The sequence below is a fragment of the Heliconius melpomene genome, chromosome 6 (assembly GCF_056956725.1).
Source record: "Heliconius melpomene rosina isolate 202511_hmr_F chromosome 6, ASM5695672v1, whole genome shotgun sequence".
In the NCBI taxonomy this organism is placed as follows: Eukaryota; Metazoa; Arthropoda; class Insecta; order Lepidoptera; family Nymphalidae; genus Heliconius; species Heliconius melpomene.
Genome location: NC_140394.1, coordinates 3,350,418 through 3,484,123, shown reverse-complemented (window position 1 = coordinate 3,484,123; position 133,706 = coordinate 3,350,418). Strand labels below are relative to the sequence as shown.

Sequence of the window (133,706 nt, the reverse complement as noted above, 5' to 3'; positions counted from 1 at the left end):
GTATTTTCTAAATAAAAATTTATAACCGATATACGTTTTTTTATATTTTTTTTATGTATATACTAATATTTTAGGAAAGCATATTTTTCCTAACAATAAACTATATTGTTCTAGTATAATAATTTGTATTGATTCGAATTTGAGTGGGGAGTGGAGAATGCAATATCTTGCTTCAAAGTTTCCTCTGTCTACTATGATACATGTGGGATACATCGTAAAGCTAAAACCCATCAATTAATTTTACGCTTGTTGCAATGAATATAATTATGATAAAGTAATTTTGCTTTAATAAATAAAAAACTTAAATATGTTTTTTTCCAATTAACTAAAATATAGGCCGAACATTTACTAATTTTACACTAGGTTCTAGGTACCATATACCCGTAACAGGGTTTCCCCACGGAAAAAAAAGGTTCTGGTACTATACTATAGAATGACAAAACATTTATTCAGCGTCTTATTGATTCAGCTGTAGTTATTACAATGTTTTTGATATTATACAGTAAATAAGTCAAATCAAATTGTGCTTACCTTTGGTGAAACACGATATATTATATTAAATTTTAAAAAATGGATAATTGTTTTTTAGTATTGTTTGTTATAATAGCAACCGATATGTTATGCACATATATCATCAGCTGTGAAAATTGCTACATTTTAACTATCACGGTTCATGAAATACAGCCTGATGACAGACGGATAGACGAAGAAACTTAGTAAAGTATAATTTTTAGGGTAAGGTTTTTAACCCTTTGGGTACGGAATCATAAAAATTTTATTTTGATCAGCTTCTCGCATATAGCAATTGAGGAGATAGAATTTAGTATTAATAGACCGGGGAATGAAAATAATTTATTCCCTATAGTAATCTAGTGTATAAATAAATTGAATCCGAAACAATCACATTTACAATCAGATACCTTCGCAATGCGCCACAGTGGCCTCATAATATGTAATTTATGTAGGTATGCAAGTTTCTTTTGCAGCAATATATTTAAATTTATGCTTAATAATATTGATATAAAATAACTACCGTATTAAATCTAATATCTATAAAGCAAGCCAAAAAATATAAAAAACATGGAGATGCCGGGGATCGAACCCGGGGCCTTTCACATGCAAAGCGAACGCTCTACCACTGAGCTACATCCCCATACAAGTACATTTAGAATATATCGATATAATTACACTTGTATATAACATTATTACCTTCTAACCTTAGTTATAAGAAAAAATATTTAATACCATACCATATGCGTATCTAAATTATTGTAGAAAAAATATAATTATACGTAATAGTGCAGTTAAACGCAGAACAAGTGTTCACAAAGAATGTAAGTTAATATCTACATGACTATATAGACCAGTCCTCCTCTCTATACTGTATAGTTCCTTCAGCTTCACGCTCTATCCCGCACATAGTAGGGAAGGCAGAGGGAACCTAATGTTAAGATATTTCGTTCCCCAATATCCACCGAATTCTGGAAGCATTGCGTGTTGACTGGCTGAACTCAATACCGAGCTTTTGCTAAACTTTGTTGTAAGTTTCAGAGAATTTAATAAAATTCAATGATGCGAATCTCCAAGCTTTGCCTAAAGTAGGTCTTAGGACGGAGAACGCCCTAACAATGAACGCCGTTTTAGGGAAAACTTCCGCATCCGGTTTCTATTTTCCGTGTTTGCGTTTAAGTCGATCTCTTCAGATATATGTCGAGATTTTTGGTTATTTAATTTTATCCGTGCCAGCTATATAGTTATACTTTTCTTCAGCTTCACGCTGTATCCCGTATACTGCACGGTAAGCAGAAGGAACCGTAAGAAATTCCGTTGTCCACTTTCGAATCCTAGTTGAGTTGCGGAATTCAACGCTGCGCGTTGCCTTAACACTAAAACGAAGAAATAGAAATATATATTTAAATAAATGTATTATTCTCTCGACTGGGGATCGAACCTATAACCAGTCGCGTTTAATCAAACTTTGCCCCCCTACGCCACGACTGGCCTCGTATAATTATGTTGTTAGCTGAATTCAAACACCTTTCATATTGAGGACCAAATGGAAATGCATAGTTTTTTTTTTAAATAACCTTTAAGCTTTGCGCAGCTTAATTACGCGGAATTAGCAAAATCAATTAATCATTGTAGGGTTCACTGCCAATTATGTGCGGTCGCATTAATATAACTATTATGTAACTTACCTGTATGTCTATAAAATACGATAAATAACGAATGTGAAATAATTTTAAAAAGTTAAATATTTACGAACTTACTCGTATATATATAAATATTTTGGACAGTAGCTTTAGAAGTTTCAAAAATTCATTTATAATATATTTTTTTTTAATTTACACAAGCTTTTACGACATCCTGTCCATTTCTCAGGTATATTTTAGTTATATTTTATCATTATAAAATAACCGACAAGTTTTAACTTAAAGAAACACACACACACGGAATAGAGCACGAACTTGCTACTTGATAAATAGATGTCATTACAAATTTAAAAAAAAATCCTTCAATGGAAGGAATAATAGAATATTTCTATGACATTAATTAATTTTATACAATTAAAAATTAAAAAAAAAACCATAAATTCCAAAAATGTCATAAATTTAATTTGAATAAAAGCGGGCAAATAGAGTTTAAAATCATTGAATATGAAATATTTTCTATGGAAATATCGTTTTTTTGGAAACAGTTTACTCACGCAATATAACATAAGTAAATAACAGTAAATTACTAAAATATTGGCTTTACATACAAAATGATTGTATTTCTTTGTGTTTTATATACGTCATATGTAATATCAATAGCAATTATAACGAAGACTGCTATGAATCATTGTCTTCGTTGGAATTGGGACTGGCCACATAAATACTCATCGATTATATTTTAACTGTATAGTAATTTAACGAGTTTAAACAAAACCAAGGCTTAAAAATGACGTACGTACAGGTATTGTATGTATGTATGACACATTGTAAAAAATTTGTACTTTCATATTTTTTATTATAATTATAATTCCTCAACTCAATTCACGCCGGGTTTTGTCTTGGTACCAGTGCGAACATATGAAAATTTTAATAAATAATAATTAATTTCCCCCGAGTGGGGATCGAACCCAAAATCGTTGTGTTACAGTCTCACACTTTTGCCGCTGCGCCATAGATTAATGAATAAATTTTTTAATATGGATTAACAGTAATTTCTCATTTCCCTCCCTGTTACAAGCGGGGTGAAGCGGTAAATTAAAATAATTTTTTCATGTATTTTAAACATTATTTAGTAAAATTAATAACTATGATTAATTTTTAATTCTTATATGAATAGTAAATGCATTACTTCACGTAGGTATGTAGGTATCTACGGGTAAATAAATAACTATGTAATACTTATTACCTATATTTAAATAAATATACTCATATTATTTTATTTTCATTTTGTTTATAAAAACATTAAACACTTTTGCATCTATTTATGCAATTATAGCGTGTTTACAATTTTCTATGAATTATAATATAATGCATACAATCAAGATTGGCATAATATTTATATAGATAATCTATCACCTGCAATCATATCATAGGTATTATGACATCTAATTATAAGATAATAATAATATAGTACGCTTATAATTGAACAAAACTGCGCATTTATTGTCCGTACACGTTCCAGTTTATGTTAAAAATTATACATTTACAAAAATATATTTAATTATTTATCTATAATTTAAATTTAAAAAGAAATTTAAGATGTAAAAAAAATCTGTTTAAAATTTATCCTTTCATACAACACCTTTGTTTGACCTTAAATTTCGAAACAACACTATTACCTATATATGTATAGAATTTAAATAAATATATATATATCTTGGAGAAAATTTGAAGCCATTTTTTTTGATAATACCCACATAAATAAAATTAATATTGATAATATTTCACACAAAGAAATAAAATGAGGACTCAACTTTCTGTTTATATCAAACTAGGTAAATGGAATATATAATTAAAACATCAAAACAAACTATTCGATGCCACGAATTTCAACCATAATATTGATAATGTGAGTAGAATAAACAATGTCAAAAAGTAATAGGTAACTAGTAGTGTACACAAAGTGTTGAAATGGAAGTTCAATATTTTCTATACGATTTATATAACACGGTTAAATTAAGCAAATAACAAAGCTAAATTTGATTAGGCCAGTATGCCATGCTATGGGTTCAATTCGCAGTGGAGGAAATTAAATATGTAATATCTTCATTTCTGTCGCTCTGGTGTCGAGACAAAGCGCGGCGTTGAGTTCCGCCAGTCAATAAGTAATGCCTTCAGAATTCAACGGAATATGGAGAGCAGAGTGACTTTACATTGGCTGCCTATACTTACTGCTACCGCATAGATACAGCCAGACGCTAAAAAAAATTGTAAATAAATAAGAAATTAATTGAAGAATTATTGCTCTAAAAATCAAATATATTAGGACGCTAAATAAAGAAATGGATAAGATTATTTTTAAATTAACCTTTAAAATGTTTATATAATTAGGGATTGTGAAAAGAAATCTTACTTTTAGTGTAGGTAGGTTCTAATACTAGTTCCGGCGCTTAACACGCAATATGTTGAAAATTGGGCGAAAAGTAGGTCACTAGATTCCCTTTACCTACCCCCCTATATGCGGAAAACAAAATGGATCTATAAAATAAAGTAAAATAAAATTTATTTTGCATTTGGCGAACAAGTTCTGATATAAATTTGCAATACGAATTGAATATCAACCTACGCAAATTGAGAAATTCAATAAATCTTACACGATACTACTACGTGCTAGTTTAGACCACATGTTTCGACGTAGTACCCTAGTAGATATGTAGGTAACGTAGGTATTACCTACATTTAATCTAAGAATAACAGAAGATCTGACCTAGAATTAAAAACATAAAAAATAAATGTTTTGGTTTTTTTCAGCATCTAGCTATATCCCGCATGTAGCAGGGTAGGCACTCCGCTCCCCATTTTCTGTCGAATTCGAGAGGTTCATTTCCTCGAGTGGGAATCCAACTCTCAACTTATCAGGTTTACAGCTACACGCTTGAAGCAAAAAACATAATAATATTTAATAAGAAATCTGAAAATATAATAGGCATTATTAAAACTTATTATTATTTTTTAAATTAGCACGATTATCACTAAGTTTTGAGTTAATCGACATTTGCTTCAATCAAAAGTTAGCGGGTGTGCGGATGACTTCCTTCCTCTCATCCAGAAATCCAAATTCCAAAATTTTCGAACATAAGCGACAGTCGTTGCGACAGATAGAAATATATTTTAAACAACTAGTCTAAATACAAGGTTAGAGACAGATAAGCATGTAAGAGTATTAAAATTATAAAGAAAGACAAAAAATGACGAAAAATAATAATTGCTCTCAAAAATTTTAAAGATCAATGAGGACTTAGGCCATCGTGGCGCAGTGGTACAAGCGTGCGACTGTAAATACGACGTTTATGGGTTCGATTCCCACTACCACCAGAAAACGGAGTGTCGTAATACTAGATTCCCAGGTTCCCGCTTCCTACAATGCTACGTATTGGATACAGTGTGAAACTAAAAAAAATTAATTGAAAAAATGCAATAATTAGCATCCATAGTTTCCTGCATTTATAGCAATATTTGATTTCTATAACGATACGATTACAATAACCTCGGAAGTGCAAAGTAATTTTACATAATATTGGAAACTTTTCAAGGCGTAGAAGGTGAACGAAAAAAATCATATAATCAACAAGTGTTTTCAATAAAATTCTTAAAAATGTGAACCTATAGGTATCTATGGTCACTTTTGTAGCAGATACTTTTGCATTTTACTTTTTTAAAGGGTAAACATTTTGTTTAGCTGAAATAGTATTTAAAGTAAAAGTCATAATTTAAAAAAAAAACATTTTTTAGCGTCACACTGTACAGGGCACAAAATGTGGCGTTGAGTTTTACAAAAGAGTAGTGTCCTAACACTAGGCTCCCTCTGCTCCCCCTTGAGGACGAAAAATGTATCTTAATATATGTTCAAGTGTTCTTCGTGTTTCACATAAAGGAAAAAAAAAATTTATAAAAAGGTTCAAATTATTATACTTTTTTAATTTGGTAAAATTTTCCAACATTTATTGTCGCCAAAAGTTATGGAAAAAAAAATATCAGTTGCTTACTAATACTTACAAAATAAATGTAGGTAGATCCGAATAACGGTGTTAATAAATCACAAATGATCCATATTGGTATAAAAATTGATACATGATCTTGTCTAAAACCGTATATTTAACTATCTAAGGGAAGTTAGCCAAAAGTTAGACAATAGTGAAAACTGCATTAAAGTCGGTTAATCCGAATTAATGCACGTCACTGTGTTTAACTATAAAATATATGAAGGTTAAACTTTTTTTTTTGGTTTTATCACATTGATGCTAGGCCCCAATAATAGGCTTTCTTAAATATCTCCCGCGTAGAGACAGCGATCAGTTACAATTTTATTATATCTATATGCCTATGGATACAGCCTAAACTTACCTTTCAGTTCAGTTCAATATTGTATTTACCTGAATATTTCACCAAGTTTTTCAAGTGACCCTTTCTTATATCAAAGGACGCCAAAGACATGACAACCATATTTTTATATATATAGTTGTTTACTAACCGTCTGTCAAAAGGAATATTCCGTTCCGTTAAGTCTACGTATAATGAAACACCTTGGGAAAACCCGTCGCGAGGGTTTGATTTGTTTTCGTTCATAAATCTGACCACATCGAAGGTTGATCAAAGGTTTTTAGTGTAAATGTGACAGTTAAATAGGTTATAATTGCTTATTAAATCTAATTTATTCTCTACAGATATATAATTATTCTATATTGTTTTTAGCTTTGAAGCAGGTTATGTGCGGGATAGGCAGAGGGAACCTTGGAACCTAGTTGTAAAAAAGCTGCGTTTTCCGTTAAGACACTTCTGTTTCCCACTTTCCGCCGAATTTACGAGTATTGCATGCTGTTTAGCGGAATTAAACGTAGCGCTTTGCCTCAATTCCAGAGCGAGGGGATGAAAATATTAAATTTCATTACCCCGAATAGGGATTGAATCCACAACCGTCTACAGTCACACGTTTGTGCCCCTGAGCCTCAATACTAAAAATTATTATGTAGATATTATTATTATAATACTAAGAAAAACATGTCTATTACTATTATACGTGGTTTTACGATTTCGTTGAATTCTATAGGGAAATGTCGTAATACTTAAAAAACAGAACATTTTATTCATAATAGGTTCTTATTTACCTATATTATTTACAATGTGCTATTTATTTCCTCTACTTCGTCTTCCTAAACAGAGATAGAGATTAGATAAATAGATAGAGATAATTGGCTTACATATGAGTTATTTCATTATTATATTTATACTAGCGGCCCGCTCGCGGTTTCACCCGCGTGAACTATATTATTATTAATTTCTGTCTCCATGACTACGTCCTAGTGACGTCTATGCAAAATTTGAGACTCCTATTTTTGCATTTGTAGTAACGAAGGTTCATACAAACTTTCGACCCCAAAAACAACCCCTTAGAAGTCGAATATTGCAAATTCCCGTCTTAGCGAGCACCTACGTCCTATAAATAACTCCTATGCAAAATTTGAGATTTCTAGCACATGTAATTTCTGAGATTTCGTGATGAGTGAGTGACCTTTCGATTTTATATATATAGATTATTTATAATAAGATATTTAGTTATTGATATTTTAAATTATAATTCATTTATTTTTAGTTATAGGCATTTTGTTTAAACTGCAAGCGCCTACGTCCTACACGCGTCAATATTTTTTAGCAAATATTCAACGACAAATATTACCTACTGGGAACTAAAAAAACATAAAAGAAAACTGACAGAACCGTGATATTGTTGAACTTACGCCAAATCTTAAAAGAAAATAAGAAGAAAAGAACAACAGTTGTTTCGTAGTTGTTTCGTTGTCCTCTGACTGAACTCTAATTTTATCGCATTGAACTGTATACTTTGATAATAACTTCTGTGGCATGTGGAATCCATTGTTAAAACACTCCGTTCTTCACTATCTGTCGAATTTTTCGAGTGGCGGAACTGAACTCCTCGCCTTTGCCTTAATACCCAAGGAATGAAAATATTAACAAATAATAATTCATCCACTGAGGTAGGATCGAACTCAAAACCGTTTCAGTCACACCTTTGTATCCCTGCGCCATGACAGGCTCAGAAACTAAAAATATTAACTTCAATATATACGTACACGTACTACCTACTATTTATCTATACTAATATAATAAAGCGGAAGAGTTTGTTTGTTTGTTTGTTTGTTTGAACGCTAAGATCTTTGGATCTACTGGTTCGATTTACTTTGTTTTTGTTTTGTATGAAAGCTGCATTCTTCAGAAGTGCTATAGGCTGTATAACATTACATTACACATATATACTAATAAATTAAAATACTTTCTAATTTGACGAGCAATTTATACTGCCATGTTAATAACAACCGTCGTCGCTACGCAACCGTTACCGTGACATTTTGATATTCATCCTTATGAAAAAAATAAATATAATAATCACTTTTCATTCCATCTAGATTGAAATTATATTTCTATAGAAATTATAAAGAAAAAAAATTGTAGGTACCTAATTAAGAAACGAATAAAATACATGTATGTAATTGACTGAAGACTCTTATATTCTTTATTAATTTTCTCATTACATTGTTTCTTAGGTTGTTGGACGCTGTAAATGCATGGAGTAGACAAAAAAGAACAACAATTATTAGTTTTATTTTATTTTTTATTTTACAGTCTACGATGCTGCTATATAAAACTGAATAAATGGTGATAATAATATGAAGATTATAATTTTAAGATTAAGATAACGCTTATTTATAGCATCAATGACAATTATCATTTATTAAGTTGACCATTCACAGAGTAAAAATAGAAAGTTAAATGGTAAAGGTGAACTGGTAAAGGTTACCATGTTTTAAATTTAGTTTTTTTTCTTGTGTTTTGAGAGTAATCGAGAGAATTCGATTCACCATGTTTTTTTTATTGTTCTAAAATAGCAATGAACTTGAAATTACATCCTGCATGACATAAAACCTAACCTTAAGTTAGTAAATTACATAATTAACCTATCTACAATAATTATTTATTATATGTCACTTTAAGTAACCAAATATTAATAATTCGTAATTAAAGTGTGGAACGGAGTGTCTTAACACTAGGTTCCCTCTGCCTAACCTGCTGTGTGCGGGTTACAGCGTGAAGCTGATATTAGATTGATTTTATATTAATAAAAAAAACTTAACGGTATCAAGGATTTGGATTTCGTATTTACTACATTCATAACAATGCCGCCAACTTACTTACTTACTTTCCTTCACGTTGTATCCCTAGAATAGGGTAGTCGGAGGGAATGTAGCGCTTATTGGTAATCTTATAATATTAACATCACATAAAAATATTTATAAAAACACAGTATTTTATCTTTTACATATCAAAGAAACAAGTAATAAGGAATAAGAATTGTAATTAGTTAGATAATAAATCTAATTTTAAACGACTGCTATAAATAAGTCCAGTCCTAGCTAGCGGTAGATGCTTTGTGAAGGTCTTCATTAAACATTTTTTATCTGGTCAACTATTTATTATTTTTATATTTACTGCTTAAATAAATTTTATGGGATTTATAATTTTTTAATTGTGTTCTTATTTAAAAAAACCTGCCAGGCAAAAATGATGAAGTATTTATTAATTTAAACTATCTACAAGAAATATACAGGTATCTGAACTGTACCAGGTATTACCATATATTTAGAGGGGTACTTCATAAATTTTATTATGATTATATATATAAGGTACATTATGGTACTTATATATATAGGTATTTATATATTATACTAGCGGACGCGCGCAGCTTCGCTTGCATATTTAGGGGTGAATTCTAATAAACCACGAAACAATGTTGTTCAATAAAATATTTTTAAGAGTCTAAATTTCAAAGTTTATAATAATCGGTGGCGTTTTAAAGATTTTTCCATATAAACTTTCAACCCCTTTTTTGGACCCTTAGGGGGAGAATTCTAAAAAACGATGAAATACGTGTTCAATTAAATACTTTTAAAAATCTATATTTCAAATTTTATAAAAATCGGTGCCGATTTAAAAAAATTTCCATACAAACTTTTAACCCCTATTTCACCCCTTCAGGGTTAAAATTTTTCAAAATCCCTTCTTAGTGGATGTCCAGAAAGCTAAGAAAGTAGCTTATGAAAGTAACCATCTGTCTAAATTCCACGCTTCTGCCATCAGCGGTTACGGCTGTGCGTGCGTCTTACCTCAGTCAGTGAGGACAAGTCCTTTTATATATATAGATACTAGTGGGCGCACGCAGCTTCGCCTGCTTATTTGGACCCTTAGGGGTGAATTCTAATAAACCATGAAACATGTGTTCAATGATATATTTTTAAGTCTCAATTTTAAATTTTATTAAAATCGGTGGTGATTTAAAGATTTTTCCATACAAACTTTCAACCCCTTATTTCCATCCTTAGGAGGAGAATTCTAGAAAACGATGAAACACGTGTTCAATTAAATACTTTTAAAAATCTAAATTTCAAATTTTATAAAAATCTGTGTCGATTTAATTTTTTTTCCATACAAACTTTCAACCCTTATTTCACCCCTTTAGTGTTAAAATTTTTCAAAATCCCTTCTTAGTGGATGTCCAGATTACGAAAGTAAACATCTGTCCAAATTTCACGTTTCTACTATCAGCGGTTACGGCTGTGCGTGCGTCTTACCTCAGTCAGTGAGGACAAGTCCTTTTATATAGGGTACTTCACAAATATTTTGTGTCATACTAAATACTTACAAAAAACTATAAAATTTACAATAGATACCTATTAAGTTATCGTACTTAAGACCAATATATTCGTCGTATTTCATAATACTTTATGTTTAGAAACAAATGTATAATATCAAACAAATTCAAAACAAATCATTAACATAGTAGAGTCGTAAATAATAAATTACAGTACAAAAAAGAACTATAACCTGTAAACAAGTTGCGAATTTGGACAAACAGGAAAACAGGAAGTACTCTATAATAGCGATTACTTTTAGTGCAATTTAAATATAAATCTATTAAACGGTACGTCCGTGAACTCACTTCCTAGATTTGCCGAATATTTAATCAGCCTGCCCATTTACTGGTCCATCTTATAATGAACAACAGAAACATTAATTAATAAACAAACTATAATAAAATCTCATTAAACCTTCTGGTGAATATTTATTTTTAAAATATTTGTATTATCTTTTTAAAACAATATTTTAATTATTTCAACTTCACTGCTTAATATGACACATACACATCAAGGCATTGCGTGATGCGAGTAGCGAAATTGAACACCGCGTGTCGTCTTACCAGTACGAGGAAATGAATATAATTTCGAAGCAATCTTATTTGTTTTAACTTCACGTTATATCCAACATATAGCATGGTAGGCAGAGGGAACCTGGGAACCTAGTGTAAAGACTCTTCCGTTCCTTACAATTCTGGAGGCATTGCGTTTTGTGTGGCGGGTCTCGACGCCAAAGTGAAGAAATGAAAATTTTTAATATATCGTTTCCACGAAAGGAAAATGAGCCCACGAGTCGTGCTTGCTTATTTAAAATTGTCGGAAAATAACTAAATCGGTTTTCTTCTATCCTCCATTGTTTATATAGCAAAATAATAGATAATAATATAATAAAAGCTATTAACCAATACGTAATATTTTTTATTACTATTGGCATAAATGCAAACGTTGTCGTTATTTTTTTCATGAATACTGATTTTGTTACTATAAAATCGTCACTGCAATAATAATTGTGATAATTATGTTCAAAGCAAAGCGCGGCGTTCTGTTCCGCTAATCGCTACGCAATGTCTCGATTTCGCTGAAAGGGGGAAGCGGAGTGAGCTAAAGCAATAGGCTCCCTCTGCATGCGGTTTACAGCGTGAAATAAAATTAATAATAATAATAAAGCGAAAAATATGATCTTCCATCGTTATTTTATGAAATATCTTGTTTTGGCATTATTTAAAATATCATCAGCTTCACGCTGTAGCAGCCGTTCACAGCAGGGTGGGTAGGCAGAAGGGACCTAGTGTTAAGACACTATGTTCCCCACTCTCCGCCGAATTCTGGAGGCATTGTGTGTTGAATGGCGAAACTTAACGCCGCGCTTTTGCCTCGATACCAGAGCGCAGAAATGGAAATATAAATTTAAGTACATATTTCCTCTCCTCGAGTACAGAATATAAAAATATTGATGTTTAATTTTAAGCGCCATCTAACGATGAACGTTAAAAGTATTTTACTATTAAGATTTAGTTATCGTAGTTTTAAAGTCAGTGTATAGATGGCATTGTTTTAATTATATAAATTCTATTTTATTATTGTAGGCTTTAGTATAATTAAAATACATTTACAGATTTTGAACCTTTATTTCTTTAAAAATAAAGTATTTTAAAGTAGTGTTTGGTTTTCAATTAACTTACTGTATGTAAAATAAATAAAACCGTATTTTTACATAATCATGTTAAGATCGTTTAAAACATGGTGTTTATAAATTAAAATGAATAGGAAAAAATAAACTAAAATATGATGAAATGTTTTATTGTAAACTAATAATTCTTAAAATGCTTCAACCTATATAGATAGGCACAACCCTTATTGTTACCAAGAGCCATATAACCGCTGTTAGGTGAAAAGCTAACAGTTTCAACTTGATGTAAATTTTGCTGCGGAAAATTGTTAAATACATGATATGATGGAATATGAACAAGTTTTACTGCATTAGGATAAAATCCGGATGATATGGATAAAATTTCTGTGCTGGAATTAAAACTAAGATTAGTTATTTTAGTTGTCAAATTTGATACGGTCTTCAGAGGTAAAGGTACACTTGTAGTCAAATTGAGGGTTTCATATATATTGACAATGCCTTCACCGCTTCCAGTCGCTAAAAGTTGTCCACAACTGCTCATAGATATACAAGACGCTGTTACACATCCGTTGTCATAAAACTTCTTAACAGATCTATACATAGATAGGTCCCATACGGTAACCTCTCCTTGTATACCATAACTATATAATTTCTCAGAGTCATGGCTAAATGTGACTGATGCAACATTTGTACTGTGCTTTAGTGATTTTAACAACTCTTTTGATTTGGAACAGATTATAAAAACTTCGTCAAACCCATCACTAGTAGCTATCAGCTTCCCATCAAATGATACTTTAAAGATAATTGGCCTTTTAACAATTTTAGGTAATTGTATTAATTTTGGTTGAGCCTTAACAAGATCATAAACACAATAGCTGTGATTAAATTTAGAAGCAATGTATGCTTCTGTTCCATTTGGCATAAAATGTGCAGTATTGATGCGCCATCTCTTTAATTTAAAATTATGAAGTTTCTCATTGACATCACCACCAACTGAAAATAATGATACAATGCCTGACTGGCCGCCAACCAGTACTACACTCATTTTAGGATGAAACACAACTGAATTGATGATAGGACCTTCATTTCCAGTCTGAGAATTTACTTTTGGAAATGATTTTATTTCAAGTACACTCTTTTTGAGGGTTGAAGACTTTGGTTTATCTAAATGGCCTACTGTTCGCAGAATTTTATCATCTTCTTCCTTCGTCTTGAATACTTTAGCCCAACCAGGAGTTCCTATTAATGTTTCATATTTTTGTTTCAATTTCTGTGTGTAACACTCTTTACTCTTAACAGCAGGTATAATTTCTGAACTAAGTTGGTTGTCATCTTCATCAAACCAAGCAGGTTTTAATTCTAATTTGTTTTCTTTTTTTATAGATGTTGATAGATTTTCAGCAAACTTTTTGGATTTGTTAAACAACAAAGATGATAATCTGAAATAAAATAAAAGTTTAAAATAATATTATTAAGCCATAGTATCAGGATTTACTTACACATAAATCAGGTTTATTATTGTCAAATGTGTAAGTATAAAATTGTAACGCTATAATGTCAAAAGGCGTGATCTTATCTACACACGTTTTTGGAACGCCATAATTAAAGAACCACACTATACACAACTTATAATTTATATAAGTATAATAAACTTGAATACTATAACCTGAATAGTGTAACAAATATTACCTCTCCTCATTTTCATCTATCTGTGAAATGTTGCGTTTCATTGTGAAATTTTAAATTTGTTTATGGACTAATATATCACACTTTTCGAGTTACTTAATCCAGTTTTAATTCAATTCTTGCTATAAAGGCTATAAGGTAACCTTATTTGTATTTTACTAACAATAACATCGTCACATCGTGTGAAACGTGAAATTCACATTGACATTTGTCATTCTGACATATTATTAAGCAATGTTCCCATTCACAAATATTATAAAGATAAGAACATACTAATGTAGGCTTTAAAATAATCGAGCAATGCAATCAGCAACTACAACTCAAACTAATTGCTATTAAATCATACAACACTCGAACTACTAGTTTATATAAGACTTATAATATAGAACATTTACAAATATTTTTTTACATGAAACTTAATGTCATTAACAAATTATTATTTCATAAAGTAAACTTGGCAAATAAAAAAAGAAATATTTTAATTTTTTTTAGCTTGACGCTATCTCCCGCACACAGCAGGGTAGGCAGAGGGAACTGAGTAGTACACATCGTTCCGGCGTTGAGTTCCACCACTTAATACGCAATGCCTCCAGAATTGAGTGTAAAATGGGAAGTGAAAATTTTAACATTAGGCTCCCTCTAGCTACCCTGTAACATGCGGGATACAGCATGAAGCGGAAAAAAAAGAAAAAAATATATCCCTTTTATTATAAAAATGTTATGAGAATTGTAAAATGTAATAATAAAAATGTTATTTTTTAGATTTATCGATTAATTATAATTAATAAATATGAAATAATATAATAATACTGTATAGAAGAGTACAATCAAGTAGCCAAGATAATACACCAGCAACTTGCTCTTCAATATGGGCTTGTAGAATTGGAGGTGCCTTACTACAGGTACAATCCCATGTCAGTTCTTGAAAATAGCTGTGCTTTGCTCTACTGGGATCGGTCTATTATTACTGACAGGTATATTGTTGCCAATAGACCTGATATAGTACTAGTAGACCGAGTGACGCGCCGCGCAGTGATTGTTGACGTTACTATCCCACATGATGAAAATCTCGTGAAGGCCGAAAAAGAAAAACAATCTAAATATTTGGACCTAGCCCATGAGATTACCGCCATGTGGGATGTCAATGCGACTATCATTGTGCCGATAGTGGTTTCGGTTAACGGTTTAATAGCGAAAAGCTTCGACCAACACCTTAAGAGGCTATCGCTTAGCTGTTGGATCAAGAACCGGATACAGAAGGCAGTATTACTTGAGACGGCACGTACTGTGCGGAGGTTCCTCTCTCTGGAGCCCTAGCCACCGATGGTTTGGACCCTTGTCCCGCCCTCGGAAGAGTGGTTTTTTTTTATATTTTTAAATGAATCTTTTTTTTTATAATAATTTATATTTAAAAATGTAAAATTGATTCGCTAATTTAATAAAAGTATATGCTGTATAGAAACTATTAAATACAACGTTTAATTTTCAATCAATTGATTGTTCAATTATTTTTAATATCTTAAAAACGAGATAAATAAATATTTATACATTATTTTAAAATAATATTTGAATAAGAACAAATATTTTTGAAACAAGCAACGATAATATCAACCAAGATGTATTTTAAAATGTAAACTTAGCTTTGAAATGTCGGTAAAGCAGTCCATTACACAATTTAGTTCGTATTGTTGCCGTCAGACAACGCAAAACACTTTTTTGTTTTTTATCTCTTTTACTCTTTCGGGTAGTTTCACTATAGCCAGTACTTAAACTTGAAACAGTAAATTTAACCAATCACATACACGACAGCAACAATATTTAGAGAATTTTATTGGTCGTTTTATTTGTACGAGGTAGCCATAAGTTTATTATAACCCAACTGATCGTAAAGCTTGTACAGGAACACTCAAAAGAAATAGTTTTAACTACCTTTATCTGTTAGCCGTATATCATAGTCGGGGTGATTTCATTCGTTGTTCTTCATAGTGTTTCACTTTGATGGCATCGCATTGCGAATGCGAGATATTTTTTTGTGTTTGCAGTGTTCATGAAAAACAATAATTTGTGCTACAATAGTAAAAACAAAAGACAAAAGGAATATTATAAAGTTAGTGAATCTTCTCTCACGCTAAAGATGAAGAAGATATTTTTTATTCTGTGACCTTTTTACTTTTTGAAGTGTCAATATGGATTCTAATTCGAGAAATTAAAATTCGGTAGTGTTAAGTGATTTCTGAACATTTTATGACCTATTATAGTATACAATGGGGCCGAAAAAGGCTCCGCCATAAAACTATTAGGAGCTATTCATCGTGCCCGCCATAAAGTAATAAAGAGTAAATTGATGACATCGATACACAAAAAGCGAACCGAGGATGGTGCAGCGGTCCTGGACGAGAGCACCGAGCGATGACCGAGCGGCAAGCAATGCGAGGTGGAGTCGCGTGTCATCGTGGAGTCGCGCTACATCAGGGCCTGGGTCAGCGGGCTTGCACGGCGTGTGATGTTCGTGCGAGATGTCCAAGCCCGCGAGTGTGGCCGCGCCGCGAGCGGGCGTGGCCGGCGCGCCGCGCGTGCTGCTCTACGTGGCCGAGGCCCGCCAGCTAGAGGCGGCCGCGGGCCCCGACCCGCCGCACGACCGACCGCTTGACCTCTACGACAACGTGCAGCAGCTGCCACTCTACCGGCACGACCACGAGCGGACCGCCCCCGTCACCCCTGTCTACTACAAGCACTTCCAGGACTCCGAGGAGAACGCCAGAGAGGAATACTTCCCGCAGAGTTACGTCAAGGAAAACTTGAGGAGTGAGGACGGCAAGAACGACAGGCAGGTGACCAAGGGGGACTCTGATAACGCTGAGTGGACCAACATAGATTCATATGTCAGGGTGCCGTTGCAGTCTGAGTTGGGGTATCCAGCGAGATGTCCGTCAGATAATATGCCGTTACCAGTACACAATCAGAATCAATTTGATAGTACGGTGCAAAGTGATGAGGCCAATGATTCTGTGTCAGTGGGAAAATTTGTGAACTACCAGTTGTTAGAACAAAGTGTGTCGCACCAGTCAATTGTGAATCAAGGTTTGAATATACTTAATCAACAGATTGGTGTGAGATCAATAGTTAGTGAGGGTGAAGCACCTCAACTAGTCAGGACAGCTGACGGTGTGGTGCTGGCGGTTCTGCCGTCAACTGTTTTGCCGCAGGAAACTTCTGACTTAAGAGTGCAAAGTGAATTTCCACAAACTATCACTGTGCCACTTGGTTGGAGGAGAATAGTGAGCGGGTCTTCAGTACTCTATGTCAGGTATGTATTTTTTTAGCCTCTCCTGTGTCCCACATGTAGAAGGGCAAGCAGAGAGAACCTAGTGTTAAACCACTCCCTTCACCATGCACTGCTTAAATTTTAGATATTCTATGTTGATTGTTGAAATTCAACTAGTTTGTCTTGGTGGGAATCGAATCCTAGACCACCATGTGTACAGCCTGATGCTATAGTGCTGTCTCTAGCTGGCCTCCATGTCTCCATATATTTTTTTTACATAATTTATGTTTCAATAACTTATTTTTTATTAAATTACTGAGAACTTTAATTTAAAATTTTGTTTTTGTTTCATCATATAAAATATTACAGTAAAGTTTAAAAGATTCAGTATAAAATACTCAATAATTATAATAATCACCTAACATCTCTTATAAGAATTTAATTGGCATTAGGCAAAATATGGTGGTCTAAAAAGAAATTTCAATTTCAGTACATTGACTGTATTCTACATTATTTTCATTTATTAAGATTTGTAGATATACAAAATAAAAAAGTCACATTAGTTTCATAAATATATTTTAATAAATAATTACATTAAAAGTATATATGTATGAATTTTGTCATACATACAGAATATAAATCTTTCTTGAATTGATTAAGTCATCCATTTTCAATATTTTAAGACTTTTTGACTCCTCCCTAGTTCTTGTCACAGCTGGTCACATATATGAGAATCCTCTACCTAGTCTAACATTACATATTTTACAATTATTACATCTAGAAAATATAAAATTAAAACAGCAGTTTGGAAATTATACTTACTTAAACAAACTTTGTGTTTTAATACTTGCAATATATTTTATAAATTTTCTGTCACACAGTTTATGATCTCTCGCCTTCCTTTGCCACACAACTGCTTCTTAGCTGGCTCCTAATAAAAAACAAAATATTCATAGCACAGGCATAGTTAAATATTTTATTATATTTGTAAACTTATATTTAATTTGTTCAAAGTCTTCTCAAAGTTCAAAATAAACTATTATGAAATTCTTGGTTAATGAAAATAATGATATTCATCAATTTATATAGGTATATATTTTAAATTCTTTATCTAACAATATTAAATATATATTTATATTTCATTTTTTAAATAAAAAAGTCTATTAATCTTGAGTTACCAAGCTCCACACTTTTTCCTTTTTGCTATACAATAGCAGTGTAGCCAGAGATGACAAAATTCTAAGATGCCAAAATCCATCCACCATAGCACCTAATTTTTGAGACATTATGTGTTGAGTGACTGCATTTAATGCCACACTTTATAAACTAAAGTGGGTAATGAGTACAATTGATTACCCCGAGGGGGGCAAAACCTGCAACCATCCTGCTTAAAGTCAAACTGCCCTGCACCACAATCTATAGAAAATATCTTTGTCATTGTACTACAACCGTTGACTTTTATCGACTATATGTGTATAATATAAAACTAAATAATATCAGTTCATAACAATATTTTTATATTAAATTTTCCTTGTATGTTTCTCTTGCATTTTATAGTAAAGTCTGAATGGCTGTAGGCAAATAACTAATTATTTTTTTCATTGCATTTTGGATGGTAACCTGATATGCAATTATGTTTAAGTAAACATAGGAATGTACATTTGCATCTGTAACTGTTTATTTGAATTTATTATTATAAAAAATATGATTACTGTTATTAATAATATTAAAGACATTTTATACTCTTTTGAGTCCGTCATGGCGCAGGGGCATAAGCGTACCACTGTAATCGTGATAGTTGTGGGTTCGATTCTTACTCGGGGAAATGAAATATATTTATTTCAAATTTTTTTGCCTACTCCCTAAAATGTAGGTGATGGTAAATTAAGAAAATCAAATATCAAAAATCAAGACCGTCGCAACACTTTCGAGCTATTTAGAATTTTATTACACGTTTCATGAATAAACAGAGTTTAAAACGGTTATAACGAGTATCTTTGATTCAACCTTGGTATTAATAAACATATCGCATTAGCAAGGACTTTTCTAAGACGTATGACTAGTGTCTGTGTAATTGTATTATGGCTATTTTATTAGCTAATTTTAAATTCAAATGTGAAACACCTCAATATGTACATTAGATAAAAATGTTAATGGCAACGAACATAAATTAATAGAATCTATTTCTCTAAAGACTCCAATAAAATTAATTGATGATATTGAAGATTATAAATCGATAATGAAGCACCAGGACGGTATACAGAGGAGCGAGGCTGGGATCGTGCGTTTACGTTAAATCAATCCGGCACAAGTGGACAAACCAGTCGGGCAGCTGTGCGGACGCGGGCGCTGGTGTAAGTGACGAGAGTCATTCTCTATGCTCTACCATACGTAATATTCGTAATATAAAATTATTTTTATGACAGTATAATTTTAATGGTCGTGTTTATGGCCAAATAGATGATGTTAAAAATTCCTCTTGGGCTTGTTTTGATAGTGTTGTCTGTTGTGTAGAAAATTTCTTTTTGAGCTTCCGTTTTTGCGATATTTTTGTCTAAATAATTTTTATCTATATAAGTGAACGTAGAGTAATTCAAATTTAAATACACATACATGTATTAATTAAGTGCATGGCATATTGAACATTTCTTATCGGAGGATATTTTTTAATCGTTTACGCTTATAAATTGTAAGCAATAATCAACAAGTTCAGTTTTTTGCTCAAGATGTACAGACTCTTGCTATGTTGGCGACTTTATTTGCCGAATAGAATCATTTAAAACTTTGCTTCATCATACACGAGGAGAAACTGCATTCACACAAACACTCTACCGACAATTTCCCAGCAACAGGAACTCTCTAATTTGAACAGATTATCCTCCCACTATTTTCGCGTGGGTTTATTTTGTGCGGTTGTTTGGAAAATCAAATCGGGCCTGATTGCTGCCATCTTCATTGTTTAAATGATAATATGTGTGGACCGCTTGTAGTAATAGCCATTGTTAGATATATTATCGTTTTATTTAAATTAGAGGCGATGTCGCGCATGGGGCGCTCTTAGATTCCATTGTAGGTCGCTGTGCTCATTACACTGGTCTTATCTGTCATTGGCAGCATTATGCTGGTGTCGAACAATACTGTTACTCATGCGTCTTGGGCGGGATTTAATGGCTGTATGTAAATATAAACGGGAACGAGAGCGCTGTGTTAACTTGTCATAGTAATAAATAATGGGTTATCTTAGAAAAGCTTAAGATTTAGGAAGAAATACTCTTCAAAAGAACTGTATTATGTTACCAAATAGTATTAAATACTAAAATTTAACTTTTTGTCGGTTGGTTGGTTGGTCCATCTTATAGATCACATGGTCAGTCCAACAGCTGTTTGGCTGTCGGACATTCTTTAAAATTATCTTTTCTCTTATTGACTTCTATTGCACAATTGATTTATGGTCTGTGAATAATAAACAAAGATCGCTCCTTTTGAATGTAGAATTTATTAAGCTCCATGGAATTTTTGGCGTCTTTTGTGACGACACAATCGGGATGGTCGGCATTCAATAACCACACGGGATATCGATTGTTTCGACGTATTCGATGGGCGTCACTCGACGTTCTGATCCGATTTACAATTCGTTCCGACTTTCTTTACAAACGCCACAATGGGTTGCATTCGTAATTTCATCGCGTTTGTCGCTACTCGCCACCCGCCGTGTGAACTTTTTCATAGTTCTTTGTTTTTGCACGAACTAGGCAATTGTTGATTTTTTTTTATCTACGTCTTTTTTTAATCTACGGCTTCTATATTAGTATGTATGTAATTCTTGCAAGAGTAAAATTACATGAATTCATATGGAAACTACAGAAAATAATTTTGCTCGTTAACATTTCAACGTCGACGAAGTTGAAATTGAAAAATCATAAATTATGGTAACAGAATTTTTTGAAAGTAATCTCCATTTTTTGTCTATTGTATTCCTTCAAGAAATATGAGCCTTACCTGAGGTCGTTAGAAGTCAGTAAAACTTTACAATGTTCCTAATTTGCGATTTACGGTCCCAGCTTCTGATGAATGGCTATTGTGTAATACAATATCATGAAAATAAAACAAAGCCCATAAACTTTAGCATACTTTGTGTGAATTCTTTTTGTTCATTTTCGGACGTAATCATTTAATACTTGAGGTTGTCGAGTTTCAATGATTTAAATAATGATTCCTTTAAAAGGAAATTCATATTATTTAAGGTTGTATTGTCCAAATCCTAAATAAAAATTGCTTCTTTTTTAAATTTCATTAATTAATGCATTTCTTCTAAATACGAGTATATATTTGACCAATATCAACTATGCACATTGCGGGAACACTTTAGATTGAATTCGTTATACTTCGTTTTAACGTTCCATTGAATTAATTAATTTAGGAGGAACTAAAGTTATGCTAGTCACCGTTTTCAGCTATCTGATCTCGTGTCGTATAAGATAAATTGATGGCCATCTACATCTACATCCACTGATTAAGCCAAGGTTGGAATATTAATTATTATTGTTTATAATATATTAGTTTATATAAATTGTATTTAATTATCTCTTAAGTCACGGAAGGATTTGAAATTCGGTCAACAGCTTGGTTTATCTGGTATTATCTAATGTTTTGCGCATACAAATGATCGTTTAATTGCTCTATTCATTATACTGACGTTAAGTACGTCTGTTGTATATGAATTTGATATGCTGGATTATTGTATAGCTTTGTTAGCTCTATTCTGTGTGGATGTTTGAGATTTGATGTATTTTATCTAAATAAATAATTTTAAACTAACATTGTTGCTTTAACAGTATTTTTTTAAACTTCTACGAATATGTTAATCAAAATACAATTTTCCATATTTTTTTTAAGTTCAGATGCTTTGACTTTCTTACCATTATTTTTGATAAAACATAAAAAAAAGTCTCTATTAGAAAAAAGCGTTGACAAAAACAAGATATACTTAGGTACATTTTTTAAAGTTTATTTCAATAAATTTAAGTAAAATTGCGTTAACAAATAAATAATGCATTAACCTAGAAATATTTATTTCCTATTCAATTCTATTCAAACGAAATCATAATAATAGGTAGTTTTATAAAATATAAAAAAAATGCTCAAGGTTAACAACGCAATTGTGAACGGACATTAATATACAGAGTACTTTCAAGGTCTTGTGCATTAGTTATACTTTTAATTTTTAAAAATGTTACTGAATTTAAACTATTTATTAGCTTATTTCTCTCGCATAATTAGAAATTTGGCGTTTTGTTTCATTTTTTAAATGTTAATTGAAGAATTGTTGCATTTTTTTTAGCGTATCACTGTATCCCGCACACAGCAGGAAAAGGAACCTTGTGTTAAGACACTGCATTCCACGCTTTCTGCCGAATTCCCGAGGCATCTTCTGTTATAATAAATATGAAAAAAAAATGATTTTATTGTTTTAAAAATATTATTCTCTCTTCTTTTCGATTTTATTGTCTTTAGATTATCGTGTACCTACTACAGATTACTCTATGAGCCGTTAAATACCAAACGATTTGTTACAGCTGAAATTCATAAAACGACAATAAATCGGCGCACATCCAGTCGTAAAACATTTATAGTGTAATTACTATTACGATAATTTATAATCTTGTTTTAGGAACTCGGTTCGTCTAAAATAACAGTTTGAAGATCATACTTGCATGTGTAGATATTTTTTCAGCTTTACGCCGCATCCCGCATGGAGCAAGGAAGGCAGAGGAAGCCTAGTGTTAAGACACTCTGCTCTATTTGGCATGCATTGCTTGTTGCGCAACTAAACGCCACGCTTTGCCTCGACACCAGAGCGAAGGAATGAAAATATTAAATATTTCAATTCCTCGAGGGCGAATCGAACCCATAACCATTCGCGTTTACACTGGTGATTACCACGACTGATTTATATAGGTAGGTACACGTATCAGACACGGAAATAATACTAGTTACGTAAGCGAGTTGAAGATTTTTTATTGCCCCCATTTAATGAGGCACTACCCACGCCTCGTGGACTCTGTGACTCGGCTTAACAAATAAACGATACAAGCACTATTACGACGTTCGGCTATACCTCGATCAGTTAATTGGAAATATGGCGAGTTTTTAAACACAACGGTAGTTTTTAATGCATGTTTAAACCTCGCATAATTGATTGTGTGTTATTATTAGAGTATGGCTCACTATTGAAGTTGTTCTACAAGGTTTTCCCGTGGTTTTCACGCATTTACCCGTATAGCAGGATAGGCCGTTCCCCGCTTTCCAAACAATTTTGGAGTTCATTGTGTTCGGTGGTTGAACTTAACGCCACGCTTTGTTTTGCCAGAACGTTTTAATCATATCTATTAATTAATTTCTTCCAGTTGAAATAGAACCCACAACCGTCATCTTCGTTGTCAGACCTCGCACCATTGTGCCTCATATATTACTTACATTAATAATTTTAAAATTTAAATACCTAATGTATAAAAGATATAAAGATAAGTATCTCACTTAGTTTATGTCGTATCTATATTACAATTGAGTTAAATTTTATATATATCCAACGAAAATCGTTTAAGCGTGAAATCTAAATGTTTACGTTATAGATAAAAATAGTTTCAATAGACACATTACGGCTCCTCGAAGACGCTGATGTAGACATATTTTTTATGAAATCGGTTTTTTCTCGTATACGAAAACTTTTACTGCTCAATAAAATTTCGTTTTCATGAATTTATCTTTTACTTAAACAAATTAATATTATCATAGATATAATAGAAAAAAGATATGAAGGAATTAAAGATTATCGTAATCGTTCATTTTCTAATCTATTTTCCATTTTACAAAGTAAAATTGGATGAACTGTTGTTTAATTTTAAAGAAAATATCCATATATTTGATAACCTTTTTTCACATCTTGTTATAATATAATAGCTTCGACTGGTTGTACCTTGTTTTATAAGATTGTTTTAATATTGACTATAAAGTTGAATCATTTATGTTATATTATAATAAATATAGGTACATAATATGAAAAAGTTGTTTTGGTTGTCGAACAAGTTCCGTGACATTTGTTAGATATAAGTTTTATTATTAGTATTGTTACTTAACGTTTTGTTTTTTTTTCTGTTTTTTTTTATATTTGGGTATAGTTTTTTGTACACGAGCGTAGAGTTCCGCCAAGCAACACTAAACCCTGGTTTCCACCGCGAGTGGAGTGGACCCATTAAGGGGTCTACGTTGAACTAACAAGAGTAAACGGCAAGAGTTAACATGAACTTGCTCAGTTCTAGAACTTTAAAGTAATTACAAAATACAGAAGAGGAAAGAAACGAAAATATTTTTTTTTCTAGTGGGAATCGAACCCACAACCGGTAGCGTTTACACTCACACGCGCATACCCCTGCGCCAAGACTGGCCTCAATTTTTTTATAATCTTAATAAAATTCAAGTCTTAGTCACAACACTCGTAACTCATCATCGCAGTCTTAAATCCTCCTCGTAATTTGCCCGTACAATTTGTGCGCGTGAAAATGAAATTTTATAGTTGTGTAAGAGATATGAAATATAGCATGGTTATTAATCTTTCTATTGGACGCGTCCAGCTTTGTGCTGCACAAAGGCTTACTTACTTATTCAAAGGAATTTATTAATAATCTATTTCTTTATGAACTGTGTGTTTGTAGTTAGGTTACTATAAAAAACTTGTTTCGCGTCATAAAGTCGCACAAACAAACACACATCAATAGCTTCAGTTGGAAGCGCACGGGATTACTATTATTTACTATTGTGCAACTAATTGACAATCGTTTAGGTTTGTGGTAGGGGTTTTAGCTGGTATTACTGCAGATTGAACCGATAGTGTCGTTGATAGTATCGAAACGGCTCTAATACTAAACAAAAGCCATTAAGTAGAGATTTGTACTTGGAGCTCTCTGCGTGTGCAGTCGTCATTTATCTTGTATCTTATAACAAAGGTTTGATAAATAAACAGACGATGGTCGTGTCAGGCCACAGTGTGTGTGCCGGATGCGTGCTCACGTGGTCTACAGACGTACAGAACAAAACGAAACGTGTACTCCCGATACGTTCCCACAGACGTTGCTAAGAGGGATGAGTCAAGGCTATTAAGTGGTTTTTTTTTCCGTTTCACGCTGTATTCCGCGTGTAGTGGGATAGGTAGAGGGCGTCTAATGGTTAAGACACTCCGCTCTCCACCTTTCGTCGAATTATGGAGACCTTGCGTGGCAAGTGGCATAGTGGATACCAGAGCAAAGAGATGAAAATATTAAATATTTCCGCGGGTGGGAATTGAACCTACAACCTATCGGTTTTACATTTACACGGCTTGTGCCCCTGCACCACGACTGGCCTCTAGCGAATCTAACAAACATCTTTTACATTGTGCTGAATTAAAAATAAGCAAACTCAAGGGTTGTATCGTATTGTATCCAAGACTCGGAGTCGGGCAGGTGCGGATGAGCAAACCCGCCTTGCAACATTTTGTGTGTTCTAGATGTGGGTTTCGCATAATGAATTTTAATTTCTGCGCTAAGTTGTTTACACATGTCGCTGCTTTGGCCTTGAATTAAATTACTCGACTTGAACGCGTATCGTGAATAATAAAGAACTTGTCGCTTTTGATAGTTCAACATAATATATTCGTATAATATTATTTATTGTGTCTATTGTGTAGGTGATTTGGAATTTAACGAAGTAAATATTTTTGTTTCTATGCTCTGGTAGTGAGATAAGAGCGGCGTTGAGCTCCGCCACTTTATACGCAACATCTGGAGCGTTTAGCGGAGAGTTGGGAACGTAGGGAAGTGTCTTAACATTATGTTTCACTAGCTACTCTGCTCGGGACAAACCATGCAGTTAAAAAACTAATTAAATGTTACTTTCATTATAGTCATGATTAAATATTGAATTGCTTGGATATAGCTACTCAACTGTTGAAATATAAAATGATTTTTTAATTTTATCGGTGATTTGCAGTATAACATTTTATAGCATTTCACAACAACTCAAGCGTGTTAGCTAAGATAAATAAAAAAACTTATTTCTATATTTTGTACGGCTCTATCGTAGAAGTATAATTAGCAAATCGGTGAATGCAGGTAGCCAGCTCGTGTGCCTCTTGCAGGCCGTTCACCCTTCTCCACGATAACTGACGTGTTTATTAGGTACGTACGTATTAACCGTGTTGGTGCGCGGTTATTACAAGCAATTTGATATTTCACGTAATTGAGTGTACGTACTGTGTATAAAATCATTTTTCGAATCTAACATTTGTAGGCAATAATGATAGAATGTGAGATGATGAAATTATATCATAGAGTTGTATTTATGGTATAATGATACCTCTTTTAACCGACTTCTGTAAGAAAAGGAGGTTATCAATTCGACTGTGTTTTATTTTATGTTTGTTACCTCAGAACTTTTGACTGGGTGAACCGATTTTGATGATCGACTTCAAAATTATAAAATGTTTGTAAAATTATTTTTTACTTTTTAGTTCGTTGCTGAAGTCGGTTTTTTCTTGTTAAAAATTAATTTGTTTTTGTAGTTATAAGGATTTGCTTTGATAATGTTGTAGATACTTAAAGTTATAGGTAGATACTTTACTGACGTATAATGCTAATTTGTCTACTGGAGGTATAATGGCTTTTCTTAGTTTACTATACGTATATTTCAAAGTGCTCGTTTAACATGCTGATAGACAAATGGATTTTAACTATATACATACTTGTTTTATTTTTCCTTGTTTGTACAGCTTAAACAATTTGCACAATCAATGATAGGTTAATATTATTATAGTTTATTTTTATTCAACGCCGCCTCCCCACAAAACCGGTAGGGCGTAGTGACGTTAAGTAACACGATAATCGGTAAATAGAGCAAATGATATAGGATTATATTCCCCTCCCTATTGGATACGTTATTTGTGGTGCCACATCAATTGTTTATTGACAACGTCGACTTTTATGTAGAGACGTGTAAGGGACACCTTCAGTGTTGATGTACATGTACAGTCGTGTGAAACACGGTTTCTATTGTCCCCCCTCTTCTAAGTTGGCATGTTGTGATGACACGAAAAGTGCCAATATTTGTTCGAAGTATGGTTGTGGAATATTCGAAAATGTTTTGTATTTACTTAATAAGAAAATAGGTTGGTTTTTCTATATAATTAGTTATAATATAGTTAAATTACCTAACATAAGATTTTTTTAATAACAAAAAATTATAATATTTTATTACTTCATAATAACTCTATGCCTTGGCTTAATTGATCAATTAATTCTTTGACATTGTGTTACTTTAACGTGTTTCTATGAATATTATTATCATTACAAGCTGATATACTATTGTAGAATGTGAATATATTATAATTCTATTGCTATACGCCAATGTGCCATAGTAAGTGGTTGGTAGGTTGATAGGTACAGTATGGTTGACGAGTCGTGGTCGCTTTGAAGCTGTAGATTTGATTTAATATGATTGTTTTCTCTGGAAATTTGTGCTTCGCGTTGATACATTTCAACACTCAACACAGACATGACTTAATTAAAATATGAAGTGAATTGTCTTCTGCCTATCTTCTCCGCAATAATGTCATTATATTATTGGTTTTTTTTTAGCTTTACGTTGTGTCCCTACCACATATTTCCCTACCTCTATTCTCATTAAAACACTTCCGTTCTTTACTTTCCAAAATTAATTAGCCTCGTTACCAAAACGGGGAAAATGAAAATATTAAATGTTTTATTTCTCCGAACGGGGATCGAACCCAAACCTGCGCCACGACTGGCCTGGACATAAATATCTAAGATAAAAGAAAGTCTCTGAACAGTTTAAAGCAGTGGTGTAACGTAATGAGGCTAAACCTGTGTACAATACACACGTTGCTTGCTTAACGTAAGCTAATTTGAAAAAGTGTTAACTCGCACGTTTACATGTTTAATTTGTCCCACTAAATATGGATAAGTAATCTTTGGACTTACCTAACATTCATTATACAGTAGTATGCATAGTTAGTTATGTTGTTTTAGAAATAAAAACGGAAAATTTTCTTAATATCCTATATCTTATAAAACAAAGTCGCTTTTCGTGTCTGTCTGAACTTTCTAACTCTTCTTCTTCTAAACCACTCAACGGATTTTGATGCGGTTTTCACCATTAGGTCGAGTATTTCTCAGGGAAGGTTTATATATAGTTTATTATTTGTATATTCTTATGTAAATTAACATAAATACGATAAATGTGTCTAAAGTCCTACCCGTTGAGACACTTTCGCGCATGCGCTGCTTTAATGGTAAGTACTACATGAAAATAATGTACTGGAGTATTGTTCCTCTTAATAAGATCTACAAAAAAGTCCGCAAAAGCATATTTTTATCTTTTAAGGATAACGTGTAGTGATCATATTTCTGTCTAAAAATAGTAATTTCAATATATTTTTTATTGTGAGGGATATTTTTCTATAATGGTATTAATCCTTATCCTTTAAAATACTTTATTCATTTTCTACGTTAAACGAAGATAAAATTTGCTTTTTACGCTATTTCGAAATTGCGAATAGTTTTAGAGAAAAACGCATTTAATTGTTGACACATCACGTCGTTCACACATCAGCTGTGCCGACTCAAGTTTTACTTATCCCTTACTCTCACCATATAAATAAGTATATTAGTTACGTTGGCCATTTAACGTAGATCAGAAAACTGTCTTTTACTGTTTTTTCATTTTAATAAGTACTTTAGAAGTTGTTACAATATCAAAACATCCTTGCTGCGAAACGCGCCCCGCGACGTTTTGCTTATACAATCGCGTCATGAGCAGTCATCGGTGGTTCAGTGGTAGAATGCTCGCCTGCCACGCGGGCGGCCCGGGTTCGATTCCTGGCCAATGCATTCTATTTAATTTTCCTCACAGGCAGCCACGTAGTGCTTGCTTTTCATCAGGGACAGAATACCCTCTTCAGCATTAACCACAAGCTCGAAAAAAAGAACCCGCCCGCTATAGAGGCATAGCAACGAAGATTTAGATGCGTTTGCACGTATTGGATAATTGGAGTTGAATGTATTATTTCAGCGCGATATATTTGGTTTCATATTTTTTGTAGTAGTTATTAGTAGGTAGGCTTTTGTTTATAATTTCTTCCGTTTAAAAATAGTCATTTAAGTATATAAAAATAGTCATTTAAATATATTTTACTAAGTACTTGAAAAGATTAGTAGCATAGATTTAAAATTACGGTACCTACTAAAAAATCCTTGCCGAGTAAAACAATTGGAAAATCCTTATTGAAACTACGAAAATGCGGGTTGTATTAGGGTTTAATTAATTTTCACATTATCTTAAGTGCTTTGCAAACATACATTATATGAATAATCCAGTAGTAAAAGCGGGCGAAGCCGCAAGGGGGTCGCTAGTTAATCTATATATATAAAAGGACTTGTCCTCACTGACTGAGGTAAGACGCACGCACAGCCCTAACCGCCGATAGTAGAAACGTGAAAATTGGACAGATGTTTACTTTCGTAATCTGGACATCCACTAAGAAGGGATTTTGAAAAATTTTAACCCAAAAGGGGCGAAATAGGGGTTGAAAGTTTGTATGAAAAAAAATTTAAATCGGCACCGATTTTTATAAAATTTGAAATTTAGATTTTTAAAAGTATTTAAATGAACACGTGTTTCATCGTTTTCTAGAATTCTCCCCCTAAGGGTACAAATAAGGGGTTGAAAGTTTGTATAGAATTTTTTTTAAATCGGCACCAATTTTTATAAAATTTGGAATTCAGACTCTTAAAAGTATTTAATTGAACACATGTTTCATGTTTTCTTCAATTCTTCCCCTAAGGGTGCAAATAAGGGATTGAAAGTTTGTATAGAAAAATCTTTAAAACGCCACCGATTATTATAAAAATTTAAATATAGACTCTTAAAAATATTAATTTGAACATGTGTTTCATGGTTTTCTAGAATTCACCCCCTCAGGGTGCAAATAAGGGGATGAAAGTTTGTATGGAAAAATCTTTAAATCGCCACCGATTTTTATAAAATTTGAAATTTAGACTCTTAAAAATATTTCATTGAACATATGTTTCATGGTTTTCTAGAATTCACCCCCTAAGGGTGCAAATAAGGGATTGAAAGTTTGTATGGAAAAATCTTTAAATCGCCACCGATTTTTATAAAATTTGAAATTTAGACTTAAAAATATTTCATTGAACACATGTTTCATGGGTTATTAGAATTCACCCTTAAATACGCAAGCGAAGCTGCGCGCGTCCGCTAGTAGTCTATATTTGCTATATTCTTTTAAATTCGTTTTGTGACAGAGAGTATAGAATATTAACACTTAACTCTCTACATTTTATGTTCATTGCATATAACTATTGTTTTTTCATATATTGTACCTTGCGGGTGACGGAAGTCAACGTTCAGACTTCAGTATGAATAGATACCATAGTAAAGCAAACATGTTTGAAATCTCTCTTGAGTGATGTTTGAACTATGAACTATAAATTGAGGCCAGTCGTGGTGCAGGTTGTGTGGGTGTGACTGTAAAAATTACTGTTTGTGAGTTCGATCCCCACTCGAGGAAATGAAATATTTATTTAAATTTCATGGTGTCGATGCAAAGCGCGGCGTTGAGTTCTGCCTCTCAACAGTGCGTCCAGAATTCGGAGAAAAATGGGGAACGGAGTGTCTCAACAATAAGTTCCCTCTGTCTACCCTGCTAGCTGCGGGATACAACATGAAGCTGATTGATTTCAACCATAAATTCATTCAGGCGTACCAACTGCGCCTTTACAAAATCAGAATGAAAAAAGCAAAAAAAAAAAAACATAGACCCGCTTGTCAATAGGAGACTCGTTGTGTTTTAAAACAATAAAATATTAACAGCGACGACGGGACCAGACAAAGTGTCACGCGGAGCGTTAAGGTGTACCTACGCGAACTTTTAATAATTCCACTGTGTCGATCGACGAGCCAGATTGGTGTTATTGGTTTTGTTGTTTTGTATTGCATGTTTATTTTATTTAAGGTATAGGTAGGTAGAGGTAGAGATAGGTAGGTAGGTTTTTGTATGCGAATCTTCTTTTATTCATTTTTTACTTAACTTCCAACGTGTGTACATATTAAATGTTGATTTATGAGCTAAGTGTTTGATAGCGCTGTTTTCTTTGCTTTTCGTATTGTAATGTGAAATTTTATATATTTGAAAGTGAAGAAAGTTTATGGGTAGAGACGATTCCCATTGAAACTCCAAAATCTTGATAATTAATCTAAATTGTAGACTTTTCACTACTTGTAGTGATGCGACACATTGCTCAATGTTTCTCCCAGAGCGCGATTGAGGTTATCTCCATACTCATTATGCTTGACTCAACTCTTGTTATCTATATGATGATCCTGGCTTGCGGAGCTGTTACCTTCGCTATTGTTTCATTTTAACAACATGTCGCTTATGTTATGTGAGATTTTTGTATGGTAAGATGTGTATTCTAGGTCCTAATAGTTTTACATCCTCCATAAATTAAGATTGCAAGAACTTTACTTATTATTATGAAGTATTATTATTATCCAGTCAGTCTTCGCTCAGGGGCACCAATGTGTGACTGTAAACACAACTGGTTGTGAGTTCGGTCCGCACTTAAGCAAATGAAATATTTATTTAAATGTATATTTTTATTTCTTTGCTTTGGTGTCTAGATAAAGCTTGGTGTTGACTTTCTCCGCTCAATACGTAAAGCTTCTAGAGTTCGGCGAAAAATGGGTCTTAACACTAAATTCTCTCTGCCTGCCTGTTAATGTGTAAAAATTTGTTGTATAATTGTGAAAGTTAATGTAAGTGTTGCGTGTTTGCCGCGAAAGCGATAATACGACACACATATATCAATAATGTACATAATTATTATTTTGCGATTGCGTATTGAGTCACGAAAGGGTTTCCCGTAGTGACTCATTGTACCTACAGCAAACAATAAAATGTACATCAGACTGGGTACTAACGACACTCACGCGACTTGGCGTTCGCTTTCGTAGCTTCTATGTTACTTGGGCCACTTGATGGCTGATAGTGATCTGTATTTCCTATCAATATAAATAATATATTTATAGTAAATCATCATTGGTTAGTATCATCGTCATCGTACCTCCATTATAGTTGTTTGATCATTATTATATGATTGTGCCTACTCTCTAATTAGTGTTGATAAATTGTTTTTAGGATATAAATACGACTGGTCCCATATTTGACAGAAACTTGTATAATTTAAAAATATATGTAAATCCAGTTGCGGTAGAAAGTTGAGGCCAGTCGTGGCGCCCGAGTGTAGAGCCGACAGGCAATGCCTCCAGAATTCGGCGGAAAATGGTGAACGGAATGTCTTAACACTAGGTTCCTTTTATCTACCCTGCTGTGTGTGAGAAACAGTGTGAAATTGAACAAAAATGTAACATATATAGGTAGCCCATTAGTTCGTACTTTCATATAAAAACATTACGTGTTTAGTCGCGAAAATACCCCGTAGGTACTTTGCCTTATCGGATCAGGAAAGCCCTTTTATACATTTATTCCCTGGTATTACATGTAAGTTGTACTTATACTTGAGCTAAGTACCTATTAATATACCTACTTACAATTAAGTGTGATAACAGCCCAACTCTAAGAGGTCGCGGTGCCTTTTATGATGATTTTTTTTAACGTAAGGAAAGATTTACGAGTTCATTATATATAGGAAGCAAAAAATGGACCTCCCAAAAGCTACTTTAAATGTTGAAACATTTCACGGCCTAAAAAGGTATCGGCTCTTTGAGATAAGTAACCGATCATTGTTCCGATCGGGTCATTTTAACTCAAAAGAAATTATAATTATTATCCTTATATGGTATTACATTTTTAGTTGGCAGGCATTCGTTTGTTGTTTATGAATATATTTTAAGTGTTGAACACGATCGTTCGACTTTGAACTGGATAAGTTCCATGTTGTAAACACAAACAGATTAAATAATTTTAAGACTAGTCGTGGCGTAGGTTTTGGGTTCGAATCTCACTCGAGTAAATTAAATATTTAATATTTTTATTTCTTCTCTGTGGTAACAAGAAGAAGAAGTTGTGAAAAATGTGTTGTTGGGTGATCGCCACTCGACACGTAAAGCCTACAGAACGGAAATTGAGTAACGGAAGTATCTTAATGGGAGCGGAGTGTTTTAGCACTAGGTTCCTTTTGCCTGCTCTATGTGGGATGCAGCGTGAAGCTGAAAAAAGTATATGTATTCATAAACATTGTTTATAGGTATTCATATCTTGTTGCTTATTACAGAATGTTTGTTCTAGATGGTTGTCGAAAGTAAGTCCCCCAGATTAAAAGTCCGAATTATTGATGAAGTCAAGTAAGTAATTGTATTAGTTCATAAACTAATACAATTACCGTCTAAAGTAAATACATAATACAACTTTAAACTAACTTGATATTACTTAGAATAAAGCTAAACACAATTAATAATATTCAATTAACTTTAATTATTTGCTGTCACTGTAGTAACGAACAAAGTTCCAAACATATAATTAAACGAACACAATTCAATAAAGAAAACTAAAGAGGGGCCAACTTTTCGTTTGACATTTTACACGATCTGCCCAAACACCAAGTCGTCGACCCTTTTTGTAGTGAAGAATCCTCAACTTTATATTTCAAGTGTACTGAGCTGGCCCAATCGGGGGGTCCATTTGAGAGCGGTGACGTCACATCGATGGTACGCTCAAGCGCGAGCTACAAATTGAGCTTTTATTTATTCATGCGAGGGGAGTTTTGATATGGGTCGGGGTCGTTCGATAAAGGACGTTAGCCCATCAAAGGCCTCACCCGTGTCTAAAGATCCGCCGCGAATATCAATCAGCAAGTATGTCACGGTCCCTTTTACATAATGATAATGTTGTGAGAGTTTAGCAATAATTGCTGTGATGCTGTTGACAGTTTTCCAATAATTTAATCGTCGTCGTGCTGGGTTGTTTTGTACGCCTATTTAGAATATTATATTGTGTTATTTTGTTATTTTTGGATTAATAATGTCTTAAACATTCGCATCTAATGTGGTTTTAAATTGTATTTTTTTAAATATAACATTGTATTAACAGGATTGAAGTTCCTATATATTATCCTAACAGATGTTTACTTGATGAACTGGATATTCATTTAAAGTTTAAAACTTATATCTATAATAGAAATTTTAATGCTCCTTCAAATGTCAAACAAGAACGTAATTTGTAGCTTTTCACACGTCTATAAGTAATTTGTGGAAACAATACAAATCTCTTGTTAAACCTAATTTTGTATGGATTTAACTGAATCTTGATTCGTCAATGTACCCACTGCAGTTGATGTTGGCTTAGCGCCAAAGTATTTCAGCCATTATACTATGCCTCGCCCGTAGAGCACAAAGGAAATGAGATCAATCACCGGGCCAGCTCCACATTTCATAGATCTATTATATGACAACCACGTCGTATTCTATTTGCTTCATACTAACGGTATACAATATCATTCGTTTTATTCGTATTTTGGACAATTGTGTTTCTAAGAAGGATTAAATTAAGAGGTTCTATTATAGAGAGAGTTAAAGATTTAAAAATTTAGATATAAATGAAAATATATAGTTTGTGAGTTGTGTTGTTGTTAATAAAACAATGCACGAAATAAACACCAGAAAGTTATACAATGTTTTTGATCGATGTAATGGTAATTGTATTCCTCTGTATATAATCGTTTCTACTTTAAATTTGTAATTAATTGTTCATTATCTCACTATTAAATCTCTTTATTACAGTTTATGTATATTTATGTATGTAGTCGCCTTGTTCTTATATACTTGTATCGTAATACCAGTAAGTACTATTTTCTATTATTATTATTTTTAAAATTAATGTATGAAACATACAGTTTTATATATGAAAAATATTATATCAACATAAAACTAATTGAACCATTTCAATATTAATATATTTCACACGTTCTTTTCGGATTACGCAAAACAAAGTTTCAAGTCTCTTAGACAAGTGTTGCAACGCTATACACAATTTATGAGGTTACATGTGGCCTCCCCAACAGGTGGTCAGTTGTTTGCTATTATTAGAAATAATAACTGTTTACAACTTAATCTTATGTTAATACTGCTAGATGTGTGTTGAACTAGTAATTTTCCAAGGAAACTAAGTAATGTATTCAATATTAGTATGCAAAGAGCAAGATCAATCTATTAATAAACTAAACGTTTTATTAGTACTTGCTCGTATTCAGATATTAATTCTTTGAATATCAAACCAAAATGTAAGTATAAATGGTTTGTTGTGTCTTGTTTGTTCTAATTTGCTATAATACAATGTGACAGTACATACATAATAACGGGTTTGTCTTCTGTTGGTTTAGAATTATACTACCTAATTGTAGTTTATCTTGTTAACAATTATGCTTTAGTTAAATGTAATAACTATTAAATTATTTTGTATCTGTTGTTATGGGAATGTTACGATATTATAAATTACATGTATTATTTAAATAAACTATTACAATATGATTTATGGATATCCTTGTTCATATCTCAATATCTGTGTAATGTAAATATTTATTTAGTACACAAACGGTTTCGTCTAAAATATTAAAAGCACTTATAAAGTCTTCATTTATAAAATAAAAAACTTATTAAATTCGTAAATAATCTAGAATCATTATGAATAATAACATCAAAGTAATTTACATAAACATCAAGATAACAATATAAAATAGTATAATATTCTATTTGTATACAACATAATGAGTAATTATTTATATATAAGGTTAAGGGAAAAAAATAATAATGAGAATAGATAAATAAGGCTGACAAGGATGTCTGGCCTCAAAGTATTAACCTATAATGAGTCTTAAAAAAAAGAATGTAAGTATTTATTAGCGATATTCCTTAAGATATCTCAATGCAAGTGGAATAAAAAAAAACTCAGTATATTTTTAGACTGTTATTAATGGATAACTCGTACGTCTGCGTATAATGTACAGGCTATTTTATAAAACGACTATTATTTATTATTTCTACTTTGTTAAAGTAGATGCTTAAAATTTATACAATTACAGCAACAAAATGTTTCATATTAAAACGCTTAAAATAGTCTAGGTTATAATATCGTTCTATCCATCAAGGACACCGGTCGACAGATGTTCGTAATTGCTTAAGCATTTCTTGTTTCTGTCGACTCTTGTTTTACTTGGAACCATCAGTTTGAATCATCGATTACAATAGTTCATTTATTCGTGTTTAATATCTGAGAAATTATGCGAACAGGAAAATGTGCAAATATTCTGGAAAATCATAAACATTAGCTATACTACGTTTTTTTAGTATAGACTATGATTTATGATTTCATACTTTAATTTATTTATTTATATCTTTCTCTATATTTCTCCGTCATTTGCCTCACTCTATATGACGCATACAAAAGGTTAGCAGAGAGAACCTAGTATTAAGACATTTCGTTCCCCACTTTGAAATTAATAAATAGTAATTAATTCCCCGAGTTAGAATCGATCCCACAACCGTCGCGTTCACAGTCGCACGTTTGTGCCCCTGCGCCATGACGGCCTCCGTTAATAAACCTAATAATTGATGTCAAAATTTATATGGTGCCTTCAAAAGTTTCCCCACAGCTGGTAAATTAAAATGCATGGCTACCTACTGGCAAATTGATTATGGTAATGTCGTATTAATGGAACTGACGCTTACTTAGTAGCCAGTGTAACACGTTTCACATTAATCATATGTTATTTTCTGTTTAAAACTTATAAATTGGCCCTATGGCGGAAACAAAGCGATATAGCCGCGTGCAAGGTGTAAAAGGGTTCGCGTGTTAAATAATTATTATCGGCAGCTGTCTATGTAGGTAGGTAGGTAGGTACCTACAAGTTCCCCCCAAAAATGCAAAAAAGTAAATTTCACCAGGTACGCCGACCGACCGCGAACACGCATACAGTGGTCGAATCCGCAATAAAAAGTAAACAGAATAAAAAAAAATGGCAAACATATCTTTTTTTTTGTGGTCGCGGCTCAGCTTTATAGTGTCGCAGACCGTGAACAATCACTGGAGTTATCATATCCAGTGTTTGTGATAGAGGGCATAGAGATATGATAGAGGAGAGGAAGAAATGAGTGTCTCTATGCTTTTAGTAAAGATAGAGTTATATATTTGTATATCTGCAAAATTTTTATAATTCAATAAATAATTTTATTAGTTTAACTTAATAGGAGACCAATTTATATTTAAGTTGAAAAGTACATTTCAAAAGAAATTGCCAAGATAGGTACCTCGTTAAGCTTTTATGTAGAATATCAATATAAAAAGTTTTCTCTTTACACTCGAGTCGCTCTAAAGGAAAACAAATTGCTTACATAATGAAGTCAAAAATGCAAGAGATAAAGGCAAATAGGGTTCGAAAACCAATTAACTGTTATTGAGTGACCGGGCAGCAGTCAGTTGATCACAGGACCTCAACACGGTTGACTAGGAGCTTTGCGCCGTTCCCTTTCAGCAAATACGCTTTCAATCGCTTGTACGAGTCACTGCTTCTCACCCCTCCGCTTACACTATATTAATTAGAAACCACCTCCAATATTCCATATTAAATGTGATCTGCTGTGAGCGTAATGAAGGCAACTCTTAAATTTATCTCAATAATCGTGAAATAACAAGGGCCAGTCGTGGCGCAGCGGTTGAAGTGTGTATTTGTTGTCGACTGGTCGTGGGTTCGATCCCCACTCGAGGTAATGAAATGTTTATTTATATTTTAATTTCTTCGCTCTGGTTGTGATTTCGGCGGAAAGTGGGGAACGGAGTGTCTGCACACTAGATTCCCTCTGCCTACCCTGCTGTGTGCGGGATACAACGTGATGAAAGTGACAACGTGACACATTTATATTTAGAATCATGAACAAGTCGAGTTCATTATAATGAGATGGTAATGATACGTCACCATGATTTGTAAAAAAACTCACTCTACTCACTTTTAAAAGTAAATGTTATAAAATCGCATCAGACAAAATGTCAGGTTCCATTATGATAAAATAAGTCGTCCTTTTTAAATCAGCAACGAGAAGCTCGTTCGGCTTAATGTCAGTTATTATCTTCCTTTTTGTAAATGGTATCCTTTAATATATAATAACTTTATAATTTACACTTTATTATCCTTGTAACCGCAATGACAAGTTTTTGTTACATAAATATATATTAATGATAAACGAACCCATTATGTATTTATGGTTACGTAACTGGGTGTCATCTTTTATTGCCTTTTTCTTTTTTTTTGTATCTCATATATAATCTTTTGCTTGTGAATCAAGAAAACAAATTAATATGAATAGCTTGTAAAAGTTAAATTTAATGTTACGGCCAGATATTTTTAGAGTGCAAATATCCAGAAAAATACTTTTCAACCCGAAACTATCCCGTACATTTTGAACGAAGAAATACCTCTTAAATATTTATCGTGACTTGAGTAAAAAATAATGTAGTGTCGGAATATGTGAGCACACGTAATCTTGATTCTCTTTTTCGATCGACTCACTTAAAACATGTTTTGAGATGAAGACTGGCGTGATGTAGGAGTTTTTTGCTATGTATGGTACTTAAATAGGATATCTATATTTATCTAATAGTAAAAAATCCTTGCAAAGTGTGCTCTTGTAACTTTTAAATAATGCAATGTGGGTTTTAATGTAGTTTCCACTAGTGGACGGAGGGATTCGAGAGGAAGGTGTTAGTTATGCAGTGATTGTTTATTATGCACTGATGAGTGGTGGTGGTGAGACCAATAGCTGTTGTGAAAATTATTAATTCCCTGTGTAGAAAATTTTGATATAACCACAATATATTTTTCAAAATACAACCACCGTGAGCATAGTTATTCCAACATAAAATAGATAGAACTTAAAAAAAATAGACTTTAGAACGGTAGTGTAGAGGTCTCTGCCACTGAGACACTAAGTTTTAATGTAATGTCTCTAGTAAGTACTGGTATTTCCATTCAATATAGTGATCCATGTTCACATATTCGACGATGGGTTTTAGTAAAAACCTGTGCATGGGTAAGCCAACCCTTAGGAAATTGCTTTGCATATAATCGTCGCACTAATCTTGCAATTCCATCAGCTCTCCCATACATAAATATTGAGCATTAGTAAATGCTGCCATTTTGCAATGCCAATAACAATTACAAAAACCTCAAAGCAATTAAAACCACAAGCAATGTTAATCACAAACAAGTCTAATAGAAACAATAGAATATCATTGCGTATGTCAAAACAAAAACTTCTTGTTTTGAATTGAATTTCTAAAATAATCAAACATCTTTAAGGAAATTGCTATAATATAAACTTAAGGTATAATATAAAATTGTGCAGTCAGGTTTATTGTTTTTTTTTTTATAATTACTTCTAGTGCATGAATGTGTGAAATGAAAGGTGCCTTTGTTCAAATATAGTCATGAATCGATAAAACGGGTGATTATGGGTATAGGCAAAGAAAACGTATTAGCATCTTTTTAAATAAAATATTCATTTATTTAATTTATGCCCTGATGATATTTAGATACAATTGCAGTCGATTGCATTTTGAAGTTTTTATTCAATTTTGCAATATTCAAGTCATTTGTAGATATCGATAGGTTTTTCAATACAACAGCATATCTTAATTATTATACTTATTTATAAAAACATTATTACGAATATAGGAAAACATATATAGCAAAAAATATTTATATTGTTATTGAATAAGAATGACTAATATGTACCACAAATATAGGTACGTACTATGCATGTAATCATGAATGAATTGTAATGTTTACAAAGCAGTTGTATTAAATAACATTGTTATGTAAAATAGTTTAAAAAAAAAAATTAAAATGGACGCGTTTTCTTCTAGCCCCAGTGGAACGGCGTTGAGTAACCTCGCCCAGCTCCGGGAGTACTTGCAAACGACGGGCACTTGTAAGTGCGGCCTGCCGTGCCCGCTGAGACCAGAGACTGCCTTTAGTTTCGACCCCAAGGTGAGTTTTATTTACTTCACCCGCTTTAAGTTTGTCGGCAACATTTTAAATGTTTTTCAAGATTAATAATAAAACGATGCATTTCTCGCGTTGGTTATTTTTACTTCTTAAATGTTATTGCCAAGAAAAGAATCTATAAGTAATGATGACTATAACTTAAGACAGTTTGTTGAACATCCAATTGACGAGATAGAAAAAGTGGACCCTAAGAGAGACATGCGAATATGTTGCCTTATAAACTACATATTTAGCTCGTTCGGTCGGGCTACTTTTTCCGTTATGGGAATCATTTGGCAGAGCCGGTTACAGATAATATCGCTTTTTGTAGATGCAACGATGATGTCTCCGAGACCAATATTATCGTTTGTAATCATTTAAACAAAAAAAAAAGCTATCATTATGTTAATACTGTCATTGATACTAAATTTATTTTCGTGTTTTTTAAATCAACGATTTTATGATTAATGCATGATGATGTAAAATCGTGATATGTTGCTCAATGGAAACCGGTTCTTAACATTCTTCAGTTTATCACTAAGTGATAAACTTTAATTTTTAAAAGCTATTTATAAAACTAACAATCATATAAATTTGTACGAATTAATTTAAATGAACTGAAATCGAATAGATAACAACTTATTAAAGTTAATTGTGCCAGAATAAAAGCAATATCTTTCTTTTTATAGCGAAATGGCAGACTATATTTTTCTTCTCGTTACTTCTAGGCTTAAGACGTCAGTCGGTAAAAACATTCGTTTCGTCCGAATTAACAACGCCTTTTGAAAAGCAATTACCATTTCATTTAGTGTACTCGTACATTTTGAATATTGTATTTTTTTCATTTTTGGCTGTCAATCAATTTTTCGTTGTTTATTTTTATATGCTTGGACAAAAGCTGGTAATTAATGGCCGTATGCGTTTTTTTTTTTTTGAGATATTTCAGTGAGATAGTATCGAAACATGTTGTGGATATAAGTAATGTGAACAATGCAAGTACCTACAATGTGAAAGTAAACACGTTTTGGTTCGTTTACGACAAACATTCGGTATTGTTTTTGTGTTGAAACTCAGAGATGATCAAGTCGTTCTTCTGAATAGGTTGAAAATTACATCTATTGTGTTTTTGAGCTACAAAATGCTTAAAAGCTACGAATAAAAGAATTGTATTGTATTGAAGCTACGAAATGTTGTATCTGTAAATAGTGTCTATTGTATGCGTGACGTGAATCACGTAGCTTCTGTTTACTTCGCGTTTTTGCGTTATATGTACCTGGTCTATATAGATCAATAGCTATCATCTCTCCTTTAAGAGCATTGTAGTGTCCGAATATTGCACTGTGTGAATTTTACACAATTTCAATATTCTTCTTCTTAGTACAAGCATTCAGCTTAGAAAATTCAGATCATATTTTGCCAGTATTTTAGCACGTTGACTGCGGCATCATTGCCTTATTCAAGTCGTCGTATGAACAGGTGAATGGACATTTGGGGCATGAGATTTGGATATTTTAAATATTATAAATACTTAGCTGTTGGTTACTATAATGTGCCAATAAAAATACTGCTCGCTGACTAAGGATCCTAAAGTAATTGTGCCAAAAAAAATTTACAATTGATTTTATATATTTCTTTCACACAGTCCACTGCAACATATGTATGCCTTTTTTAACATTGTTATAGTGTAGTTACTACATTGTTATAAAATAAATGTAGCATAAACCTACCATACAGTACTCGAACATTATGAAAAAAGTACCTACCAATACATTTACATTTGTTCATCTCTGGTCTTCTATTATTTTTATTTTGCATATCGTCGTTTTTATTATTTACGAATTTCTTTTATTTAGATACAAAAAAGTCTGTTAATATCTTTTTATTACAAGTAATTTTAATGTAAATATATATTATAGGAATTGGTTTACACATTATATAATAATTAACATGCATATTTCACTAAACATACAGTATGTCTATGACGACTTTATATTAGACCAGTATTGTACACATGTCTACGATAGATCTCGGCGACAGAACATCGTCATCATCATTCCGTATAGTTATTCAGAGCACACCCATTGCCTAACAAGTGAGTCGTTATATCTTGCCCCACTTTGTTTACTGTGGGTCTCACTTTGCAAAACGTACGCGTTCTGTTTGCTTTGATAATCTTACAAAAAACATGTTTGGCACCCTCTTTTTAGATTTTGACTTTTTACATCATTTTATATAATCTTTAACGGTCTTTTTAATGATAAAATAATTTTGTGTTTTGCACATATTATTACCACCAATGGTTTTATTTTATTATTTTCCTATTACTTTGTCTTTGTGAAGTAATATTATGTTTTACAAGTATTGGTGTGAAAATGCAAACATGAAATATTCTCATAAATTTCAATTTATACTAAAACCTTTGACAGACAGAAGTTTATTCGTGAATTTATCTTTATTGACAGCTAGCAAGTTTCAAACGGTGTAACAGCTATGTTGCATGCAATACAAATTTGCATCCAACTAAAATTCCGTCTCGTTCGTCCGTGCGATTCAATAAAGGTGATGCTTGCATAGTCCCTTGCTACGGACAAGTTAATTCTGTCAAAGCTGCGACCTCCTCGCCTTGCCTTTGTGTGCACTTGAAATGTACAAATTGCGCCGCGGCCGTCGGGGGGAGGTCGCTGCCCCCGACACCCCCTCGCCCGCTCTCATCGATTCCTCTTTGTTCCGAGCATTCCGTCTTGAAATGCACTCGGCGAGATCTCGATTTCAGATTCAGCAACATCGAATCGATTCACCGGTATCTCTTTTACATCTTGTCGTTGATGGATAGAATTCCGTAGCGCAACTTGGTACTTGAGTGTAGTTGAGATTCAGATCACGAGGCTTCAAATGAATCTGCAAACATTCTTTTGATTTTTTTTTGTTCAGAATTGGTTCTTATTTTTCTCTTTTGAACTTTATTACAAGTGTTTTCATTTAAAATTTTAAAAGCTTATTGCATTACTTTAATATGAATTTTTACTTATTTGTTTATAACATGAGAGATTATATTAACAAGACATCCGTTGTACCAAATTCCAATATTATAATTACTAAAATATGAATAGATAAATATTTTAAGAATGTTTGGTATAAAGTATTTTACATTAGCATAATGATATTGATAATGGTCGTGGATTTTTCTTTCATTTGATTTAATTATAATAATATTAATATGATTCAACTAGTTATTAATGTCTGTGACATTAACTTATCATAAAACTGGCTTATAACAATTCATATAAATTCATATATTTATTTTAGTGTGTTGTACTACAAAATTACGTATTGCCGAAATGATTGGTCGTGGTATAGGCACAGTCGTGAGGCTGTCGTAGATCAGACGCTGTCGGCGATATCATCGCAGCCACACGTTTGAATACTTGGACGTTTATGGACCATTACTTCGTTGTTTACGAGAAAGGAATCTATGCCTTATGTGCCTCTCTACAATCGCCTCAATAAAAATAATACCTATATTTTTCTTTCTAGCATTGTACGGGTCGTGATCTCTCTTAAATTTTACAATGATAGGTATCTGCGAACGGTCTGTATTGTTGCCGTTCCAATTCTTTGTTGCCTTAAAGGTCTGATGTTTCCGCGTGGCAACATGAATTTCAAGTGACATTTAACAGATCGATCGAGGTCAACAGTTTTGATTGTTCCTCGTGATAAAGCTCCAACAATATTTCGTCTAGGCTTAAATACAAATGGAGCATAATACTTTCTAAATATAGTACCAATGTACTGTATCGATTTATCGTTAGACATTATGCTTCACGAACTTTGAATGACTAAAATACAGCAACCACTTAAATTTATGATTGTATAATAAATAAGAGAAATTTCTCTTAACGAAATCTGTATATAACTAGCTCAAAACAAGTATTTAAAGATGCCGAATGGATTTCTAAACTACTGATGGCGACTTTCTCATAGTGTGAGGTGAAAGTGGCAACGGGCAAGTAGAATACGGTGGACCACGATGCCGTGTTTTAACCGTGTATTATAACGCTTATAACTTCGCATTAAGAACTATATTGGTATGGCGGACGTTTTGTTGAACGTTACCATCAGATATGAGCCTAGTTTAAAATAATAACGGGAAGGATGTTGTATGCTATTATATTTCAAATGAGTATATTATATTTTTTTTAAAAGTTAAAGTATTTTGTAATGACAATATGAAACGTATTTGTGTGTATGTAACAATATGATTTACTCCATTAAAATGATAATAATTCTATAAAATCTATAAAATCGTTTGAATACGTTGACTGACATATTTTTTTATGTGATTTCCTATCTCATATTGTGACTTTTAGTTACAAAAAAATGTTAGTTTTTTTGTTTTTGTTTGTTATCTAGTCTTTCCTCGTTCGTTCCATGACCCGGGTTCATTACTTTATCCTGCCCTGAAGTGGGATTTTTAGTTTATTATTTTCACGCATTTACCGTGCTGTATTGTATAGGTATACTAGTTAGGAAGGGAGAACATAGAGATAAGTTATTCCTTTCGCCATATTATAAAGCTAATTAATTATAAAGGTATTACGTGCTTGATAGCGGAAATCATGCTAACAGGTACAAAAGAAAATTGTTTTAAAAATAAACATTTTCCAGAGCGTGAAAATGAATCCTTAACCATCGCTCCTAATTTTTTTTATAAAATTTGTGGTTTTTTATGTCTTATCTTATAGTATTTTTAGAGACAGAAACTATTTTTTATTTAGCCTACTGTCACACCTATTCTAAATGTGGTTATTAAAGTATTTTTTAAATTTGCTGTATTTTAAATTTATCCTGTATAAATTTGGAATTTGGAAACTGGAATTGTCAGCGCCACTTTAAATGAAACCACAGTTTTAACTACTATAAGACGTTTACAATTACAACAACGGCGCTCCTAGTCTAAAAGTAAATCCACGTTTTCTCACAATGCAATAGAAATTCAATGTCCACAGCTAAAATACAATAATATTAAAGCTGTATCTACATACAATTTACCAGGCGTCTGTTACACAAGTCAACACGCCGCACGCCACAATAAAATGTGCCCAGAGACAGTTGGTGCGACACGCTTCGCCAATTCGATGTGCCGATAGGGCTCCGATCCGGCTTACACTATATCGTATGGTGTAGGTGCCAGGTACACCTTTGTTTATTGACCATTGTAAGATCTCCTACTACCGACGACGCCCGAATGGAATGGCCACCATATACAATGTGCCCATATCGCATGCGAACAGCTCCTTTAGATAGGTGAATTCAATGGGTTTTCGAGGAGTTGAGGTGAATTGTGAATTATGTATATATCTACTTGTGATGCAACTGGTGTGTCTGTTATTTTTGTGCTAGGTTTGTGTGTAGTGCTATTTTTTTTGTTGTTTTTTCGTATTTTTTTTCTACAATAATAAAAAGCAGGGTAGACATAGGCAACCTAGAGTTAAAACACTCCGTTCCACATTTTCCGCCAAATTTTCTAGGCATTGCGTGTTGAGTGGCGGATTTCAACTCTCAACTTATTTAGATATTGATAATTATACCACTTAACATATCTTGACAATATTAAATTTAAACTGTGTAAGTAATATAAATATTCTCATGTTTCGTAAAATGTAATTGGAACGATCGTTTTGTACGTTTTCGGGCATTAAACATTTAGCGGCCGCATATGTTTACGGACTCGACCTGAATACTGATTACCCGGGGGGAAGAGTCCAACCAATGGGACCACTTATCTTCCACAACAAGATAATTGTTACGGTTTGAGCTAATATATAAATCGAGTATTAGCACCTTTGGCTGTTGAATACTTCCAGTATGTAATTATTTTAAGACATTGTTTTTTAAGGTAAAAAGAAACATATTATTGAAATAAATCGCTACAATTGAGGAAAAAGTGGTACTTTTTTGGAGTACTGTTGTTTTGCATTCATTGAAAACTTAAAATGATAATTTTATAAAATAATTTTTAGTTTATCTGTTTTATTAAAATTTTTAATCAGAACACGTACAATAATATTTTAAAACATCTGTATTGAAGCAAGCTTAACCTTATTATACACAAATTGGTTCTTTCCTTGCGGCGCGTCCGTACAATTACAATGTCAATAAGATGATATTTGAGGCCAGTCGTGGCGGATACAAGCGGGTACAAGCGTGCGACTGGAAAAGCGACAGGTTGTGAGTTCGATTTCAACTCTAGGAAAAAAATATTTAATATTATAATGTCTTTGTTTTAGTGTCGAGGAAAAGCGCGACATTGCCTCTGGATTTTAGCGGAAAATGGATAATGGAGTGTGTTAACACTAGGTTCCCTTTGCTTACCTTGCTGAGTGCGGGAGACCACCGAGCCAAGTCCATCACATTACAGTAAATGACTGACTATTTTAACAAAGTTTGGGAGTTGTCTAGGTCGGTCCTCGCCTCTTAATGAGTGCGGGCCGCATGTACATACCGGTTTGGCACCAATAAACGTCACCATTAATTAGTGGAAAGCGCTCGACGACGAGCCGGACAAATTGCACAACATTCGTCACACGTTACGCCGATATGAGGGTTTTTAGTGATCTTTAAATTGGTTTTGATTGGATTTTGTAGTTTTGAATTATGTATTTACATAACTGACATTTCGAATAAAACTATACTATGTTTTTGTTAAATGTACTACATGTTTGATTGTAAACATATAAAATATATTTTGTCAACTTTACTCTTTATCCCATATGTAACAGTAATAGTAATTAAATATCGAGATATTCTGTCCTTTACCTATGTAACATCTCGCTGTATATTTCTGTACATATATTTTATAAATTATCCTAAAAATTTAAATTGCAATTTTAAGCAAATAAATTATAGACAAATCAATTCCTCGTTAATCGTTGTACACTTTCTGCACATTCAAAAACATTGTACGTCGGTGTTTGTCGAAGAAAAGTAAAAAAAAATTCAACTTCCTTCCAGTGGGAATCAAACTCACGTCCAGCCGGAAATATTCCACCTGCGTCTTTATTAAGAAATGTTCTTTTTTTTTCTTCACATTCTCTACACACCTCTTTCACTTCCTCCACTGTCATTTACCTCTTTATACAAGGTCTACGGGGTTCGTATTACTTTTATGAGACCTTTCTCGAGTATTATCCGGTACCGTGTTTTCAAGGTCAACGGAGGTTGCCCCTTTGCCACTCTTGTTACTCATTTTTGCTTTATAAATCTCTTTCAATTATTCCCTCGCCATGGCCAAACCACCACGTTCTTCATTCTCTCTGTGACATCCTAGTATTTGCCCTTCTATTAATTGTGTCAGCTATTAGCAAATAATCTAAAAATAATAAATTATTCTTCTTCTTTTGCCTTCTAATTCTCCGAAACTCTATCACCTTAGGCTATAATTAGCAAATTAGTAAATACGAGAGAATTATTATTATTAATTACTATAGAATTGAGCTAAATTAATTTGTTTAATACATTGTGTACTTTGAATATTGTTATTATGTAATTGTCATTACGTATTGAGAATTGTATAAATACAATGTTATTCTATTTTGATATCGAGCTCACAATGGCTGGATGGAGGGTGGTCGTAAATAATAATTACTCCGCTGTCATCCATTAAAATTACTTGTTTTGATGTTCAAATTTAATGGTCTTTGTTACATATACGAGTATATTATGACTAAACTTCTACGTTTAATATATCCATGATATCAGGAATATCTCTGTTGATTTAATATCTTTAGATATTTTTACAAATATTTAAGTATTCTGTAGCTTAGTAGAATTGAATGTTTTGTATTTGTTAGTCAAAAGGAGTGTGTTCGTTTAGCATACTATTGCTCATCGAAAAGCGATTCTTTACTTCTCATATTTTGATTTATAACACTATATATAACATATATAACATAACTAATACCCACCATTGTTTTAGTTCCAATAGAATGTCGAACTCATATATCAATATCGACATAGCTCACATTATAATGATGTACCTAATGTACACTTAACGTCAAATATTTCACAATTGAATGCAAATATATGAAGAAACGGTGACGCAAATTGGACGTTTAAACCAATTTATAGACCAAACACTGTTCGATATGCAAAACAATGAATAATTCAGGGACGAAATGTACCTATTAATTAGTGGATGGTCATTAGGGTGTCACGCTCAAAGCGGGGCGTGTCGTCCTACGTCCATCAAGCTGATTGTTTCTATATAATGAGCGTTACGTAACGAACACATTGTCGTACTGTCCTGTCTGTCAGTCAGTCAGTCAGCTTGCCTTACTCATTTTATGTGGTTGATTTTAGTTGATCGGTGAATAAGTAATTAATAATTAGTTAGTTCATTTATTGATGATTAAGTTTAACAGCCTGAAAGGTTTAACAGGTTCTCATTCGGATTTTATAATAACACTCTTGACATAACCAAACTTAAAGAAACTATATAACATATATATAATAGTCTAAATTTTAGTGATTTAATATTGCAGATCCGTCTACCAGTCGAGAAAGGCCTCTTCCAATCTTTTCAATCATGCTCGTTCCTGAACAACTCTGTGCCACATATTTTCTGCTAATCGTCTGATATCATCATCTCATCTTTTTTGAGGTCTTGGGTCAGATAGTCACTCTTTTACTCCACTTGTCTTAACCTTGCAGTATGTGCCCTGCCGATCGACATTTAAGTCTTCTAATTTTCGCTGTAATATCAATAGCCTTTATCTTGTTTTTAATTACATTCTATCGAATTGTAATATAGTTTGTAAAAACAAATCGTTAAAAATGTATAAATATATTTGAACTCTGTAACCATATTTACATAAAAAATCCAATTTTGATAAATTAAATACAAACAAATATAAGAATTTTAGATAGGTATATTCTTCAACGGACGTCGTTGCTTCCAAGTATTACAAGGCCGAAGCGAGTCACTATGAATTATGAAACCGCACATATATTATTATCTTGTATTTTTTTTCGCGCTAACAATATAAGTAATATTATGTTTGCTCTTGACACTTGCATGGTTCATAGGATTCTGCCAAGTCATGCGTTAACCCTTAATTGAAATGTTTTCAATGTACCAATACTTATAATTATTATAGTTTTAAATAAGTTTATTAATTTGTTGCCTGAATTCAGTGGAAAATGGGGAACGGAAGTGTCTTAATGGGAACAGACTATCTTAACACTACGTTCCCAGGTTCCTTCTGCCTACCTTGCTATGTGCGAGATACAGTGTGATGATAAATAAATTATTTTTTATGTGTGTGTGTGTGTCATGAAAAAGACAACTAAATAAGAGTGATATATATAAAGTAATATCCTATATAAGTCGCACTTCTCTGAACCAAGACTTTTTTTGTGCCTTAGTATTTATTATTATTATTTTTTTTGTCATATTAAAAGTGTGCTGTTTTTCCAAATAATTATCATCTAATATAATCTTTGGCATCACCTTATAAATAGCAAGTACAATTATTAACTTCTTTCCCTTTGTATTTATACGATTTATATCCAGTAAAAAAAATATAACATAAGAGGTACTCGGGTCGCGGGACTCCTGTAACTGATATAGGTAACTAACTGCCTCTTTTGTTCGTAGCGGTTGTATAACTGGAAAATTATTTTTATTCTGTCTCTTCGTATATATTAAATCGTTTTATTTTTCTCGAATTATGATTTTTTATTTTATTAATTTTTATTTGATCTTATTAAATTAAGTATTCATTGTTTGTTGTTGTTAAACTGATCAAACCGCATTACACCCAACGACTTGAGTATATTATAATATATTCGATTACAATGCTAACTTTTAAATATTAGTACTTTTAAATAGATTTTTAACGGTTTGAGATTATTAAAAGGTTTAAAGATATTTATATTTTTTACAAGAATTATCTGTTAGTTAATTTGGTTACCCGTTTCTTATGTTTAGTTAAGATAAGTTATCGTTACAATTACTCATTGCATGTTTTAGCACTCTTGTGGAGATTAATTTACTGTATAATATAAAAGTATAAATTCTTATACTTAAAATAGAATAAGAAAGTACCTATAAGTAGAGGTCGTTGTGCAGGGTTGCAAAGTTGTGACTGTAACGCGATGGTTATGGCTTCGATACCCCCAGTTCTGCCACTCAACACGCAATGCCTCGTAAATTCGGCGGAAAGTAGGGAACGGAGTGACCAAGACCATTCGTTCCCATTGTTGAGTGGCAAAACTTAACGCCGCGTTTTGTCTTCGTTACCAGATCGAGAAAACATTAAATATTTCATTTACTCGAATAGGAATCGAACCTACAGAATGTCGCGTTTACAGTCGCACGCTTCTGACTTTGCGCCACGGCTGGCCTCGTAACACATAATTTATTTTACAATATTCTTTATTGTTATAACGGCTTATTATCCGGCAAATTTAATTTTACATTGTTGTCAGGATTTCACTTTATAAGGCGACAAAATAAAAATGCACCTCGTTAAATGTAAGATGTTGAGGTCCAATAAACCTTCGCATCGGCTTCCTGTCAGTTGATTTTAAAAGAACAAACATATCATGTAAACTCTGCGCACCACAAAATAAGAATCGTTTCGGTTTGCATTTGTTATTTAATAATAAAGCGACTGAATCACACTGCAGTATTTTTTAATTCTTACTTGTACTTTCCCAACTTTGCAAATAATAAAAGGAGGTGTTTCCTCCTCTTTTGAATTATTACGTTGGGGGTCAACGAACTAGTGTCATTTCATAAGGTTTCGTGGCAACTATGAACCCTTATAAGTACTGCATATTTTCATGAGCGCGGGTCACCGTTTCTAAGAAGCCCTCAACCCCTTTTGTGAGTTAAGCGTATTTGCAACATAAACCTATCGGGTCTATTATTTACTGTATAATAATAGTATGCGTATATCTAAGAAATGACTGAGCAGTGCCCTTTTGCTCTGTAATTATTTCTTTTATATTAATTATAGTATATTTAAAACGTAGTAATTTACACCTAGCTATTGTACTCTGCTATAATTGTCTAGGTCTGTTATAAAAAAATATAAATTTATTACATTTAGATATATTTTCCTACTAGTATTCATTCAAACTGCGTATATTGTTTGTTTTAATAAAGAAACTGTTCAACCGCGTAATTCAAAGCAACGACTCAATTTGTAAAGCAGAAAGAAAAGAAAAAAACAAGTAAACATAACATTCGCAGGGTACTCACAGTGCCACAATAACATTGTGGGGATAAGTAAGTAATTTGAAGGAGTGGAGGTGTGAGGACGCGGGGAAACCACAATGCCGTTAAAGTGAGCTTCGTAATGCTAAAGTGTAACCGGCGTTTACGGCAGTCTTGTCTGTAAACGGTGCAAATTGTAGTTTTACACCTTTTACTAGGTTTAGAATGTGGTGGGTATTGATTAGAAGTGACGTGTTGGGGTTTTTGGGGGGTTTGGTACAATTTTTTTCTACAGGCATTATTGATTGATTGATATTTTTCGTAGATATTTTTGTCATTTTGTAATAATTGTTATTATCTGATAAATGATTAACTTTTTTAAGGTAAACCTGTATTTTATTACTCAATAATTTTATTTATAAACTATCATTTACTTAACTGCGCCTTCGCCTCGTGATCAAATTGAAAAGGAAGTGACTGTGAGTTGTGTATGCGCATGACATCATTTAGGTACCCAAAACAGTACTGTGGGTTACATTGATATAATATTAATAGGCTACCGTCATAATTGGACTTTGAGATTTTTTAAATTTCAACCGATAGTTTCTGAGATTAGCGCGTTCAAACAAATGTTCCACCAATATAAATTTACACAGCACACAATCAGCACAGGTATTAGACATACCATTTCCACAATATATTTAGACAGTAGAGAATGGCGTGGCAATTTGTGTGTGCAGCCATGCACAGGGGGGCGCCCATCCGTAATGGATGACGAACGCAATCACACTTCCAACGGCACATCTGCGTGTCCTGCGTTTTGCGTATATACCTATTGGATGCGTTTGATCTGTCGAAATGGATGTCTTTTTATATATTTTAAATTTATTTTGTAAGTTATTTAAACAGAGTCTACTTAGACTCGGGTTAATTAATATTTTTTAATTAGGTATATTAGTTTTCCTGCTATGGTAAAACATATCACCGCGTTATTATCATCATCAGATGTTAAATAGGAATTCCGACAGAACACACAAAACGAAGTGTCTTGTCACTACAGAAAAAAAAGTTGTTATGTTAATAGAAGAAAAATATTCTTTATAACGACTATTGATACGAATATTCTAAACAATAATTATATGAAAATGAAACATCGACGAATTTCATTATAAATTTTAATCAAGAAAATTGAATTATTAACATTAATTTAATCCTATATTCTTGAATTTATAAGCCTATTACCCCAATACCAATTTGTATATAATTAATCTAGAAACACTGGGCGTTTACTATTGAAGCAATTTTAGTAATAGGCGGATTAGTAATCGGCTGGTATCGTGAGACTCATTTTCCTTAATTTACTTTTAAAAATAAGGCCAGTCGTGGCGCATGGGCACAAGCGTGCGATTGTAAACGCGACAGGTTGTGAGTTCGATTCCCACTCAAGTTAATGAAATATATATTTTCATTTTCTTCACTCTGGTAACTGGCAGTTTGAATTCTGCCATTGAAGACATAATCCATCCATAATTCCGCGGGAAGCGGGGCACGGAAATGTCTTAAAGGTTTAACACAAGGTTTTCAGGTTGTTTACTCTGATAGTGTGTGATTCAGCGTAAAATTAAAAAAAGAGAATATGATTTCTTTGGGTGTAACTCATTTAAATTGAATACTAATTTATAACTACCGGTTTACTTTGAACGCAAGTTTTAAAAAAGATATAGTATAGTTTATATAAAACCATAAATATTTAAATGTTAATTAATATACCTAATGAGGATTTTTTAGAAATTTATAACACTTGTATGCTAATTAATAAAACCATGTTTTAAACTGTTTGATATTTGAAGTGTGAATCACAAATATTTGAAATTATTATGTAAAATTGCATATTAATGCTAATTAAGCAATTGTGGTATTGGGTTTTGCCACTTTACACGCTGTGTTCGAGTTCGAAAATTGGGGAAAAATAAAATTATCATAGATGAGTGATAATCAAGATTTTTATTAATTTATAGAGTATATTTATAAAGTGCGATATAAAATATTTCATATTTGTATTTCTTTTTTTCGCTCTGGTTTCGCGGCAAAGCGTGACGTTAATTTTTGTCGAATGGCGTGCACACAGCACGCAATGGTATGCCTCCAGAATTCGGTGGAAAGTGGCAAGTGGAAGTGTCTTATCACTAGGCTTTCTCTGCCTACCGTGCTACATGCGGGTTACATTATTTTTTAATTTATTTATATTTTGTTTTTACCCAGGTGGTGAGCAAGCCGTACCAGGTGGCGGCCGGCTTGGAGTTCACCAAGCTCTGTAATCATAAACGGAAACTATTGGCGTCCCTGCAATCGCGCGTCCAGTCGCCGGTCACGCCGCCGCCGCAGACAATCGATCAAAAGAAAGGTATGTTGCTTCGAATATGTATTAAGATACTGACTCATAGATTGAATATGATTAAAATACTGATATGTTAATAAAAAATACGAATTAATGTATGCTAATGACTGCCTGTATAGATAGGGTATTTGATATAATCGCTTTAAAAGCGAAAGTTTTAAAATTTTATCATTATGGTTATATGGTATAAAATGGGCTACCATTATCCAGATTAAAATGACATTTAGCTATATAAAACTGCCATTACCAGCAATTGCCATAAAATCATAATATAATACAAAATTGATGCTACAAAATAGTTTTTCCGCGAAACTTTTCCATTTTCCACATTAGGTTCGCATCATAATCGCTTAACGGCCCTGTCCTCGTGTTCCGCCCCCCTTAGCAATTAACGTTGAATTAAAAGCCTTCACGTTACACTCGACTACTCGAGCTGACTCCAGCTCCACTGGTGAAAGCGGTACCAGTTGAGCGGATACGGCCTTATGCTCATTGTATGTTAAAATGTTTACACTTTGTTATGTTTGAGAGATTTTATTATGTGCTATTGGATTTTTTTTTTATAATTTTATGTTGTTTAGTGGTTTATTTTTCCTTTGGGTTTTTACTAATGGGTGTTAGTTTGGGTTCAAAAGTTCAAGATAAGATGTAGGAAGGTACATCCTATCTTGAATTTGGTAGGTAGGTAGGTAACGACTACTTCGTTATGTCATGTTATTATCTGGTTGTATGGCTATTTTTTTTAGCTTAATGATCTATCCTGTATATAGGAGGTGTAGGAGAACCTGGTCTTAAAACTATTAAGACACTTCCGTTTCCCACTTTTCGCCCAACATTTTCGAATCATTGTGTTTTGAGTGGCGGAATACAACGCCGCAATAATATATTTATCTTTTATTTTTACGTCAGTTTTAATATACTTTTTATTTTACTTAATTTACTAAAGGACAAAATTAAAATTTCCTATAGTAAAAATGTTTTATGTGAAGTTTATTATTTTGAAACCCAGTTTCTACTACTTTACGAAATTAAAAAGTCCACCGCTCTATTTCGTCATCACATTTCCGTAGCGTACAATTTTAAATTATATAGCGTTCAATTTTTTAAAGTAGCCCAAACCTATTACATTATGGCGCAAGTAGATACCATCTAACAACGGAGAGGTCTTCAATCTTATTAAGCGGAGTGTACGTTACGTAACAGTGTGGAACTTATGTTTTTTTTTATTTTTCCACTCTGTTACCGCAGTGTTGGCTTTAGTTTGCGAACATTATTATCCGCTTAGCGTCCCGGTGCCAATCTCCGGCGTTCCCTCTCTCTCTCTCTCTCATCCAATTACACTAGTGTGAACCCAATAGGATTAACTGTGGACCCGTGCCGCCGGTCTTTGATAGCGCATTGTGTTTCCCTCAATGCTACACATTATTGTATTGGTTTGTATTGTTGACTTATTAGAACTAAATACTTATATAACGTTTTTTGTTACTTTTGTATTGGTATTTATTATATAATATGCCTAAAATTATAGGAACCTCTTGGTGAGTATAGGCCTCCTCCATTTTTCTCCATGTTTTTCTATCCTGTGCTAGTCTTATCCAGTTTTTCCCTGCAATGGACACTATGTCGTCTGCCCATCGTTTTTGTGGCCTGCCCACTTCTTTTTCCTTGTGGGCCGATCCATTTAGTGGTTTTGAGAGTCCATCGCTGGTCAGTGGATCTCGCGACATGGAGAATAGAATTTTATGTTTATAGGAAAATAAAAGGCTTTATTATATTATATTATTATATTATATAATATGCCTAAAACGGAAACATAGATAATTTTGTATTGGTTGTTTTGTCGATATATATTGGAAATAAATAGATACTAATATAACATTTCTTATCAGCCTTGTATTGGTATTTATCATATGGTCTTCTTAAAAAGACAATAAATATAGTATAGATTTGATTTGATATTTTCTAATATATAAATTATAACTGTAAACAGTATAACAGCTCTTAATGATTTATTTGAACGTATGATTCATGATTTTGGTCATGCTAGCATAAATATGCTGGCCGATCCTATTCAAATACTTACAATCACATTGCCAAAGAACAGTTATGCGCTCTCTATAACTTCTATACATTGAGAAACAATGCCTTTCTCGCTATCTCGTTTCGTGGTTAAAAATATAAATGTATGTATATGTGTATGTATGTGGAAATTATATATAGTAAACTTTTAACTAGCACAGTAATATATTTTATATTGTTTTTTTTTGTTTTTGGTTAACCTCGTTCAGCATCGTAACAAAAACAAACGTATTTCGTTCAATCTGTTTTTATTTCCATTTTGTGAATATAACAACTTTGTTTCATTTATAGTACGGAATATAATATCGGATTGGTTTTTTATTATTTGCATTCCCATCGTTATTTCTGTTAACTATATATGAATGTAAAAAGCAATGTTTCCTACAAAATATCTATTTAAATTGAAGAGAAAAGTAATTTGGAAAATTCCTGAATTTTACGGAACAAGGAAAATATTTAAACGTGGGAAGCGCTCGAAGCTAGTTAAATAGTCTATTTTAAGAGTAAAACTAGTGAAAAGTGGTAGACGGGAAGAGTTGTTCCTTGTAACAAAGAGGGTACATCTCTTTGTGTTTAAGTGGCGGAGGGGGTGCAGTGGCAATAGGTGGGCAACTACTTCGTCAGCCGTCCGTCCGGGAGTAACCTGCAACCCTCTCCCCCCTCCCTCTCCCCCCATGTTTTTACTCACTTATGTTAATTTCTCTACATTGTCACCTTTCCAAGCGACATGAGAAACATCTACAAAAGAACTTGACCTTTCACCCTTTTCAATTAACTTTACACAAAATGTTAATAAGAAAAACATCAAACACAGCTCTACTAAGTCTTATTGTCTTTTCTCGTAACTCGTTCAAACTTCGCTCGATAAGATTAAGTTATATAAACTTCAACGTTCGCTCTAATTGATTATGCTTCGTTTGAACATCTCGTTAAGCTTATTATATTAATTAACTTTGAATTGGAGCCAATATAGCGTAGTTTATAGTTTTTTTATGGATAGTAAAATATTTAGTAGAATGTAAATCGATATACAATATAAAAAATATATTCAATTAAGATAACTTCGCCATAAATAGTCCAGACGAAAACACATTACAGTATCTCAGTTCGACACCAACACTAATAAAAACTGTCTCAACGACTGCATGTCAACGACTCGGCGAAGCGACCTGTGCATTACCTTCGTTTTAATGAAACTTTGTGCTATTTGAAAAGCCGTAATAGCCGACTCTAGGAACTATTTAAAACTTGGAAATCTTAAGACGCGTCTTGTGAACGGCACCGAGAAATGTGTTTAGTTGGTGTTAAATTCTGGGATGATATTATTCTAGCTTTAATGTTTCGGCGTTTAGATTTGCAAAATTTGCTGGTACTTTACAGTCTTATTACTTTGCCATTCAACTGATTGTCGGACAAAGGAATTATTATATGCTTTACTCAAAATGTATAATTTTCATTTTTGCTGAGGTATAACGTGTAATTACAAGTATAAAACAGTTATTAACGAAATGGTTATTCGTAGTAATTGAAATGTAGACAATGTTACATTTAAGATTGACGCACATAATGTTAATTTCATATGATATATGTATAATAATTATAAAACACGTAAATTACATTTTTAAACATTTTACATAATTTATTACTTAATGTAAAAATATTTAACATAATAAAATAAATGTAGTCTCTAAATATAAACCGCTAACCTCAAAACGTTAATTCCACATTTCTGCGTAATTAGAAACTCCCACTAATACCAGCAATAAACTCGTTAAAAGAGAAAGCCTTCACTTACCCCGCGACATAGTATCGAATATAAAGTTAAACTTATAAATTTACTTTGTATATATATTCACGTCAAGGTTGTAAGTTTTATTGCTTGCTTATACTCGAGAGTATTCCTTAAGTGCTTTACTTAGACGATTTCTTTGAATTTTCTCATTTCTTTTTCGCTTTATAATATTATGTCGTTGGGCTCAAAAACATCAAAGCTATTTCACTATATATTAATCTCTTTCAAATTATTATGCCACAATGTATGTAAATCAGATATACTTTATTGGTTGAGATAAATTCATATTAGTACATACATATATGAACCTAATTTTTGTAAGAATTTTTCTCTGTTCTGAAGAAAAAAATGCCTTTCCATTGAGATATACGACGTAAGGCGCTCGAGTATCGAAATAAAAAAAACATGCCTCGTAAAAACTTAGCTTACGGCCCATAAAAACATGTTAAAAAGCGTTACGCAAAGTATTGTTAAATCGCTCCTAAGCTAGAGTAAAAGCCGATACCGCTAAAGGCGATTACCGTTGAGAGTGGACAAATCTGGAAACCGACACTGGGGCCCGCAGGATTGCGTAATTACCGTAAAGGAAGTGGGCCCCGTTTAGGCAAACAAAAACGTCGGCGACTCGATCGGCGGGACAAAGGCGGTTGTAATTTGAAACAATCGGCGTTGCAGGGTAACGTGGGCGCGCACCCCGCCGACTATTGATCTGACTCGCGCCACCCACCCCCGTGGCGCCTTTCAACCCCCCCACACCTACCCACCACCCACCACCCCCCTGTACCCCTACCCCTCCGCATACAACTCGTATTTTAATTGCAAATCTGCCAGATAATGCGCAAATAGATAACGCCATTATACTCTGCGCGTTTATTATTTAGCGCTATCGAATTACGCCGGTTAACTTTTCCTTATTTAGGGGGTTGTTTGGTTTGATTAAAATATAATTTTGAAGTCGTTTTGGTGTTTTGTAAGACTTATTTGTAATTAGGACAGTAGATACTGTTTTGAGGAGTTCCCTAAAGTCGTGAAGATTAAATACCACAAATTTGCGTGGCTTTTATTTTAATTTATATTTTTTTTACATGCAGATATTTCAATTAGGTATATAAATCAAGTCGTGATATTTATATCTTATTTCAATTTCCGAGGCAAAAAGGAAAATTTAGTTATCTAAATAAAAGGTAGTCTAATAAGGTTCTCTTTCTAAGATTTTATTAAATAAACAATAGCTTTTATAGATTCAAAGGCTTTGTCGATTAACAAGTTGATTGAAAGGGGGGTGTATTGTTGCGTCATAATAGCGAATTTTCACTGCGGCTGCGGTATTGTACGCCTTTGGGTCTTCATAAAGCTCTTAATTAGTCAATACCTTTTAGTACAATGTTAGTTTTTATTAACATTAACTATAATTATTTTATAATTGTATTTTATTATTGCGTTTCATTGTATAAACAGTATATCATGCACTTCAACTAGATTTTTTTATCGAATAAAACGAGGTTAATACTGTTAGAGTTTTACAGCGACACCGGGTGGGAAAATTGAACCAATTACTATTATTAAAACTATCTTACTTTTAAACAACTATAATATTATGTACTTGTATTTTTATATTGAAATTACGTTATTATATTATCTGTTCATCTTTTATTCTATTTATATCGACGTCGATAGCTATTGAAAATTGTATTATTATTGAAATATTAATATGATGTTGAAATATTATAAAAAAATCCCTACAAAGAGACGTTTGTTTTTCACATTAACATTATAATAAAAATAATGACTTGTGTTTTTCAGTCTGACAATGATCAAGAAAAAAAATATCTGTTTATTGTTTTATCACTGAAAATAACTTCGTAAATTTATACCTATAAATACTTAGCAACGTACTGCCACTTCTTTGTGCGCCGTTTGCCCCCAAACAATGCAAGAGATATTATCTCTGAATGAATATTAACTTTGCTTACTGTAGTGTGTCATTTAATTAGAGGGACAACGCTTCAGACTGTCTTGTATTTGAGGACGTCTGGAGAGCGGTAAAGTCAGACGAACACTCGCTCGTCGACCTTACGGCTAAACGAATGAAAAGATCGACACTAAAAAACTTATTCAACTTTTTTTTGTGTATAGATTACAATTTTGAGGCCAAACAACTTTATAAATAGAAAGTAATAAACGACGCACGACGCGTCGATTGCGTATGTAATAAATTTGATGAATTATTTTAAGAGACTATTGTGACGTGTTGTAATGTTATATCTGTAAATAGTTATTTTTATAACAGCTATTATTAATTTTAATATATCCATTACTAATTTGTATGAAACATAAATGTTAATACTTTTTTTTTCAGTAACTGGCACAGAAGCTGCCAAGAAGAAAATGAAGAAACGTCCCGGTTTCATGCCAACCATGAGCGTTTCGCAAATGATGGTTCAAAGGGAGAGACCCCTCAACGAGCTCAAGGTATGTGTTACGTATTCATAGCGACGATAAGAGCTGAACCCTTGCCAAGTGCAGACACTTTTATTATCTATATCGACGTCGATGACTATTATTCATAATTTGATGCTTATTTTATAATATTAGTATGATGTTGAAATGTTTCTTTGTCTTGGCTAACAGTATAATTAAATTCTTGTTACAAAAAGACATTTATGTTTCACATTATAATAAAATATCACTTGTGTTTTTTCAGTCTGACAATGACCAAAAAAGGACAGCGTCACCTGGCTCTATGACTCAGCGGACAGGCAATATGCAGTCATGTGTGCCATATCCTCAACAAAACATGCTGAATGTTCAAGATGACACTAAACAAGAAACACTCGTCCAAAGAAGCTCTCATTATTTAACAGTTAGTAGTGGCTGGATCACACAACATCCTGAAAATATTGAATCAGGGCAAAAGCATAGTCAACAGATATCGGGTCATTTAAATTCCGGCTTACCAGTACTCGGGACCAATGGGCAAGTTATTGGGGTTAACACTGGATACAGTAGACTTCCATCCAACTCAAAGAACTCACTTCATTCAGCTCAACAAAATATTGTTGAATCAGAGCACAAGGAAGAGGAGAAAGACCCACAAATGAAAACGATGCATAAGGAAGAAGAATCGCAAATATTCTGTGGTTTAAATCAACCACTGACGCCAGAAGTAATGCAAAAGATTAACGAACAGCAACAAATATTTATTCAAAGAAATCAGAAGCAGATTGAAGTTATGAAAGGATACAAATCACAGATGGCGGAGAATTTAAACCAGAATAAATCAAATCAAAACCAATATGTTCCTCAGGGTCAATTAGTTATACAAAATGGAACAGTTGTTAAAACTAACTCTGCTAAAACTCCACCGTGGCAAGTAAAAAGAAACGATAATAATCCGTCTCTGACTTGTCCCAGTCCGAAATTGCAAAAAATTGATAACATAGAATGTGATGATAATAGTATGAATACTATTGACGAAATTTCGTCAGGGACCTCCTTTTCCAATAATGAGCAAATGTTAAATCAAAGCATGTGCTCTCGAGTGCCTCCTTTACCCCAACATTACAATATGATGGGTCAACAATGGCCAGGAGTTGATTTGAATAAAAAAAGAAAATGCAATAAAACCCCGAAGAAAAAATCTCCGCCTAATGATAATAAGGCAGTGTTGTTTGGAAATAACGGTGTAAGACAATTACAAGATGCAAAGGGTAAACCAGATGAAGTAGTAAGAAATACAGTACCGTCTTTTATGGATGATCCTAATGGATACTTGGCACAACAGACAGTTTTGCTTAATAATACTATTTCTAGGCAAGTTGGTATTAACGCTCCATATGAGGTTAATCAATTTGAAAATACGAACAATTCGTTTAATGCTCATATGCAAAGCGATAAAAACAAACATATTACTAAGCATGGAGAACAAATTAATCTTTTTAGAAATAATGTTGTACCAAATTCATCACCTTCTCCAAATAATACGCCAGACAGTAGTCTGATTCCAGAAAAATGCAATGAAAATACTCTTCCCCCGTGTTGTAAAGGATGTAACGTGCCCTATAAGGGCCACTGCTCTGAAACATCAGAAAACCAAATGCGCCACAAATTTATGAAACATACAAATGTATACGGAATTGAATTAGATAGCGGAGTGGCAACAACGTCTAGTCCAAAACATGTTTTTGAAGATAGCCCAGTAACATCTTCTACTTATATGGAAAGAATGATGAACGATAACTGTGGGCCAATACAAGCTGGGATTGTTAGTACCAGCAATGTGTCGCCGAACGAGACGCTACAGCCTCCAGAACCTTCTCCAACTTTATCAAACAGTTCTCGGAGCACTGATACACCTCACAGCAGTAATTCTTTACAAAATTGCTCATTTCCGGTGCCAAGTCCGGCGTATTCTAATCCAGGGTCAAGAGACAACTTCAATAGCAATCCTCCTACTCCTGGCAGTAATCACACATATCCATACAATTCCCCTGGGCCACCTACCAATCAGTCGATTTCCGGAAACCAAATGATGCATTTCATATCAAATCATAACGTTAATAAAAATCTCATGGAAGTGGATAACATATCAATGGTGGGGGTGAAACCAAGATTACGAAATCAAGACTATAGAATGGAAGCTAAGAAAAGAGTAGAAAATTCAATGCCTGGATATTGTCCCCCTCCACATTTGGGTGGTGGTCCGGCTCATTCTCTAATTCAAACTTGTTATATACAAACGTTTGTGACGACAATGGCTAGTGGTTTTTCAGTCACTCGAGACACAGTTACATCTGTGCTAGCAGGCAAGGCTAATACAGCAACTACGTCAATTAACGCGTCCCAAGCAAATTTCATAAGGCCACCACCACCTCCCAGTGTTAATTTGGCAACAACATACGCTATACCAAACAATCAGCCCGATCCTTTTATAAATTCTGTTAATTTACCAACAAGCTATCCGTTACACATTGCGGGTACAACCGCGCAGAATATGATAACGAAATCACCTCTAGAAATGGTCCAAAATGTAATCAGTAGCTTGCCTAAACCAGAAACAAGTAGTGCGCCAGTATCTACTTCTGTAGCTCAAAGAAGGTCTTGTTCAAGTACATCTGGACAAATTTTGATCTCGTCTACGGGTCAAATAATTGTATCAAACAACCAAATGCCGCCGCCTCCTCCGAAAAATACAACTACAATTTCGCCCATTGCTTCTAATACTGTTACTAATACGTCTGTGTCTCAAGTCTTACCAGCTGTGGCGGGAGTCCAACCTATGGTTAACCAACAAACTGTAGTTGTAAATACTCTACAAACTCCCTTCGTCATTCAACCACCGATGATGGCAGTCGATGGCCAAGTGGTTCAACAAAACACTGTCATACCTCAAATAGTAGCAAGCGGTATGGTTTCCGGTCAGTCAAACGAGAATCAAAGGCAGATTGAAGTTAAAAACGGGCAAAGTTTCGTTCAAGGTGTTGCTATGCTATCCCCTGAAAGCCTGAAGAAAAGAAGTAAGAAGAAGAAAAATCAAACACCAAACATCACTAATGTGTTGCAAATTGCTGCACCACAACAAAATCCTAATAATTTGATGGTACATCACACGTCTCCACAACACAATTCTAGTCCACAATTCTCACCTCGTGGCTTTCAATTGTCACCGACTAACAATATATCGCCCACACCAATGCTACAAGCGTTAACTATAGTACCCGGAAAGTCTGGTACACCGGCCCACATAGTAATGAATGGACAAGGAAACGCAAATAACTTCGGATCTCAGCAAATCATCACAAATACGCCACCATCACAACAAATAAACTTGTTACAACCGGTCAATCTTATAAACAATGCAAGTAATGTTATGTCTAACTTTCCGGCATTTCAACAATTCATTTTACCTAATTTAGGTGGTATGGTTATGACGGCAGATGGCACTGCCTTGATTCAAGATAATTCCACAGGAATGCCAATGCAACTACAGTTACAGACAGTAAATGGGCAGAATGTTTTGACTCCAGTACAAAATCCGGGTCTGTTCACAGCAGGTACTAACAGCGGAGTTGTGATCAGAGCTCAAAATCAACAAGGAAAAATAATACAATCACAACACAGTCCTGGTGCACAGTTCCTGTCACCAAATAGCCAAGTTATGGTCAATAGTCCAAACTTCAATGGTCAATTAAGTCCACTGCTCGCCAATCTCAGTCCAACTAACGTAACTTTCAACAGCCCCCAAGTGAGATCGGGAAACGTCCAAACTCAAGAGTTCATACAAACCAATCAAATGGGCCAAACTTTAATGGTTCCTATGTCTCCCAAACATGTTCCCATATCCGCAACAAGTAACAGAACGAACTCAACGTTCGTACAGAACACGACAATAGTCCAACAACAAACTACTTTAGTATCGAACTCTCACAACACTCAAGTATCGTTACAAAGCGGAAATTCCCGTCTGAGTATTGATCCAAATGTGTTGTTAAATCAAAAAGTACCAAAAAGGTTGACTGCAGGTGAAAACAGTCAAGAGGACAAAACGTTTGATGATAAAGATGAAGGTTATGGCCGTTTGATCCAAGAGCTAGGGGATGGTGTTAGACATTCAGTTTCTACGCAAACATTAGGGCAGCGTGGGAATAAGTCTCCTAACACCATAGGAGGGTCTCCCCCGGATACGACAACTCACAGTCCGTTGGGAGCTTTGGACTCGAGTCCGCGGATATACGCGACGCATTCTAACTACGCAGACACAACTACTAAGTCACCTGAACCGGCGGATTTACATTCTTCGGTAAGTTCCTTATTTTTATTTTGTTTGTTTTTAAGGGTAACAATGAGCTATTTTATTATAAAACATGATGAGGAAATTATACTTCCAATAATCAATCAATAATCAATATATAACAATTTCCAGGCGATGGTGCAATGCGTGTCCAGCAGCGAGCCCGACATGGCGGAGTCGGAGCGCCCGTGGCCCACTAGAGATATTAGCTCAGATTCTGATTCCCAAAGTGAGTTTTTTTTATTTTTTTTTAGATTGATGCTATATAGCGCACATAGCCCAGGGTAGGGCAGGGTAGGCAGAGACATTGTGGGATATGGTGGCGATAACGCCACGCTTTGTTACGTTACTAGAGCAAATACATTAAAAAAATCCTCCTAGTGGGTATCGAACCCACAACCGTTGCGATTACAGTTACACGCATTGCCATTTTTATAAATAGCTAGAGAAGTTCAAAACTCACGAAAGTTTCATCATCGTTTAGCCACATATTTCTTGATAGCGTCAGTTTAGTTCTTATGTTCTCTTATGTTAAAAATGTATAAATGTACAGTATTTTCGATAAGTCGTGGCCGTCCTGAAGTTAAGTTTTCCAAACTTTTGTGCCTACAGGAGGAAAATAATCAGAAGTAAGAAAAAAATAATCTAGGCCATGACTCGTCGACCGGACTGCAAATAGATCTCTTTCGCTAAATAATAAATCAGTAGCAACCGCTTACGTCAGTATGCAAATAGAATATGCAAATATTTTATTAGGAGCAGTCGTTATCTATATCGATCCAACCCGCATTATGATAAACTTTTTGTACTTTTAAAATATGCAAATTGCTTTGAAAATAAACTTCTTTGTTAAGTGATATCTAGAAGAAGTTAATTCAAATTTATTCTACGATGTGTCCTTTTTGGTCTTATTTAGTTCGTTAAATGACTAACTTGATTTGAAATAATGATTATCGTCGTTTTTTATGCATCATTTATCTAATGCAAATAAATGTGTTTAAGTATGTAGGTACATGTTTTATGTTTACAATAAATATCATATATGTGATATGTGACGTTTTGATGACTAAATCATAGATTACAAATTTTCTCACAAGCGAGGGGAAGCAAAGATTGGTTAAGACCACACGCAAGCTAAATATGTAAACAACAAATACACTTGAACAGCAGGATAGAGGGTGTTTTAGTGTCAAGATCCTTTCTATTCTCACCACCTGCACTCAAGACATTGTTTGTTAAAAAGTGGTGTTCAACGCTGTGACAGGCGTGGAAATGAAAATAATTGAAATGAACACAACCAGTGGCTACATATAGTCAGACACTGATCCATTATTTGGCTTTCGTCCTTAAAGCAATATATTTCTCGTATCGAAGCTACATCGAACTTTCAAAACTTTTATTCTCTCTTTTTCCAGACATGATGTCAAACATACAACTAATGCGCTTAAACAGAGCGCATAATTCAGTCGAATCCAGCGAGATTCAGTACAATCAAAGTATGACATCCAACCAACAAATACTACCAATGACGTCTAACATATACGAAAGGCAAACGTACAAACGGAAAAATGATTTTGGGGACGGTTCTACATATAGAAACGACAAAATTATGAGGACTAACTACAATATGGTCCACGGATTGCCCAAAGACTATGAAAATTTGGGTTTAGCCCAGGAGAAGCAAGTTCGTCGTTTTTCGACGGGCAAAGATGGCGTGCAGAAATATGATAGGCTAAACTCTGATGGTGAGTCGACTAATAATGCTTTTTTGTGCTTAAACGCGAATATATGGGAACGCTAATCGTTGGCTTAATTTATTTATTTACACATTGCCATAAAGTTTACCCTATATTTTATTTCTAATATTTTGTCTAAATAATTTTTTCTTATAATAACTTTTAAAGGTTAATTCTTAAAATTATGGTAATTATTTGTGAACAGACAGACGGACTTACATTTTTAATTAAATAAGAAAAGGATTGAGCATCTATTAATATTCCCTATTACTAATATGTACAGAACCATTTCACGCTTGAGTCACTGCTAACCAAAATTCAAAATTTTCTTTATGTTGTGTCTTGTATTGGTTATTTGGATTCGTTAGTAAAGTTGATCGGCAAAGAGATATATACGTACAGTGCGGTCGACGAGTCGTGGCCGCCCTGAAGTTAGCTATAGATGGCTGCGCAGCTTTGATTTAAGGAGATTTGCTTTGATTTTCTTACTTTTAATCATTTTCTTCCCGACCAAACAATGCGCTCAAGTTCAAAAAGCCTAACTTCAGGGCGCCCACAACTCACCAACCGTACTGTAACATATGTGTATTATATATTTCAGCTTCTACATAAAAAAAATATGCGATATATAATTGGTTTGTTTCTTTTGGTTGGGTTAATACAAGATACAGCTCTTATACAGGTGTACTGGAAAACATATTTAACGAACGATAATCTCCCATAAAACTTTCCTGTCGCTTTCCATTGCACCATTACGTCGTAACTAAATTGGCTCACACACTGATTGGGAACCATTTACTAACGCATCATTGTAAAGCCATCATTTCTATATGTTCATTGTAAGTAAAGCACATTCTCATGTTACTGTAACATTTGCTGGTCGTGGATGTAATATATTATTGTTTTAAATTTTACATATTCTATCCAAAGTTTTGTAATTCAATGCATAACGCACACATGTACTTACTAATTTATACTTAATGTTGCCCATATTACAAAATGGCCAAAATACAAAAATATTTTAATATATTTTTGATAATGGTAATATTACTTCTACAACCAGTCCTTATACTATCTAAGTTTGCAAACAGATGATTTGTGAAAACAATGTTTTTGTGAATTACTGTTCCTAATCACTTACAGCAATCAGCTTATATTAAAACTGTTGCTCTCTAGCTTATGCTAAAATATTCAAATAAAAAAATGTAACAAATACATAGAATATAAGGATATAGTTAAGATTTTTTGTTATTAATCTACAGATATGTCCTTTTTGCTTGTACTCCGATAAAAATTTTCACAATAGTATTACTTAAAAAATTATATAGTTATTTAAAGTATACATATTATGTTATATAAGAAATCTTAACGTATCTTTAAATGGACGATTATGAATGACATTCATTATTGTAACCGTTTTATTCACAATTTAAATTACAGTATAATTATTAAATCATTCTTATTTGAAAATAAGTCATTCATAAATGTTCACCCAAAAAAAACGGTGGTTGGAAAGGTGTTGGATATTAGAAACATCGAGACGCTAACGATCGTTCGATTCGTTGGTAGATTCGAAGAGCGAAGACGAATCACCGGATAAATCGGACAACAAATCCATACGGAGATTTACCATCGGAGATCTAGTTTGGGGTCCGGTCAAGGGATATTCTTCGTGGCCGGGCAAGTTAGAGAGTAGAGTGTCTGAGGGCAAGTGGTGTGTCCGATGGTTCGGGGATAGGTTACCGAGCGAAGTGGAACATTCTAGACTGTTGACACTCTGCGAGGGACTCGAGGCTCACCACGCGGCCAGAATGAGGCATAGGAAGTGAGTTGTTAGGATAAGAATGGTTTTTAATGTACATTAGGAACTCGATTATCCGGACCTCATTTATACGAAGTCGTGATTACTAAACGCGACCAGTTATATTAAATATCCACGTAAATATGTGGGTACTTGTAATTATGTACATTTTAATAATTTTACGTAAACAACGTTTAGGAAGTAAACGTTTGTTTTCGTTGATATGTATCTCTTGTTTTGCATAAACACAATATTATGTACTACATGTACTACATACATGCATAACCCGTTTTTCTCCATATATTCGATTAACCGGATTTTCTATTATCCGAATGCCTAACTACAATTACTCTGGTAAATCAAGTTTCTATTGTATATATTTTTAAGGGAAATTAAACTTTTTATCTTATTTACTTATTAACTTTGGTTAAAACTATATTTTTTAGCGAATCTATTTTATTTTAATATTGTTCTTTGCTTAGTATTGAAATTGAAGAGTCTTGTTATAGTTTCATATGTACAATAATACAATTAATACTCTTTAATAATTGGAAACAGGTTCTAAAGGGAATTATTAAAACAAAGATTTTTAGAAAGTACTTAAGTAATCAAAACATTAAATCTTTATGTGGTTTTTTTCTATTTAAAGCCATTGTTACCGAAATTTCTCAAATCAATTAAACATACTAAAAAGTTGCTTTCCCTTAAATTTGAAATAAAAATGAAACATATGAATAACGATTTAAAGATGGCTCTTGCTATGATGTGTTGGAAGTAAAAGTTGTTCAGAAAATTTGAAATATCATTGTTAGTGATTTGGACTTACGTATCACATCGTAAAATCTATATAAATATTTGTCTGTTCTATTGGGAGGTACCTATAAAAATGTTTTTATTATTACATAAGTACAATATAATTGGGTAATTTTTTATCAACAGTGATGTATATGTATATCCATTTCACGAAATAAACTACCATTGAATATATATATTTTTTAATATATTTATGGAAAATTATTATATATATGTAGTATTGTGGGTCGTTAAATGAATTTTTGTTTAAATTTATGTTAACTAGGTTCTCATGTAATCAATTTATGATAAAAAAAATGTAATAACCCAACCCAAAGTTATTTCAGTTTATAGGAGTAAGTAGGAGTGCATTATTGTGTTTTTTTGTATAAATAGTAAACATTCGTTTATTTAATTTGTAAATTCAATTAATAGTACGCAGTCGTGGAATTTTTCTTGTATATATACATTATACAGATACAACATTTTATTTACAAAATCTTCTAATTACAAATATTTAGTTGATTAAATTAGGATAATAAATTTCGATAATTTTAACAACAAATATTCTGTACAGGAGCAGAAAATTAAATACGCTTCTAGAGAATGCAATACAAGAAGCAATGGCGGAATTAGACAAGAAAACCGACAGAGACAACTCAGACGATGATGGGGTAACAGACATAACCGAAACTCCAAAACGCAAAACTAAAATGAAGAAACATAAGAAGAATGCGGCCAAAGTCGACGGAACTCGCTTGAGAAGTTCCCGATGATTTTAAATATACATTTTTTAACACTTTAAAAGTGCTATACCACAAGTAATAGAGGAAATAACTTTTCTAGAAAACGTATAAAAGTTTGAACGTAGCGGATCTTGAACCTGCTAGTTTTGGACGGCGCCTTTGGGCAACTTCCAAGAGGCGCGGACACATATTCCCCTTACGTTAAGATTTTTATGTTTCCTAAAAAAAGATTACATATAAATTATTTCAGTTATGTTATAAAGACTTTTTACTTTTAAGTGGTTTTTTGTGCAAAAAATGTGTTATTTATATTTATAATAATATGCCCAAACGGGCTAATATAAAAAAAATATATAATTAATTCTACTCGTATTAATAAATATTAATATGAGTATAATCAATTCTTGATTAATCAAGTAACAATTAAAATTCTTTATACCATAATTGTAATAAAAAATACTATATAAATTAACATGTCCATAAACATTTTTAATATCAATGCAATAGTATATACCTTTTTATCTTTGAATGTCTATACAATAAGTACTTTTAAAACCCTTAACTATTTACTGTAAATAGAAACAACATCGTATAGTAAAGGGAATTTAAAATATTACAATGTTTCATAAAAAACCTTTATTATATGGTGTATTAACAATACATTTTTTTATTACAACTAAGAACATGTTAATCAAATAATAAAATAATATCGATTATAAGTGATAAGTTGTGAATATCGATTTTCTAAATAGTGTTTAGTTTAGATTATTCTCCAATATATAATATATTTTAGTAGATGTAATTCAGATTAATATTATATTTATTATAACAATAGAATTAGTGTAAGCTTAGATTGTTTTTGTTTTTCGCAAACGATATTGTCGACTTGTCATTTTTAATCGATTTACAGCCTAATAAATATTGGTAGCTAATTATTAATTATTTTGTCCTAATGAATGAACAGATCATATATGATATATCGATATCGATTGTCGATTCATAATAGGACATATTGTTTTAATGGTGCCACAGTCCGGACAAATATTTTGTAAATATTTCAAAATATTGACGTTTTTTTTATTAATAATAAATTAATAGATTTTTTAGCAGCTAGCATGTAGATGTGATTGAATCACTAATATACATTTTATTAGAGTAAGATAAATCTTATATAAGCTAATCAGTCATCATTAAAAGTATAGGTATGAAGAGATTTTATATAACGTCGGCTTAGAGTGTAAACCTGCTAACAGCCTATTTAACGAATTCTCGTCTCAGAAAATTTTTACAATTTTGCAAACTGATTGAATCAAAATTGTACAGCACGGGCTTGGCAAGTTTACACTCTATGCCGACGATAAATGAAATTATAATATTAATTTTGTTCTTAAATATCCTTCTATCGTACATAGTGCGTACTGTAATGTAAAGATATTGGCGTATTAGTTATTAAATTGCGTTCTACAGCGCCCACTTGTTTGGTTGGCGTTGGTTTAGCGTCCGCCATTTTGAATTATATCACAATTTTTTTTTCATCGACATTTTGTACAATTATGATGTAAATGGATAGTGCTATATATATCGTGTACATTTTTACGTTTTGTTAGAAAGTAACATGATTTCTAGTCAAAATATTGAGCATATTAAATTGTAGGTAACGCGAATTGACAATAAACAGGCCTGGTGACCTACTTTTCATAAATAAATGCAGTATTTTATTTACTTTCGGACAGTATGTGTATGTGTTTGCGGTTGTGTTTGAGCTACTTTTGTTGACCACTGGATAGTTTTAAGGTTGGCACGACTGTCGACAACATGGCGGCTTTTGAAATTCACTTTGGAATATATTCAAAAAGATATATTTTAATTTGAATTTGGAATTCATGAGCGATATTGTGCAAGCAAAAACTATCATTATTGAATCAGATCGTTTTAAATTACTGGCGGCTTTAAAAATAAAAATTTGGAACATATTAAAAAAATATACTTTGAATTTCAGTTTGGAACACAAAAAAATATTAATGATATTGCTTGTTTTTGCTACAGAGCACGTGTTTACGTTTTAACTTATTATTAATGATAACAGTAAATGCCAGTAGGATACAGTTGAGAATTATATAATCTCATTTTTAATATATTTCTTAGTAGTTTACATTATTTTTTTGTTAAAAACGTTATAATTTTAACACATTTTATACATAATAAATATAAATATTTATACCGATAACTTAGGCCTATACGCGTTGTTAGTATAGTTTCCATGACATTACGACATATTCAACATTGGGCCATAAAATGTCATCGAATTTGAACAAAATATTTACATATATATATTTATATTGTGATAAAGTTAATTATGAAATTTTAAGTACATTCGAGATTTAAAATTTTATACCGCAAGCTGATATTAACATCGCGCTATACCTCGGGATACATCAGTTATTGAAATTAAGATATTTCACACTAAGTGAAAAAAAGGGAAATGTCTATCTATTTTCCTTTTTTTTGGTACAAGGGAGTATAATTTAAAACATTTCTAAAATGCTTTTTAATCACAATTATATTATGTAGGTAATAAAAGAATAATAAATGTTTTTTTATTTCGAAAAAATCGTAGTTAGATTATTAGATGATGAATAAATTTTGATAGGAAATTTGTTAACGGTCATTGTTAGATAATATTGTCTGTCTGTAATTTATGTGATCTTTGAAATTAATGTATCAAGGATTGATGGTTTAGTGATGGGCGACTATGAAACAGATACTACGAAAGAAATTTATTATATCAAAATTTTTAATATACTATATTTAATAGTACGATTTATAAATATTGATTTAAATCAATATTTATTACTCTTGAATAATAATTATATATTGCCAAGTAGTTTAGTCCAAATATTTATTTTATAAGAATTTATTATAATTGCTTAATTTAAAGTAATAATAAAAAAACACAAGATACATTGAATTATCATCACTATTATAAACATCACAATTTAAAATTTATATTTATTGATATTAAAATAAAAAAAATGATATAAAAATCGATTTTATATATAGGTATATGTAACTCTTAGTCGGCCATCACTAACCCGACTCTGTTTTATATTTACGTATGTTAGGGATGTGTTTACAGATCACGTAAAAAATCCCTTATAAGACGGTATTATGTAAATATTCTTACTGTAGTTATGTATAATATTCTATTTCAATGAAATTAATGTTTTATAGACTTAATAACTGTACAACATAAGATTATTTATTTGTTTTGCTGTGTACATATTTTTTTTCAATAAAATGTACCTGTTTTTAATTTATGATTTGATTTTTCATTCCACAGTTTTTAAGGATTTCTTTTTTTGTATTCCAGTAAAGTTAGTTATTTGTAACGTCCACAAAATAATTAAAATGATTTTAAACTAAAGATTGTTTTTGCTGACAGTGTCAATTGTGACTGAAATGGATAGAGGGATACTTAAAAATAAGAATAATAGAAAGCATATAAAATGTACATACCGATTTACTTAAGACTCACCAATTGCTTTGTTTTAACTTTTACAGTTTAATATCTTAAAATTAGTTCATTAAAAAAAGTTAGAGATTTGAATGAATTCAAGGCATATAGCAATCTTAAATAAGTCAGCAAAATCATACACTGGAAATTTCGAATCTAAAGTCATTTCATCATCATCATACGACAGATAACATTATACCTACCTGTTTTGCATGAGGCCACGAAGGTCTTGTGTTGGTTGGTAGTGTGTATAGATTTTCGATAGATGGCGCCACTGCCATTGCAATGATTTTTTTTTGTAGATGGCGTAGCAACGCAGGCAGGGTACAGTTAGTGAAAAATACCATAAAAATATATGAAATTAACCATTAAAGTTTAATAGTCAATATTTGTGGTGAACTGCAAATATAACACAAGTCTGTGACTTTAAACGCGATTGACTGTGGGTTCGATCCTCATTCAAGGAAATGAAATATTTAATATCTTTATTTCATCGCTCTGGTGTCGTGGCAAAACGCGGTGTTGAGATCTGTCACTCGCGATGCCTACAGAATTTAGCAAAAAATCACTCTTAACACTAGGTTCCCTTTAAAATATGTCCCATGTATTTAAGCTGTGGAATGTTTTGAAATTCATGCGCACAGTTTGAACTTTGACTAACCTAACCCAGCGCATGCGGACAAAACAGAAAATTTTGCAAAAAATTCGCAAATTTTGCCCAACATAGCATGACTCAGCTTCACCCGCTGTGCACCGCATTTGGCGGATCCTAATTTTATAAACATTCTGAGGAGCACACTAGCACGAGACTGCTATGACATGTGCATTGTAGACCACCCATTTTCTGCGCCTATGACAACTACGCAAGGCCATCTATGTAATTTGAAATAAAAAAAGATTTGTAGTGGGTTCGATCCGCTCATGAATATATCCATAATTAATCCATCTCATCATCCAATCATTCAGTCCATTGTTGCTCTCTTTCCAAAATTTTCCGGGATTATAGTACCTACCTCTCTTTTTTTCTTAATCTTTTTTACATAGATCATTTCACATGACTACGCACAATTATTAACTAGCAATGTATTACGTACCTACATCCAAATAAGACTTAATTACTGCGTAACTACGTATAAAGGCCTACCTACGTACTAGTTTATACACAATTACTAAGTTGAATATACAAACTAGGCCTACTATGGTAATTAAGCTTATTAAGACTATTATTAAAGCTAGTCGTAGTGCAGTGACACAAGCTTGCAACTGTAAACGCGATAGGTTGTGGGTTCGATTCCTATTCGAGGAAATTAATTATTTAATATTGTCATATCTTCAACAAGGCAAAATGCGGCGTTGAGTTCCCCCACCCACCATACAATATCTCCAGAATTCGGAAAAAGTGTTTAAATTCGAACAGACATTCGTGACACTAATTTCCCAGGTTTACTCTGCCTACCACACTATGTGAAGCTAAACAAAAGACTATTGAACCCTGTTTCTAGAAGTGTTGGACCAGAGGACAGAAGATATTTTAAACCAATTTTAATTAGAGAACCTATAAAACAAAATAAATTTTAACTTTAACAAATAATCATAAATATAAAAGACACATCTACATTTATCGCTTGTACCTTTACGCACAACAAACATAAAAATAAATCGCAATACCAATCCAATAGTTCCATAAGTTTAAATACTTGTAAAGCACATTACGTAAACAAGATTTAAGCAACGAATGCGAGAACATTTACCGAAAGCTCGTACGTTCTCGTTTCCCACGCACGCCTATTATCAGGAAATGTGTGTTAAATTCGTACAAACACAAACAACAATTGTGAAAATCCCGACGTTGTTTCTCATTCTAGTCACTTTGCTGCGTAAATATAAACAGGCGTCGTTCTTACGCGATCAAAAGAATGACAAACGAGTTAAAAGAATAATGGAGAGTTAATGAAGACGGTAAAATCACCTTTTTTCCACCGTTTCTTTTATTGTAGTCGCACTCATCTTTCTCCAACTTATAATGACTACGGTGCCGGTGCCGGTCTGTCATGGAAGCGTAAATATTGAATGTCTCTTCTATTTGAAGATTTGTTGGAACAACTTTGGGTGAGGATTAAATTATGCGTGAAAATTGGTTTTTTCTTTGATTCTCTTTGTTGTTGCTATCATTGAGTCAAATCGTTGGTGTATTAGAGCAATTTGTTTTTGTTTTTTATTAAGGGCCCAGATTCAGGTTCATGTGGAATACCGACCTCATTTCATCCCAGGTCACCGATCCCAGGATCTCTCTCATCATGTGCACCCGACATCAGTATTAGCTTGAACCATTTTATCGCATACAACATAGGCTGAAAACTTTGGCTTTGCGTAGAGATGTCTCCTTGCTGTGCGTTCTTTACCGCATTTACAATGGTGGGGTTCTGGGGAACTGTTTGACCTAGAATAGAAATAGAAATATATATATTTTTCAATTTAAGAAATTTAGACATACTTTTGAATATAATTTAATATCTTAATAAGGGTCGTACGCACCATAAAAATGAAGCTGTAAGTAAAAATATATGAGCAGGTATAGCTTTACCTGTTAAAAACTGAGCTAGGCTTAGCTTCAATAAAAACGCAAAACCAATTTTTAAAATGCAATGAATTTTCTAAAAGTAGTGGCGAGAAACACGGTGAAATACAAATTAGCGGTTGATCCGCCGCAAGCGATTTATTTAAAGGACCAATAAATATTCAAGAGTAATTTACCGCCAGTAATGCTGAGCCAAATATTTTTACTCCGGTTTAATACTTAATCCGCTTAAAGGTAAAATGGGGCGTGGCAGCCATACTTTTGAAAGCACTGGACCAAGCACGAAGGTTGTAAAATTTATTGTATTAGAAGTAATATATTTCAAAGTCCGTGTATTTTCATTGTTTGTTTAGAATTGATAACAATGAAAATAATTGATAATCAAAGACTTGCGACACAAATCTCAAAAAAGTAGACTACTAGAATATACTATTGATAATTTTCAAATAACTGAATTTATTCTCTTAAATCATGGCTAACAACACACTCGATTGTCATCTTTTAAACAAAAGATCCTAAATCAAAATCACTCATGGTTCACATGTTTGGGGGCTACGATTCTACAGACATACAGCATCATATACACTGACACGTTAAACTTATCCCTCCTCTTTTTCCACCAGGCGTTAAAAACTTTAATATATTTAAATAACTTTCGAAATAGGTCCGAAATGTCTGCTTATAAACGTGCCTACTTCCTATAATTTTAACGATACGAGATATTACAGCAAGTGTCGCATTTTCTTGATTTATGACTTCCAGTAATGCCAATATAGCACTTCGGTCACGTAAAACGCAGCATATTTTTGGTAGTCTATGAAACCTTGATAAATCAGATTCGTGTTGAGATTAGAAGGAAAATACGCCGGAGTCAGTTTGAAGGAGGGAGAAATCAAATTGAATTTGCCCTTACACTATAGAACGATATCTCAGAGATAAATCTTGAACCTCATCTCGAGCAGGAACGAAAACTTTAATAGAAAAGTAAAAAGGAAAAGAAGTTAAAACGTTTACTGTAAATATGTAATCGTTATTCGGCGGAAAGTAGAGAACGGAAGTGTCTTAACTCTTCTTCCTCTGCCTACTCTGCTTTGTATGGGATACAGCGTGAAACTGATCAATTTAGAACATTTAATTAAACTTATAACTTGTAATTAATTACCGGATCCAATTTAATTCTTTTTTCTGTCAACATTTTTATTTCAAAGAGGCCTACGAAACAGCAGACGTCATTGTTAGAATTATCTCCGCTAACAGAAACCCGAACAAAGGTTGCCGTCCCTTTGATCGATCACACGAAACCACAAATTAATTTCACTATCTTCATTTATTACGTAGAAAACAGTTTACGTAACAAAGCGTTTTCATTTATAATAAATATTGCTCGTAATGTACCTACTAAGACGAAGATTAATTTATGGTATCAAACAAACAATCTTCAAATAACCCTTCATTTTCAGATTGCATGAAATAATATGTTTTCATATTGTTTTAAATTTGCCTATTGTGTTGCGTATTTTGAAGTGTTAATTAATTATTTATGTCATTTTAATTTAATATATTTAAGCTTCACAGAAAGGCATCAGAGAAGCAGCAGTATAGTTTCGTTGATACTAAAGGTTGCGTGCTAAATGTGACAGGATTTTATTTCTAGAGGGTATGTTTGGTTTTGATAACAGTGAAAAAAAAACTACTTATAATTACTATTAGGGCTCTCCAAAAAGAAATTTACCCTATAATGCCAAATAAATATAAAATGGAAGCGCCGTAGCCCTCAAAATATTCTTAAAGAAATCGTTAATTCATTCCACTTAACAATTTAAATTTAAAATTCTCAAATGTTTAGAAAAATCGATGAATCGTAAGTTAGCGGCTTATCCGAGAGCGATTTATTCAAACTAGCAATAAATATTCAGGAGTAATTAACCGGCGTCGCGTCGCGCACCGTCGACACACTCGCACGCCTCCGCCGCGCACCGTCGACACACTCGCCTCCGTCGCGCGGCTCACGGTAATCCCTATGACGGTAGATTAACAGATATTGCTTCGAAAGCCTGAAAAATTAAATTTTCAATCGCTTTTATGGTATACGAGTATATACTATACACGAGTATTTTTTTAGTTTTTCCATTATAATATGATAGGAGCTAGGTTTAAGACACTACACTTTTCGCCGGTTTAGGAAATTGAATGTTTAGAAGCGTAACTCAACTCAAGATATTTTCTGGAGGGGGCCAGGACTTTTTTTTTTTAATTCTGATTGTTTTAGTACTTGTCATTAAGTACGGTACATAGCGTGCAATCAATATACCTATAAATGTAAACATAGAAATTACTCTCCATAAAAAAATTACATTTGTAAAAATGGCTTTCGTTTCGTGAGTAGACTAATTCTGTCAATAATAAAAAAAAAAGTTTATAGAATATTTTTTCATTTCTCTACTTACACGATCCACTTATTTAGTTTGATATTAGGTCCGTTTTTTAATTGGAACATTAAATAATGAATGCAATATAAATACTAATAAACATTCATATATTTCCAAAAGCAAATAACAACAATTCTTTACTAGAATCTGTAACGTAGATATATAATATCAGCAATGTCATGTATAAATTACCTGACCTGATTAGATGACGGGGTTGTATTACAAGACCTTACAAATACCTCCCTTGGGCCTCGTTATATACAAGTAAAACAAAATGGAAGAATAAGCTTAGTGGAAATACTTAATTTTACTTTTTGAAATTGCAAACGAGATTTTTAAGCTTTTAGTAAGTGAAAAATTAATTATTTATTAAATTGTATTCTTATTAATGAAAACTAGTATTGTTTTTTTTAATAATTGTTACATTAAAGTAAGATAACGTGTGGCATTAAGTTCCACTACTCAACGCGCAACGTCTCGAGTTTGAGCGGAAAAACTGACAACAGAGTGTCTTAGCACTAGAATATCTCTATCAATCTGGAAAAATCATCACTTAGGTATAAACATTTGTTCATTCTACATTTTAGTATCTCCTAAAAGCGTGGCCAATGCGTAGAGTTCCGCCAGTCAGTGTCTCCAGTTCGACAAAAAGTGGGGAACTGTCTTAATGAGGAGTAGAGTATCTTAACATTGGATTCCCAGGTTCCCTCAGCCTACCTCACTATAAACGAGATACAGCGTTAAGCTTATAAAAAAAATATTATAACAGCCGACATAACTTTATAAAATCACTAGCGGCCCGCTCGCGGTTTCACCCGCGTGAACTATGTTATTATTAATTTCTGTCTCCATGGCTACGTCCTAGTGACGTCTATGCAAAGTTTGAGACTCCTAGCATTTGTAGTAACGAAGTTTCATACAAACTTTGGACCCCAAAAACAACCCCTTAGAAGTCGAATATTGCAAATTCCCGTCTTAGCGAGTACCTACGTCCTATAAGTAACTCCTATGCAAAGTTTGAGATTCCTAGCACATGTAGTTTCTGAGATTTCGTGATGAGTGAGTGACCTTTCGATTTTATATATATAGATTTAAAATGTAAATTAAACTACGCTCGTGACCTAAATAGTAATATTTCAGTCGATATATTAAAGTATTTTTTCTAATTATATTGCTGTGTAAAACATTAAAAATTTGAATAAATATTCAGTTGAAAAAATATTCACCTTAACATCGGAAAAAAAATTAAAAGTTAAAACTACTATATACTTATTATATTTACGACGTAGGCGTAGTCCACAATTATTATTTTTATAGCTTCACACACGCAGCAAAGTAGGCAAAGGGAACCTAGTGTTAAGATACTCCGTTCCCCGTCTTCCACCAAACTCTAGCTAGAGCCATAGCCTTGCCTCGCCACCAGAGAGAAGAAATGAAAACATAAATTTAAATAAATATTTCATTTCCTCGAGTGGGCATCGAACTCACAACCAGTCGCGTTTACAGTCTCATTTTGTGCCTGTGCCTGCCTGTGCGCTACGACTGGCCTCTATTAAATATTAATTCTATTCTCATAAGAAATAATTGATATGAGCTAAATAGAAGAAAGGATGAATAAAAAGTAGGTTTATACGTCTATTATAAGTTTTCTATTCTTCCATTTTGAAAAGGCACTTAAATTTTATATACCAATACCAATCTTGTATGAATAAGTACGTACTAACTTAAAGTAATATATAACTTAAAGTATCGTTGGATTGCTTAAATTGACATGACGTGATTTTTTATATTTTTGATATTCATATAAGAACATATTTATAGCTCACTATTATTAAACATCATATATATTTTTAAATGCATCGGATCGCGCTTTTAATACAGTGAACAATGAACGCAATGAAAATTAGTTATATATTTTACTAGATTTCTATCTAGGTCTTCCCCACCTTGGCTGTACAATTGTTCCATTAAGGTGGAAAATGTAACTGTAATGGAACCCAACGTCATGTAGTCTTCCTCGATAAATTAACTGACAAATACAAAAATTTTTCAATTCGAACTATATTTTAATTAAGATACGATCATTGTCGTAGCTGCTGAAATTTGAGGAAGCGTCCAATGCTTGTCAGTAGAGTTCGACAAAGTTCTCATTCAATAAATAAAAAAAAACATTTATAAGATATGTTTATATTAAATTTAAATAAGTAAATTACTGCCAAATAATATATATGTTCAAATTTCTCCGTTTCAAATAGCTTTCGCTCCAAGAACTGGCCATTAGGTAAGCGTCGTCCGTATTCAAAGCGTAGTTGTAGTGTTGAGCGACCGGCGGAGATCGCCTCAAGATCCATGAGGACGTGACCCGACTGTCGACGGCTAGGGATGTTCTCTCTGAAACACATGGAATTTGGGCTACGTGAATGAAAATGTGATATTATTCCTTTTATTATGGTGAGTATGAAAAATAAAATAATAGTATATAATTTTTAATTTCTTAAATTGTACGTTGTTTTTGCTTGCTACTCACTCATCCACTTCCAATGGTTGACTGGAAGGATCTCTTATAGAGATAACTCCACCTTTGTACACGAAATGTCTTTATGTATTGTTTATTATGTATTTTTAGTGCAAGAAAAAATATTATATATTACTATGATTCACCTTCATTTTTAAATAGGCCTAATAATAATTACAATGCTTGGAGAATATATGGTTTCCATTCTTTAAGAGTTGCTTGTTGACTAAGATTTTAGTTTTTTTATTAAGATTCAGGGAAATGATTCCAAATATACTACGCTTATTCGAACCTTTAATCCTGAAAATAGTATTTTCAATATTTTCAATGAGCTTTGGTTAACGAATTTCATTAATAAGCTACTTTCTTGCATAATATAAGACAAAAACGTTATCTAAAAGTACGTAGAATACTTTACATTTTAAACATTTAAATAATCAGGAACAACACTATCTCCCCGACGAAGATGCACGTCTAAATAGATTTTATTCAGCTGAGTTTGCAGAACCAATTAGTTATGTGTGAGTGCATCAAGAATACTTGCTGCTTTATTCGGAGAAACGCTATGAAATACCGTTTCTGCTCGAATTAAATTTTAAATATTCATTGATTTTAAAATTTTTTACAAAGCTTGTTTATTTATTCGCAATGAAAATAATTTATTAATACAATAAATGAAAATAAATATTATTATATATATGAGGTCTGTCGTGGCGTAGATGTACAAACGATACGATATGAACGATAGGTTGTGGCTTCGATTCCTACTCGAGGAAATGAAATATTTCATATTTTCATTTCTGCGCTTTGTTACTGAGATAAATGGTTCCCAGGTTCCCTGTGTCTGCTCTGCTATGTGCAGGATACAGCGTGAAGTCATTCCATTATAATTGCTGTTTGAAGTCAAGTTAATTTTTGTTTTTTTCAGTTTCACGATGTATCGACATCGCTGTATAGTGCTACGACACTCCGTTCCCCACTTTCCGCCGAATTTTCGAGGCATTGCGTTTGTGAGTGGTGGAACTCACCGCTGCGCTTTTGATTTGGTACCAGAGCGAAGAAATGAAATTAAAAAAAAAAGACTACTTGTTACAAACGAACAATACTATAACATACTTAACATTATAAGTGGTTTACAACATAAAATATAGTTATGGGGCGTTTAAGTTCAATCAGCATTAAATTACTGAGATCACGAGTCACCGGCCGCGTTCGGGAGGCTGCGCTTAGAGGAATCTTATCCTTATGTAATTACCTTGTCGCCCCACGAGAGTTGTTCACAACGTAATCTACGAACGCAGGGTTTTCGGTAAGAGAAGTGGAATCGCTGTGTTAATATAAAGTATGATTATTTTTTACCTTCACGTTGTATCCCGCACATAGCAGGGTAGACAGAGGGAACGTTTTGTTAAGATACTCCGTTCTCCGTCAAATTCTAGAGTGTTGAATGGTGTTATTATAATTCTTATAGGGGATTTTATATCAGTTTGCAACAAATTTTTTGGCAATTATTTTCAAATTTAATGTTCAATATATTTGTTGTATTTCAACATTTAAATGAAAAAATAGTGTAACTTGTACAAGATGATTTTCAAACAATATCATAAACTGCGTTAATCTAGAAATACAGACAAGGTATACCTACAGTAGTTTTATCTTACCTTTTCTAAAAGGCTCTCTCTTCTCATTGCTCTAGCAATGTGATAAAATTTTATTATTTTGCTGACGCTATTAGAAGCTTAAAAAGGGAGCTTTCAAGCGGGATTTATACTTGGGACGGTTTAGGTGAAGATCAACACTTGCAAACCTGAGGCCTCGTATTCCATCCCCTTAGTATTCAGAGTTCGTAACCCATAATTTGCCGACAAGTGCCAAGGGCGAAGCGCAGGGGTCCCTCAGGGCTGCCTGTCATTTGGGAAATATTTGACGTATAACGTTAATGGCGGGCCCGAAACTAAACTGAATGTTTGAATAATTTATTGATGTAATAAGCTTATTTAATTAGAGACGGGTTAATTGGTTTCTGTTGTTTCGGTTAAACTTAAAAGTTAATTTGTAAGGGATGTTGTAGTTGAATTTAATTAATATCTATTATGTATGTGTTTAATTTAAATTAGCCACAAGTTTTTGTTGTCTTATAATTGTCTGTAATCGCTTTCCTCACAGCTGAAGGCAATACTAAATAATAAACGTATTATTTAACTGATATCTCTTCTTTTTCTGCTAAAATGAAGGTACTGTATATAAAGTATATAGATAGGGTGACAGAAAAACCATTTTTTGTATGAAATTCAGAATTTTTACTCGACGCAAAATTGAAAATTTAGCTAGCCCTCCATACCAATTCCCTAATAACAATATAACAATATAACTAAATTTCTAACTTCTCGCAATATCCATTATGAACTCTGTATTACTTTCATTTGACACTGTTCAGTGTCAGTAACAAATTCGCTGTTACAAGCCTGGCTTGTGAGTGCAGTTCCCCCTGGTTGTATGAACAACGCCTGCAACCTCTCACCCTCCCTTACTGGATTTATGACGCGGGGAACGATTTTTCAACATCCATAACTATGATTTATAATGATAGCCAAAAATTTGCTACAAAAATCTTTTAGGTTTCAAGAGTAAAGCAAAATACCTCTGCCTACCCTACAATAAGTGGAATACAGGGTTAAGCTAAAAAAATGGGACCCTCACCAAATTCTAAAAATATACAAAAAAACACAAATATAAGAATTGGATCGATTACAACATAACATCGACAAACGAACTCTGATATTAACATATTTCATTACAGAAAAACGAAGCAAAGCTTATATTTAGCGCCAACCGAGTGAAGATCTTAAATGAGATCCACGTCGTCAGCGGGCGAATTGTGTTGATGCAGCGCTCGTTTACATAAGATTTATGATGATATACGACGCTATGGACTCTTGTGCACGCAGAGGTTTGCTCTAAGTGATTAATACCGTAGTTGATTCGTATTTATTTAACGAATTCATACTTCATTTCACACTTAATTAATTAAAATAATTTTTGGAATACCTAAAATCTTTTATTACTTTTGGATTTTCGTCCGTGAAAAGAACATGAGCCGAATGCACAGAAGAAAGTGATGTACGTACTATGTTACCTTCGATGTCTGTTTTCTAAATCGGAATGTCTTAATGGGGAATGAAATGACTTAACACTAGGTTCCCATGTTCACCCAGCCCACCCTGCTATAAGCGAAATACAGCGTGAAGCTATATATACCTACTACTACCGCTTGTATAGTCAGACACTTCTGATAGTCTCACAACAACGTCGTCAAAGAGCATATCTGTCTATCTATCTATCTATCTATCTATCTATCTATCTATCTATCTATATATAAAGTAAATATCAGACTGGAAGGCTGGACCCACCATTGAACGACCTACGTCATGTTTATGCAGAGCTCGCGGTCTGCCTCCTTGTAATTACCTCATGTTTGGAAATCGCCTATTGTGATAGTCATTTACATATTCAGACAGCCCAAATGTAATTGTTTCGTTGGTGTCTTTAATTTATATAAGAGAACAATGGTGAAATATATGTGTAATGTTTATTATATAAATCAGCTCTACGCTTTATCCCATACACAGCAGGGTAGGCAGAGGGAACCTACTGTTGAGATACTTCGTTCCCCAGTTTCCACCATTTTTTTTTAAGGTACTGCGTGATGAGGCTTCTGCCTTAGTGCTTATGCTTAAGTCTAAAAGAAAATTATGGTACAATTTCTTGTAGTAAAAGTTTTCCTACATTTTAATTATACTTTCCGTCAAAAAGATACCTGAAATAAAAAGCCTAAACCCAATAAAACCTTTGAAGCCTTAAAAACTGGTGCATATCCCGCTTTTTCAGTTCAGGGGAGCTAACTAATCCTATACACGCTGGCACTGGCCGATTGACTGCCCGCTTCATGTTTATGCAGAGATCGCGGTCGCAGCGATGGGGTGCTCGTGATATCTTTTTGGAATTCGGCTAGCCGTAGAATAAGGGGAAATCCGGTGGAATTGAGTGGAATAAAGTGGAATCAGAATATTTTTTGTTTATTATTTTTCACCTTATATACTATATGTTTTTCAGATTATTACTTTTTCTTTTTCGGATTTAGTACCGTCAGTTTCAGGCATAAGTTTAACAGAGACACTACAATGGAGCGGTAGAATATTTTATAATACATTTTTATTTTATTTGTATGGGAAATATCTATATTGACCATAACATAAGATTATGTTTTTTCTATGTTTACGATTTATTCTGCACATAGCAGGGTAGGCAGAGAGAGCCCGGAAGCTTAGTGATAAGACACTTTCGTTTCCCACTTCCCGCCAAATTCTGGAGGGATTGTGAATTAGCGGAATTCAACGCCAACTTTGCCTCGTTACCAGAGCAAAGAAATGAAATATTGTGAGAATCGAACCCACAAATCTGACACGTTTCTGATACTCTTGAACTCCTGCGCTACGACTGGTCTCAATATTATGATAATATTAAATTAAATATTGGAAAAGAGTTTCATATTTCGAATTTATGATTATTGAAATATCATAAAAAGCTCTTTTAATAAATATTCCCGATTGTCGTTTTGTGCTTCGCCATTGAATATTGAACATCTCCATACGACCGGAGTAATCATTGAACTTGAACGTGAAAACATCGCGCCTAAGAAATAAATCCAAACAAATCGTACAAAAATTGTTGAGTTTAAGATTGTATCTATTGTAATATATTTTATCGATAAAAATGTATCATAACTAATACTTATATAATAAGTAGATATATATAATGCATATTACATGTGTATTTCACTCTACAATTTTATATGATACAAGTATAATTTATATTTTAAGATTTACTTTTTGCTCTGGTAACGAGGCAAAGCGCATCGTTAAATTACGCCAATCAACACGCAACGCCTTTAGAATTTGGCGTAGAGTGGAAAGCGGAAGTGTCTTAATGGGAACGGAGTTCAGGACACAGATTAACACAAAAAAAAACTAGCTTTCCTTACACACACTTTGCTAAATTAAATCTGAACCCACATCAGTAAATATTAAAGCTCAAATAAAGATTACTTAAAAGCAATTTAGTTTATAATAAAGAATAATCTCACCAAATATATATGTATAATTATAACATAAAACATGTAATATTAGAGCTTTGTATCACACGAACACCATTCAAGTAGAAAATTTCACTCCAAGCAACATTTACATTTCATGACTGCGCTACACTGCTTGTACTCGTACCTTGTAAAATTATCCAGCGAGGCGTCCATGATCCACTCGCGCATAATCAATTTTGAAAAAGTAAAACATAGCTATCCATAGCTATATTATAAATTCGAAAGTAACTCTGTCTGTCTGTCTGTCTGTCTGTCTTTTACGCAATCAAGCCAAACCGCTTATTTAATTGTGATAAAATACACATATAGAGATACATGAGGGTGTCAGGATGAAAAAAATTCGGCGGAAAGTAGGGAACAGAGTGTCTTAACACTAGGTTCCCTCTGCCTACCATGCTGTAAGCGGGATACAGCGTGAACGTGATTTACTTATAAGCTTAATAATATAATCTTTAAATAGTCTCTATCTCTAGTATTAAACACTCAATTCCAAACATCTAAATTGTCTATATATTAGTAAGCACACCCACACTGTACACATTCTCAGTGACCTGCCATATACTAAGGGTTTCATTACCGCGTCGAACACCGGCTCGCTAAGCGCATAGACGTGTCCATTTAATTCCTAATAAATGGACAATATAACTGTTATATATATTGAGCTATGATTAAATATTAATAAGTACTTCGTTTTTTTCAGTTTTGGAATTAATAATCTAGACACTAGGTCTTTAGCTTTTCTTTTTTTTCTTTTTAAGAGTTGGAATAACATCGGGCCCTGACCTCCCAGATAGGAGAATAGAAAATGTTTAATTCCCTGGAAAGAATTAACCCACACCTATGTGAACACGAGGTGGTGGTGCAGAGGCACCACGTAGGTATCTGACGCAGCATTACCATGGCCTAAATGTAAGTAAAAAAAACAAAAAGAAAGGAAGAAAGCGAGCAAGAACAAAATGCAGCACTTTTATTAAAAGAAAAAAAAATACAGGCTTAAATCATAATCAATATTTTTAAGTCCAATTTCATTACTTCAAAAAATATAATTTAATTTATACATTTGTTTATAAATTCAATTATATTAATTTAACGATAATCTTTTAATCTATTTAATTTATCGGTCACTATGTCTTAATCGGCGAAGACTATATAAGGTATTTAACCTTGATAAATATCGTTCAATATCCAAACAAGGAACCAGTGAATGCGGATTGTGTTTAAATGATGTTCAATATAGAATGATGAATGCATCCTGTGAACATAAATCTTGGTGTGTGTGTTACTTGCCCTAGTAGAGGTTATCGTTTGTGCCTTTCACGTGTAGGTACTAATTTTTATTTAAATCTTTTAATACTATAAATAATCAAATTATATGTAAATTTAATATTTTATAATCTACACTTGAGCAAAGAAATTAATATACAAAATATTTAATTTCCTCGAGTGGGAATCGAACTCGCAACCTGTCACATAGATATTCACACGTTGTGCTCCTGCGCCACGATGGAATTAATTGTTTAGTTCATAGTTCACTATACAAAGTTTTATAAAAAGATTCAATTAATTTATTCTGGAAAACGACCCGCTCTCGTAAATTGAAAGTAGCTATAAAAAACTTACTTACGCTTTATTTATTTTCCCCACCCCGTAACCTTTAATATTTATTTTTACCTGATAATAAGCCATTTGTTTTTATTTAGCTTTATTTTTTTAGAGCTTCATGCTGTAACCTGCATTTAGCATGCCGCCACTCCCATTAAGACACCGTCGTTGTTCCGTTTCCCTCTAATGGGAATCGAATCCACAACCGCCACGTTCACAAATACACGCCGTGTGGGTGCGCCACGATGCCCTCAAATCTTTATTACTTGGTATATAATAAAGCCTTGCTCTGTGCTAAGACAAGATTGAGTTCTGCCACTCAACATCTCGAAGTGGGGCGGAAAGTCAAGGACGGAGTGTGAGTGTCTTGACACTGGGTTCTCTCTGAGGACCCCATCCTTAAAGCATAAAGCATCTGTAAAATAATATAAGCATTTTACTTCCATTCATACGTTCAACTGAAGTAAACTACAAAATTCAACATAAACTAAAGTCGGCTCAAGTGCCGAAGCGATACGTTACGAGCTATACATTCATGTCGATACATTTTCATTTAGCATCGAATTGCTTCTAAGAGATTGATGGTGCCACCTCCCATGATAGATTTAATAGATGACTGGTCTATACTCTATAGAGTAAGTAAGGGTTTACTAACTTTGTTTAATTTTATACTCTTATACTTGAATTGGTTTAAGCTGTTATTATAGGTAAATTATTGTACCAGAGTAGAGTTTTTGGTTTTATGTTTTAGATATTCCATCTAAAATCTATAAATAAAGTGTTTTATATAAATTGAAATAAAAATGAGATGAGTATATTTAGAAAAAAAATCAGTAAAGGAAATAAAAATAATAGTATAATTTCAGCATACTCTATATATTATGATTTTTTTAAACACAATAATTTTTATTTTTCATCAGAAAAGTTTTAATAATGATTTCTGACTTACTAACTTAGCTTCACGCTGTATCCCTTGCCGGGGTAGTCGGAGAGAGAACGGAGTGAGAAACGCTACGGTCTTTATATACCTCTTTGTCCATTGTCATCAACCTCTTCATGCCCTCCGGGGATCCTCACGAGACTTTCCAGTTCACGTATAATACCAGATGAAAATCACATATACCTCTATATTATATGGAACTGAAAAAATAAAAATAACACTAAGTTTAAGGTTAATTCCCCTTACAACAATTATATTAAAGGGATCAAATAACCTAACATCATAATATACCAATCCTATTACACTCGATTAATCGTACGGCCATTCTAATGGCGATACTTTACCGTAGCCGCGTAGCGTGTAGCGCCATACGTCTTCATGGCGTGCGGCGTAGAGCCCAACAGATGGATGACCGCACCTTTGAACTGGGCCTTGTTTGTTTTATTCATGTGCGAAGTTAAATTACGTTTTAATTTAACGTTTTATGATGCTATTCATTTATAATTATGGTTTTAAATTGGGAATTGGACTTGATTTTATATTTTTACTGTATGCAATTATCCTATAAAGTTTGATTTTTATTTTTTGTTGCTGTTAGGTCTCTAGTCTAGATATTGTAATTACTCCCTGAAATGTATGGAGAGAAGTAGTCATGTATAAGGATGACAAGGCAGTAAACTTTCTGTTTTATACCTTTTTCTTTTTAAATTTGTTATATACAAATAGAAATTATATACTAATAAATACAAAATATGCAATATGATATCTATTGAATAATATTTTATTAGTTTCTTTGCAAAATTATGTGACGTTTATATTCAAAACCAAATCTAATAAATCACAGAAACTTCACATTTTAGAAAAGTGCGAAATTCGTGAAATATTATAAAACAGGCTTGATCGTGAATTTCTGCTCGTGACGTTTTATTTTCAGAACAAAGTTTGACAAGTCGACGATTTTACACGATAAAAAGTAGAACGAGATTTGTTTATTTTAATTTTTTTTATAAACATTTATGAGGCTTGAAATTAGTTAAAATATTGACTCTTGGATTAGGAAACCAAAGAGTTATTCGATTTCTGTAAAATATTTAAAATGCATCTGCATATTGCATACAATATATAGTAAAAAGGAATAATGGTATCTTTATAAAAAACGTTTGAAATAAAATTAAGATAATAGAGTAAAAAGAAAATGATATACACAATTTGATTTAGATATATACACTTAACACAACCTTTTATTTTTTTTAGCTTCATGATGTATCCCGCACATAGCAGGGTAGGCTTTGCCTGAGCACCAGAGGGAAGAAATTAGAATATTAAATATTTCATTTCTTCGAATGAGAATCAAACCCATAACCCATCGCGTTTACAGCCACATAACAATTTTTAAATTACAAAATGAATCATCTAACCAAATTAAAATGGCGAATAAATAAACAAACAGTTGAAGAAACATTTTCTAATGACTGACCAATACTTTTAAAACAAGATCAAAGTTTACGAATCGTTAAGTTAGAACAATTAATCTATTGGAGAGAGAGGTGGTCTGCACCGCGTCGGACGAATGGTCATCGGAATGAAGACGTATAGCGCTAACACATCACACCGTCCAATACGGCTGAGCGGTTGAATTAGCTAGCCATTAGTTTAGCTATCGGTGGATTGAGGCTTTATTTATACTTAATTTATTTACATTTTCATTTTGAAAAATTTATGGATGATTTTCACAGATTTTAATAAATATGTTTTGTATGATAGATTATGTTTTATAGATTTAGTTTAGTAAGACTTTAATTAAGTTAAATTCGAGAGATACAGATAATATATGTATTTCTATTGGTATTGGTTTATTTATTATATAATACAGTTATATGTCACAATTTAATATAAGCTAATAGTTAATGTTTGTTTGTTCAACTCAAAAAGTGTGGTAAATATTGAAAACGCATAACGCATAAACGCAAACGTTAAAATTTATGTTTTTTTAAAAACTGTATATGAGCATAAAGCATTAAAAACTTTAAAAAAATACAAAAAGATCTTTATATAATAAAACTAATTCATCAAAAGATAAACAAAATGAGTAGATGGTATCTTGCCAGTCCGAAAGCTTCGTCGAATTTCAAGCATCGTCGAAGTAAATACAAACATTCATCTCGTACTGGAATGAATTGTGCCCTCTTGACTATTTCAAGGGAGGAAGTTAATTAGCTAATATACTAGAAATATATTTTAATAAACTGTAATTAATTTTGTGGTATTCTAATTTAATTATAAAATATAATTAATAAAATAATTATTTATTTTGAATTAGGTATTAAAAAAAAATGTGTGCTTTTATATAGAAGTTTGAAATGAAAAATATCATGTTTAAGGAAGCACTCGTGTTACTGGTAAGAATTACAATGTAAATAAAGCCATCGTTGTCCTTTAAAGTTTTAGGGTTCTTCTAAAGAAAAAAAGAACCCTTATAAGCGATATGCGAGTTCGACCCGCATTTGACCGGTTTTTTTTATTTTTATAGTGATTGACGCGAGCATTTCGTGAAAGATATACCTATCCCTCTTCCTGGCCGCCGTAGCGCAGGTCCATAATGTCTAACTGTAAAAACGACGTTTGTAGGTTCGATTTATTACCCTGAGGTAATAAATAAATCTTAAACTTCCTCGCTGTAATAACAAGACGATTGACGAGTTTCACCATTAAACGCGCAACGTTAGAACAAGGTTTAAAAATAGTTTCCCTCTGCCACACTACTAAACTGGTATATGCGGGAAAGCGTAAAGCTCAACTCTATATTATACTTAGTAAAAAATATACTATTATTACAACTTAAAATATATATTGATAGTTCCAAAATTAGATTCCACAATACGAATAGTTTTTCAATATTAAAAGCCAATACGTCGAGTCGCATCACACAGTAAGTTGCATTTGTAACCGATGGTCCGCATCGGACTTAGTTAATGGCAGGAAGGATCTATGTGTATAGAATTCGGCATTGTTATTAGCTTGTGGAATTATTCAAAATTCAGCTAACTTTTATTGTTATATTTATTGGATACAATTATTAACGTACCAACTTAAAATTAACTTTTGTAATTATTTTAATAAACTTTATCTCTGCCGATGACATGCTTTCTCTAGTCTACCAACATAAGTTGATTTACAACTATAACTCTACTAGAGATAGTATGTCAACGGTAAAGATATCTCTACATATATATTTATAAATATATAAAACGATTGAAATACTACTTTACTACTACTACTACTTTATCTATATATATAAAATCGAAAGGTCACTCACTCATCACGAAATCCCAGAAACTACATGTGCTAGGAATCTCAAATTTTGCATAGGAGTTACTTATAGGAAGTAGGTACTCGCTAATACGGAATTTTGCAATATTCGACTTCTAAGGGGTTGTTTTTGGGGTCGAAAGTTTGTATGAAACTTCGTTACTACAAATGCTAGGAGTCTCAAATTTTGCATAGACGTCACTAGGACGTAGTCATGGAGACAGAAATTAATAATAACATAGTTCACGCGGGTGAAACCGCGGGCGGGCCGCTAGTAAAATATATATACACTGCATATCTATGTCAAATATCAAGTATTTAAGCAAAAACCTGTGTCTGATACTCCGATTGGGAGTGAAAATTGATGTTCCATAAGATTTATTAGCTCGACTCCGCCTTTAAGTTGCCGACATGAGTCGCATTTACTGTGATGGCTTTTTAATATCATTTACTTATCTTATCATCAAAATATTATTTACGTGAGCCGTTGTGGCCCGGTGGTACAAGGGAGTGATTGTAAAATTAGAATTTTAATATTTCAATTATCTAGCTCTAAAATGAATTATAATGAAATAATAAAATAAATAAAGAAATGAATTAACTAACAATTAAAATAAATGGGTAAAAATAATTTATAAATTCATTACCATCTAATGAAGAAAACGATATCGATCATCTTTAAAAAAGTGTAGAATGTAAGATGTCTAAACCAATTTTTTTATATACATTTAAAAGTCATTAAAATAAAGATAATAAAAATCCATAAGAGAATAAACTACCTATGTATTCATTGATTTTTGTATATTTTTCATAGGAAATAAAATAATTCATCGGTGTGACCGGACGCGTGACGGTGTGGAGGGCTGGCCAATAAACACTTTGACACTGTCGGCGGCGGTCACCGCGACGTGTCATATGGCAGTTTTCATTTTCGAATCAACTCTTCGTGAAATCAAAAAGAGGTGCTATATTTTAGTTTTAAAATACTTCACATTCATATAACCATTGAGTCTATCTAATTAAACTTTGAATATTATGTAGTCCTAAAGCACCTGGTAGTAGACCTATACCTAAATTGTAAAAAAAAATTCTCAGGTAGTTTCTGGTGATGTCTTTAGAATTTAGAATACCGCAAAAAGTAATCGTTAAGGCACTTCCGTTCCTTCCGTATACATTCGGTTAATAAATTCCGTTCTCCACTTACCACCTCATTTTTGGGCGCATTGCGTGTTGAGTGGCGGAACTTAACGCCGGGCAAGAAATGAAAATATTAATGAATAATAAATAATTATTTATCATTCATTAATTGTAATTCATTCCTCTAAGTGGGATTATGGATGTGGGGTATATAGATCAGTAATGAAAATATCTTTCCTAACCAAACTAACAAGTCTGTCTCTAACTAAGAAAAATATATTTTCATAATTAAAAAGGAAAAAATGAAAAGGATATTATGTTCACATTTTTTCTCAATAAACAGAAATTATTGACTCGTGATTTTCACACAAAATGATTTACAGTTTTTCTTCTCATTTTTATCATGTATTTTCCTTTAAAAGCGTCGATTTAGTACAAATACACGTTATGGATGAAAAATTATTCCACGCATCATAAATTGTGTCGAACCAGACGGCACAAATGTTGCACACTTTCATATTTTATTTAACGTTGGCTTGTAAAATATTTTAAGGTACTTTATAGAAAAACAAGTATTGTAAATTATATTTTGGCTCCGATAGTCGATATTCAATAGTAAGAATTTTTACGTGAAATTAAGCCTTATATATTTGGTTATTTAATTGACTATATATTTTAAAATGAATCACTATGTTGATGACTGACATCAGACAGACAAGGCTCTAAAATATATGATCTCGGTATTTTATTAAAAATATCATAAAATATTTCTATTATTTCATTATTAACTTAACAAATATTTTATACATGTTGTTTTTTTAGCTTTACGTTATGTCCCATGTGTAGCATGGTAGGTAGAGGGAGCCTAGTATAAAAACTCCGCTCCCCAATCCTCCGAATTCTGCGAGCATTGCATGTTGAGTGCACGCAACTCAACGCCGCGTTTTGCCTCATTATCAGAGCGAAGAAACGACAATATTAAATATTTAATTCTCTCCAATGCGAATCGAACTCACAACCTGTCGCGCTTACAGCCTTACCTTTGTAGCCTTGCCACAACGGACCTTAATTAATTAATATTGGCATTTACTAACGACCATACATAATATATATAATATTCTTTATAAATGTGAAGTCAGCTACGTTAGCACGGCCACCGCAGCCGCGGTCACGATGACGGCTGAGCGAGCAAGCACCAAGGTATCAATGTCAATCCAAAATGACTGCGGTCAACGAATAAATATGACACATTAAAATTAATAAGTTGGTTAATTTTCATGTAATTTCTGCAATATTTCATTTATTTGTTTTTCATACTATCTACCTAACTACCTTACTTTTTATATTTTTCTTTCTCTCCGAAAATAAAGTTAGTAATGTGAATTTTCTTCCTTCTCCCTTCCTAGAATTAAATGTTGTTTTCACACATTACTGCACAGCAGGGAAGGTAGAGGCAATCTAGTGGTACGGCTCTCCGGTCCCTACGCACCACCCAATTTAAGAGACATTACGTATTAAGTGGCAGAACTTAACGCCGTGCTTTGTATTAGTACCAGAGCGAGGAAATCAAAATATTTCATTCCTCCAAGTGGAAATCGAACCCACAATCATCGCGTTCACGACATCGCGTTTTTTTAATATTTATTATCTATAGAAATACTTAAATGATTTTATATGATAAACAGAGAAGAAATGATAATTTATTACGTTTTTTTATTTGAACTTTAAACTCATGTTTGCTTTGTTATAGACACTATCTCTCTACATAATATTAAAGTAAAATAGTTTATTAATACAATTTACACTACCATTTGTTGTCTAGATATTTCGGAAATTTAATAAATATAATAACACAGTTATAAGTTAGAATAAATATTTGAAAATATTCAGTAAAATTTTAATAAAACAGAAATAAATTAGCTTTAGTGGAACAGTAATTCCAAAATGATTTTCACTTTCGTTATTTACGGATGAAAAAGCGACCCGACCGGCTTACCGTCTACGGTGTTTCGTTAGTCGAGGATTTTTCTGCCTCGGGCGAGTATTCGGCTTCAATATGTCGGCTTAGCGGCTACTGTGCGGTGTTGTACCTTTATCAAGGCTTTCTAAATATTCAGAATAAACTCAAATTCTAAAACCATTATATTGCTAATAATAGGGTATTTTAGTATAATATAATAGCGAATATTTTAAATGTTTGTATTTTAGATAATGGATACTATTAAATATTCGAATAATCTATAATGGTCTAACTATTTGAGATTTACTGCGGTTTCTAAGTATTTTAACAATACAACCCTAGTCGTTACAAATAAATGGTATTTGGTGAGATGATTAATAAACATATTGTATCAAAATATCTATAAATATCTATCTTTTAAAGTTACATTTTCAAAAGTAAAAAAACCGGTCAATTGTAGGTGAACGGAAGTACTTACGATTTATAAATGTTATTGAAGTTAAATTTGTGGGCGTATGCACTTATTTTTTGTGTTCTTCTCAAATGTTTTTCCTTTTGAGGTAATGAACCCTAAAAAATGCCACTATCATAATAAATCTATGTAATTTATTATATCAAGTTTTTGTTTCTTTTTTTACGCTTTCATTTGACAGGAAAATATTTTTTAAAGTCATTCTTTTCTTGGCGCCAAGATATAATTACTGCCACATTTGCCAAATTTATAATTGGCTGAATAGAAAATATATGTATTAACATCTTATTAGAACATAAAATAAAATTATATAAATAATCATTTATATTAAAAATTATAAAATAATTTTTAATTTTTATGTATTGAATTTATACATTTTATATATATTCTAAATAGATTATTATATTTTGTTCTATGTCTTATTAGGTACCATTACATAGTTAATACACCACCTACACTAATATTTCGTAGACTATGGTTACGAATCTCATTTACGAAAAGCAAAAAGAAATAAGCACTCAAAATAAACAACTGACACAAAATTGAAATAAATACGTTCACACATCCAAACAAAGAAACGTTTTGTAATTTTGATAAATATTTAGCATTACTTGCACCCGATGTTTATAAGAAGAAAAAAATGGAAGTTTTAAACTCGCGCCATTAGCGTCCCAAAGCAACGATAACGATTTTGTTCAGCGTCAATTTGTTACCGTCGCCCCCAATTTATGACGCGTGGAATGATTTTTCAACATCCACAGCGTGTATTTGTATTAGCTGGCGAAATAAATGGCTGACGAGACCCTCTGGCTCTCCTGAAACTGGGGGCGAGGGGATAAATCTTACAGATTCATTTATTCACTGTACGACGGAATTGTGATAAACTATATCCGTTTCTAAGTAACGTGGTTAAGCTAAATTGGGTTAAGTATTTTAAGGGTACTTTTACAGTTTGGGAAAGTGGTTTTGGTGGCATATAATTTTTGTTAAGCCGAAATCATGTTAGTTAAAATTTGTTTAAATATGTTTTGTGTAATGTATATTTTAATCTTAATGTATGAAGTAAATCTTTATCTATATATATAAAATCGAAAGGTCACTCACTCATCACGAAATCTCAGAAACTACATGTGCTAGGAATCTCAAAGTTTGCATAGGAGTTGCTTATAGGACGTAGGTGCTCGCTAAGACGGGAATTTGTAATATTCGACTTCTAAGGGGTTGTTTTTGGGGTTGAAAGTTTGTATGAAACTTCGATACTAATGACATTTGTCTTTGTCATTCGTTACTAAATGCTAGGAGTCTCAAATTTTGCATAGACGTCACTAGGACGTAGCCATGGAGACAGAAATTAATAATAACATAGTTCACGCGGGTGAAACCGCGAGCGGGCCGCTAGTTTTAATATAAAAAATATTGTATTTTTTTTCAGTTTTGGGGTATACCAATAATTCATTTATTTATCTTTACTTCCTAATATATTCTTTATTAGTCTTTATGAAAAACATAATATTTAACATTTTTAACATTAAACAAATGATAAAATCCTGAGAAATTAAGCTCTACACAATTACAATGAAAATGTTTTAAAAGACTTCAAAAGATATTTACATTGTAAGGAGACCGCAGGAAAGAGAAATACGAATACTAATTTATTTCGAGAAAAATCTGTTGAGAAGTGAGAAAATCATTTACAATTTTACAACATGATTCCCATTTTTCACAAAGAAAGCGTTCAAGTAAATCTCAGAATTTACATTAAATTTAACCAAAAACTCAGGAAATATTCTGAAAAAGACTATTTACATAAAAACATTTTTTTTAAGGAAGCTTATTTATAGTAATATTGAGGGGTTCAATTCTCGTTTCTAAACAAGCCTCCGAAGTAAAGATGTAAGAGTAAAGATGTTGCTTAAGCACAATAAACTAGTAGTTTGCCTCAATTTTTATATGTATTTTTTACATAGCTATATATTTCTTTGACATGATATCCTCTACATATATCAAAGAAGGCAAAGAGAAGTCAAAGACACTCCGTATATCGGCGGAAATTGGAGAACGAAGTGACTCGACACTAAGCTGTCTGTGTGCTGAATACAGCATGAAGATGATTTAATTTTTTAAATTAGATTGAAAGAACGCAAATATTTTAAATATAATATATGGAAAATTTCTGATGACATTAAATGTAAATGGCGACATAAAAATTATCTTTCATTTACCTGATTAGTTTTATGCATATAAAAAAAAATATGAGCCTCACAGAGCTTGGTCATTCTTATTTTTATAATTAAATCCCCCTTACACAAGGTGGGGTAGCTGTGAGACAGTTCGTTAAGCACGGCCGCCGGCGACGCTTTGCCAGGCCGATGCGCACCGAGCGCCGGCTGTCCACTGGACTTTTATTTTTTACTATGAAAACAAAAGGGCTATATATTTCAATTTTGAGTACATTTTAATTTTAAAAGATGGTTGTAATGTTTTATAATTATATGAAACTTAGCTCGTAAAGTGGTTTCCGTGGACTATAAGATACTATATTATTATAGACTATATTATTTGTGGTTTAAGACATATAGTCTCTAATATATTCTCCCATATTATCTCCAAGGCGCCTACTTGCCTTTCACATTTATGCGTGAGATGTTCTGCAGTCCTTTGTTTTATACAAAAAAGATGAAGAGCAAGATGAAGATAATGAAAATAATATATGTATTTTTTATTAAGTACTAAAAAAAATATTTTTCATTCCTTCTATTAATCTTACAATAGCGAAGCCCTGTATAAATCTTTCCGAGAAGTGCTAACAATAAGAGTTCTTAGAACTATAATAAAAAAGGCGGAGACTGAATTCCCATTTGTTAATATCTGTCTTTCTGATGTCTTTTATCATTAAAATAAGTCGTATAAAATTTAATTTTATTTTTATAAAATTTAATTATTACGTTTACATCATCATAAAATACAATATGTTTCATACCTCATAAGATTGCAAAATGTAACTGGCAACATTTACGACTTATTCACGACGTCTCGCTACATTTGTTTGGATTCATAAAAAAATTCCACCATCACAATTTTTTTCAGGGAAAAAAATATTGAGTTCTACGTTTGAGTGATACTATCGCGCCTTCTCCGCAGTGTGGCTCTCCTGCCGCGCTGCCCACAGCTATTCCCCTGCTTATGCAATGAGGTTTTATTTAAAGCATCCAGCAAATTGTGTCTAACCAGATGAAATGAATTTTGTTATGGAATAGAAAATATTTTATGGTTTATATATATGACTTGTATTTATGTCAGGTTAATGTGTTTTTTATTTTATTTTTAGTCTAATGCTATAAATAGATACTAATAGGTACACTTTTGATTATCTATGAAAAAATTCTAACTATTATTATTAACGATTCGGTTGAAATTGAAGAGCTCAGTTTTTTTTCTTAAAAATCATAATAGAGACAAGAAGGCGTCCATGTAATAATATAAATGTTTTTCCCAAAACGAATTAGTTAATAAATCATTTTTAACTAGTAAGAATAAAACTATATAATATTTTCTTTGAAACCGTTCGTAGTCGATAGTATGTGGCATGTCTTTTGACGTGGAACATAAATCTCGGTCAGTAAGGCATATCTATACTGACTGGGTAACCAACTCATCTTTTATGCTATATTAGATGCTATTATGTATTAAATAAGTTTTAAATCTTTATTAACAAATGTAAACGTAAATGCTGGAAGGAAGTGTCCTAATGGGATCGAAATATCTTAACACTAGGTTCCTAAGTTCTGTCTGTGAAACTAAAAAAATGCAAAGAATGACTTATACAACAATTATCAACTTAATATCACATTAAATGCTATATTTATATTAAAAAAAAAAACTTCTGTAAATTCAAATGTCATAAAGGTTGAAACTCTGACGTTAATTATTTCATAGAAAATTATTTATTTGTAAATACTTGTTGTATCGACGTAGCTGACGCAAAATACCTTCTTCCGGGTTGAAGCTTCAGTCAGCGAATTGCTAACGTGAACAGCGCTTTATGTTAAAGATGTAAATTGCTCCCTTCTATTTTATAAAAATTGGAGTTTGTCAAAAGAATATTTAATAAAAACAACTGCAAATGGTCATCACAGAGGTACAATTTCTTTGTCGTGCTTAACTTTTTTTGTATCTATTAGAAAATGTTAGTTAAGTGCGAGTCGAGTTTTAGTTAAGTGGGGAACGGAGTGCCTTAACACTAGGTTCCTTCTGCCTACCATGCTGCTGCTGGGATGATTTAATTTTATTTAGTTTTTCGTAAAAGCAATAAAAACGTAAATTCATTTCGAAGACTCATTCATTTATTAAGTTATCTACTTAGAAATAAAACAACTCTTCTAAAAAAGAAGCAAAAAAATCCAATTCGCAAAAAGACTTGAGACGTAACGAAATTTCCGACTTCAATATTAGTTCGGTCTGTAGCGTAGGCTCGAGTCAGCGGAGAATTGTGTGTCAATTTTCATTTGTGGAGAAAAGTGCGTAAAAGCCTCGTCAGTGAAACCTAGCGATTTCTTTCTTACCCGTTGCGGTCAATCGTGCCGGACTAAAACAATTTTGTTTATTTTATAGACACCTCAGAGAATATACAATACTGAATACTTATTTATTACAAAGAAAAGAGATCTATATAAAATTTTACAGAATCACCTCTCACTTCATCTCAATTACGAGTAGGTATATATGTCGCGAACTTGGCTCAATACAGTGGTTCTGGTTTCGAATCCAATTTATAGCAGTACTTGTAGTTTTTTTATGTTTATCTACCAAGAATTCATATATTTGTAATTACGGACGATTCAATATAATAATAATAAGCCCGCAGGGTAGGAAGGAATGTGGAGAACGAAGGTTACACTAGTTTTCATGTACCTACACACGCATAAATGATAATTTACATGTACATACGTACGTATTATCTCAATGACACTTAAAATTTACTTACAATTATTAATACTATTTATAATATTTTCTTACGTATTATTTTTAGAAATAAATTTTACATTGAAAAATCTATATATTCTAAAAGTAGTACTCTCCAGAAAACACAGTGCCATTGTTAATATTTCAGCATCATAATTCAATGCCTAAGATGTACCTGATATTATTTGAGCACGTTCTAAAAGAAGTGAAATGTTATTACGTCTGGAGTCCCCGCGGTCACTCCGGCTACGGTATTAACTATGTAAGTAGGCCTCCTCCCTCCGGCCTTGTTGGCGAGGTGAACTCGTTTTTTACTTGCCGGTGTTTGCAGGGTGGTACCTATTGAAATTATTCATAAATCTTGCTGAGTTTTGCAGGTTAGGCTTGTTTTAATAATATTAAAACTATAGCTGAAATGGTTTATTTGAAAAATAATTTATCATGGTAATTATGGGATGTCATTTTTGTTACGATACAATTGCAGTAGGTGTAAATGCAAATGATAGGTAACCTTTGTTAGGTTAAGTTAACTTCGTTAGTGCGACATTAGGCGAGGAACCTAATTAGTTAATTACCAATCTATTTTCTTTTTAGGAAAAAGAGAACTTGTTATAATTTTTCTATACATTTTTTTTAATTAATAAATGGCGCAAAATAAAAAAAAACATAAAACTTACTTTACTATTTATTAGTGAATACACTATTACAACGATTACAAATACAAAGCATTCGTTTTATAACAACGCAAGTAGGTTAATCAAATGCAAAATAAACGTTATTTATATTTAACTTCGATAAATAAACATTAATGTGCTTGTTTTGATTCGTGCATTTTCAAACGATGATGGACCAGCGCCGACAGAACTACGTCACTGCCCTGTCATAGAATTTTCGATCTTGTCGCAGAGCTTAGATAGATAATTTTAACTTGGCTGTTTTCTCTTCTCTCTCTAAACAATTCCGGTCGGTAAGTTTAAATTTCCTCGTCCGTTCTGGAAAGCTGCGTGCGCTATGGCCCGTGAAGTTATTGCTTCTTCGACTATAGAGGAAACGCATCAGTTTCGCTTAGTAGAAGAAAAGTGATACATCGATTGGGTTTATGGCGTTCTCTGTTATATACATCACTTTTACGGTTCATCATAAAATAAGTTGTTCCTGGGGTTATTCAAAGTTTTATTGGAGTTTCAGAAATTGGCATTTAACCCACAAGAGGACGTGAAATCTGGTTATAAGATTATTCAGATTTCAACTCTTCGCAACTGTAGCTAAAACTAAAAGAGCTTTATATTCTTGCGTTGTTTTTTCTAAGTTTCGAGAAAGTTTTTATTTTTTATAGTAGGTATTGTTTCGAACTTAAAAAAGAAAAAATATTTTTGTTAAAAAGGTAGAAATATTTGAAAGAAATATTAATTTGTATCTTATATATATTATTTTTTATCTTTATTATTTTGTTATTAATGTATTTACTAAATTATGCACTAAAATAATTTTAAATAACTAACTTTCTAATTATAGAAATTCATTTCACAATTAGAGTCCAGTCATGACACAGGGGCACAAGAGTGTGACTGTGACAACAACAGGTTGCGGGTTGGATTCCGATTTGAGGAAACAAAATATTTAATATTTTTATTTCTTCGCTCTAGTATCGAGGTAATGTGCGGCGTTGAATCTGTCACTCTAAACACAATATCTTAACACTAGGCTTCTGCCTGCCCTGGTACAAGCATGATATAACGTGAACCTGAAAAAATAAAGAATAACATCGAATTACTTTTCCATGTCATGTTTCCAATTTCCCCCCCAGCACGTGGATTTCAATAACATAGGTTTACACAATAAACAGACAAACACGAACTAGCGCATAGAGGATCGTCTGCAATATGTTCGGATTAAAAAATAATATCACTGATGTTTGTACCATCGCGAGGAATGTTTGCTTTGGACGAATAAGCCTAGTATGACATTTGGGCAAATCATTTGCCACCTGACCTAGTGATATTTTGTTAGTTTTATGTGTTATCCCACTTATAGTAGTAGCAGAGTGTCACGACACTCCGTTTTTGAAGATCAGTAGCGGAGCTCATCGGTGCACTTATCTTGGTAGAGTGGGAAGATGAAAACAATTCATCCCTCCGAATGGATATCGAATGTCAAATCTAATTACATTGTCATAACGTAATGTTTTACAATCCATACCTATATTATAAATTCGAAAGTAACTGTCTGTCTGTCTGTCTTTTACGCAATCAGGGCCAAACCGCTAACCTATAGAGATACTTGAGGGTCTCGGGATGAACATAGGATACTTTTTTTCTCATATTTATTATATTTTCGATATACTCGTATATCAATATATTAAAATACTTATTAATTTGACATGCAATTTATTTCGCCATGTTTATAACAACCGCCGTTGCTAAGCAACGATTTGCAAAATTTGTTGTTAGAAAACGTCCCCCAAAATGAGCTTGCTTAACGCATTTCTCTATTGAAAACTGAAAATAATTTCATATATATATTTAATAAATATTCGTATAGTTCAAGCGGGCGTAGCCGCGTTCGGGTCCACTAGTAAGTTATATTTTTTAAATTTTATTAACCACTACGTGCAAAAGGGTTGACTGGTGATGCTCAGTAGTGCGATGTCAGACTTTACACACGCGCACAGTAGAGTTTCGGGTTCAATTTTTTACTATCAGTTTTAAACTTCTTCCAGCACCCAATCTCTAAATTATAATAACATTAAATGGCCTGAATTGTTTAAAGTTCTTTTATTTTATTATTCACAGACAGACCTCGCTTAGGTTTATCACCCATACAATGTTTATATTCGCAAAACACCGAAAAGTCTGTACGTGGTATAATTTTATGGCAGCCCGTACTGGCACGAGTACTTGTGAAATTATTCACAAGAGCGGCCCCAGATCGACAGAACACGTCAAATTTTATGACAGACCTTTACATCTCCACGAACACGCGTAAGTGAACAAATTGTATGTCAGATTAAAATTTACTACATTTTGTTCTAAAAACGTATCCCGCTCACAGCAGGGTAGGCAGAGGGAACCTAGTGTTAAGACACTCCGTTACCCACTTTCTGCCGAAGTCTGGAGGCATTGCATGAGGAGGCATTGGAGGCATTCTGGAGGCATTGTTGAGTGGCAGAACTCTTTGCTATCTTTGCCTCGACACTAGAGCGAAGAAATGGAAATATATTCTTGTTCTAAGTTTCTATTATAACTTAGTTGTCACTTTAACTACTTGTTTGTAGTTTAAATCGTTAATCGTTGGTTATGTTATGTTGTAACTCATCCGTTAATTCCAAATCTTGGTTAAATGCTTAAAGCCTACCGTATTAATTTAAATTTATTACTGTTCAACAAGTTTGTTCTCTGTTTCTCTCTCAATGCTCACCAGATAAGAGGATACAGATATTATAGTCGCGGAGACAGTTTGAAGTTTGTTCTTGATAAGTTTTAGTTATGGAAATCGTTTGTTATGTAGATAGATATCTATTAATGAAATCCTGGAAATGTATTGTTTAATATTTTAATTTCTTCGCTCTGTTAATATTTTAATTTTTTCGCGGTGTTACGTTCCGCCTCTCAACACGCTGTTTCCAGAATTCAGCGAAAAGTGGGGGGCGATTTCCCATGAACATTGCGCAAAAGGGAGGGACCTAATGTTAAAACAAATCGCCCCCCCACTTTCCGCATTTTTAGGCAAAGGCTCCGTGCGAAAAATCTCTTTAAATAGAAGTTTGTGACTTCCCTGTCTTTTACTATTATAAAATACACAAACTGTCTAAAAAAATTTTAAAATAAAAATATATAATATCTTCTAATTCTATATTAAATAAACCTTCCTAACCCAAAAGTTATTTAATGCGATTTATTATATAAGTAATTGAAGCGTGAAGTAAGCACACGTGAGCCGACGGCTGGAGCTCGCCAGGCGTGTGCACAGCGGGACAAGACGAGGCTAATACATTACTGTTTGACGAAATATATGTACAGTAGTATATGTATATAGTACGGTTGACGAGTCCTGGTCGCTAAGCCGTGATGTTGTTTCCAGAATTTTTACGCAATCAATGTTCTCGGGAAATTTGGAAAAAGATAATTAAATGTAAGAAAAATCTTAAAATAAATTCTGCGCAGCCATTTATAGCTTGAGTGGGGCAGACTCGTCGTTTAAAGTTCTTTTATTATAGCCTATTCGTATATGTGAATATCTTTTTTTGTAGGATCTATTCAAGAGAATATTATGCGCATATTTAAAATCATTAAATATAACGTAATGCTTTCAGAATTCGACGGAAAATGGAGAACGACAACGAGGACAGGTTATCTCTAACTACCTACTTGCTTGCTAAAAAAATATATAGGCATACCGTCAAGCTCAATAACGCAACCACTTAAATACGAGTATCTCTAAGATCTCTATAATCTTGTATCCTGGCAACCCTTCAATGCGAGGTGCTGCATATCTCAGCATGTGTGCACGACACGGTTAATCCCCTATATCGATCGGACACGGCGGTCTCTGCTCCTGGAGCCATCCGACTAATCTTAACGCTAACCCCATCATTCAATAGATCCTCGATGAATGCTAATGGAACCCTTGAACAGTAAGCCTTTATGGTGTATGTATTAGTTAATATGGTTTTATAATACGTTTATGGTAGTAAGCACGGGCAGGGTTAGAGAATTGATTTTGTTTTATAAATAAAATAATTCTTGATGCCTAAGTCGTGACTGTAAACGCCGCTGGTTGTGGGTTCGATTCTCATTTAGAGAAATAAATATTATTTATTAATATTTTTATTTATCAATGTATATTCGTGATCTCCATAGGCTATGTTATTATAACTTTACAGACTAATACATACATATTAAATAAAAACAATAAGCACCCCCCATTTGAATACAAATAAAGCAAAAATATAATTGGTTATTACGCCAGTGTAAATCATTTATATGAACGAAAACGATGATACGTCCAGTTAATCAAAAGAGCCCGCGGCGCACACCGATACGGCGGTTGCACACAAATTGCCTTGTATCTCTCCCTATGGGAATAGCTACACGAACGAACCACGGTATATGTAGTTAGAACATAAAATTTGGTTCATTGTGGACAGTTTTGTCTATGGAGTTAGTTTTTTTTTGCATACATTTTATGGTAGAACGGATGAGTTATTTGTTTTTTTTTTGTTTGAATTTTGTGGGGTATATTTATGTACTTTTAGTTTTTTGTATCTAGTTGCGTTTTATATTGACCTGTTTTTAATATCTTTTTTACCACTTATAATTAAGGTAACATGTACATATAGCAAAAATATATTTTTATATTATTTTTATAAAACACAATTTTAAGATATTTTGTTTAATTTTACTTTAATTTTAAAAAGAATTAAGAAAAAATGCATATTATATATAATCAAGATAAAAAGTAAACACCATCGTAAATACCATCAATTGGTTGTGTCTGCTCATTTGCGTTCATAGAACATGAAAAAACGGCAAAAAATCACATTTGCCGTATAAGAGTGGAAAGCAGACTTATAGTAACAGGGTCCCATTTTATTGTTAGGATACGGAACCCTAAAAATAATACAATAAGTAATGATCTAACACATCTAAGTAATTTCAATTATTTTACATTCTGTTTCTTGTTGTTCCTTTGAAAAGGCCTCTCTCTCCTCTCTCTTATAGTAATCTAGTAGCACTAGTAATGAATCACCTGTGAAAGCTCCTCAAAGTTCTTTTAATTAATTGAAATTTTAAACAACAAAGCTTCAAAGCGGCGAACAATTTTAATTTATGTTTTAAGTTCTAAGCAGTATTTATAAATTCTGTTGTTCTGCTGTCAAAACATCTTTGAAGGAAATTCTTTAGAAACATGTTTTTTTATATAGAAAATAATTTTAGGAACACGCTACGTAGTTAGTGTTAGTTTTCACGTCGTTGAATAGAAGTATAATGCTTGTATGTAGCAATATGGTACAATATTGTGTCCAAATCTATATAATAATTTCTCACAATAAAATCAAATTTTAAAAAATATAAATATAAAATTCCCATTATATTGAGATACTATACTACTACTCACGCAGGAAATAGATGGAAAATCAGAAGAAATCTGAGAATCTAGTGTTACGACACTCTCATTAAGACAATTCTGTTCCTCATTCTGGAGGCATTGCATGTTGGCTGGCAGAATTCAACGCCGCATTTCATTTCCTCCAGTCGAAATCAAACAATCTGTCGTGTTTACAGCCGCACGCTTGTGCCTCTGCGCCAAGACTTGCCTCCTCACCACCACTTCTATCTAACCAACTCTAATTAAACGGGTGCTAATCAAGCGGAAAGTGGAAATAGGAGTCACTTAACACAATAGGTTAATAATGCCTACTTGTCTAAGGCTGATAATAATCTAATATAAGCCTGCAATAAACTAGAATACGAAGATTACAACAATCCAGTCTCATTTCTCATTTAAAAGAAATTGTTTTTTTATCAACATTTTTCTTAAAGTAATACCAGAACTCAAGCCAAGAGCCAGTATTTAATAGCAACACGAACAAACTAAGCCAAGCCAAACTATAAAATGAAAAAGGTAGAGGGGACGCTGCATTATTTCCTGATTCCTAATGACTTCCCACCTTCCTTTTCTCAGCATTAATTATAACTCTCATTTCCCAGGCGCATATCTCTCCGCTATCTCGAGCATTAGTAAATGCCTGTTGAATTTTATATGAATGCTCATTACATTTTTTTTTTTTAGTTATTTTCTCGGAGGTATAATAAAAGAAAGTATGTAGGTACTTACTCAGTTTGTATTTTTATTGCAACGTTTGATACAATACACTATACACGTCGTAAAATTAAATGAAAAATATGTGTAAATAAATTTAAATAAGTATAAAATTTGAAAAAAATAAGTTACTTGAAAGTGCTTAAAATATTTTTTTTTAGCTTCGATAGGCATCGGTTAAGTTAAGGGAACTTGTGAACCTAGCTAGTGTTAAGATACGGAAGCATATGCAATTCTGAATTGCAGTGTGGCGTAGAGTGGCGGAACTTAACGCCACGCTTTACCTCGTTACCTTAGAAAAAAATATATATATTTATAATCTTCCAATGGGAATCGATCACAAAACAGTCGCGTCTGTGCCAAACTAAAGTTTGATCCATTTTTACCTTTTAAGGGAACGGAACCTTAAAAACGAAAAACTTTATAGAAAAGTATCTTAAATTAAATATATTTTTTACATTTCATGTGAAAATAACGATTTCTCCACTATATCTTAAAACATAGTAAATATTTTATAATTTTGTCTGTATATGTAGACGTAGTGTAATAAATATATACATATTACTGTATTGGTGACGTTATTACAATACATAAGTGAGCATATAAATACTAATTATAGTCAAATACCTACAGCGTACTGTCGCACAGTAATCCAATTAAGCCAAGTTAATTAGATCAATAATAATAAAGATGTCAATTGATATTGTCTCTCTAAACACGCTCTAATCAAAGATGTTAGCGTTTGCTATGATGATGACGGGTTCTAATGTAAAATACCAAATTTAACTTTTATTGAATTTCTTTGAATATGTATAAATGGACTAAAGATGTAACAGAATGGTATCCTAGAAACGGAAAGAGGCAAAAAGGACGTCAAATAAAAAGATTAGAGGACGATCTACCAAAAGGATGGAGAAGGTTAACTTGGAACAGAGAACAGTGGAATAGGATGGGGGAGGCCTATGTCGAGGGACAACCTGCCCAAAAAACTGGCTGCTAGAATTAATTACTTTTTAAATGTTTTAAATTTTTATTGTATAGTTTATTCTGAAATGGTCAGTGAATAAAGGCTTATTTTATTTATTTATTTTATTAATATGTATTTGATTGTCAAATAAATACCTATTGACTGTAAATGAGAGAGGTTGTGAGTTCGATTCTTCACTCGAGAATATGAAATATTTATTTACATTTATATTTTCATTTCTTCGATCTGGTGTCGAGCCAAAGAGTGACGTTGTGTTTCGCCACTCAACACTCAATTCTCCAGAATTCGGCGGAAAGTGGGGAGCGGAGGTTACTAGAACCTACACTAGGTTCCCTCTGTCTGCCTGGCTGTGTGCGGGATACAGCGTGAAGTTGATTATTTTTTATTTGATTATATTGATAATTGATACATGAATAACTTAAGATTATCTTATTTTTAAATAACAGGGTAGATAAAAGAGAAAGATGAAAGAAAGCTGTTAGTAAAATGTTTCTAAGTAAAGGTAAGGTAAGGTTTTCGGGGCTCCTATAAATCATATAAACGGATGTTGAAAAATCGTTTTCTACGTTATAAATTTGGTGGCAATGAGAGTTGAACGTTGCAGCCGTTCAATACGTGGAGCACGGTACTATTGTTGCACTCATTTTTCTCCGATATTTTATTTACTTTTCTATATTATTTTCAGTAGTAGGCCAGTCGTGGGTTTAATCCCTACTCGAGAAAATGACATCTAAATTTATATTTCCATTTCTTCGTTCTGGTGTCGAAGCAAGGCGCAGCGTTGAGTTCCGCCACTAAATACGCAATTCGTCCTGAATTCGTTGGAGTGTCTTAACACTAGGTTACCTATACTACCCTGCTGTGTGGGGAAAACAGCGTGAAGCTGGTTTTTAATTTTTATTTTCATTTTAACAGCCTACGAAAAGATGACGAAACGAAGATTAAAAAATATTAAAATCTATAGAATTAATATAATAAATAAATACATATTTAACCCTATATACTAAATATATTCCTGATATTGTCAAAAAGAGCTTAATTTTCGCGTCCCAATATGTTTTGCTAACAAAATAAAACTCTCCAGCAACTCCAAAAATGGAACAGTCTCTCAACGGAAACCTTTGTAATAGGGAACGCTTATGACATCAATTAATGAATTATTTAAACATTCAGGCCCGGGTGGCATTAATCGAATGTTTTCTAAATGACTGGCATACAGTGGGGGGTGCCGGATTATCCTCACCCCCTATTGGGCTTGTGCCGGCCTTGGATATACTTGCCAGCAAATTATGGGGAGCGACTCCTGAATACTAAGTAGTATGGAAAGAGCTAAAGCTTCAGGTGACGCTAAGCTGACGGATTGAGAGTTTCGCCGTATATTGATCGCCACGCCATTTTTAAAGGTTATTTTATTATTTGCGAGTATTATTTTTTAAACGATTTTAAAATTAAATATTTGAAGGGTATTTTTGTATTTAGTCACTTTTTAGGGTTTCGTGGGTAAATGGTAAAACGGGACCCTATTACTAAGACTAAAGAAGAAGTCAACACGCTCCCAGAATTCAGCGGAAAGTGGAGAGTGGAGTGTATTAACACTAATACACACTACTACTTGGAACAAACAGCGTGAAGCTGAATCAAAAATCAACTTAATAATTCTCTCAGTACAAGATTATACTTAAGAAGACTACTTTACTAGACTTTATACAGGTATCCATCAGACCGATAATAATTAGTTAAGTTTAATTCTGATTACAACTCCACTTTGTTTTATAATATAAGTAGATTATTTAAAATGTTACTTTATATTTCCAACATTTTGTTAATTAAGCTTATTAAATTAAATTTTCTGCTATCATAACTACGTACTTACTGTATAGCTCTGGGATGAGAAATGTCCCGAGCTTTTACCTTAATTAATTTTGTATTTACTTAGCAATCATTTCTATCTAAGTATTTTAGAGAAATTAAAATCTATGTGTGGCATTATGGCATAGTTGGGTTAGCGTTGAGGTGGTTAAGGCTTCAATTCTGCATAATAATAATAATAAATACAATTGTTTTTTTTCAACGATATGGTAGAATAAGACCTTTTCCAGAATATTCCTAAATGGACGTAAAGAAAATAACAAATGTAACCAAGGCAATTAAATAGCAATTTTGGCGCTCTTTAGTCTACACGAAATTGAAGCAGACGTATATTGGTAGAAATACGTGTAGGTACTAAATTTCAAAAGAATTTACTGTTATAAAAAAATAACAATTTCAACATAAAAAAGTAAAACAAAAGTACAAAAAGTCTAAAAGCTGGAAAATAATTAAAAAGCTTACAAAATACGAAAACTCGGTTATCGTGTCACTAGAGCCTAGGTTCCTCATTCAGGTGTGACATTGCCTGATGATGCAACACACCTAGATACCTACAGAGGTTCCCAACATAACATTCTATTGTTTACTCTCTCACCGCGAGAGCTTGACATAAATTCTTTGTGAAGCTCTTTGAAGAAGTGGCGAGCCGCTAACGTGAAATGTATTCGTACGTGTTTGAAAAGAAAAACAGTTTTAGTATAAGCCTGTACTTAATTAGATGACAGTGTTGCGTAATTATGCACTGTTTTAGAATAACTTGGTAAGAGTGGGTGCTTTTGGTGTATGACATATATAATATACATTGTTTATGTTTACAGATTGTTAAAATGGTAACATTTTCAATAATTTATTTATTATTATTTTCATTTCTTCACTCTGGCAGAAGGCAAAAACCCTGGCGTCGAATCCCGCTACTCAATATACAATGCCTTAAAAATTTCTACGGAATTTGGAGAAAATAGTGTCTTAAAGTAAAAGTAAAAAAAGGTTGTTAAAAAAATGTTGAGGTTGTTAAAAAAAGAGGTTTTTAAAAAATTATTATCTAATATATTACGTGTGTTTCCATCTTTTGTGATATGGAAACCTCATTAGTGGGCATCCTTTTTATAGTTCACCCTCTTTATTAATATCATTGTTTAAATTTTCTAGTTTGAAAGATAAAATTACAAAGTATATTTATGCGACGATTGCGGGTTCGATTCCCACTTAGGGGAATGAAATATTGATCATTTTCATTTCCTCGCTCTGGTGTCGAGGCAAAGCGCGGCGTTGAGTTCCGCCATTCAACATGCAATGCCTCCATAATTCGGCGGAAAGTAGAGGAGTGTCTTAACACTAGGCTCCTTCTGCCTGAAATAGGGTATTTCATATACAATATACATGATACGTTATCGTGGATTAACAAGTACATTTCTGTTTTGCTAAATTAGTTATTTTGACTTAATTTGCTTCCGTATTCTTCTCACGTTTGTCCCAATAAAGATCTCGGGACTCACTTGACGCCAGTTTGTATTTCTTTAACAAAATAAATGAGTGAAACTTAACTATTTGACTAATTGCAAATCAATTTAAGTTGCATAAGCACATTTAAACCTAAGCGATTTGTTCTTTTTTTAATTTTTTTATCCTAGTGTATTTTTATTCTTATATATACTCGTATATATTTTTATTTAAGTTTTTTTTATTTATCACTTTATTTTTCATATTTTTGTACGGGGCACAAGGGTGTAATCGTACGGAGATGATTGTGGGTTCGATCTTAACTCGGGGGAATTAATTGTTATTTATTAATGTTTTAATTTCTTTGCTCTGGCTCCAACGCAAAAGCCCATTCTCGTTTGAGCTCAAGTCAGTTTGAGGTTCCCATTGCCTACCAAGCTATACAGATACAGCGTGAAATTGAAAAAGGAAGTTCTGTCAAAAGTTCAAAAGAATTTGGCGAACGCTGCGTGACTAGAAAAAAGAGCATCACCAGAACATCCGACGAACAAAGCATATAAAATCAATACAGGACGAATTGTATTGACCTCATTCAACAAAGCTGAAGCCTCGTTGCTTAAAATCTTCTATCACGGTCCTCTTTTGTGCATTTCAGTTTTGAATCAGTCTTTTACAAAAGGTTTTTACAAAAGAACCAATGACCGACAGTCAAAAGTACGAAATTGAAAGATTGAAATTGACGGATTTGGAAGGTATCTTTCGTTATTTTGATACTGTACGTGCTAAAATATTTGTAATTTTTGTAAGTCTTTAGGTAATTTTCGCTTCCCTTTCTATAAAAATAGATGTAGGATGATAAAAGAGATTATTTTTTCGATTTTTTTAAATTTTCCGTTCCCCCTTCCAATATAATTCCCCCTTCCAATAATTTTCACTCAAGATAATAACAAAAAAAAAATGTAAGTAAATATAAAAAAAATCAAAGGTAAAATATCTCATTCTATGATAAGTATTTATTTAATATCAAAATAATACATTCTAAAATATAAACAAACTATTTTAATAAAAACATAGCATAGCCAACAAAGAACAAATAAAAATAAAGTCTAGCAATAAAATGTTATTTAATAAAAATATACAGCGTCATGAAGCCCGCGAGAAATAACTTCGCGGCGGAAAGATATCGACGACTTGGAAACTCATAAATTATACTGCCCACTCCTTCTTGTACCTACCCAGCCTTCGGTGCTAGCGGCGAGCTAAGTACCTGTTATATATTCCAAGGAGCTATTTTCAATTTTAGTATTGCTTATTCTTACCTTGTGGTTGTGATAGAGAAATAGAAATAATTAAAATTTAAGCTATTTTAGTGTCACGGTGTATAACGCACATAGCAGGGTAGGCAGAGGGAACTCGGGAACCTTGTGCTAAGACCCACCGTTCCCATTAAGACACTTCTGTTCCCAACTTGCCGCCGATTGCCGAAGGCAATATGTGTTGAGTGCCGCGGAGAAATGAAAATATTAAATAATTCATTTCTTCAAGTGGAAATGGAATGGTATCACTTACACGAATAGAAATCAAACCCACAACCTTCATGATAGTATAAAATTGTTAAAAAAATTGGACGACTAAAGTTTTTGAGTGACAGACCGACTATATATACCGAATATAAGAGTCTATTTACCTAAAATATTATTAGAAAAATATTTAATTGTATTAAAAATCTTTATATAAAACACGAACAAAATTTACATATTATAATTAAGATGTGTGTATGGTAAATATAGCACGAATACCTTTTATATGGAAGTGCTGAGTGTTGAGCGAGCACAGAATTAAATGCTTAGTGAGCTCAAATTATATTAACTTTGTGCCCGCAAAGCGCTCGGCGATGTCGATTAGAGACCCGTGGAGATGATTATTTACTGTGTGATTATATATATGGTCTGAAATTTTGTATATAATATGTTTAAAGTAATTTAAAATGTATAGAAAAAAAACAGTTTCACGCTCTATCCCGCATATGGCTGGGGAGGCAGAGGGAGCCTAGTGGGAAGACACTCCGCTCCACAAGTTTCACTGAATTCTGGAGGCACTGTGTCTTGAATCGTCTCCAGTTTGAGATGTCAAAAAGTTACATTAATTAAAATTCGACTTAATTATTATTTTTTTCTTTTTATTTATATCCGTTTCTTAAACAGATTGTATAGAGCACGTAATTATTTGGCAACAAATTTTCAAGATTTCACAGCACGAGGTCATCGCGATTTATTAGGTGTAATGCGTCTTAAGGGAACTCTTGCGCCAACTTTTATAGCTTCCATTATAGCGGAGGTGTTTCTGAACGCTAATCAGGACAGATTTAGCCAATCTTAGTTGGTTTAAACTTGGTTTAAATGTATGCTCCTGAGTTTATATAGTTGTAGTATTATAAAAAAATAATGCTTCTCAGTAAATGAACTTAATTTTTTATTTTCTACTTACTCCGATAAATTAAATTATCTCCGTCATCTTTGCATGCATTATTTTATGCATATGCATTTTGCTACTAATCTCTACCTTTTCTCCGCATATATTAGAATTACGACATAATTAAGATTCTTTAGGTTGTTATTTATCAACTTTTTTGTAATTTGTTTCATAGTTACTATCTGTATGCAAAATTTAATCTAAATTTTGATTTTAAAACAAAAATTCAAATCAAAGAACCTTAATATTTTTTTTCTTTATGTTAAACACGCTCGTCCAATTTGCCTCGTTGCTGTAAGTCAGTAAATTAAATAAACATTCAGTATGTACGTCTTTCTTTTCGTGTTTCACGAGTAGCATTCGCGTCACGTATCCGCTTGCAGCTATCCTACTACTTATTCAACATTAACAATAAATGTTAGAAGTTACTCTATTTAAGTTTATCTTGTGTTTTTCTATGGTAAACATAATATTACTTATATACTTTTTTACCTTAGCGGTTCATTCAGTCTTTGCGAGATGAGATGAATCTCTCTTATAAAAGAGTAGGCAGAGGAAACCAGGGAACCTTATGAGTTAAAGGGTCCCATTTCCAAAGATATATAGTATTCAAAAGTCAAAAGTCAAATTGTGAGAAAAATTATTTGATTTTGACTCTAATTTCATTTCCAAATCCATAGTTTTGAGCTAAGTTACCTAACATGTTAAAGTTTAAAGGGTAATAACGAGAATGTGTAATACATATTTTAAACTCCTGAAAACTTTCGCTTTGCTTTTCAATATTTATCTACTACAGTATAATCTTTAGAAGTTGTACAAGATTTATTAAAACTGACTTTACCTAACTTTAATGAATTGAAATTTGAATATTTATTTTATATTCAATTTTATGGAATTTATAATTACAGTAAGAATTACAAAAATATATGAGTGTTTATTTATTATATTCTTTGCAGCACTTAAAAAATATATGAAATACACACAAAGGTGATGGATGGTTTTTTTTATTTCGCAAAATATTCCAAGGTATGTCCTTTTAACCGGATGTAGGACGAAATAGGACGTTCCCATTAAGACATTTCCGTTCCCCACTTTCTGCCGATTTCTCGAAGCATTGTGTATTGAGTAGGGGACCGCGACTGCCTCGTGGACAGAGTAACTAAATGAAAATATCCAATATTTCATTCTCTCAAGTGAAAATCAAACCCACAAGCGGCGCGTCACATGCTTGTGCCCCAACACCACGATGCGACGACGGTTCAATATAATTTATGAATATGAATGGTACTTATATAAATCAAACTGTTTTCACTAATATACAGAATAATCTATATAATAATACTTGCAGGATATATTAATGGAGTCCAAGAAGGCAAATGTGCTATCAAAACAATTTTTTTAAAATAATATTCAAAGTAAAATGTAATATTAAATACAACAGCCCTCGACAGCAAAGTTCTCTTTTTTTAACTGGAAATAGTCAGAGAATAGATTTTTCATTTTCAAAAGAATTAAAAAGTTAAAATCACTGCAATGTCTTTATTAAAATTTTTGCTCTTAATATTTCAACGCTCATTAGCTCGTAGCTGGTGTTTGAATACTTTTCCACAGTTGTAAATGCAAAATTAAATAGAACTTACTGAAATTCTCTTTTTCATCCATATTTTTTATATATAATTTCTTTTCTTCCTATTGTCTATTAAATTTATATATCTCTATCTATTTCCATGTTGCATAATGACATCTATGTAAAAAAATAAATAAAATTGACGTACTTGTTAAATATTTAGTAATTATTATAAGTTTGTTTGAATACCACAGTGGGTTAATGGGAGATCATCTGATAGCAAAACACACAAGAAAATTAATTGTTCTTATTCTCATATCTGGTGAAAACGACGAAAGACGTAGTGGAGAACGCCGGCGGAGATTAGAAAACAGAGTGTTTTGATACTAGCTTTTCTATGCCGGCCCTGCTAAATGCAGAACACAGTGTAAAGCGAAAAGAATAATTTTAATTATGTTCATATATGTACCTCAGGCAATTGCAATAATGGCAAACGACAGAGCTAGGTGAGACAGCTTTAAATAAACTTTTACAATGTTTCATTATCATTTTCCATCATAGAAAGTATTATAAATATACGGTGTTTAAAAACTAATTTGGTCCTGAATTTTGTCAGATTAATAAGCTGTAACGTGTCTCAAGAGAGCTTTTGTGTCAAATTTTATAGATATTTTAGTCTACAACCAGGTGTACTAAGTAAGTAATTAAAGGATGGATGTAAGAAATAACGATTTTACTGTATTTTACTGTATTTTAACTTTGCTCCTTGCAAGAAATCTTCTCCTAGTGTTTTGTGCATTTTCTGCTAATCATATAATAATAATAACAGAAGAGTATTATACATATACTTACGTAGATTATTAAAGTCTAGAAGGTAGTAGGAGCCGTAGCAGTACAAGGCGTAGAAGTTCAATGTTCACAAGTAACAACTTCAAAGCTCCCAATTTAACACTCTGTTGGATCGAAGCAAATCTTGTCATAAATACGAGTTCCGAGGATCATATTTTGGCAAGATGCCTGCAGTCGCTTGAAATAACGAATTAGACTTTAAAGGTGCATAAAAATATATAAATGTCCGGTTTTATTATAGCCAAAATTTATACAATAGATTTGGTATGTGTGGGGAAATACGTATTTTAACACAGCTGGGCTAGCTGGTTGGAATTAGGTCACTTATTTTTTTCTTCTATTATAATAACCATCATTATCATCAATACAGCACATATAAACCAAAAGAAACAATGCTCTGATAACGGGTATAAAAAATAAAATTATGCTTTGTAAGTCGAAATTTGAATAAAACGCAAAGTTTCTATCGAAATGGCGTCTGGCGATATGTGAATGTACCCATAGCTTAATGGTTTACAGCACTTGGGTCGTGTCCAAAAAACTTATGTTTAAATTATACGAGCTTTCATTTTTTACGCGTAATTTCAATATGGTAAACTCAAAATAAAAAATAAACTGTCTGTAAATATTACAATATTTTATTTTATTTTTGAATATAATATTTTTTTACTATATATTTTAAAATTATATTGCGTACTAACTACCCGTTCGCGGCTTCGCCTGCTTGTACTATCCTTTTTTTTGCGTTTACAGTCCCACCTTGTGGCCCCTGCGCCACGCCTGGCCTCTATCTATGAATATCAACTTTAACTTTTAAAATTATGGTCTGCAATAACGCGGTCTTATACCCTACCCTACCCTTTGCGATTTCAAATCATCTCCAGAATAAATTATCAAATTAAAATTTCTCAAGTTTTATTGTCTAAGTTTCAAATTTTAACATCGCCATCGTTAATTTGATTACGTAGTTAGAATTCATTAAACAAGCAACTTTACAAACATTTTACATTTGTAACTTATAAATTTTATACAATGATTAATAAGTAAAGTATCTTATAAAATTTATATAATAATCGTATCTCGGTGGCTAAGTGGTAAGAGCGGCTGATGGTATTCGTTGATCGCTGGTTCATAATTTATATAGGGAATTATTATAGGCTAAAATAGTAGGGTACGAAGGTTCTTACAACATTAACTTAACACTAGGTTCCCTTTGTCTACCTTCATGTGTGGGGTACAGCGTCAATATAAAAAAATGTTTGATATTTTTTTTCCTTCAAATATTTTGATAGGATTATTTAATATTCACTCCATGTCAGAAGAACAGACTAGTGCTTTGGAAAACATTTTATTAATTAACAAAAATTCTGGCAGTTCAAGTTGAGTTTTGAAACTTTCATATTAGCAAAGAAAGTCCTAACAATGTTAATTAATATGGTTTTTTTAGTTATCCCAAATTTAATTTTAGTTGCTTAGTAATAATTACTTTAACCTACTAATGAAGCCAGTCGTGGCGCAGAGGCAAACACGTGTGACTGTAAACACGACAGATAGTGAGTTCGATTCCCACTCGAGGTAATGAAACTACACCACCTCACTTAACAACCACGCCACTCAACACGCAGCACGCCTCCAGAATTCGGCGGAGAATGAGAAGCGGAGTATCTTCACATTTTTTCTGTGCCTTCCACGCTATGTGCGGGATACTGCGTGAAGCTGAAAAAAAATCATTTTCAAATTACAATTATTAGTAATATATCTATATATATAAAATCGAAAGGTCACTCACTCATCACGAAATCTCAGAAACTACATGTGCTAGGAATGTCAAATTTTGTATAGGAGTTACTTATAGGACGTAGGTGCTCGCTAAGACGGGAATTTGCAATATTCGATTTCTAAGGGGTTGTTTTTGGGGTCGTAAGTTTGTATGAAACTTCGTTACTACAAATGCTAGGAGTCTCAAATTTTGCATAGACGTCACTAGGACGTAGTCATGGAGACAAATTAATAATAACATAGTTCACGCGGGTGAAACCGCGAGCGGGCCGCTAGTTAGTAATATAATAGTAAGTAATATAATTACAGTTACAAGTATTCCAAAACTAAGAATTCAGCAACAACACGCTCGTTATGAGCAATCTCAAGCGACACGTGTAAATGAACGAGTAAAGCTAACTTGTAAGCTTGCTATGCTTAACTTAAACTTGAATGGAAACTTGGAGCTACAAGTTAGTACTACAAGTCTGGTGACTGCCAGTACTCGGTAACTCTAAATTTTATGCTTATATTAATTTATACAGACGGTAACTTCCACTTTATGTATTATATAACAGTTGGTATATTTTTAACGGTTTTAATATTTTTTTGGAAATTATATAAATAAATTAAACTTGTAGAAGCAGGATTTGGATCGGCGCCTTTTGGAGACCGTCCAAACGCTCTTTCCACTAAGCCATACGTTCTCATCTAGCTACGTCGAAATTCTTACATGCTTTTTACATTATAATTGCTTAAATTTATATAAGTTTTCTGAAAAATTACTACATTTTGAAAGTAGGGTTTACTTTGTCAGAGTCAAGAATAAGCTATTCTAATAATTATTAAGTCGTATATAAAGTTTCATGTCTACAAAGTTAACCGTCATGTGAAACACGGTGTAGAATTGTCATGGGAACCGAATAGTAAACTTTCAATTTCGTAGGATCAAGCGAGTAGATCGAATTTTACTAAGATTTCCGCGGCGTAGAGTTCTGTCAGCCTCGAGAATTCGGCAGAAAGTGGGAAATGGAGTATCCGAACACATTAGTTCTCTCTGCGTACCCTGCTATATGTGGAAAACTACGTGACAAACAAACGACAAATATTATAGCAAGTTAAAAGATTCTAATAAAAACGTGAACATATCCTAACCTACATATCATAACCTATCATCGCTTTTTAGTGTTTTCCAAAATAGTTGTGATCTAGTAATAAAAACCATTAAACTGGACAATTTACCTTTAACTTTAACTTTTAGTAACCTTTTTAGTTAGTAATTGTATCCTGAAAATATAACACATACCAATACAAAGGGATAGATATTGGTATGTGTCTATCAAAGAAATGGAGACGTGGCAGGGCTGGTATGAAAAGGATACCTTAGACAGTTTTAGGCTAAAACCTTTTGCGACGTTAAGGTGGATTGTTCGATATCGACGGAAGAGGCAATTTTGAAGATCCCAATTTACCACCTCATTGAATAACATCAGGTCATCTTATAAACATGATGGGAGCTAAAACTGTCACTCGTGATAACTTGTCGTTGGTTTTGTTTTTAAGGAATGATAATTAATATATTATTTACGTATTTCTTAGAATAGCGTTTTTCAAGAAATGGCGTCGAATTGCGAAATTGGTTAAACTTAATATATTTCATTTCCTCGAGTGGGATCGAAACCACGACCACAATCACTGGCTGGTCCCCCTGTGCCACGACTGGCGTCAATATAATACTGTACAGATACAATTACCGTGCTTATGATAACTTTAAAAGGTTCAGTGGTCTTTTCAATCAAAAATATTACAAATAGATTGTAAGAAAATTTCAATTCTGCTCTTTTGTTAACGCGTCTAATTTGAAATCAATTTTCGTTTGAATAAGTATTAACATTATCAGTGTGACGCACGACTGGCTCCCCCAACTTAAAACTATTGCGCTGGAAATTTTAAGAGGATAAGAGGCACTTTGTAAAATTAGTTTTAGGTAGTTATATATAAAAGTGGTTAATACCCAAAATTCATTTCGTATGATAAAATTAAAATGGAAGCGAATAATAATAATAATAGTAATTTTTGTAAGCTTCATAATTCACACTATATCCCTCATATATCAGGGTCTACCCTGAAAGAAATAGCGCTATGATACTCCATTCCCCAAGTTTCTCCCAATTTTCGAAGCATTGGATGTCAAGTAACGGAAATCAATACCGCGGATTATTACTACCAGAGTGATAAATAAAAATAATTCATTCCCCTGAGCTAGACCCGCTCGAGCGAGGACTGCGCCATGACTTAACAGCCGTGGTATGATAAAAATAACATTTATTACAATAAATAACATATTGTAATAAATGTTATTTTTATAATTTTTATAAATACGGAACGGAACATGTCACTATTGCTATGTCTTCATTGCTATACTTGCTTCTTTGACGTTTTTATTTCATTCACCATGGACAAATGGGCCGTGTCCATAGCGTTTGGGCCACAATTTAAATATTTTTTCAAAATATGTATATTTATATTTTGGTTAATTTTAAAACAAATTAAAATTAATTTATATTAACATTAATAATTAAAATTTAACTCGCCATCAAACAACAGCCTGTTGACTTTCGAAATAAATGGACAACAAGTTAGCGAAATTAATTTCTGGTTCCGTTTGGTCGATCAAAGGCCACGGCCGCTTTGTACGGGACACAAAGATAACTTTCTATGATGTTAGTTTGTTGACATCTATTGTCGTTGCAATGGCCCTACCGTGAATGTGCCTATAGTTCACGATGAATGTTATTAGGCTGGAGTTGGAGAAATGTCGGAAAATATTGATTTCTTCTTTGTGAAGGTTTACAGTTATAATTTTGTAGGATATATGTTTATAGTATATAGTCGTGGAAGGTGGAGAACGGAGTATCTTATCACTAAGTTCCTTTTGTGTATTTAATGTATTCATTTTAAATATAAAATTAACTTCAACTGAACCATAAAAAATATTTACTATTAATAGAGTTACCTTTTTCGTAACGCACCCACAGATTGTTTCTTCAAAAGGGTTTTCAGAAAAATGTTGAAATCTACGACTACCATATATATCTTCCATTGGGTTTCTAAAGTTTGATATATTTTCTTATCAGCAGAAATATAATCAAAATTATTAACTTAACTATTTTTAAAGTTTAATTAATTATATAAAACATTGAATGACTAATTAATTTCTAGAGTATACAGCAAGGTAGGCAGAGGGACACTAGGTTAGTGTTGAGGGATTCCGTTGATCACCTTTGTTCAATTACGTTGCGTGTTGAGTGTCGGAACTTAACCCCGCGCTTTGTTGACGTAACTAAACACATATTATATCTACGACTATTTAGAAAAAGCTGATCGTCGTGTAACATTTATTAAAGTCAACTTTAGCTGATGCGATCTCCGAGGTTATTTTATGTTGATGCCAGTTGACGCGTCCTATGTAAATTTTATGGCGGCCTATAAGTAAACTTTGGACGAGAAATATCGAGTCTCGTTTTCACGAGTGGTGCCATTTCATATAAAAACCAGAGCCAGAGCTATTACATTACATTAAATTAGTGGATTAACTATATAAATGTTGTTTGTATATCCACAAACATTGAATGTTGTTATTTTTAACCGACTTCTGTAAGAAAAGGAGATTATCAATTCGACTGTATTTTGTTTTATTTATACTTTGCTGCTGTAATGTTCTACATTCTTATGTTAGCTATAAGCTAAAAATCGGTGAAATACTTAGGGTTCCGTACCAATTTCAGGATTGTATGTCAATGGTAATGGAAACGATACTATTTTAGATTGGTACATCCACACGATCTAGAAATAAATGCTCTTGAAATGTATACAATCGGACAACAAAGTTATCCTATAAGAGTTCTATTTGTTCCTTTTGAGGTACGGAACCCTAAATAGCAAAATTTTTGCCATATTCCTTAATTGGTCAATTGTAATTGAACTTTTGTAGGTACAATTCAATCAAAGCGAACTAAAAATTTGACTTTGCAATAATATTGAAGGATTAATTCATATATTTCGAAATTGACTGCGTCTGCTCGGCGAAGATAACTGCCGCGAGAGCGGGCCGGGGGTGTGGGGGGTGCCGGGGGGGAGGGGGTACCAGCGAGGCGGCGCCGCGTCGCGTCGGCCAATACTAATGAATCAAGTTAGCCCGCGTTTGACGCTACCAACTACTTCAACTTTTAATTGATCCGCCATTATTTCGTTTGTGGCTTTCACTGAATTGCCTTTTCATTTAGAAATTTTTGATTGTGAAATTTATTTTAATATGTTATAATTTGGTTATTATTGTCTAAAATTATTTAAGGTGTAGTAGATTTTGCTTATAAGAATATTTTAAGTGATGTTACGGTGATGTATGGCATCATATGTGTTTCGATTCGACAAGATGAAAAAACCCGGTGAAGTGCGAGTCGGACTCGGCCACCGACGCTTCCATACCAATTTCAGAATTATAGGGTAGAAACGGGTAGAAGAATTTATAAAAGTTTTCAGGCATATGCGCTCATTTTGTATGAACTGAATTACAATTAATATAAGTTTGTATTATTATTTTCTATGAAAAACATATAAATTTAAACTTTTCGGATTTTTTCTTTTATTTTTATTATAAGTTTTCACTTCGTGCTAAATTTAATAACTATAAGTCCACAGGACGAACGGATAACAAAATGTTCCTAAAAGGGCTCCTGCTATTGCTTTTTGTGGTATGGAACCCTAAAAATATCAAATTTATTATGAAATCTTCGTATTTTGGATGCCAAATAAGCCAATTACTTCATGATTAATTTTATTTTGTAATACATATCATGTGAAAGTTGTACGTTTACTTTCTTAAATTTTAATTGTATTAATGTTCCAAAAGCAGGAAGGAGATTGTAAAGTTTATGTGAAGGCATTTCGTTTCTAACTTGTAAATGAAAAGTTACCACTTCGGCACTCTGACAGCCACCTTCATCTAAATTTGTTTGAAACGACACAATATATACTTACATATATATTATATAACTATATTTATGAGTATATAGATACATTTTAAGAGAATTTGCTAGTCATCACTAGCGTAATACCAAAATATTATTAGTCTATAGATATATCAAATATTTTAAATTCATTTAACTAGTAACTGAGTATTAGTACATATATTAATAGTTTTCCTTAAGTTATTTATTAAAATAAAAATACTACAATATATTGTACACGGCTACAGGTTTCACACTGATCAAATAAAAGGTGGTGCGTTGGAAGTGTTCGGTATCGACGTAAAGCTTAATTACTCCTGAATATTTATAGCTCGTTTGAATAAATCGCTCGCGGCGGATAAGCTGGGAATTTGTATATCATTCTTTTCTCAACTATTTTGGTATATCTGTATTAGGTCGTGGGTTCAATCGCCACTGGAGAAAATGAAATTAGGTAATATGTTTATTTCTTCGCTCTGGTGTGTGGAAAGCGTTGCCACGTTACCAGAGCGAGGAAATGAAAATCATTCATGCCCTCGAGTGAAAATCGAACTCGGAACCATCGCTTGCGTTGTGCTACAACGGACTCAGACATAAACATAAGACGCAATAATACTTTTAAATACCATAGAATTAATTCCGCTAGAGGTACCTCTCAGTTCTAGCGAAATGACGTGTCTGTGAGAGGCAGATAAGCGGTACAGACTTGCACTGAGACGACGTCATAATATTAGAAGTACACCTATTCTTCTTAATTATCTATTGATAAAATAAAGAGAGAAAAGTAAGAATGCTTTACTCTGCTCTCATTTTTTTTGCTTTCATTTGAAATATAGGTTTGTGAAATTCTAGTCTTGTAACTCATAATAAAGCTGATATGTAAAGATATAAATTGTGAAGCCGAGAGCTCCTGAGTTCAACTATAAAATGAAAAGTTATCCTTCAATCTAAGATCATCTCCGTGTATCCACCTACGTCACAAATTCTCTAGGATGTAAATTCTGATTTTAAAGTTGTAGGTACTCCAGTTCCTTTCGATATATTTTATAAAGGCACGTAAGGAGATTTACAAATATCTTTAAATATTTATACATTTTTAATGTAAAATATAGTTATCGTTAAGTTGAAATGTAAGCATGAACGGGATTACCAATTTCAAAGAATAAATATCTCAGTTCGTACGCACAAAGCGACGGTAACGGAGCTTACAAATTAAAACTTGACATATTTTTTCTACTTTTTCTATTTACTTTTCTATTAAACTTTGTTTTCCGTTAGGGGATGAGCCGGTCTTGAGATTTATCTGCGCGATACAGTTCTCTGTGTGGGTAAATTCAATTTGGTTTTTACCTGAGGGTGCCTCTATCCCTCGCAGTTTCGCTGAACCTTTCGAGGTTTTCTACTAATTATGGCGCGTGTACCTAAAATTCTAGCTATCTAATTAGGAAATGCTTCCAAGCGTTATTTTTGGTCGCTCCTTTTACTATGTTACTTGTGTAAACTTTTTATTTCTAAATTATATTAAACTAGCGACCCTCTTGCGGCTTCGCCCGCTTTAACTACTGGATTATTCATGTAATGTATGTTTGCAAAGCACTTAAGATAATGTGAAAATTAATTAAACCCTAATGCAACCCGCATTTTCGTAGTTTCAATAAGGATTTTCCAATTGTTTTACACAGCAAGGATTTTTTAGTAGGTACCGTAATTTTAAATCTGTGCTACTAATCTTTTCAAGTACTTATTAAAATATATTTAAATGACTATTTTTAGATAGTTAAATGACTATTTTTAAACGGAAGAAATTATAAACAAAAACCTACCTACTACTAACTACTACAAAAAATGTGAAACCAAATATATCGCGCTTAAATAATACATTCAACTCAAAATCTTCGTTGCTATAGAGGCAGCCGGGTTTTTTTTTTCAAGCTTGTGGTTAATGCTGAAGGGGGTATTCTGTCCCTGATGAAAAGCAAGCACGACGAGGCTGCCTGTGAGGAAAATTAAATAGAATGCATGGGCCGGGAATCGAACCCGGGCCGCCCGCGTGGCTGGCGAGCATTCTACCACTGAACCACCGATGCGTGTAAGGCAAGCGGGCACAGCGGACGCATGGCGAGTGGCGAGCCGTTTCGCAGCAAGGATTTTTTTGATATTGTAACAACTTCTAAAGTACTTATTAAAATGAAAAACAGTAAAAGACAGTTTTGGTCTACATTAAATGGCCAACGTAACTAATGTACTTATTTATATGCTGAGAGTAAGGGATAAGTGAAACTTGAGTAACATACAGCTGATGTGTCAACGGCGGGATGTGTCAACAATTAAATGCATTTTTCTGTAAAACTATTCGCAATTTCGAAATATTGTAAAAAGCAAATTTTATCTTCGTTTAACGTAGAAAATTAATAAAGTATTTTAAAGGATAAGGATTAATACCATTATGAAAAAATATCCCTCACAATAAAAAATATATTGAAATTATTATTTTTAGACAGAAAAATGATCACTACACGTTATTCTTAAAAAATACGAATATGCCGTCGCGGACTTTTTTGTAGATCTTATTAAGAGGAGCAATACTCCAGTACATTTTTTTCATGTAGTACTTACCATTAGAGCAGCGCATGCGCGAAAGTGTCTCAACGGGTAGGACTTTATACACATTTGGCGTATTTATGTTAATTTACATAAGAATGTATAAATAATAAACTATATATAAACCTTCTACGAAAAACACTCGACTTAATGGTGAAGACCGCATCAAAATCCGTTGGGTGGTTTAGAAGAAGAAGAGTTAGAAACAACAGACAGACACGAAAAGCGACTTTGTTTTATAAGATATAGGATTATTTAACTTTATTCAATAAAATTATATATAAATATCTTTCTGAGCTATTAGGTTATAAATGTACACATATCTATGTCTTTAGTCGTGTGCATAAGACACGACTAAATAAGATATATATGTGTTCATTCATTTTTCGTCTACATTTCCTGTATGACATAAATCACACATGTCATACAGGAAATGTAGACGAAAAATGACGAAAAATTTAGTAATAAAAAGTTTACACAAGTAACATAGTAAAAGGAGCGACCAAAAGAACATAAGGACCTAGTGTTAAGACACTCCGTTCTCCATTAGGATACTTTCGTTCCCAACTTACTTTCGATTTCTGGAAGCATTGCCAGTTGACCGGCGACACTCGGCCGCGCTTTGCGTCGTTACAAGAGCGATTAAATAAAATATTAAAAATTAATGGTGTGGTGTCGTGGGACACCAGGTAGGAACGAAGTTCCTTCGGCTAATGTAGAATCGACACAAATTGCAAAAAATAACCGTGGCTACTCACGAGTAAAATGTATTTATAATGTGAGTATTCGCCACGTGCTTGTCCATGAATTCATGAGTATATACTATGCATTGGTGGGGTGGAGTGGTAATAGAAAGAGAAGGGATGAGAGAACGAAAAGAAAGAGGGAGAAAGAGAAAGGTATTATACACTACTCGTCTGTGTATGCGACTGTCGCGCCTGCGCACGTCTCATTTAACGGTTTTATTCCACGCATTTTTCTTACGGTTTTACTATCACATTTTTTTCAGTTCGGTCACGCAGCAAAATCCCTATCCCTTCCAAGCCTGCCGTAAGGAACTTCTTTCCAATAAATATTTAATTCTTCCGAGTGGGATTTGAACCTACGACCGTCGTGTCTATAGCCGTATATTATATCCTTTTACAAAATTTATAGCACATTCAACTATTCATCATTTAAAATATTTGTCTCTGCAAATATAACATTAAAAAACCATCAAACATTTAATAAAACATATTACTTAAAGTTTTCTTTAAATATCAAATATTTTTTAAAAATATTTTCTTAAAATAACATATACTAATATATTATTACACCATTCTTAGAGTTTCACATTAAGTTATAATAACGTTTAACTTCCAGTTAAGCATTTCAGCAGTTAAACATAATTAAACAAAATCTCCACATTATTCACTTAGCTGTAATGTTCTACTCATAATTTAGACCGCCCTGTATAGAGCACGACAGAGATTTTAATTAAAGTATGGTAGTATGTGTTTTAAGCGTTTCAGACATTTGCTTATATAGAGTGTTTGTTTTTACTCTTGTATCTAATTTTTATATTTTGTTAAAATTGAGTCTGTTATAATAAGATTAGATGTTTATTATTGTAAATTCCTAATTATATTTCGTAAATCACGTTTATATGGTTATCGTATTAATATTACTTTATTTTTTTGCTTCAAAATACATATAATAGTCTATTTTGACATGGAACTTTATGCCGTGCTTTGCTTACCAGAGCGTGAAAATGATAAAAAGTTGATTGCCGCGATTGGCAAGAAATATTATAACACTGGACTAATAAAGCTTGTACACGTATAAAAATAAACAATTAAAACTAAAAAAAATCCGGAGCTAAGATGAAACAAATTTCTATATCATTAAATTATTATTTTCATTTTACTTTTTTGATTTACTTTTTGAATAAAAACTTGTTTTTGAAAAGGTTTTTCATCAGCTTCACGCTGTAGACAGAGGGAGCCTAGTGTTAAGATACTCCCTACTTTTCGCCGAATCCTGAAGGCATTGTGTGTTGAGTGGCAGAAGTCAACGCCACGCTTTGCCTCGAAACCAGAGCGCGAAATAAAAAAAATATTCTCGAATGGGAATCAAACCCACGGCCCCAAGTTCTTTTTAATAAATGTTTTATTTATGCATATAAATATTTCTAAAAATCTTTGTTAATAGCATTTTCAATGTATTCCTAGAGGAGACGCGTTAAATATTTACGGCTGTAGAGAACACGTCTTGCCGGAAAAGGTCATTATAACTTTATGAATCCACGAAGATCTCTCGTAAAGGAAATCTAACTTTCAACAGTTTTTACAACTTCATCATTCATAAAAACATATTATTATTGTTTGTAAGTTTATATAGGATTTTTTATAAAACCTAGTTAATATTGAGAAAGAACTTATCTTTCTTTAGTTTTTTTTTTGCTTTTTACGCTGTATCCCGGCAGAAGGAACCTAGAAACCTAGTGTTGACACACTCCCATAACCCACAAGTTCGTTCAGTTTCATGTATCATTCATTCATTGGTTTATAAATTGAGTAAATTTCTATAAATACTACATGCTTAAATTGTTGATAAGTATAATTATATCGAAAACTAAAAATAAACTTTCGCATCTTTTCAATAACAATCATAAATAGGTAAAAGAATTTTATGTAAGCATATTAGCATTTTAGGAAAAAGCAGCATATTAGGAAAAAATTAACTACTACTCAACTAAAAACTACTCAAATCCAATAATGAATGCATTATACAAACTAAAAATATCTCGGTCTCGGTCTCTTCCTCGACCACCATTAACGAGGCTACTAAAATGTACGTACGTACGAGTAGGTACTACTGAAATTAAAGAGTTCCCACTTAATTAGCAATGTCTTGAAAATTCGAGAGAAAGTCTGGAGCGGAGTGTCTTAACGCTATGTTCCCTCTGCCTACCGTACATATGTCATAACGTGAAATTAAAAAAAAAAAAAATGTGCTAAACGCAAAATGCTCTACAAGTTTACAATACAATAAAAGTTAACACGGTGCTTATTGAAATTTGCACAGCGTATTACAATAAACGACGCTACGGGGAGGAGACCGTGGACGCAGTATTCGTTACTTAACTCAATTATTGTGGAAATATACAGAATAAAGAAAGAAAACTTCTTTTTATTTCTTTTTATTATTGAAATTACTGTTAACAATTGAAACTTTTTAGGTAAATATTTGTTTTTTTTTGTATTGTGAAATGGGTGATTAATTTTACTTTTTGTAAATAAATAAAATCTTGTAATAGTAACTAGTTGTCAATTACAATTTCGTTCGAATAGACTTCTCATACTAATTCTATTTCAATTTTCAATATTTTCGACAGTTTAAACGTAGAATATGATAAATTGGGTTGTTTTCCAATTCCTGTAGGAATTTTGGAAAATCTTTTATTAGTCCCTTCACTCTTTAAGGAAATGCAAAATTTTATGCCACTTACGACAAAAATGCAAAATATTGGATGGAATGCAATGTAATTGAAATTTACCTAACTATTAAATTAAATATATGAGTAGAGAGTGATAGGTCTGCCCGAATTACTGCTACAGCTTACTTTATTTATATTCAAAATTATAGAATACAAAATCCAAGTGTTTTTGTTGCAAAACTTGGAAACAGAATTACTTGTACGTGACTCCTTGGCATCAGAATATTTGGCAAAGTGATGACTGCGATTCGGGGCAAATTTGGTAAGAGTTTTTTTTCTCTTTCATATTGTTACGACAGTTTGATATAAGATATTTATTCGGTAATTTTTACGTATAGGTATAATTTGGTAAAAAATAGTTATGTCTTCCAAATGCAAATAAATAGTTTTCGTTGCACCCAATCATAACAATGTTATTGTTATCGCGGCATACAAGCACAAGCGTGTGACTGTAAACGCGACAGGCTGTGGGTTCGTTTCCCACTCGAGGAAATAAAATATTTTATATTTTCATTTCTTCACTCTGACTCCTTAGTGTCGGTGTTGAGTTCCACCACACAACACGAAATCACCGCACAACACGCAATCCTTCAGAATTCGTTTCTTCAGTGTCCTTCGAATTCGCGGAAAGTGGGGAGCGGAGGATCTTATCACTAGGCTTCTACCTACCCTACTACGTGCGAGATACAGCGCAAAGTTGATACAAAAACAGTATGAGCAGAAAAAAACATACAAAATTAAAATTAATAGAACCTCCCAATTGAATACTCCAAGCTCAACCGCAAATCCACACTTATTATTCACAACGAGTGCGAACCAGCGAAAAAAAATAATTCAAATATACTTTATGGAATCCATCTTTGTATTCTCTGAGCGCCTAACGATGAGTCTCCCAGCGTTTATATTAATCACTTAGTTAGACAAGTTAACGTTCTGCTGAGATATCGTTAATTTAACACTTAAAATGTTTTTATTCGAGTGGATAATTGCGAAGGAGAGAGGGAGACTGTAATGGTCCACGTTCGGAGAGGAGAGATTGATGACGACGTTGGAGCACTCGAGCAGTCTACATTTGAATAAGAAAAACTGTTGAGATTACGAAAAGGCAGCGTTTGTATTTTTTCCGCCGTAACTCGTATACATTAATTTTTTTTTAATTTACATGCCGACTTGTTTTGGGGGTTGCCAGATAAAATAACAAATGAATGGAAATGTTACGAAAAAGGAAGTTCTGATTTAAATAGCTTTCTTAATGGGGTTCTTGTACGGGACGTGACGTTGTGGGGTTCGATTGTTTTGGTAGAGTTCACAATGATTTTTTTAAATAAAATCTGCTCACGCTGTATTCCGCACACAGCAGTATAGGCATAGCGAGCCTAGTGTTAAGACACTCCGTTCCCCATTTTCCACCGAATTCTGCATCCATTGCGTGTTGAGTGGCGGTACTCAACGCCGCGTTTTGTCTCGTTACTAGTGCGACGAAATGTAAATATTAAAAATTATTATTATACCACAACATGTCGCGTTAATACAGAAATATTTAAAAAGCTTAAATCAACATAAATTTTGATGGTTTTCAGATGATACTTAGAAAAGTTTTGGGGGCGCTAATCTGATCTGGAGTGCTAGTGTCCCCTCCCTCGATCCTCGCGATGAGATGTGGACGGATACGACTCGTATACAATGTGAGGAGTTCCGACTTAATTAATTGACTAAACTTTTACGAACAAAATTACCTTCTCCCCTATGCTTTATTTATAATACATTTAATGATTACAAAGCAAATTTTAATGGAAGTGAGTGAATAAATAAATTTGGTCGATGCATTTCATATTTGAAGACTTTAACTGGAGTTGAAATCTTCAATGTTCAAAAAGTGTTGAGGCTATAGTGGCGCAGGGTGCACACAAGGGTGTAACTGTAACTATCGGGTTCGATTTTCACTCGAAGGAATAAATTATTATTTATTTTCATTCCTTAGCTCTGGCGTCAAGGCAATATTGCAGTTGGGTTTGTTACAATTTTATTGTTATATGTCGCACATAAAAAAAATCTAAATAATTACACATTTTTTCGCCAAATCCTTTTGATACCCCAACAAACCCCTATTTATGTAGGTATTTATATTACTACATATTATCATAAAACTACGAGCAGCCACAGCTCACAGTATTTGCGTAAGCCTATTTAAGCATCAGTAATAGGTCCTTTTAGCTCCAATAAAGCGTGAACTTGTTCTCTTAGCAAGGGTATGGTATGAGGGGAGCGAGCGCTATCACAAAGGCAAGAAATCGAACTTAGAACTTTTTCCATTATCCTAATCTTTAAATGCCTGGAGTTTATTTTTACTGTTTTAATATAAAATAGTTGGGATATGTGGGCTTGGGGTAAAATTTAGTAAGTTTTTTCTAATGCTAGTTAAGTATTTTCTTGTTATAGAAAAGTAGGCAAAAAAATTGTGTAAGTTACTCTTTAAATGCCTCTCTGAGTCTCATATTAAAATCAATTATGTTGGGTTCAATTCTAGTAATGTTTAATTAATTATTTCCTTTAGACAGTATTAGATACTTCAGTTTTATAAAAAAGTATGCTATAATTTTTAAAGTAGCTAGAAAAATTATTATGCCTAGAAAACTCAGCGGAAAGTGGGGAACGGAGTATCTCAACACTAGGTTCCCTCTGCCTACCCCGCGGTGTGCATGTAGCGTTAAGCTAAAAGAGGCTATATGGATTGATAAAAACTAGATGTACTGTGTTCATTCTGCAAGAAAAAAAATAGTAGAATACCAAAGCATACAAGTCTTCAATTGAAAGAGCTCTTTTTAGTTGGTTAAAAAGGTATTTGTATTCTACAGTTGGTGATATTGCACAATATTTGCAATATTGGATGCATGAAGACTCAGAACAAAATACTATTATTGGAAATGGCACCAATTGTGATTGTATAGACATATTAAGGTGAAAAATGTATATATTTTTTTAATTATACGAATATGCATTACAACATATTCAGTATTTTTTTGTGTAGTTCAAGTAGAATAAGTAACTTTTTTACTATTTAAAATCACAAAGGTAAAAGGCTAAGGGCATTTATGAAACTTCTTTAGTTATTATTTGTTCTCATACGCTCCCCACTTTTGCCGAATTCTGGAGGCATTTCGTGAAAAGTGGCGAAACTCAACAAAGCGTTCGGCTCGACACCAGAATGAAAATATAAAATTTAAATAGTTTTATTTCTTCGGATGGGTATCGAACCCACCACCGTTTACAGTTACATGCTTGTGCCCCCGCGCCATGACTGGTCTCTATACGATAATTTAAAAGTATTTTTACAAAAGTATTTTTATATACAAATCAATTTAAAATTTAAATAGGCTTTTATATGTGAACTGATACTAGTTCCACCCTCCACCTCTAAGTGCAAACACACGGGCTGCAATGAAAGTAAAGCGGGAAAGCGCCATAAGAGTGTATTTCCATCGCTGTATATTGAAATTCCTTTTTAGAACACGTGCGTACTGCATTATGGCGATAATACCTGCATTTAAATAGTTTCTATTGACATTTTTTACGATCACGCTGTATAAGTTTCGTCACTCAACACATAAGACTTCGAAAAATTCAGTGGAAAGTGGGGAACAAAGTATGTTGACATTAAGTTTTCTCTGCCCTCTCTGAACACCCAGGATAAATGGTGAAGTTCAATATTATTGTTTGTTTAATTCTAGGATGCCGATGTAGCTTCGTTGATTTATTCGAAGGAATGTTTAATATTTAAAATGTTTTTTTTTGTTTAGTCGTTGTAGATAACGTAAACTTTATTAATAGTAAGTGGAGTAAATAATAAGTAGTTTATCAATCGATGCCTTTATAATATTATAATTAATAAGGACATTAATTCATAAATAGTGGGAATTTAAGAGTAATTGTACAGATTATTTTTCTTAATGTATGGGCGCGAGTGCGAGTAGAAAAAAGCCCATTTTACTGTTCAAATGTATTTTATTAAATATTCGTTAATTTATGCAACAATGACGTATTTGCACTCTACGAAATATTACAAGAGGTACAATCGATTTATAAATAATTGTTAATAATACATACATTTTTTAAATACTTTCCAAAAAACTATACATATTTATATACATATATTAAATTAAATATGTACCAATTATAACACACAACAGTTATAATAACATTATAATGAATATAATTATAACAACATTCAGTCTGAATCGTCGCTAATTACCAGTTTCTTGTGTTTCTTAACCGGCGCCATTTCTTCCTCGCTATCTGCGAAAGT

The 133,706-nt window shown here is 32.9% G+C and overlaps 3 protein-coding genes and 1 non-coding gene across 6 annotated transcripts in view; 1 reads left to right on the top strand and 3 right to left on the bottom strand.

Moving 5' to 3' along the window:
- Window positions 1–1,081: 1,081 nt before the first annotated feature.
- Window positions 1,082–1,153, bottom strand: TRNAA-UGC (transfer RNA alanine (anticodon UGC)). The gene has a single exon. It is a non-coding gene; the product is annotated as a tRNA-Ala (tRNA).
- An 11,549-nt stretch (window positions 1,154–12,702) lies between these two features.
- Window positions 12,703–14,450, bottom strand: wcd (U3 small nucleolar RNA-associated protein 18 homolog wicked). Its single transcript, XM_085187158.1, has 2 exons — window positions 14,238–14,450; window positions 12,703–13,987 (listed from the first exon to the last, which is right to left on the bottom strand). The coding sequence occupies exons 1-2, from the start codon at window positions 14,276–14,278 to the stop codon at window positions 12,727–12,729; spliced, it is 1,302 nt and encodes a 433-aa protein (XP_085043284.1). The 5' UTR covers window positions 14,279–14,450; the 3' UTR covers window positions 12,703–12,726.
- A 2,161-nt stretch (window positions 14,451–16,611) lies between these two features.
- Window positions 16,612–73,294, top strand: LOC146538098 (uncharacterized). 3 transcript variants are annotated; one of them, XM_085186194.1, is made up of 9 exons: window positions 16,612–17,541; window positions 40,502–40,625; window positions 54,106–54,247; window positions 60,472–60,584; window positions 60,817–64,911; window positions 65,035–65,131; window positions 66,318–66,647; window positions 68,208–68,463; window positions 69,809–73,294. In XM_085186194.1, the coding sequence occupies exons 1-9, from the start codon at window positions 16,751–16,753 to the stop codon at window positions 70,005–70,007; spliced, it is 6,147 nt and encodes a 2,048-aa protein (XP_085042320.1). In that variant the 5' UTR covers window positions 16,612–16,750; the 3' UTR covers window positions 70,008–73,294. The 3 variants fall into 3 exon arrangements, with proteins under 3 accessions (XP_085042320.1, XP_085042321.1, XP_085042323.1); XM_085186195.1 differs by lacking the exon at window positions 68,208–68,463; XM_085186197.1 differs by lacking the exons at window positions 68,208–68,463; window positions 69,809–73,294 and adding an exon at window positions 67,240–67,382.
- A 60,196-nt stretch (window positions 73,295–133,490) lies between these two features.
- timeout (circadian regulator timeout) overlaps window positions 133,491–133,706 on the bottom strand; it is a 20,464-nt gene continuing 20,248 nt past the window's right edge. Inside the window, exon 22 of the mRNA XM_085186627.1 lies at window positions 133,491–133,696. Coding sequence (XP_085042753.1) covers window positions 133,629–133,696 — 68 coding nt within the window. The 3' untranslated portion in view covers window positions 133,491–133,628. The remainder of the gene's footprint in view (window positions 133,697–133,706) is intronic.

Coding starts and splice junctions, on each gene's coding strand:
- wcd (XM_085187158.1), bottom strand. CDS start 14,278: ATGAAACGCAACATTTCACAGATAGATGAAAATGAGGAGAG. Junction 13,988..14,237: donor ATAGATGAAAATGAGGAGAG/GTAATATTTGTT, acceptor ATTTTATTTCAG/ATTATCATCTTTGTTGTTTA.
- LOC146538098 (XM_085186194.1), top strand. CDS start 16,751: ATGTCCAAGCCCGCGAGTGTGGCCGCGCCGCGAGCGGGCGTGGCCGGC. Junction 40,626..54,105: donor CCTTTAGTTTCGACCCCAAG/GTGAGTTTTATT, acceptor GTTTTTACCCAG/GTGGTGAGCAAGCCGTACCA. Junction 68,464..69,808: donor GCCAGAATGAGGCATAGGAA/GTGAGTTGTTAG, acceptor TATTCTGTACAG/GAGCAGAAAATTAAATACGC.